General features: G+C 35.5%; 2 protein-coding genes across 2 annotated transcripts in view; one reads left to right on the top strand and one right to left on the bottom strand.

Annotated features, from left to right (window-relative positions):
- Positions 1-27,721: 27,721 nt before the first annotated feature.
- LOC145240058 (tubulin--tyrosine ligase-like protein 12) lies at positions 27,722-92,660 on the bottom strand. The gene is made up of 14 exons (XM_080103679.1): positions 92,402-92,660; positions 82,491-82,672; positions 80,246-80,410; positions 70,456-70,492; positions 68,458-68,620; positions 61,597-61,730; positions 60,283-60,473; positions 55,161-55,364; positions 49,875-49,986; positions 43,972-44,123; positions 41,342-41,423; positions 41,110-41,178; positions 29,848-29,986; positions 27,722-27,940 (listed from the first exon to the last, which is right to left on the bottom strand). The coding sequence occupies exons 1-14, from the start codon at positions 92,609-92,611 to the stop codon at positions 27,792-27,794; spliced, it is 1,989 nt and encodes a 662-aa protein (XP_079959805.1). The 5' UTR covers positions 92,612-92,660; the 3' UTR covers positions 27,722-27,791.
- A 37,768-nt stretch (positions 92,661-130,428) lies between these two features.
- LOC145240059 (synaptotagmin-9-like) overlaps positions 130,429-144,179 on the top strand; it is a 403,765-nt gene continuing 390,014 nt past the window's right edge. The window contains exon 1 of the mRNA XM_080103680.1: positions 130,429-130,502. Within this exon, the coding sequence (XP_079959806.1) occupies positions 130,496-130,502 (7 nt within the window). The 5' untranslated portion in view covers positions 130,429-130,495. The remainder of the gene's footprint in view (positions 130,503-144,179) is intronic.

Consider the following 144,179-nt stretch of genomic DNA (forward strand, 5'->3'; position numbering starts at 1 on the left):
TTATTTATTTTGTCCATGTTTAACGGCAAGGACTAGTAGGTAAACCATATTTGTATATATTGAGTATTCGACGTCTAATTATAGATGGAAGATTTTTTTTATATTCTTTATTTTTATTTTATTCATTTACTTATTTATTCTTTTGTTCATGTTTGACGGTTAGGACTAGTAGATTAACAATATTTGTATATATTGAGAATTCGACGTCTAATGGCTATCGTAATTTAATTTATTTAATTGTTTGTTTATTTAGTTTAAATAAGTTTACTTATCCTTCTGCCACGAGTGGTCCTTTAAGTGCCAGCTTGGTGTGTTTGAGCATTGATCCTAGGTTTATGCACATATACTTACACACAAGCATATACACATACATTCACACGTATATGTACACATGCACTTACACATATACGCATTTATACACGTATACACATGCATACCCACCCATGCATGCAAATGTACATGCACACACTCACGCATACATGCACATATACATATATATGTGCACTCGTACATATACTCATGCACACACTTTTGGTGAGTTATGTTATATTTTGTTTTTTTACACAGTGATCACCACTTATCAAGGGCCGGAAGCCACTCAGGGATAAGGGTTATTGCAAGTACATTACGTTAGTGTGGAGATTTGATGAAGTGTTTACTTAAGGGGGCGGTTCATTAGGAATTTGTTAATGTTGGACTTGAACACATCCAAGTTGTAGTCCGGTGGGAAGCAGGCAGACGGAACAGAGTTCCACAGGCGTGCAGTTCTAAGAAAGAAGCTTTGTTCATGGAATCCGCGTTTTGATTTAGGCACAGATAAAGAGTGGGGGAAATTTTTCACAGTGGATTCAGCTAGACGGGTGTTTTTCGTGAAATATTGGCGAGGGGGGGCAGAGATTGGAGTTCAGATGAGCACCTGCCATGGAAATAACGATAAAATTATTTTTGATTAAATGTTATTTGGGTTCTTTATTGCGGGATTATATTTATGTATGTTTGTATTTGATAGTGTTATTTGGGTTTGAATAGGTGGGTTAGCGAAAATCATTGTTTTTCTTTTCTTTATATTTTTATATTTATATTGGTTTATGTTAATTTACTTAACTATTTATTATTAGTATTATATATATATATATATTGCTGTCTTTTTATTTTATTTATTTATTTTATCTATAGGGGAGGGGGCTTGTAGTAAGGCCCTGTCTTGCCAGGTTAGCCAGGTGGTGCATGAGAGGTGTGTAGTGGTCTATCTGTTCTAATGGGTTAGGGTTGTACGGTGTGATGTTAAATCTTTGGTGGAAGCCGTGTGTAATGTTATATAATGAATGATGATCCGAGCTGTTGTTGATTTCCGGCCGTAATTTGGATATTAGTAGTGATTCCTTTATGCAAAGATTCCCAATATTGCGTTCTGTGGCTAAAATATCGACTTTAATAGATGTATTGGTGTTTCTGCAGGTGTTGAGGTGTTTGTGGAATGATGATGCTTGTGTTTGTGTGTGTTCTTTGATTCTTATATGTAGGGCCCTCGTGGTGCTACCCATGTAGAATTTTCCGCAGGCAGAGCATTCTAATTTGTAGACCACGTGTGTGCGGTGACAGATCGCTGCGGGGTATATGGGGCAATTTGTCAGTGTGCATAGCGGTGAGTCCTCATTGCGCTTGCGTTTAGAAAGCTGCTGTCTAAGGGATGGTCCAGAGTGGGCTAGTTGCATAGTGAGGCCCTCCTTTCTGATAGCCCTGCGGATAGCCGTTGGAATCTTGTCGCTGAGGTGGGGCATTTTGAGGAAGCAGGTATTGGTATGGAAGCTTCTTACACGTTTTTTCGGGTTCCAGAGATGTTTAATGACAGTGTTGGTGTATCCGTTTGTTTCCAGGACCTGGTGGAACTGTTTTGTGAATTCTGTCTTGTCTGCTGGTCTACTGCATTTTTTTTAGAATACGGATGATCTCATTCGTTGCATATCCGATAATGGCCTTAGTAGGAAGGGCCGACTTATAGTGTACAAATATGCTTCGGCTGGCTGCTTTCCGATAGAATTTAGTAGTTATGGCCCCCTCGTCTGATATTTTGAGGTTGAAATCTAAGAGCGATAGGGATCCGTCACCGCTGGGGTGTTCGATGGTAAATTCTATGTGTGGGTTGGTATCGGAGAATATGTAGGGGACTAGGATATATAAATACCCCAATCCCGTTACAAAAGAATAATGAAACGAATGGGAATTGAAGGAAACAAAGACTCAAGTAATGGATAAGATAAACGTCGTTTATTTGCTGTTGAAAGAAATGAACATTTTAGTTATAACATGTCCGCGCGTATGTACCCAATGTCCGTTGCAGGACTGGTGTAACAAAAGGAAATGTGTTTTCATCTCAAGTTTGGGTCATTATTGTTTGTTCGCGCGTGGGAATTGAAGTGAGTGTTGTAGTGGAAATGAGAATCCAGCGTGTAGGCAAGGAAGAGGATATTAGAGTTGTCATCAGTTAGTAGTCAGCTACGCGAAGGTGTTCTTAGTGGCCAGTAGTAGATGGAGAGAGAAAGAGGGAGAATGTATACATACAGTCATTAGCTCGTGCCCCATACATAGTAGGAAGTGGGCGTGAGGCGTGCGCGCGCCGAAATGGCGGCGGCTTGTTCGCCCAACCTCTCTAGTTGAGAGTTGGTCCTAAAAAGAGGATTAGAAACAACTTGTCTCCATGTTTTATACTCGCTTCTGGAGTGTCTTTTGCGCATGTGTATTTCCTTAGAAAGTGGAAGTGACGTCGTCCATGTGTGTGTTCGTGTTCGCGTGTGTGAGTACATGTGTATACGTAAGTGTGTGTGTATATATACGTGAATGTGAGTGTATGTACGCGAACGTGAATATGTGTACATGTGTGGACGTGGGCGCGTATGTTTGTGTGCGCGTATGTATATGACAGCTTGAAATATGAATGTGTGTTTTGTGTGAGACTTATAAAAGGCTCGTACAAATATGATGCAGATATTCTCAGCATCGGCACGTGATGATGTGAGGATCAGGACGTCATCGACATATCTCGAGAGAAATATGACTGAGTTGCATGTGTTGAGGGCTCGGCGTTCTAGTCTGTCCATGTACAAGATGGCCAGTATGTCTGAGAGACTGGAACCCATGGGCAGTCCTGTAATCTGTCGGCGTTCTAGTCTGTCCATGTACAAGATGGCCAGTATGTCTGAGAGACTGGAACCCATGGGCAGTCCTGTAATCTGTCTGTATGTTTGGCGTTGGTAGGTGAAGTACGTGTTGTCTACTATTATAAGTAAGAGTTTGTGGATGTCTGAGGGAATTACAGTGGAGTTTTTCTTTATATACGGTTGGTTGTTTTTTGTCTTAATGTTGAACTCTGAATGAACTGTTCGCATGAACTGTTTTCCATATATTGTTATGTTTTTTCAGGTTTTGTGACTGAAACCCATAAAACTTTCAGTTTCATCCTATGCAGTCACCAGAAAATACATAGAAATGCTAATTTTTAACGTGACTATCTGATTAGTTTTTCCTCTGATGAGAAGAATTAGCTTCTTTGAAACTCCGCGTATTAAGGATTACCTAACATACCAGCTTTGGGGTATTCTGCCGAATAGTAAAACTTTTTTGTAAATTTCTACTTTACAGTTCTGTTCTTACTATATATATATGTGTGTGTGTGTGTGTGTGTGTGTGTGATTTTCAGCATGTGAGAGATTATATATAGTAAATTCCACAGCCAAATAACGTCGCAGCCCACAAGAGCTATGACAAATGAGGGTGAAACTCTAGTCTTGGACTTCCAGTTTGTTGACTGTCATAGCTCTTGTGGGCTGCGACGTTATATATATTTGATATATATATTAGTGATAAGACAATTCTCAAATTTTTCCCGATTTCGATACAATTATCGATTCTGTTCTAAATTCCCGATTCCGATACAAGTTTTAAAAAATTTCTTAACATTTAATTAAAGATTCGATGCTTTTTTAAAATGTCCAAATGATCCCTCCCAATGTAATGTCCGCATATATTTTGCCAAACGTAAAAAATACACTTGGGAGGGAGGCGAATATTACCAGAGTAAATCTTTCTAAATATTTTTTCTTGAAATGTTTTCCTTGTAATTGACTGAAAATTGTAAGACAAGATTTGTTTGTTTTTTTAAAACAAATTTCATCTGCAATTGGTCGTCATTTTCATAAACGATTAAAAAGAATTATCAATTGGAATACAAAAAAAAAAAAGAAGACAGTTTAGAAAAAGAATAGTTAACAAAGGCCACCACATGTCAAGAGTGAGTTTCTACATATTAAGGTTACTATACTATATAAACGGTTCGGAGTATCTTATTTATTTTTTATTACATATTTATACGATACAGTTTAGTTTCTAATTTTCTTTTATATTTCTGTTGCTTTAATGGTTTGATTCAAGAACTACCAGATATTTGTAATTGTATGTTCACCTATGTTAACCCACATCGCCGTTTGGTTGGGTAATTCCATGCCTTCCGTTGCCTCCATTTTTCCCCTTCTCGTGATCAGCAGTGGGCAAATTTCCAAGCCGAATTCCAATCAGATATCCAGACTGAAGATTCTTGTTGTGTTTATTAGTTTCTCTAATTCCTTCTTGGTTTTTACAAATAGTTTCGGTTCATCCATGTACATTAGGTGGTTCATTCTTTCATCTGTATTAGTGAATTAGTATCCAGTTTGGCACGTTCTTAGTATATTACTAAGGGGCATTATGGCTATGATGAACTGTAGTGATGATAAGGAATCCCCTTGAAAAATATCTGTTGAAGAAAAGACATTGTTTCTTTGATCCTCTCTTTCTCTAAAAGAACTCAACTAACCAAGATACCCAAAAATCTATTCCCTTTTCTCTTCTGCTGTTGCTGCTCGCTCCCCCCTCCCCACTCTCTCTCTCTCTTTCTCTCTCTCTCTCTCTCTTTGACCGATGATTGACCTAAAAAGGATTGGACAGTCAGTCTCCAGGCTTCTACGTTGTCACAGTGTCCTGCGAAGAGCAGACACAGAATTCTAAAAGTATGTAAAAACTAAGAAAATAAAATATTCCTCTCAAGCTAATATTTGGATCCACTTTGTCAGTTATAACAACCAATAAACAAATATTACAAAACTTACCTTACAATGGATGTTTTTTGTTTTTTTTATTTGAACTTTAATTTTCTAAAAGTTTCGTAGAGTGTCCAATATTTAACTTGAATTTTTCAATCAGTAAAACTGAAATTATTTTTATTTTTAAATTAATTTTTTTACTGAATCAGTTTCGTACTGACAGAAATAATATTTTTTTATTGAAAAAAAAATGTCCAGCGTTTGTTTGAAAAAAAATTCATGAAACTTCCTTCCGGCGGTCTCCGTAAACTACCGGATCATTCCGACGACAGCAAGGTCCTTATACTGCATAAGTACCAATGTAAGTTTACATGCACTCTCTCCTCCAATCAAAACTGAGCACATTATTGAGTGCCATGTCAAAATTGAGGAAAACAAAAATGATGGGGTTGTTTATGAGTGAAGAATAAAGGAATTGGCTGTGGATCAATTTTTTTTTATTGCACCAAAAGTGATTACCGAAAGCGGGCCGTAAAATGAGGAGTGGATGCAGGCGATTTTCAAGTGGTTGCGAAGAAAATCAAAAGGCCACAAGTATTTGAATTGTTCACCTTAGCAGATTTTTTTTGCCTGTTGAGGGAGGGATAAGGGTCTTGTATTCATTATGTCCCTTTGATGTATATTTTCACATTCCTATCCCATACTTTAAATAGGCAAGAAACAGATGCCATAGACACACGTGAAAAAAAGTGGGCCCCTTTTGAGGGCGCCTAAAAGCAATATTAAAACAAAAATGAAAACATAAAAATGTAAGGAGCAAGGCTATAGTTCAACTTAAATAATAGAAAAAATACAGAAAAATCTTTTCGTTCTGAAACGTAATTGTCATATTCCCAAAATCACGTAAATCGATCAAATATTATTTTTATATGTAAAAAATAATTTTAAACGATTTTAAGCGATCAATGTGATATCGTTAGCATTACAAAGCTGATCTAGCAAGTTGGAACTATTATGGAATTATCTGTCCATGCTTTTACAAGATGGCGGCGCGAGCAAGTTCCTTTTTGCTTTCTCATAAAATTTGATTTTCTTAGTTTAAAATTAAGCTACTTGATCAATTTACTTGATTTTTGGAATATGATATCTTCGTCCGTGACGGATACGTACAATATAAAGATTAGTGTGTACTTTTTTTTTCTTCTGTTTTATTAGGTTGAATTCTGGACACACATCAACTGTAAGATTGGACAACGTTTTTTTTTTTTTTTTGATTATTATTTTAAAGGCTTACAAAAATTTTTTTTAATAAAATACTAGGAAAAATGTAACCGGTTGGCGGTTGGGTCAACTTGCACTGGGAAAACTGGTAATCATGAAGAAAGAGAGAGCCTGTTTCCTCTGTTTGCCTATAGGTGGCGTTAATGTCTGTCCACCCAGTTACGGAAGTACAAAATGTATATAATGGCACAGGCACCGTTGAAATAAAAATAAATGTTTTTGTTATATTTTAATTTTAAACATTTTTTTTTTTTTGTTTTTTTACAAACATATTTAAGTTTTTTGTTTTTTTCAAACATACTTACGTTTTTTTTTTGTTTTGTTTTTGCAAACATTTACGTTTTGTTGCTGGTTTATTTTCAAACATTTACGTTTTTTTTTTGTTTTAATTTTAATTTTTTTTTTTTTTTGCAAGCATAAATTAAATGTTTTTGCTATATTTTTCTTTTAAACATATTTATGGGTACAACCGTTTTTCCGCGAGTATTTTTTACGTTCTTATAATAACAAAATCAACGTTTTTTCTTTTATCATTTTTTTATGGACCCCCACCCCTTTTTTCTTAATTTTTTTTATTTTACCTTTTCCGCGAGTATTTATATATATATTTGAAAAAGGATATTGTAAAACCTGAATCTTACTTGAAACTACTATCAAAAAATAGCGCGGTACAATAAGTGCATAAGCAAACTTTTCTAAAAGAAAAATATTTCAAAAATATTTAGTTTATGCCTGCAAAAAAAAAAAAAAAAAAAACGTAAATGTTTGAAAAAATAAAACTTAAATATGTTTGCAAAAACAAAACAAAAAAAACGTAAATATGTTTGAAAAAAACAAAAACAAACAAACTTAAATATGTTTGCAAAAAAAAACAAACAAAAAAAAACATGTTTAAAATTAAACATTTATTTTTATTTCAACGGTGCCTGGCACCGTCGGTGCCATTATATACATTTTGTGCTTCCGTAACTGGGTGGACAGACATTAACGCCACCTTTAGTCAAACGGAGGAAACAGGCTCTCTCTTTCTTCACGATTACCGGAAAACTTTATATTTGAATCAAAAACCGTGTTAAATAAAAACAAAGAAAAGCAATCGTTAATGCCCTGTAGGAAATATAAAATACACGATGTTAATCATTTTAACGACTCCGCCTAATTACGTGAATTTAAGAAGACTCCTACCTGGAAACCCCGCCCCTTTTTGCTAGGTAGAAGAACTGGTCCGTTATTGAATAAATATCGATTGAAAACACATTTTTGACCGTTCTTGATGGAGATATTGTTTTTAAAAGAGAATACACCTCCATAATATTATAAAAAATATTTTTACTTGTTTACTGTTGTTTAAAAAAAAAAAAATAAAATCGATTTTCTAAGTGTCCGTTTTCTACCTAACTGGCTAAGTTGTTAGTGGTTTCACTTATTTTAAAGCGTTTGGACTGTACAAAAATGAGACTACAGACCGCATAATATTTTCAAAATATTTATACTTATTTACTGTTGTTTTTAAAAGGGAAAAATCAATTTTTCCACCTAGCTGGCTAAGTTGTTAGTGGTTTATTGTATTTGAAAGCGTTACTGAAGTAAAAAAAAAAAAAAAAAAAAAAGTCTTTTTTCTTTTAATGACTGATTTAGCAATGTTGACGAGTTTTCCGGGTGCGAATTTTCCGAGTACGCGATTTCCGGGTACGAATTTACCGGGTACGAGTTTTCCGAGTACAAGTTTTCCAGGGACTAGTTTTCCGGCACCAAATACGTACCACGATTTCTTGTTTGTTTCGTTTTATTTCCGCACAGTTTTTGTTAATTTTTTTCCATATTTTATTATAGTTTTTTTACTGTGAAAAACATTCATTTGATACTCATTATTGCTGTGGAAATGTGTATGTAAAAAACATATTTAAAAATATGTAAAAAAAAAACATATTTTTAAATATGTAAATAAACATATTTTAAATATGTAAAAATAAACGTATTTTTTAAATATGTAAATAAAACTTATTTTTTAAATATGTAAATAAACATATATTTTAAATAAGTAAAAAAACATATTTTAAATATGTAAACAAACATATATTTTAAATATGTTAATAAACATATTTTTAATATGTACATAAATATATTTTTAAATATGTAAATAAACATATATTTTAAATATGTAGATAAACATATTTTTTGAATATGTAATTAAACATATTTTTAAATATGTAAATAAATATATTTTAAATATGTAATTAAACATATTTTAAATATGTAAATAAGCATATTTTTTAATATGTAAATAAACATATTTTTAAATATGTAAATAAATATATTTTAAATATGTAAATAAATATATTTTAAATATATAAATAAACATATTTTTAAAAAAAAAGTAAAAGAAGAAGAAGAAGAATGTTAGCTATTCTCTCTCCTTTTATATAATAAATAACATTGAAAATGGCTGAAAAGACTTATCTCTCGTCTGATGAAAGCTAGCCCAGTTGACCCCCAAAGAATGAATGATTATCTTTAAATTTTAGATATAATTCATCCAGGTCAACGCCGATCAAGAATATAACAACCTTGTGGATGCTCATGTTGTACCATTTGACTTTTAGCTCGACATACAAACACACACACATACAAAAGTCCTACCTAACTAATATTCCTGGTGAACCAAGTGCAAAAGAGATTCAGACAATTGCACTTAAGGGAACAGCGAGAATACTAAAAAGAGCTCTCGGTTAGTTTCAATAAAAAAGCGGGGCAATGTTGGCAGCTGGTTTGGCTGCCCCATACCCAGCATTACAATCTTCAAAGGAAGAAAAATAAAATAAAAAATTTTAAATACAAAAAACGGCCCTTTATATAATAGACTAGCAGGGCTACCCGACGTTGTCCGGGACAAAAATATAACAGTCTCCTTTTTTTCAGTGCATTCCTCTCTAGCTGGCCATACACACGCACACACAGATAAATCGCTTTTATATGATATATTGGTCTATGAATAGGTCGGTATTTTCTTTCTAAATAACTAAATAATAACACTGAAAAGCTAACCTCTACTGACGAAAACTGGCCGAGCTGACCTCCATGGCATAAATAAATGTTTCTACATTTTAGTTAGTATTCATCCAGGCATGGATCAACAATGTCCCAACTGTGTGAGTTTTTGTTTTGCATCTTTTTTTTTAACTTTTAGCTGGACACACAAGCATACAAACACACAGACAACTGGCCTTTATATAATAAATGACTATAAATAAACGGGGTGATGTTGTAGCTAAGAAAATATAAGAAATAAAAATAATTTTTAAACTGTTACGCAATATAGATCTTGTAAAGATACGATTGACCTCAGACCACAAAATTAATTAATTTTCTTGAATAAAAGTATACATTCACTAGCACTCAATTTTAGGATGGTAAGAAAAGACGTTTTTATGTTCGTTTCTCGACAATAATAACCGAAAGAGCCAAATATCGGCGTCTGGCGACGCAACACAAGTCGGGTAGAAAAGTTAGTAGCTTTCTCGTCTATGTGAGAGCAGTATACTGATTAATTGTAGAGACAACGGAACACGTATCTGTGGACGCACATTCTCACACACACACACACACACACACACACACACACACACTGTGAGAAAATCCTCACATAGGCTTTTGCACTTGGCAGAATGGAAGAAAACCAAACAGAATTACAGCAGGCTCATCTTTTAAACTTCAACGTAAATTTTATTAAAACAAAAAGATCCATATTGCAGAAGATGTGTTATCTTCAGCTATTTGCCACTATGGCGGACAAGGCAGCTCAAACAATAGACCTTAATTTCGTCTTCGACAAACATTAATTTGTACAGAAGAAAGTCAATTGATCCACAGAGCACAAAGCGTGCAAAAATATAAAAATTCGCCCAACATAAGGGAATTGGTGTTTGCAAATGATAATATTTCCCCCCCACATTTGGGCATTAAAACGTCTCAAAGTAACAAAGTAATTTACTTGCTTCGAGCTTCAAATAAGAATTCGAGTCCATTCAACCCTGTGTCTTTTTGAATTCTGGTGACCTAAAACGATAATTTTGGCCCCAAGAACATCCTCGGCAGTTAGTCATAACATGCAATTTGATTGGGTCAAACAAATCCGTGGGCGGACAAACCGTCCAATAAAGAGCCTGCTTATTTCTGCAGAATTTCTTACAACACACACACACACACACACACACACACATACATATATATATATATATATATATATATATATATATATATATATTACAAAATTTTGTTGAAATTCAAAGAGTTACGTTTTTTCGTTTTTTGGAACTTTTGTTTATTTCACCTCGGATTTCTTCATTACAGCCGTTTCGTTAATGGGATGGCAATTTTAAGATTTTATGTGTTCATAATAATTTCCTGTTCTCACCGACTCATCAGATGTTGTTTCCATTCGATGTTACCAACAAAAAGTTGATTTTGTACACGATACACTTCGTGTTTGGGGAAAAGAAATTACATCCCCATGTTGGTACAATTTGAATTTCAACAAAATTTTGTACTATATTTGCTCTGCCTCTATAAAATAGATACATTGAGCTTCACTCGAAATTAACAGTGATTCAGTTTTTATCATAACAGTCTCAACCCGTTAAATGAAAACGGTATACATTGAAATTAACAATATTTTAAAAAATAAACACTTATAGACACACATACACTCTAACACTCTAACGTTAAAAAAGATGTTTCGTTTTTCGTAAAAGAATACTCCCAAACTATTTTCGCTCACTGTCAAATAATCTTCTCTGCTAGAACACAACAAACAAAAAACAAAAAAAGCATCATTCGTTTTAGTTTGAAAACCATTCCTATTTAGCAGTTAGTTATTCGTATTATGACGTACATAGTTAAACCGGTTTCACCTTTGAAGACATCCAAAGATATGAACGGGTAATCTTTATCCCGTTTATTGAAACAACTTTTGATGGATTAAGTTAATACACTAGAGGTTGAAAAAAATAATGCAAAACATATTAAGCTCTACTAACGTATTGAGCACTTTTCCCTGTTTTTTTTATCAAATATGCCTTCTAATATATATATATATATATATATATATATATAAATATATATATATATATATATATATATGTGTGAAATGTGTAGAAGGCGGTACAATGCAGAGGTAACGGAAAGACACAAGCTAAAGCAGGTGAGAAAGTTTAATTAATACAACTGTTGCGGGGGCTGGTCGTCCGGAGACAATCGACCCAACAACTAACAAAATAGACACAGGCAAAAGGTAAACAGCATGCAAAGCAAAGAAGAATGACAGACACAGGTTGTTTGATTTAAAGACGAGGGTTCGCCTTTTATTTGAGTATAAACAAAAATCGTTCAATCCGGGTGCTGGTCGCCTGGAAGGTCGCACGTCACTGGAGGCAAGGTCTGGAGGTCCAGACTGGTATTCTGGACGTAGTGTGGTTCAGAGGGTGCTTGCTGGGTATGGAAACGGTCAGCTGGGCGTCAGGGCGATCCGGAACGCAGGGTGAACACTGAGAGCTTGGGGGTCAGTGTTGAGGAACCGACAACACCGAGAACGGAGAGATCAGTGTTCGGAACGGACGGCAGGTACGGAGCCAGGTAGCGGACCAGAGGTACAAGCGAGGTAGCGGACCAGAGGTGCGAGGGAGGTAGCGGACCGGAGGTGCGAGGTAGCGAACCGGAGGTGCGAGCGAGGTAGCGGACCGGATGTGCGAGCGAGGTAGCGGACCGGAGGTGCGAGGGAGGTAGCAGACAGGAGATGCAGGGAGCTGGAAGCTGCAGGCAGGTGGTGCTAACAGAGTAAATAAAGTGGTAGGTCTTTCGTAGGAACCTAGCCCTGAAAAGGGCTCTTTGAGTTACTGCTGTAGCTGCATCGGCGCTGGTCCTGGAGTGGTTCTGAGGAGGGCTAACAGAGTAAACAAAGTGGTAGGTCTTTCGTAGGAACCTAGCCCTGAAAAGGGCTCTTTGAATACTGCTGTCGCTGCTTCGGCACTGGTTCTGGTTCTCAGGTGTTTCCTGACCGCTGCTGCTACCGCATGAGATCCGTCGGCTAGTGTGAGTGGATCTCCAATTAAGGGGACTCGTAGCCCCCTAGCCGGAATGATTTTTTTGGCCGAGAGGCGCTTTCTTTGTGGAGACAGGGTGTTACCAGTGAGGTCGGTCTCGGAATGGATAAATGAAAGTCATTAATTCCAGACGAAATGTTTACAAGTCAAACTTAGTTTGGCAGTTTGAGAGTTGTATTTAATTTCATTCCGTCTAAAACAAAAAAGACAATCATTTCGTTATTAATCATAAAAGATTAATTTTTATGAGTGTTTCCCTTTAACAGCGAGGATGCTGGGGGGAAGGGAAACATAAGTAGGTCAGCTGCTGACCTTGCCTTTTAGGTGAGGCTATTCGTCCATTCGCCTCTCTTTTCCTCCGTTAGAGATGACGCGTGTTTAAACACGGTGGAGTGGGGGAAGGTAGTTTTCTTGCCCCCACGACACAACTAACAAATACATGCGTACATATTCATATATTTATATTTACACAGTGGTCACCTGGGAAAGTCGGTGTTATATAATATTTCGAGAAAGATCTCTTCATCTTCATCAGATATTTATTTGACTTTGTTTCAAACGCGCTGCTGTAAACAGTAACAGTCTCGCAGCAAACAATAGCCCGGAACGTGTTCATTAGCATTTTATATTATTTAATCAAATTAAGGTTTTTCTTTTTTTTTTTTTCTAATTTGTTTCAATAATATTTTTTTTATATATGTATATTTTATATTTAGGAAATTTAATGAATTTATTTATTTATTTGTTTGTTTGTTTGTGTTTCTGTGTTCTAGTTGAGAGGCGGTTGAGACCATAGATTTTTGAGTTAAGTTAGTTAGTAAATGAACTGATCTAAGGGAGATAACCGTGTTATCTTTTGTATAAGTGCGGCTATTACAATATTACAATACTAATATATATATATTTGTAAAACAAGTAAAACTAAAATCTATATCACGCACGTGTATTTTTACGTTTGAGAAAATTTTTACGTTTGTCATCTGCCGTAAAAACACATGCCAATCAATAGTTATTTATAGTTTAATAGTTAAATATTTAGAAATTTATAAAGAATCAGAATCAGGAATTTAGTATGGAATCGGTAATTGTATCGGAATCGGGAAAAATATTGGAATCGTCTCATTACTAATATATATATATATATATATATATATATATATATATATATATTCCAATTACGGGATTTTTGGATTTTACTTGTGCAAATGGAAATTCAATTAACTTTCTTGAAGTTATATACTTGTATTTTACTACTACTACTACTACTACTACTACTACTACTACTACTAATACTACTACTACTACTAATAATAATAATAATAATAGGCCCTGATGATTAGACACTTTACCTATGATATGCTTTGTGGATTCGAAACCTTACCTATTAAAGGTTGTGTAAATTCGACACTTGAAGAAGGTCAGGAGTTATATTGGCCGAAACGTTGTGAAAATAAAGCACAAAAAACACATTATTTTTTTTATTTTTTTTTTTTGTTTTTTTTAAATTTTCTTAATAATTGATCTGCTGGGAATCTCTCAACAACTTACCTGAGTAATCCACAGACTGTTTTACTGTATCAAACAGAGTTCTATATAAATATTGACGACCGCTACTTAACAGTGCTCCACTTGTCGATATCATTAATACAGTGCTCAGAATTCATAGTGTTTAGCTAAGGTTAGAATTTTGGCATCACTCTAACATGAGCTCAGTGAGTGACTTAATGGGTCACATTATTGTATTTCTTGTCGAAACAAAATTCTCGCGATTATGCAGTATAGTTAACAGGAAAGAAAAGGGTGAATAATACAACGGATATACAAAAAGAATGTTACCAAACGCAATAAAATGGGCTTTATACTTATCTATATAATTTGCTCTTGTGCAAGCTACCCCGTGAATCAAATAATCGGTCCCATTCGGAATTCCATACGGATTCTCGGGTTCGACTATTGTAAGATATATTATTGATACATTTGTTAATGTCACTTTTATTTAGCCAAGTGTGTTTTCAAGATGGGCGACAATTTTTGCCGGTATTTGCTAGGTAATTTCAGACTTCAAGGATAACTTTTATAGCCTTCATCCTGTCTTGAGAGACAGTGGATATACTGTACGAGGGCAGCTATGAGTGTAATTGTAAAGCAAGAGTTGTGCAATCCCAATCACACCTCGCGTGAATCGAAACTGCGTAATTCCGGTGGCAAGACGACCAAAAACAATACCGAGATAAGCAGGGAGCATATTCCCAAATGGTTACTCATTTAATACTGACCAGGCTCAACGTTGCTTAAAGAATAAGAGTATTAAAATACTCTAATCCAATTAGCAATAACGCTCGGACTTAGGCTTTTTAGTGTCACTAATCCTCTTTTAAAAAAATTTTTTGCTATTGTTTACGCCTCAAATTTGTGACCGATGCACCTGAAGGTTATAGATTGAAACATGGTGAGAATAATGCTTGGGATGAGAACAGTAGCCCAAAGAATCCAAAAGATATTGTAAATCCTCATTTCAGAAACACAGCTTGGATGTAAGTCTTCAATTTCCGATCTAGAGCAAGTCATTCATTTAGACCAGTGGTTCTCAACCTTTTTTTTACTCATGGACCCCTTTTCCCTTTTTTTTATCTTGGTGGACCCCTTTTCCCTTCTTTTTTTATCTTGGTGGACCGCTTTTCCCTTCTTTTTTTATCTTGGTGGACCCCTTCATAACTATTGGTCATAAGACAATCTTCTATTTTCCACTAATATAAATTTTGAGGGTTTAATAATCAAAGAAATTTTATATAATTAAGATTTATTTTTAAATGAAAACTAATTTAATGCAAATAAGGTATTCTACAACAACTATAATAATAATGATAATAATAATAATAATGATAATAAGTTTTATGTTTTGCCTGTGGACCCCCAGAAATATTCCATGGACCCATAGAGTCCATGTGGACCCCGGTTGAGAACCCTTGGTCTAGACTGAAATAATTGTGAAAGAAAAGATACTTTGTTTTAGAGGTATCGATGGTCCTTTTCAGGAGTTTTAGAAATGCCAAATTCTTAGGGTTTTTTTTTTTAACCAAACAAAAAAACTAAGTAGTTCTGTTCTTTGAATTTTGGATTCTTATCTATATGTAAAGTTGGTAGAAATTGTTTCCGTTGAGAATGTGAATGAGATCTGCCAACTGTTGGTGAAATGGAACCAGCTGTTTGGTCTGTTGGATTCGGCTTTAGTTTTTTTTTTTTAATTCAATTTTCACCCCAAACAAGGCACAGTGCCACTTTGAAGCAGGGGGTTACTATCAGGGACTTAATTAGAGGGGTCATTATAAAGGGAGATGAGTAGAAAGATGTTTGTTCACATTACACTTGAACTTCTGCATATCAGTGCGGTTGGGAAAGCAGAATCCCGGAAGGGAGTTCCAAAGACCCGCAGTTCTGGGGAAGAAACTATTGGAGTAAAAGGCTTTCTTGCACTTAGGGATCTCTACTGTAAAGGGATGAGACTTAGTAGCTTGTCGGGTTTGTCGGGGGTAGTTACGTCGGGGAGGTACAAGTGTTTGCAGTTCGTCAGAGCATTCACCATTAAAGTATTTGTAGAACAGGCAGAGGGATGCAACATTTCGTCGATGGGATAGAGGCTGAAGCCTAGATGATAGTTTAGGACCTATCAGGTTGGCGACTCTCTTTTGAACCCTGTCCAGGAGCGAGAGACAAGCAGCAGATGCACCAGCCCAGATGTGACAACAGTACTCCATACATGGGCGAATGGTGGCCTTATAGAGGTATAGAATACTTTCAGGCATAAGTAATTTTCTAGCATGGTAGAGGGAGCCAACCTTCCTTTCAGCAGCCTTGGCAATGCTCTCAATGTATCTATTCCAGTTCATATTCCCTGTAAACGTTAGGCCGAGGAGTTTAAACGAAATACTTTCAGGCAATGTGTTCTTGGCCATTGCTATTGGTGATAGAGAAGGTTTCTTGTAGTTATTGAAGGAAACAAGCTTAGTCTTAGCAGCATTAAATGTGACCAACCATTTTTGTCCCCATTCCACTACAGATTGGAGGTCATCCTCTAGTGTTTCTGCCATTTCCTTGGATATGTGTTCATTTGTTTTCCCCTCATATCTGTTATAGAGAGTGGTGTCATCGGCAAATATACCCATCTCCGAAACAATTTTATCAGGGAGGTCATTTATGAATATCAGGAATAATAGAGGTCCAAGGATAGACCCCTGAGGTACTCCCGCATTTATGTCATATTGTTTAGATGTACGACCATCGAGGACAACTATGATTTTTTTATTACTTAAGATGGATTTAATTACATTATGAATTCTTCCATTGATTCCATATGATCTAATTTTCCTTAGAAGACCATCGTGCCATACCCTGTCAAAAGCCTTAGATATATCAAGGGCCACCGCTCTACCCTCCCCTGTTTTGTCCAATGAACGGTATATACGTTCAGAAACTACAGTTAAGATATTTGCTGTTGAACGGGCTTGCCTGAATCCATATTGTTTGTCAGTCAGGAGTTTAGCAGCTGTTAGGTGCTGGACTAGGGCTTGATTAACTAAGGACTCAAATATTTTGACGAAAAGCGGGAGGAGGCTAATGGGGCGATAATTTAGTGGGTCAGTTCTTTCACCAGAATTCTTGAAGACTGGTACCACAGAGGCGGTTTTCCAGCAGTCGGGAAAGCAAGATTCGTTAAGGCATTTATTGTAAAGTTTGGAGAGAACTGGAGCAACCTCGGCAGAGCATATTTTTAATAGCACAGCCGGGATGAGATCTGGTCCACATGCTTTTGAGGTGTCTAGGTTTTTTATAATGGCATGTACCTGAGAAGGGGTGATTTTCAAATCGTCTAGTGTGGCGTCTGTTCGCAGAGGAAAATCAGGGAGTGAGTGGTGTACCGAGTTCAGTGTGGAGTTTGAGGCAAACTGACTGGCAAGCAGATTAGCCTTGTCAATTGCCGTGCAAGCAACCTCATGATTGTTTGATAGTGGGGGAATAATTGACTGTCCATTATTTACTATGCTGTTGTAGATTTTCCAAAAATCCTGAGTTCCTAATTTCTGTGCTTCGATGCGTTTTCTGGTGGTTTCAGAGTAATCTGTCTTAGCTGTGTCTATCACTCTCTTACAATTATTTCTAGCTTCTATAAACTTCTGTTTATTTGAGTTGGACTTACGTCGGTTGAATCTGCGGAACGCATGCTGCCTTTGACAAATGGCAGCTGCACAAGCAGAAGTAAACCATTGGGGGGAGTGGGGCTTGCTATAGAATTTCCGTGCGGGAACATGTGCTTCAATTGCAGTTTTGAACCATTCAGTAGTCTCATTTGCACACTGTTCCGCTGGAAGAGTAAAGATATTTTGCCATGGGGCATCTCTGATGAGCTCCCTGATGGCTTCTCAATCAGCCTTTTTGTAATACCTCGTTGTTTTGAGTAGTGGGTCTTCAGTTTTAGGGCGAGAATTTAGGCTGATTTCTACCATTATCACAGCGTGATCAGCATTCCCGAGTGGGCTGTGGGCATTTGTTGTACAGTCATTGGGAACCGTTGTCAGAAAGAGATCTAGAAGTGAGGCATGTTGATCTTGCTGGTCTGGGAAACGTGTCAGAAATGTAACCAACTGAGATAGGGAATGGGATATAGAGAAGCTATGTGTTGTGCTACCAGCTATGTCTGTGTGATTAGAGAATCCTAGCCAGTTACTGTGGTGGACATTGAAGTCACCAAATACATGTAGTTTTTATATTTCTTTGGGGGAAGGAGAGTGAACGTCAAATTTAGTGTTATTTCCACAACATTTCAGCTGACGTAACCTCTGACTTTTTTCAAGAATATCTTTTCAAACTCGAGAATCTTTTTGTCAAACTCGTGAATCTTTACGGAATTTCGAACGAAATCATTTATTTACTTCACGGGGTTAAAATGCTCTCATTTCGTCAGCCATGACTGGGCAGAAATCTTAAGTAATTTGCAATTGTATTTTTAGTATCGCCTGCACTGAGGATTGAACCTTCAAACTCTAGAAGAGTGTAACTTAAAACTGAATTTACCATATACTTTATCCATGGCACGACGGATTTTTGCATTAGGCGATTTGACCGATTTCGATATCAATAAAAGTAATGGAAGAGTGGAACGTTTGTTGATCCTCAATCAATCCCGGGCAACGTCGGGTCTGTAGTTTCCTAGATGCAAATCCACTGAACCTCCTATGTTTATCGAAAAGTGCTCAATAACAAGCAGGACGTTATTATCGTATGTTTATTTATTTATATAAACATTTATGTCTACATATCTGCATACATGTTTCTGTTGAGATTTCTTTAGAAATGCAACGTCATCAGACTGGATGAAGCTTTAGCAGCTATTTCTACCGACTCATAACTAAATCGAATTTGTCCCACAGATCAAAATCCCCTATATATCAAGTTTCTAAGTCTGTAGACCAAAAATTAACAGAGTAGTTTGGTAACGACCGTTCCTTACAAAGACATACAAGGTCACTTATATGACTTTAGGAAAACTAGTCCCCGGAAAACTCGTCCCCCCCCCCAGAAAACTCGTCCCCGGAAAACTCGTCCCCGGAAAACTAGTCCTTTTTTGCTAGATAAGAAAACTGGTCCCTTATTGAATAAATATCGATTGAAAACAAATTTTATGACCGTTCTTGAAGAAGATATTGTCTTTAAAAGAGAATACACATCCCATTGAGACGCTGTTGGTTGACCCATTCTTCCAAGTGTTTTTTGTTTTTTGTTTTTTTTTACAATTGGAAGCCTTGGTGTATTTTTGGCAACTCTTAATATGCGAGTTTCTGTTAACGCTTATTAAACTGCAACTTAGTGTATATTCAAATATAACCTTTGTTTGCAATAAAAATAATCCCCGTATGCGTAACTTGTGCAATTTATATACAGGGCTTCATACCAAGTAGCAATATCAAGCGCGTTCTTAACATACAAGTTATTAACTTGACATATAATTGTTTTTAATTACCCATTAATGAACACATTATAAAAAGTTTACATGCAAAACATATAGAAATAATCATTAATGATCATTGGCAATGACATAAGATATGCTTGCGGATGGAATGAATAAACTGTTAGTCAATTTTTATTATCGTCGTTTTCGATAATTGATATGCATAACTGGAATCTAAAGAACTCTGTGAGAAATTTTAAAAAATTAAAGTTGTGATGAGGATTAGCAAAGAACGGCTTCATATACAAGATCTGAGCTGAATCAAATCTTGTGAAAGTAAATGAAAGAAAAGAAAAATTGGCTAGTCAGAATCAAATATTGACAGATTCACAAGCACTACTACTATTCATTTCATTTTTTTTCAGGTGAAAATACAAGAATTGTTAATAATTTGTTAAAGCATAAGGTACTTGTGCAGTTTACTGACTATGCTATAATATTCTGAAAACCATTTTAATATGAGAATGAGGGTGTTTTTTTTAACAATTCTCTACTTTCACCTAACAATTTAATAAAATTAAAACCATAAAAATTGAATTTAACTTGAAAATCCTATCCAAAAATAGAATGGTCCATAAACTGTACAAGCACAAAACATTATTTTTGCATGTCTAAAAAGTATTTCGTGGATAATATAGTCTTTTTTTCATTATTGTTATTTAGCTAATTTATATATGTGTTTCGGTGTGTATGAATAAACTACGTAAATTAGAAGCCATTACAAATCAACATTAAAAAAAGAGAGTCACTCTTTCTCTAAATATTTACAGATATTAGGTTGTTCCATTATTAATAAGTCTTGATTGAGTGGTTGAATGAACAAAGAGTGAGAGGAGACGAAAGAAGTAAATTTCTATTAAAAAATAATTGTTTGCTGTTATAATGGAACAACCTAGCACCCTTCTAACTCTAACAATGGTTAGCTAGTCGTGAGAGACAGCGACGGAAAGAAAGATAGGAAAGGAAGACAGTTTGACACAGAAGGACTGCTTCAAGGTTGATTATTTCTGCAAATTTTATTCAAATTCATGCGATATTCATGAACTTATGGCATTTTATTTATTACCACTTTATTGCAGCTCTCTTACAAAGCCAAAAAACAGGTAATTGAAGATTATCGAAAAACAAAGGATTGTTGCTGGGCTCATAGAGGGATTGTACATCAAAGATTTGGTCACAGAGCTGGAAAGGGATCCAAGAACCTTGGCTTCATTTGTCAAGAACCCCAAAACCAAATGCAGAATAAAGACACAAGGAAAAACCTTTCAGATCGTGATATTTGGGACATTTGTCGGGAAGTCAACTGAAACCCAAACAGCACCAGTGCTTCCATTTTTGCAAGAGCTGGAATCACTCGAAAGTCCAGCCAGGCCCAATGCAATGTGTTGAATGAGATGGCAAAGAACATCAAATCTTTTCCAAAGCCTCCATTGAGTAAACATAGGGAAATAGCTTGGGTACAGAATTACATGAAAATGGATTTCTAATATGTTCTATTTACGGATGAGGCTTACAAAATTCACCACCAACAAGGAGGTGGAGGCATCATGTTTTGAGCGGGGAATCATTGGGGATAAGTTGGTTGGACCATTCTGAGTGCCAGGGGGTGTAAAGCTTACCAGCAATGCGTACACAGCCTTTTTGGATAATCATTTGTTGCCATGGTTAGATGAGCTACCATTGTCACGTTGCTTTCAGATTTTTATGCATGACGATGCACCATCCTATTCTGCTAGGGCGACTACCACCTTACATTCATTAACTCTTATCCTCGAGTGATCTTCGGGCCTATATAAGTGGTGACTACCTTGTAAAAAAACAAAAAAAAAACAAAACAACTAATAATTTAATGAACAAAAGATACTGCAAAACTTGAATTTAACTTAAAAATACTATTTTAAAATATATAGCACAGTACTTTCTCTGAATCCCCATAAATCTGATATTGACCAAATAACTTAGATAAGTATTGGCTGTAGAGTTTGAATGGTGGATTCTCGATTAAATTTCTTTTCTATTGGTCATGGTTAAAAAGATTTTTTTTTTATAATCATTAAAAGAAAAAAAACTTAGTGTGACGCGAAGAGCAGTCCCCCAACAAGCCACTGATCCCAGACGTTGTGTGCTGTGGATTTTTCCTTCATCTTCTTATGGCTGCACTGTCATCTTTTTTCACACTGGCGGCTTTCGATGGAATGCACAGTTTCACAAGTAAAAAAAAAATAAAATAAAATGCAAAAAATAAATAAGATGCAAGGCAAAAAAAAATAAATAAAACACAAAAAAACTCAATAAAACACAACACACACAAAATCAACAAAATGCAACACACAAAAATCAATAAAGCTCAACACAAAAAAATACATAAAACACAAAAAAATAAAACTCACACAAAAATCAACAAAACACAAAAAATAAATAAAACTCAACACACACAAAAATCAATAAAACAAAAAAAATGAATAAAACGCAACACAAAAAATAAATAAAACGCGACACAAAACATGAATAAAACTCAACACACAAAAAAATCAATAAAACAAAAAAAAAATGAATAAAACGCAACACAAAAAATGAATAAAACGCAACACAAAAAATGAATAAAACGCAACACACAAAAAAATCAATAAAACAAACAAAAAAATGAATAAAACGCAACACAAAAAATGAATTAAACGCAACACAAAAAATGAATAAAACGCAACACAAAAAATGAATAAAACGCAACACAAAAAAATGAATAAAACGCAACACAAAAAATGAATAGAACACAACACAAAAAAATAAGTAAAACGCAATTTCATCAGCATGCCCTATATTTAAGAATTCAGGTGATCGCTCATCCCCCTCTCAGTACAGGCCAATACGTCTCCTGTGCGTCATGAGTAAGTTGCTGGAATCTGTGTTAAATACAGAAGTAATCAACCATCTCAACAAAAATAACATTCTTAGTGACACTCAATATGGTTTCCATTCTGCTAGATCTACAGCAGATGTGCTTACAGTAATATCTCATAGGATTAGCAAATATCTCGACGGAGGTAACCTTTCTAGGGCAATTGCTCTTGACATATCTAAAGCCTTTGATAGGGTATGGCATAAAGGTCTACTTCATAAGATCTGTAGCTATGGTATAGCTGGAAATGTCTTCTCAATTATTAAATCATTTCTTTCTGATAGGTTCATAAGAGTAATAGTTGAGGGGCAAAAATCAGAAGCTCACAGTATTAATGCTGGTGTCCCTAAGGGGTCCATCCTGGGCCCAACTCTTTTCCTGATCTACATTAATGATCTTCCAAATCACATCCTTACATCATTTGTAGACATTTATGCTGACGACACTACCATTTATGGTAGCACATCTAAGACAGTAAACGACCAAGTTCTCTCCAATTCTCTCTCCTCTGATCTTGAGCACGTAGTACAATGGGGAAAGGAGTGGCTGGTTACTTTTAATGCATCTAAAACCAAACTTCTCTCTTTACATCATCAACATTCTGATCCACATCTGGCATCAATTGAAATGAATGGCTCTCGTCTTCAGGAGACCTCAAGTTTTGACAAGCTTCTGGGCTTGACCATTACTCCTGATCTTAAATGGAACACGTACATCAAATCTGTTGCCAAGGCCGCTGGAAAAATGGTGGGATCTTTCTATCGATCCGGTAGATATCTTATTGCTGATGCAATTCTCTATCTATATAAGAGCCAGGTACGTCCAAGGATGGAATACTGTTGCCACATCTGGGCAGGAGCTGCTAGAAAGAACTTGTCCTGCCTTGATAGAGTTCAAAATAGACTTCGTAGCCTCGTAGGAGATGCCCTTTTCTCTTCCCTGCAACCTCTATCTCACAGAAGAGATGTTGCGAGTTTGTCTCTGATGTATCGTTATTTTCATGGAAAGTGTTCATCTGAACTCCAATCTATGGTCCCCCCTCACCTAACTTTCACAAAAAACACTCGTCTAGCTGAAAACACTATCAATAATTTCCCCCACTCTTTATCTGTGCCTAAACCTAAACGTAGATTCCATGAACAAAGCTTTTTTCTTAGAACTGCACGCCTTTGGAATTGTCTTCCGTTTTCCTGCTTTCCGGCTGACTACAATATGGTTGTGTTCAAGTCTAACGTAAATAAGTTCTTGATGAGCCGTTCCATATAAGTTATCAAATTTACCAAATTTTCATTACTAATGATTACTATATTGTCCAATTTCTACTGTACACTCTTTAACCCTTATCCTTGAGTGGCCTCTTGGCCTTGATAATGTGGTGATGCCTATGTAAAAAAAAACACAAAAAATAAATAAAACGCAACACAAAAAATAAATAAAACACAAAAAAAACAATAAAACAGAAAAAAAATAAATAAAACACAACACAAAAAATTAAAAAAGATGCAGATGTTGATGCTTCACATTTACAGTTGGACTTTAGGTGTGGGTGTCCACATCTACGTTCTGTTGAGGCTGGGTTCATCTGTTGCCATCACTTCCTCTTTATCTTGCAAAGCTTTTTCCAATCTGAATCAAGTCATGATCTGTCTCCAGCCCAGAACTGCTAAACCCGGGGGGGGGGGGGGGGGGGTAAAAAAAGTTTTGCTAAGTTGGTAGGATCGAACCCGAAGCCCTGAGGCGAAGTTGGAAAATAAAATGTGGAAAAAAAAAAAACATGACACGTTAACCGCTCAGCCAGCCAGAATGAGTTACTGAAAGATGTTTGAATTTATTTAATTAAGAAGAGAATTGACAGGTGCCCGCACGGAAGTCGTAAAGTTAACATTTTGTGCAAGCATTACAATAACAATAATGACAATGATGTAAAAATAGCTATTCGGCAGTTAACATTTTCTGTGGGACAGTTTTTAATGAGGTCAATAACCCGGTTTGTTGGCTTTACCTAACTTTGGGGGAAAACAGCTCCCCATTTATTAAGGGAGTGTCTCATCTCGAAATGAAAGCAACCGTCTGATATGACAATGGTAAGCCGACACTGACCAAACATTACATCGCTTTCTAGAGACCACTGGCCATGGGCCAGGGATTCGAATCAAGTTTCGCTTTTTTTTATACCGAAAAACGAAAGCAATATGTGGCGATCCCAAAATGTGGAATAGTTAACGTTTCAAAGTCGGGCAAATTAAATAGACGGGCGACGCCCATTTGTAACTCGTAGATATTATGATTTTGATGTGATATAAAAAGTTTTTAAAATGAATGACGGTCTCGAAAAGCCGCCGAAAAAAATCCTTTTGCAGACATACACAAATTTTCGCTTTTATATATATACTAGCGGGGGTACCCGACATTGCCCGGGTGTTTGGAGGTGTGTGTGCTCTTAAATAAAAAAAGAAACCGGGAGGGTCGGATTGAACCCGAAGCCCCGAGGCGAAGTTTGAAAATAAAATGTGAAAAAAAACATGAACTGTTCGGCTAGCGAGAATGAGTTACTGAAAGATGTTTGAATTTATTTAAGTAAGAACCAAATTGACAGGTGCCTGCACGGAAGTCGTAGAGCGTTACGACGACGTAAGCAATAGCTATTCAACAAATGAGGTCAATGACTAGGTTTGTTTGTTATAAGCGAAGTAAAAAAAGAAAACATAAAAATGAACGTTAAAACTTAAGTTGGGGGGGGAATCAAAACATTGAAAAAAAAAAAACAAAAAAACTAACGTAAGGCAAACGAATGATGTTAAATATAAAAATCGAAAAAACAAAACAGAAAAACGAACACGTGAAAAATGGCTTAAATAAGCCTGATTCGATATTAAAATTTAAAAATAAATTGGTGGGTACCCGGGTGTTTTTGAGTGTCGCTAAGAATAAGCGAAGTTAAAAAAAAAAAAAACGAATGTTACATGAAAAATGGCTTAAATAACACTGGTTCAATATTTAAATTTAAAAAGTTAAAAAGAGAAAAAAAGATATCTCACACCACAATTCAAATCCAAAACGTTTAGATAATGAACCAACGTGCTAACCAACTGAGCTAACGCGACATACATGAAATTTAGTCAGTTCTTCAACTATTTAAAGTAAATCAGGTCATGACGTCATCTGATGCATGCGTAGAACCGGTTGTTGCCACAGGGGGACCATTTTTGTTGCGTGTTTGTATGTCTCGCAAAAACTGTCGACACAGGTCACGGATTTTCACGAGATTGGTATCATTTTAAAGTTCCAACCTTCGCCCGACAAATATCGAAAAATTGGCCAAAGACATTAATTTCTTCACCCCAAAATCATCAGTTTTCTACAGGGAGGGGTCAGCAAAAACCGTCCTCTCATGACAAGTGTGCTTCTACGCATGCGCAAATGACATCGGAACATGATTTAGTTTAAATATTAAAAAAAAAAAACGATCTAATTTTGTCGATGTCATCTTAGCTCAGGTGCTTAGAACGTGGCCTCATTATCTAAAGGTTTTGGGTTCGAATCATGGTGTGAGGTGTCTTTTTTTTTTCGATTTTTTAAATTTTAATATTGAATCAGGGTTATTTAAGCCATTTTTCACGTTTTTTTTTGTTTTCATTTTTCAGATTTTTTAAAGAAGTTTTAACGCTCGTTTTTCTGTTTTCTTTTTCCATCACATTCGCATTTTCTTTTTTTGTTTTTCCGATTTTTACATTTAACATCGTTCGTTTGCCTTACGTTAGTTTTTATTTGTGTTTTTTTCGATATTTTAAAATTTTAACATTTATTTTTTTTTAAATATTTACTTCACTTATTTTTATGTTTTGATTACCCCCCCCCCCCCCGGGTCCTGGACATGACCTAAAACTATATCCGATGGTGAGGTCCCACCTTGCGGGCTTTGGGGAGTGTGGAGCCACCCTTTAATTACCATTGCTCCCAGGTCCACTCTGACCCGGAGTGGTAGTACCTGTTAGGGTCCCAACTATGGGTTAAATAGAATCTGACTTAAAAAAAAAAATATACTCCATTAAAAATCGTTCCTCAAAATAACTAGATTCGCATTAAATAACCTGAAAAAGGTTGATATGCCGTAAAACAAAAACGCTAAAAATTAAAACATGAACCAATAGCTATTACGCTATGCATGTATATATGTAATGCCATTGTTCAACCTTCACCTGGCAAACTTTATCTCTTAATTTTCACTTTTGCACCAATTTTTCCCAGCTAAAACCCAAATATAAAGTTTCGCATGCATTCAAATATCCTATATATTAAGTTTCATGTCTGTAGACCAAAATTTGATAGGAGTACGGTAAGTAAATATATTAAACAAAAAATTTATACGCATACAAAAATTTATACGCATACAAAAATTTATACGCATACAAAAATTTATACTCATACAAAAATTTATACGCATACAAAAATTTATACGCATACAAAAATTTATACGCATACAAAAATTTATACTCATACAAAAATTTATACGCATACAAAAATTTATACGCATACAAAAATTTATACGCATACAAAAATTTATACGCATACAAATATATAGAAAGAGGTTAGCGTTTATTATAACCTTTTTACACAAATATTAAGTATAAATCACGTAGAATATCTGCACGAATATAATTACACGTAATAGTTAACTAAAGATAATCATTTCATAAGAAAACTGAAAAAACTCATAGGGAATTAATTAAAATGAATGTTTAAAAGAATATGAAAATTAGCTAGATCTTTTGCAGATAAATGCAATTCCACGACCCATATATAACAAAGTTGTATTTTCTATTTAAATGAATAGAAAAAAGGATTTTTAATATGAATATCAATACAAAAAAAAAAAAAATTTATAGAAGTATAGATAGATATTAGTTGGACTCTGGGTGTGTGTGACACTATAGTGGAAAACTACCCTCTAAGCACTAACATCCATACATTAGATTTTCTGTTGTGGAAGCTGCGTTGGTAGAATGGAAATGATTATATAAGGAATGTTGGTTGGTTGATTGTTTTACGGCATATCAACCTTTTTCAGGTTATTTAATGCCGAATCTAGTTATTTTGAGGAACGATTTTTAATGGAGTATATTTGTTTTTTTTAAGTCGGATTCTATTTAACCCATAGTTGGGACCTTAACAGGTACTACCACTCCGGGTCAGAGTGGACCTGGGAGCAATGGGAATTAAAAGGTGGCTCCTCACTCCCCAAAGCCCGCAAGGTGGGGCCTGACCATCGGATATAGTTTAAGATCATATCCAGGACCCGGAATGTTGGAGAAATAAAAAGTAAAACATTCGAAGCAAAAGAAAATTCGGAAAATATTTTGATAAAACAAAATAAAATTGTGAAAGATTTTTTTTAACGTTTTATTGAAAGATAAAAAAGGGAAAAGCTATTATGAAATTCAAATCTCTGTGATGGGCCGGTTTTCAATGTCATCGAGAAAGAGACAGCTGAGGACATCATTGGTAAATCTAGGATGGTAGAGACATGCCCGGTCGCAATCGGGACTGAAATTGATTTCACATAAAACTGGCTGCATTGATCGATGACCTGGAAAAAAAAAAAAAAAAAAATTCAAATTTATAAAACCACTAGCGAGGGGTACCTGGCATTGCCCGGGTATTTGGAGGTGTGTGTGGAAAAAAAAAAAAAAAAAAAGTAAGTATGAGGATCGAACCCGAACCGTTGAGGCAAAGTTGTAAATTGAAGTGTGAAAAAAAGAAAAACGTGCGACGTTAACCATTGCCCCACTGCAAGATGCTAACGGAAACACGTTTGAATTTATTTAATTACTTGGATTTGGCAGGTGCCCGTTTTAATGAGTTAATGAGGTCAAGTTTGACTGCGGGATAGTATTTCATTTACTGTGGAACGCTTTTTTTTATTTTTATTTTCCCAAGATGTTATAGGGAAAAGACTAACCCACATGCAGTGAGCGACAAATGTTGAATATTTATCTTCCCGAAATCGAGCAAATTAAATAGACAGGCGAGCTTCATTGTTAACTGTGAGATATTACGATTTATAAAAAAGTTTTAAAAAGTTGTGAACCAACCGACCGCTTCTCTGAAAAAAGCCTTTTATAGACATACAGAAAAAGCGAACACACATACATACATTTTCGCTTTTATATATATAGATGTCTATCTGTCTGTCTCCATATTTTCAAACTATCTCTTTCGAAACTTAAACATCGCAAAGCTAGGGGCCTCAAATGATTGGATTTTTTTATGGACTGTCTTGGGTCCTTAGACGGTTAAAATAGTTCTTAAGGGTCAAAAAGGGTCAAAATTGAAAACATTGTTCTACATTTTGTACATTCATCTTAGTTTATTTTTAATCAGTTCATATGCGTGTCACATTGCGTGTCACATCACCAGTTGAATGTTACAGTTTGGTTTTCGGTTCCAATTTCAGCTGATAGCATCCAGATACTTGTTTTTTTTTTACTTTTGAAACCATGACTCCATAATAATATATACGAAATCTGGATAAATTAAAACATCATATTTAAGCATATTTTATGCCCGGGCAAAGTTCAGTTGAAAGCATGCAGTGCAGCAAAATATGATTAAACAGTGATCTTTTTTTATGGAAATTGCTCCAGACAAGGCATAAAGCCACTTGATGTAAAGAGCTAAAAAAGAAAAATACTAACCAACAATAAGTTTGAGATGGATAGATTCCAACCCAGACAACAGCAATTCTTCCCCCTTTTCCAGAAAAATTGTTCATGGAATGTGAGGATTAAAGGAAGCAAGAGTTACGAAGATGCCAAAAGTAAACCCGAGGTCAAATTTCTACTTTCTCTCAGCCCCCCTCCCCAATAAGATAAAGTAAAGATCATGTAAAATATTTAAGTGAGTGAAAGAAAGAATAAGAGACACAGAGAAAGCCAGAGGTACGGACAGAGAAGGGAAAGGGGTAGAGACAGAGAGGGAGAGAGAGAGGGAGGGCAAGAAAGAGAAAGGAAGGGAGAGAGAGAGTTAAAGAGGGGGAGAGGTAGGCAGAGAGAGATGGAACGAGTGAAAATAGGTTTTCTTTTTTTTTTTTTTTTTACACAGTGGTCACCACTTATCAAGGCCCGGAAGCCACTCAGGGATAAGGGTTATTGCAAGTACATTACGTTAGTGTGGAGATTTGATGAAGTGTTTACTTAAGGGGAGGGCGGTTCATTTGGAATTTGTTTACGTTGGACTTGAAGGCATGCAAGTTGTAGTCAGGTGGGAAGCAGGCAGATGGAACAGAGTTACAAAGGCATGCACTTCTAAGAAAGAAGCTTTGTTCATGGAATCCACGTTTTGATTTAGGCACAGATAAAGAGTGGGGGAAATTTTTCACAGTGGATTCGGCTAGACAGGTGTTTTTCGTGAAAGATTGGTGAGGGGGGACCAGAGATTGGAGTTCAGACGAGCACCTGCCATGGAACGAGTGAAAATAGGTTGACATTTTGTTACCTTGTTCGTCTTTTGTCCATTTAAGCATCAGGTCAGCTGCATACATTGCGCGCGAATTTGGCGACGGGGGAATGCACCGCGGATAAGGCTTTGATGTGGCCGAGATGAACAGAGAACGGAACATGGCAAAAATCTTTTTCTGAAATTAAAAAAAAAAAATTGTATATCGATTGCGATTGATGAATTTTAATTCAATGATTATTTGTGTTTGCAGTCAACATTTTATGGAATTAACAGAAAAAGATGAAATCGAATCGCAAATCATTTTATTAGTTCAGGGTCATTCAGTTAAAATGGTGATGACTGAATATGTTCTTATATTGGGACTATGCCAGTAAGTAGCGATTAAGTTCACTAGTATAAGTTGTGACAAGCCTCACATTAGTACATGTCAGGGTTACGTGGTGGAAAAAGTAATATACCTAGCAGTAGGTGGCATCTTTGAGGACAAGGTTGAAGGTTAGCTCCCGATATAATATGCGGTAGAAATGCAGGTGTTGAACGATATGATAGAAACAACATCACGTGTTTAGAAAAGAGTTTCTAGTCAGCCTTGAACAGGGAGCGATACAAACAAAATGCGATCAACAATGTAGAGAAAATCTAAGCGAATCTTACCTAGAGATTTTGCCCGTCTGTATCTCTCAATTCCCATCGTTAAGAAAATTAAGTCAATAATTAGTCTAGGTAGTCTCATCCTCCATGAGCAAACTCTTCCTCTAAATAAAACCTTGAAAACTCAAATCTCCTTGTGTTTCATACACAAGTAGTTTATTTATCTCAAGTTAAACAGAAAGTCAGCAACCACGAGAGGATTATGGCCAGTGTTAGATTTTCTGGTTTGTCTCTTGTTAGAAGAGAAGCAAATAGGGTGCAAAAATAATGTAGTGAAAGTTGCCTTAAAATTCTGCCACCTGTTGGCTTTTTTTTTTTCACTTTCTTTTCCTCCTTCGCTTTACAGGTTCGAGCCTGGCTACTGCAGCTATTTTTTTTCCATTTTTTTTTTTAGGGCTTCATAGCTCATTACCCTTATTATAAAACCTCTCGACACCCAGGCAATGCTGGGTACCCCCGCTAGTTTTATATAAAAATGATGCTGTCGTTCTTTTATGTTTATATCATAATCTGCCTCTTGCTTTAGAAACAGAATATAATTTTGAGGCATTCTCAGTTTTGATTGGTTGGGCAATCACCCAGAGATGGTATCGCAGTTAAAAATACTGCCCCCCCCCCATCCATCACCACACTAGGTTGCCAGCAGGGAAGACATCCTGTCTGTAAAAACCTTGGCTCATTTAAGGAAATGACTTCCAATAAAACCTAACCAGAGATAAGTTTATAAGTCAATTTTTAAAAGCTGTCCAACATCAGCACGTAAAACTATCGCTGCTAAAACAAGTTGAAATCAAGGCATTTTTTTTTCTAGTACGACTTGATTTTATAAAAAGGATTAAACTTTCATGTTAAGCAATTCATATCCATGTTGTGTATTATATACCGGGACCTTATGCCAGTAGGTAGCGATTATGTCAACTAGTATGCATTTCGAGAATGTTACATTAACTGTATGTCAGGATAACCTGGCAACAAACGAAGATGAACCCAGTGCATCTAGTGAGTGAGGTGATTGGGATTCAAAGGTAAGCTACCTAGTCAAACCATCTAGACGCAAGCGTTGATTACATAAAAGAAAATAATGCATTTAAGAATTGGAACAGAATTTTGAGCAGTTTGTGGTGAGAAAACAACCAATCCAGACGTACTCACAATTGTAGAGATTTAAGTGAATCTCCTCGGGACTATTTCTGGATCGACCAATTCTTTAAGTAATTGTAGCATTTATTTTATAAGGAATTACTCTTGGTCTCTCCACCTATGAATGAACCTCTCTCTAATAAAGCCTTTAAAATGGCCAATAAGTCTCCTTCTGTCTCGATGCATGAATTTTATTTGTTTTCAGTTAACAGAAGATCAACGGCCACACATGCATGGGAAGTGAAGACTGCAAATTGCTTCGTGTTTTCATGATCACTCACCAGGAATAACGCACAAGTGCAGCGAGTATGCATCTGTTGTAAAATGCACGTGCATCTCATATACATTTCTTTGTTTAACATTTGTTTATAAAAATGCAACACGTTTACTTATAATGCATCAGCAATGCTAGGAACTGTCCAATTTTGTTCTACAATGATTCTTGAATGTTTTTAAATTTTTGAGATGAGGACTGATAATTTGTATCATTCTGACTACTGTTCCCATCTCGAGTGTTATTCCCACAATGGTTTGGCTCATGTAACCTCCGACCTTCTTTAGTTGTATCTTGACAATGGTTCTTAATGGTGAATAGTGGGAGGAATGTTCCCCCCCTAACAAATAATCAATGCTCTTCTAAAAAATTAGAAACGTTATATCAAATCCCTATGCACGAAAAATGCAAACAACTCGATGATCTTTTCATTTCATGAAAACATTTTCAATTTTAACGATTATGGTTCGTTAGAAAAAAAAAAAAAAAAAAAAAAAAAAAGAAAAAAAAAAATTCTTCCCACCATTAACTAAACAGAACAATTTATCAAGATACACCTGACAAAGGTCGGAGGTTACATCAAGTGAAACTTTGTGAGAATAACAATCCAGATGAGAACAATAGTCTTAATCCAATACAAGTTATCAATCCTCATCTAAAAAATTCAGAAACTTAGTTTATATTTATCAGAAATAAATTGGACTTTGTATTAAAATTCTGAATTTTTGAGATGAGGGCCGATCGTTATTACTTGTATTGGATCAAACTATTGTTCTCATCTTGAGTTATTTGTGCAACGTTTTGTAAAGCAAGGATTGTAGAATCGCTAACCACTCCTCTCCAGAGTCGGCATTGCTTGAATCTAGTGGCAAAGAGAAGTCCAAGATGACTGGAAACAATGTTGACTTAAACAGAAAGCACATACAGCACCTGGTATTCCGAAATGGTCACCCATTTTAGTACTGACTAGGCTCAATGTTGCATTACAAGCGTATGCTGTATTTTCATGGACATCAGCAATATTACATATCTTATGTGCTTCAACAGGTCATATCTTTTTTATTTATGGGTCAATTTTTAAAAGAATTACATTGATGGAAAGAGAATAAAATAAGCATTCCAATGATGTTAATTTATTTTTCTTTCATGCTGCAAGTTAAAAATGAAAAAAAAACGGTAAAAAATGACGACAACAAAAAGGGAAAAAGTTTTTTTCAATGCTTTCATTTTATACGTTACATTTGGATACATATGCGCGAGATTAAATTTGATTGGATATGGCTGAAATTTTACAGGCTATATAAACAAAGAAGTCCGTCTCTACTGGTGTTTGATTTATATTTTTACTACCACAGGAAGCAAAGTTACGACCGAGCAAAGTTGACCAAGAATATTTCAAAATATATAAGATAAATCAGTATATATCATCCATTTCATATAGATAATAGTTTCAGAATTATTTTCATGTATAATATGTAAATATTTGATAATTATTAATTGTGCAGAAATTTCTTAAAATGTTATCTTTTATAGAAATCAAATCTGCTGACAGAAAAACGGTTGCTAATCGTGTCATGCGCTAACAATTAAATAAAAAAGATATCGTAAAACTTGAATTTATTCTTTAACTCATTGTTAAGACCATTTTTTTGAATCTGTAAAACAAACCCGTTTTTTTTTTAACTGAGGATATCTAAATAATGATAATAATAATAATTAGGTGGTTCGATAAAGAATTTCATTGTGATGCATTTTGTAAATTTTTACCTTGTTTCCACCTTAATATTTTTCTTTGAAATGATTATCTTTTAAGGTTTTTGAGTATGTTGAAAACGAATATTCCGCAAATAAGTAGCTTTCCGGATATTAAGCAATGTCATTTCTTATGTTATTGCTGGTGGCCATCTTGATATGCGCGTTTGTGCATAGTTTCTCGAGGTTGCGTTTGAGCATATCAAGATGGCCACCAGCGATAACATAAGAAATGACATTGCTTAATATCCGGAAAACTACTTATTTGCAGAAAATTTAAATGCGATATTCGTTTTCAGCATACCATAAAACCTATAGAATTAATCATTTTAAATGTTAAGGTGGAACCAAGGTAAAAAATTACCGTTTTATTTGTTTATATAATTGAATTTTCAGTAAAACAGAATAGAAATGACAAAATTACCATCAACTGGTGAATATATAGTTGTTGCTTATCAGGATTCCTAGTATCCTGGTACTGTGAAAGTTACATCGAGGATTCATGTAGAGTACGATTTATGGTTGCATCTCAGAAAATAGGGTATATATCGGGCCAGATAGAGAAGATTTACAAATTTGAAAATTAGACCAGTCCCAAAATGCATAAGTTCTGGTTGACTATGGGAATTTCCATATTTTACAGAAATCCAAAATCTATATGAAAAATTTTCTTTGATTTATTTCTGAGATTAATCCTCATCTACTCAATTTTTTTTTTCTTTGAGGGGAGTAGTAAATACCGGCCATGAATACTCTTTAGGCACTCAATGGCTACAGCCAAGATTAAGCTCTCCTTTGGTGAGGAGGCAGGAAAATGCCTGCTCTCAATAAAGCTATATTTAAATACTACTATAATACTTAGTTTTGTTCATAAATAGACACCCACTGTATGATACCATGCTACAGTTTAAAAAAATTTAAATTTGTACATCTGAATTTATAATTCATGGCTTATGGTAAAGAGGTACATCAGATTTGACTGCATAATCAGAAAGAGCATACACTTTTACATAAGAGTACCAAGTTTCATGAGAATAGCTTGAAAAATAAATAAATGGTGGCGAAATTACCGAATTTCTTGAAATGTTGAGGTCCGTAATTTAGCCCACTTTTTCTAAAGAAAAATGTCCACGGAAAAGACTAAATTTTGGCACTTAAAATTCTCATAACTTTTGAACTACTGACGGTATTTGCATAATTCAAACGATTTTAAGCATCTTTTACATAGCTCTTTTCATGCAAGTTGATAAAATAACTGTGAGACTAACCGTAGCCCTCGGCGCAAGAGGGTCCGTGTGTGCCTGGCGTGTGGGGTGGTGGCTGATTCTGTGGTCGGGGCAGCGGAAGAAAGAGTTTCAAGATGGCGCCTGCCTGCTTTTATTAGAGACGGAATCTCGCAGGATCGCGCGAGATCTCGCGGGGATGCAAATTAGCTAGGCCATCTTGAGTAATAAAAATCGGTCCATTGGAGGTGCGAGGCAGTCGGGTTCTGACGTTCGTGGCGATCAGTACAGTGACCGTTGGGTTCCGTTTCTATTCGTGCAGTCAGCTGAGCTTTGTTAGTTGCCTTCGCGCCGTGGCTGTCATTGTTTGTTGGTTTGCTGTGTGTTGCCGTGGTTCTTCAGTGAAACGCTTCGTTGCCCACGACGAGTCTCACCGTCTCCTACACAAGATACTCTTACAAGCTATTTCGGCCTCCCCACTCCGAACTTGGTTTTCTTTTCTTCAATGGCGGATAGGTTCGATCTAAAGTTGATACCGGAATTCGACGGATCCGACCCGGTACTCAGCTGGGTTGAGAAGGTCGAGTTACATTGTCAGTTGTCCGGCGTGAAAAATGTCGAGCGCGTGATTCCTCTGTGGCTGACCGGCGGGGCCTTGGCTGTATATCAGCAACTCAGCGCTGAGGAGAAGTGTGACTACTCGAGTATCAAGGCGGCGTTGTACAGGGCGTTCGCCACTGACCCCGCCACTGCATGGGAGCAGTTTGAGACAAGGTCTATACGCTTGGGCGAAACTGTGGACGTGTATCTCGCCGAACTTAAGAAGCTGACGGTGTTGTTCGGCGGTCTTCCCGAGAGGGCCCTAGCCTACAAATTCCTGTCAGGACTCCCCGCTGGAGCAAAGCAGCTCCTGCGAGCAACCTCTACCATGTCTTCACTACCGCTGAGTGACCTAGTGGACAGAGCCAGGACAATAATGAAGGATGACTCGACGGTGCAGGAACCGGTAGTCGCCGTCGCACAGGCCCCACCAAGTGGCGAAGGACCGTCTCAGGGACCCAGCCCGCAAGGTGATGTCATCTGCTACAGATGCAACGGGCGGGGCCGCATGGCAAGAAATTGTAGAAGGCGGTCGACGGCTGTTCGCTGCTACTGCTGTAACAAGACTGGGCACATGGCCCGAGACTGTGCGGGAAACGGGGACGGGGACAAGGTGCCAGTGCCGACCTCTTCCCCGAACAGAAAATAAACAAGGCGCTCCCTGTCATTCAGGTCTGAGTTAATGACACGTTATGTTCAGCTCTCCTTGATTCCGTTTGCTCCCGCACCATAGTGTGTGCGGACTTCTGTCGGGCGTGGAAAAAGAAGAACGTCAGGATAACTACCATCACTGGAAAAATACGAATGTGTTGCGGCGTGGGTGTGGTACACATTCGCACAAGAACTGGGAACTCGGCCAACGTCGAAGCGCTGGTGACACGCGAAAAGCCGCTGAATTTCGACCTGTTGCTAGGCTACGATGCCATCAAAGCCCTGGGCGGCGTGCGCATAACGCGCGCTGGCGTTGTAGAGTTTCAGGATAGGCCCCCGGTGTGCGCAGCACTAAGAGTCGACCAGCCGGACTTCAGTGCGGAATTCGACAACCAACAGAAGGCGTGGACCGCCACTTGGAGGTCGTCAGAAGACAAGGAACCGGCCAAACTACAAAACAAAGTGGCAGAGTACCGTATGCCCGACCAGATAAGGCCTGCATACGAAAGCGAGCTCCGTGAATGGATTAAGAACGGTTGGCTGATTCCATACCCCTACGACAAACTTGGACCCCCCAAGGGCCTGATACCGCTGATGGCAGTTGCCCAACCTAACAAGTCAAAGGTGAGGCCGGTAATGGACTACCGTGAGTTGAATGCGCACGTTGATGCGTTCACAGCGGACGCCGACGTCTGTGCCAGCAAGCTGCGAGAGTGGCGCCGGCAGGGGTCCAATGTGTCCCTACTGGACTTGAGAAAAGCATACTTGCAGGTCCGGATCGGCGAGGCGATGTTGCCTTTCCAGACAGTGATGTTTTCCGGGAAGAGATACTGTCTTACGCGACTCAGATTTGGGCTAAACGTAGCACCCCAGATAATGAAGGCTATCGTCAATGCCGTGTTGTCACAAGAAGAATGGATCAGAAAGGGAACATCGGCGTATATTGACGATATATACGTGAACGAAGATATCGTGTCCTCTTCGCGCGTAAGATCCAAACTTGCCGAGTTTGGTCTAAACTGCAAGGACTCTGAGCGGCTTGAGGATGGTGCCCGCGTATTGGGCTTGAGCGTTCAAGAGGAGCGATGGATCCTGAAGTGGAGGCGTGGAACCGCAGTTCCCGACGTTTACACAAGACGTGCCGTGTTCTCCCTGTGCGGGAAACTTGTGGGGCACCTTCCAGTATGCGGATGGGTTCGTGCAGCGACAGGCGTCATAAAAAGGAGGGCAAATGCGGTCAGCAAAGGCTGGGACGATGAGATAACTGACGAACTATTGGTTCGAATGTTAAAGGAGACCGTCGCTAGTGTGAAAAAGAATGACCCCGCCACAGGGGACTGGTGCGTGCAGGGAGACAAACTGAGCGTGTGGGTGGACGCAAGTTCTCTAGCGATCGGTGTAGTTTTGGAGAAAGATGGGGCCGTAGTTGAGGATGCTTGCTGGCTGCGACCGGCGAATGATGCTGCCCATATCAACCTGGCAGAACTCGACGCTGTAATAAAGGGCATTAACCTGGCACTTCAATGGGAAGTGAAGAAACTGCGTGTGCACACTGACTCACTTTGCGTGCACCACTGGGTGTCGGACACACTCACGAGCAAGGCCAGGGCACGCACCAAGGCAGCCAGCGAAATGCTGATAAGACGGAGGCTCGAGACTGTGAAAAAACTGGTGATGGAGTACAACCTGTCTGTAGACGTAGTGCTCGTCACCTCGGACTACAACCTCGCCGACAAGCTCACTTGGGTACCACAGAGATGGTATGAGGCTATGAAGAAAGAAGCTAAGCCATTGCCTCTGTGTGCTGCCTCCGTCGAGGAGGACGAAATCAGGAAGATACATCACGACAGTGGGCACCCCGGAGTGCAACGGACCTACTACTTTGTGAAGTTGGCTAGACCATCAATACCAAAAAGCGCAGTAAGAGCAGTGGTCAGGGAGTGCCAAACGTGCCAGTCCATCGACCCCGCCCCAGCCAGATGGCGGAAAGGACAGCTGGGAGTGGACGCGACTTGGAGTCGGTTGGGTATGGATATAACCCACTACGGCAGCCAACACTTCCTCACGCTGATAGACTGCGGGCCAACGAGGTTTGCGATTTGGCGCCAATTGGCAAGGCAGGATTCCACCAGTGTCATCCACGAATTGGAATCCATATTCTACGAAAGGGGACCGCCTGAGGAGATCCTCACGGATAACGACACGGCGTTCTGCAGCAGGGAATTTAGGCATTTTATGGACAACTGGGGGATCCGCCTTCGACACCGATGCGCGTATGTGCCGAGCGGCAACGGCATAGCGGAGCGATTCCACCGAACCGTGAAGAGGATCGCGGCCAGGAAGAAGTGTACGATAGCGGAGGCGGTTTACAGATACAACACAACGCCTAAGGACACCGTGACTGGCGGCAGTGCGCCCGCTGATGCGATTCATCACTACCACGTGCGCGTCAAGGACGTTGAAGTGTGTCTACCCGACCAACGAGAACCCCAGGGGACGTACCAAGTGGGAGACACCGTCTGGGTGAAGCCACCCGGCGGCCGGTGCACCAGCAGTATTTGGAGGGGGCGGGTCACCGGCGTCATCAGTGAACAGGCCATACTAGTCGATGATACTCCGCGCCACGTAAGGGATGTCCCGCCCGCTCTAAGCGCTGACCAATCGGCAAGCAGTGGAAGTAGCGAGTCATCCGACGATGAGCGATGGATCCAACCTGTGCCCCATGGACCTGATGACTCAACTGCGAGCTCTAATGCTGATGCTTCCGATGCCACTTCTGAGAGCTCCGACGAGGAAGTCCCGGCAATACCCCTCCGCAGGAGTGCTCGAATCAAACGGCCACGTCCGCCGTGTCACGTATGTGATCTGGAGACCAGGGGGGAGTGTGAGACTAACCGTAGCCCTCGGCGCAAGAGGGTCCGTGTGTGCCTGGCGTGTGGGGTGGTGGCTGATCCTGTGGTCGGGGCAGCGGAAGAAAGAGTTTCAAGATGGCGCCTGCCTGCTTTTATTAGAGACGGAATCTCGCAGGATCGCGCGAGATCTCGCGGGGATGCAAATTAGCTAGGCCATCTTGAGTAATAAAAATCGGTCCATTGGAGGTGCAAGGCAGTCGGGTTCTGATGTTCGTGGCGATCAGTACAGTGACCGTTGGGTTCCGTTTCTATTCGTGCAGTCAGCTGAGCTTTGTTAGTTGCCTTCGCGCCGTGGCTGTCATTGTTTGTTGGTTTGCTGTGTGTTGCCGTGGTTCTTCAGTGAAACGCTTCGTCGCCCACGACGAGTCTCACCGTCTCCTACACAAGATACTCTTACAATAACAATTATTTAAAAAGAAAAAAAAAATCAACTTGTAATGCTAAGTTATAAAATGTATATGGCGATTAAGCTACACTGAATATTCCGCGTTTCATCCACTTTAGTACTCTTCAAACGCAGAATATTCAGTGTAGCTTAATCGCCATATATATTTTATAACTTACAAACTAGCTCTACCTACGTATTGAGCACTTTTGAAGTAAATACTTAAAGTTTATGCATAAATTTATACTTTCGTATATTAATTTTATGTGAGTAAATTAAGTAGTTATATATATATATATATGCATATATATATATACTAGCATGTGCTACTCAATGGTGCTTAACTTTAATGATCTACAGAAATCAGTGTGTCAATGGGATTATTATTATATTTAAGTACACTGAGAAAGAAAGAAATGTGCTTTGCAGTAGTGGTAGCTAGATGAGTTCTTGCTATAAAGGTTTTACACAAGACTGGAGCTCAGTCGAGCACCGAGGAGGGGGTATGCATTCAGAAAACAATTGTTGCTGGTAGTGATTAAAAAATAATTGTTTACATAGTTGTCTACTAATTTATTTATTATTATTCACCTCAAACAAGGCATATTACCACTTGGACATAAGAGGATACTATTTGGGACCATACATACAGGGAATACCATGTTGGAAGTTGAGCAGCAAAATATTTGCATTACATTTAAACTTCTGCATATTAATACAGTCAAGGAAGCAGGAAACAGGGAGAGAATTCCAAAGTCTAGCAGTCTGAGGTAGAAACCATTAGAGTAGAAGGCTTTTCAGTGAAGGGGTGGGATTTTGCTGCTTGTTGGGTTAGTCGACGGTATGTACGTTGAAGGGATACAACTGCTACAAGCTCATCAGAACACATTCCATTTAAATACTTGTAAAACAGGCACAGGGATGCAACATTGTGGCGATGGGACAGAGGTTGGAGCTTGGACGATAGTGTGAGACCTATTAGATTTGAGACTTTTTTCCTTTTTTTGGGACCCTGTCTAAAAGAAAAACTAATAGCAAATGCACCAGTCCAGATCTGAAAATACTCCATACATAGGTGAATGGTAGCTTTGTAGAGATATTGTTATCTTTCTATCAGTTGCTGAATATTGTGTATGAATGAATAGTTGGGAATTTTGTGGTGCCCAAAAAAGTAACACACGTAGAGTAAGGAAGAGACTTTTACTCTTAAATTTAACATATACAATGAAGTGCATTCCAAAAGTAATGCCACCTACCTTTTTTCCCACCCAAATGGATCCGAGAGGATTGCAAATTGCATTGTTATGATGACTAAACTTATGCATTCATGACCTGAAAGTTCCATCTCTGTTGCAGATATTGATGGTATGAGACTAAGAAAACAACTCCCTGCCATGGACGTGCATCAGAAGCAGAGATGTGTCATTAAATTGCTGGCAAAAGTGCATTAAGAATGGTGGTGACTATGTGGAAAAAAAAAATTTTTTGAAGCACAAAAGATCACTTGTCTTAATGGTACTACTTCTGTCTTCATAGTTCTTTAGGATTTTGAGTTAAAAAAGGATCGTGTTCTTGTTTCTAAAGTGAAAGGTAGCTATGGTATAAACATAGAAGTATATTAAAAAAAAAAAAAAAAAAAATGGACGCTTTACTTTTGGAATCACATCCATAATAGAAAGGAACGTTTTTAGGGTTTTTTTGTTTTTTTACCTCGGTCTCTTCCCAACCAAATTCCGGATATTGTTCATTAAACATTGGAATGAAGTCATCGTAATGGATCTAGAAAAAAAAAAAAAAAAGACAGAAAAATGCATATATTCAATTTTTTATGACTAATAAAAAGTGAAAAAAAATGTTCAAAAGTTCAAAAAGCAGAGAGAAAAAATAAAAGATAATGTTTTTTAGCAGGATGAGAAAAACAGTTAGTCATTAGGATATTTACCTGTCGTAGAGGAAAGTCACCGTCATAATTCATCACAGTAAAATGCTTCTCGTAGTCACTAAAGTTATCCAATGAATATGGCCTTGAAAAATTAAAAAATTACAAAACAAAATGAAATTTCATTTCGGTTTGAATAAAAAAATTAAACAGCAACTAAAGCTATACTCTGTAACATCAGATAAAAGTGGCCCAAACTAGTTGCTTGGACAGAAGTTACAAGCAGGTGTCACAGAGTTGCTCAGTTTAAGAAGAACAGGAGAAAGAAGGAAATTGGAGAAATGGGTAACCAGAAAACAAGGCCAAGCATGCACACACACACATATATATATGTATATATATATATATATATATATATATATATATAGGATTTTACCCTCAAGACATATACAACACAATCACGTTGACCAGTTCTTCTCAGATCACTGAAGTTAAGCAGTAATAAACCTGGCCAGTACCAGATGGGTGGTCATCTGGGAAAGCGAGGTGCTGCATGTACTACGCTGATTCATAAGAAATTTCCAGGTTGATATTTAGAGGCACATTAACTGGGAGACATGCACTCCTAGTCTTCGTTAAGACACGTATCTGGGTAGGTAAGTTTTTGTTTAATGGCACATCAACCCTATAGGTCATTTCATGCCATAAAAGGTGAAGAGAATATTCTTCATTTGAGACTTTGGCCAGTGGTTTGCTTTATTTTCAATTAAGTAACAAAAGTTTAATTTTTCTCAGGAAATCTAATATTTTGTAAGGCGTTTCTTTTTCAAATATTTTTTTAAGGTTTTGTTCTTTGAAATATTTTGTACGAATATTTTCATATTTTTTACATTTCATTAATATGTGTTTAATGGTTAGTGGTTGTTAGCAGATTCTGCATTGAGGGATACTTTCTGCTTTCAGAAGGTATTCATGTGTTAGTCTTGAATGACCAATTCGGATTCTGGTGAATATAGTGTCTACTTTTCGTATTGGTATTATGGTTCTCTCTTGCCCAACATTTGGGTTTATTTCTTTAAATTTGTTGTTTAGTTGTTTGTCCCATAGTTTTTGCCATTTCGTTTTTATGTAGTAGTTTATTTTATTTTTCCTATCCGTGTATGGGATTTTTCTGTTTGAAAGCATCAGCTTTGTTGCTTCTTTAGCTAGTTTGTCAGCTTCTGTATTTCCTCTTATGCCGACATGACTCGGTATCCATGCTAGTACTATTGTTTTATTATTCTTTATTTGGTGTTGGTATGTTTCTATAATTTCCAGGATGTACGGGTGGTTTATTTTCCCTCCTTTCAATGTGATTAAGCTGGACATGGAGTCACTGAAGATAAGGAATTTGTTTTCACTAGACTCCTGGACCAGTTCAAGAGCCATCTTAATAGCCTGTAACTCTGCGGTGTATATAGAGGCACCATCTGGTAATCGGATTTGCTTGTGTGCATTATGCATTTTTGCTGCTGCTCCTACTTTTCCAGTTATTTTTGAGCCATCTGTATAGATGGTTTTGTATGTGGAGTATTCATCCCTGAGTTCTAGGTTTGATTGCTACGTATCTAGGAGAAGGTAACTTGATATCGGCAGCAGGACGTTGGATGGCCATGAAGAAGGATAAATCTGCAGCAGATCAACAGTTCTATGGTATTAAGAGTTACATTATTCGAGTGCAGTGGATGATCTAAAGGCAGCAGATATGTGCAAACAGTAAGTCAGATGCCACTGTGCTGGGGAAGGTAATGGCAACCTATCTCATGTATTTTCTGCCAAGTTCAAAATCACGTGATGTCTTCAAAAAGGAATCAGACCAACAGTGGACTAAAGTTTATAGAGAACACTAACCATGATTTCATCTATGGCATGAACAGTGCCACAATACGAGAAGACCCTCAAGATATTTGGATTTCAGTTTCTTTTGGACTATATCATATGCATATATGCATTGAAATATCTCATATTTCTATTATTTTTAGATTATAATATTTTAACATTTCTTCACCGAGTCTGGACTTCTTAATATACCCTTTTAATCTGTTCCCCTCGGCATCTTATTAACTTTCAAACAAATGTTTTATTTCAAAACATTAGTTTTCAATTTATGTGCTAACCAGCAAACTTTATAGATTGGGTTACATTTCCAATGCAATCTCAAGCGCCTTTGCACTAAGATTAGTATATAGATCGGCTCTGTTCCTGCTTAGTTAAGGGCAGGGGAGTTCAGCATCAAAAATACACCACCCAGCTTTATCCCAAGAACTTCCAAAACCCACAGGGAAAATTGCCAAAAAATGGTACCAAGTCTGCTGAGTTCCTGTGATCGCACCTCTACGTTAATAGACAAAGAAGACGTGTTCAAGCTTGATAATAAGCAGAGCATACCTACTCCTTAAATAATTTACGTTTTCAGATTTATCTGCTAAGTTACTTTATAAAAGAAAAACCAAAAACATGAGAGGGAGGAGTAAAATAAAGAGAGAGTGCAAACTAGACGAAAGAGAAAGAGAGAAAAAGAGAGGGAGAAAAAAAGAGAGAGGGAGAAAGAAAGAGAGAGAGAGAGGAAGAGAAAAAGAGAGGAAGAGAAAATGTGATGAAAAAAATATGAATTGACTGAAATAAGAAAAAAAAAATTCTTTTTGTAAACTCACTTGTTTGCAAATCTCAACCAGAAAATCCGATAAACGTACAACTTGAGAGGTTTTGCGCTGGACAGCAATAAAATATAACGAATATCAAACTTGACATCTCCAACCTCATCAAAATGGATGAGGACAGGATTTTCAATATATTTGCAGGCAACCTGACAAAGAAAAAAGAAATACAAATAAACTGTGATCAAATGCGAAATTTAAAAAGAGAAAAGTTCTGCGACTAAAATTTAATTATTCAGCAATAAATAAATGAATTTAAACAAATGAATCATTTAAAATAAATTATTTAAAACAAATAAATTATTTAAAACAAATAAATTATTTAAAACAAACAAATTATTTAAAACAAACAAATTATTTAAAACAAACAAATTATTTAAAACAAACAAATTATTTAAAACAAATAAATTATTTAAAACAAATAAATTATTTAAAACAAATAAATTATTTAAAACAAATAAATTATTTAAAACAAACAAATTATTTAAAACAAACAAATTATTTAAAACAAATAAATTATTTAAAACAAATAAATTATTTAAAACAAAAATTATTTAAAACAAATAAATTATTTAAAACAAATAAATTATTTAAAACAAATAAATTATTTAAAACAAACAAATTATTTAAACAAATAAATTATTTAAACAAATGAATTATTTAAACAAATTATGAATTACAATTGAATGACAACCTAAAGAAACACAGTTACAAAGTGTCATTTTCTTTTCTTTTACACAATAAGAATGACCCGTTTCTCAACGGGGTTGTGACTTGCGATGAAAAGTGGGTGTTTTATGACAACCAGCGACACTCAGCTCAGTGGTTAGATGCCGACAAAGCTCCACAATATTTCCTAAAGTCAGAGTTGCATCAAAGAAGATCATGCTTAGTGGTCTGCGACTGGTCTCATCAATTACAGTTTTTGGAATGCAGGCAAAACCATTACGACAGGGAAGTACTCTAAACAAATGGATAAAATGTATCAGAAACTCCGACAACACCCAGCATTAGTCAACAGAAAAGGTACAATTCTCCTCCATGACAATGTCCAAGTGAACATGGCTAAACCGACACTGTAGACCTCTCACCTACCGGCTAACACTTTCTCAAGCATCTCGACAACTTTCTGCACGAGAAATTACTTCAAAACCTAAGCCTTCAGCGACTTCACCGCCAGAACGCAAGATTTTTACATTACTGGCATAAATACACGTGTTTTGCATTGGAAAAAGTGTGTTCATTCTGATGGTGCTTAATTCAATCAATAAATTTTTGGTTGAGCCGAGATATGTTCATTTGAACTTTCTTGTCTATACGTCTATAAAAGTGAGAATCTGTGCAGGTGATGACACTTCTCAACCTATATACCCAACAAATGTTTGATCCACAGACATGAAGTTTTGGTATATAGGGTATTCAGACATGTGTAAAACCTTTCAATCAATTTTCATCCTGAAAAACGGCTGCTAAGGAGTCAAAATTGAAAAACTGGTACTTGCGAGTCATTGGATTTTTATCTGTTTGTCAACTGTTTCATACAAATATCTAAAGTTAAATTGAAGTGAATTGATACGACCACTTCCAGCCTCCTCCTAATAAAATTTGATTCTCTTAAAAAAAAACCAAAAAAAAAAAAAACCTTTCATCATTACATAATTTTGGGAATACTGATGAGTATGTACATGATAACAATTGTTTCTGCATTTTTTTTTTTTTTAACTCTGTAATTCTAGCAAACATCAAAACAAATCGGGCCCCAAGATCACAGTGTAGTATCTGTTCTGATGCTAGACTTCACCTTTTCTGTCCTCAGTCAGTGGAGAAGAAATCCTTCATAACTAAGGCAATTTTTATTTTTTTTTCCCATATCAAAACCTAGCCTTATGGCTAACTCTGCCCTCGTGGGGAGGCAAGTAAATAAGCACCAAAACATCTTGTCCAGAATTCCTGTTAGAAAATAAAAATTTATGATCTACATAACGGTGGCGTAAACCAAAAATCACGTAAATTGATCAAATAGTTTTATTTTATAATGAAAATCATTTTTAAGTGATTGATGGGAATTAGCAGGCATTACAAGCTTGCAAGTTTGAATTATATTTAAGTTATCTCCCTTTGATCTCATTTTTTTTTTTAAAGATTGTTTCCAAAATGGCGGACAAGAAAGCCGCTCTTTTGCTACTCGTAAAATTTGATTTTCTTTTTTAAAGATAAAACTACTTTATCAATTTACATGATTTTTGGAATATGATATTTTTGTTTTGTCATAGATATGTACATCATACAGATTTTTGTTTAATTTTGTTTATTTTAATATAGGAGGAATTCTGGACAAGAATATGTTATATGAACTTCTACATCAAGCGACACTGAGTGCAAGCAAGATTTGTAATTTAAAAAAAAAAAATGGGTAAAAAAAAATGCGTAAAAAAAAAAATAAAATAAAAAAATAAAGGGAAAAAACATTTTACTTTCATATTTGTCTAATTTTGCATTTAATTTGTATAAATACATCTCTTCATAAGAATTGAATTCAATAAAATAGTTAAAGAATTTATTGGTTAAACACACATATAGACATACCTCTGTTTTATTTATATAAATAACAAGCTGCAGTTTAGGGCCATATTTTGTTTTGGATCATTAAAATATATTATTTTGTTTCGGATCATTAAAATATATTATTTTGTTTCGGATCATTAAAATATATTATTTTGTTTCGGATCATTAAAATATATTATTTTGTTTCGGATCATTAAAATATATTATTTTGTTTCGGATCATTAAAATATATTATTTTGTTTCGGATCATTAAAATATATTATTTTGTTTCGGATCATTAAAATATATTATTTTGTTTCGGATCATTAAAATATATTATTTTGTTTCGGATCATTAAAATATATTATTTTGTTTCGGATCATTAAAATATATTATTTTGTTTCGGATCATTAAAATATATTATTTTGTTTCGGATCATTAAAATATATTATTTTGTTTCGGATCATTAAAATATATTATTTTGTTTCGGATCATTAAAATATATTATTTTGTTTCGGATCATTAAAATATATTATTTTGTTTCGGATCATTAAAATATATTATTTTGTTTTGGATCATTAAAATATATTATTTTGTTTCGGATCATTAAAATATATTATTTTGTTTCGGATCATTAAAATATATTATTTTGTTTCGGATCATTAAAATATATTATTTTGTTTCGGATCATTAAAATATATTATTTTGTTTCGGATCATTAAAATATATTATTTTGTTTCGGATCATTAAAATATATTATTTTGTTTCGGATCATTAAAATATATTATTTTGTTTCGGATCATTAAAATATATTATTTTGTTTCGGATCATTAAAATATATTATTTTGTTTTGGATCATTAAAATATATTATTTTGTTTTGGATCATCAAAATATATTATTTTGTTTCGGATCATTAAAGTATATTATTTTGTTTCGGATCATTAAAATATATTATTTTGTTTCGGATCATTAAAATATATTATTTTGTTTTGGATCATTAAAGTATATTATTTTGTTTTGGATCATTAAAATATATTATTTTGTTTCGGATCATTAAAATATATTATTTTGTTTTGTATCATTAAAATATATTATTTTGTTTTGGATCATTAAAATATATTTTGTTTTGTATCATTAAAATATATTTTGTTTTGTATCATTAAAATATATTTTGTTTTGTATCATTAAAATATATTATTTTGTTTTGTATCATTAAAATATATTTTGTTTTGTATCATTAAAATATATTTTGTTTTGTATCATTAAAATATATTATTTTGTTTTGTATCATTAAAATATATTATTTTGTTTTGTATCATTAAAATATATTATTTTGTTTTGTATCATTAAAATATATTATTTTGTTTTGTATCATTAAAATATATTATTTTGTTTTGTATCATTAAAATATATTATTTTGTTTTGTATCATTAAAATATATTATTTTGTTTTGTATCATTAAAATATATTATTTTGTTTTGTATCATTAAAATATTATTTTGTTTTGTATCATTAAAATATATTATTTTGTTTTGTATCATTAAAATATATTATTTTGTTTTGTATCATTAAAATATATTATTTTGTTTTGTATCATTAAAATATATTATTTTGTTTTGTATCATTAAAATATATTATTTTGTTTTGTATCATTAAAATATATTATTTTGTTTTGTATCATTAAAATATATTATTTTGTTTTGTATCATTAAAATATATTATTTTGTTTTGTATCATTAAAATATATTATTTTGTTTTGTATCATTAAAATATATTATTTTGTTTTGTATCATTAAAATATATTATTTTGTTTTGTATCATTAAAATATATTATTTTGTTTTGTATCATTAAAATATATTATTTTGTTTTGTATCATTAAAATATATTATTTTGTTTTGTATCATTAAAATATATTATTTTGTTTTGTATCATTAAAATATATTTTGTTTTGTATCATTAAAATATATTATTTTGTTTTGTATCATTAAAATATATTATTTTGTTTTGTATCATTAAAATATATTATTTTGTTTTGTATCATTAAAATATATTATTTTGTTTTGTATCATTAAAATATATTATTTTGTTTTGTATCATTAAAATATATTATTTTGTTTTGTATCATTAAAATATATTATTTTGTTTTGTATCATTAAAATATATTATTTTGTTTTGTATCATTAAAATATATTATTTTGTTTTGTATCATTAAAATATATTATTTTGTTTTGTATCATTAAAATATATTATTTTGTTTTGTATCATTAAAATATATTATTTTAAAAAATATAATACACGCAGATTTCATGTAAAATATTATCCCATTTTTTTTTTTTTTTAACTCTGTAACTCCAGAGAGTGGTACTATTGTGATTGCAAGAGTTAAAACTGGATGGAATAAGTTCAAAGAACTTTTGCGGATACCAACCAACAAAGCATTAAGGCCGTCGTCCAAAGGAAGAGTCTATGAGGCATGCAGACGCAACATGATGATATATGGACATAAAAGCTGATGCTGAAAGTATTTTTAGTGACACAAGAAACTTTCTGGCACAAAATAAGGATTTTGTTTCTACAAATCAAACTTAGAACCATCTTAGCCATGACTATGATACAATGTGACTGGTTGAATAAAGTTTAGTTGGATTTTATCATCATCATCATCATCATCATCCTATTCATTAACAAATTTTTGGGGGCACTTAGTAAGATTAAAGTATCATTAAAATATATTATTTTGTTTTGTATCATTAAAATATATTTTGTTTTGTATCATTAAAATATATTATTTTGTTTTGTATCATTAAAATATATTATTTTGTTTTGGATCATTAAAATATATTATTTTGTTTTGGATCATTAAAATATATTTTGTTTTGTTTTGGATCATTAAAATATATTTTGTTTTGTTTTGGATCATTAAAATATATTTTGTTTTGTTTTGGATCATTAAAATATATTTTGTTTTGTATCATTAAAATATATTTTGTTTTGTATCATTAAAATATACTTTGTTTTGTATCATTAAAATATATTTTGTTTTGTATCATTAAAATATATTTTGTTTTGTATCATTAAAATATATTATTTTGTTTTGTATCATTAAAATATATTATTTTGTTTTGTATCATTAAAATATATTATTTTGTTTTGTATCATTAAAATATATTATTTTGTTTTGTATCATTAAAATATATTATTTTGTTTTGTATCATTAAAATATATTATATATTACTGGTTGAATAAAGTTTAGTTGGATTTCTTCTTCTTCATCATCGTCATCGTCATCATCATCATCATCCTATTCATTAACAAATTTTTGGGGGCACTTAGTAAGATTGAAATGTCATTTACCTTCGGTCCAGATTCTCGAAGTCGTATTATATACGACAACTGATCCGTAATGTGCGTGTCCATAGCGCGAGCCAAGTTCCAAGGTTTGCAGATCCACAAATTATTCAGATTTCTAAAAGAAAAAAATTTGTTTAACAAAAATGAAAACGTGTTTGTTAAAAAGTTTGCTTTTAAGATAAGGCCCTTAAAAAAAAAAAAAAAAAGAAAAAGTTGCAAGTTAACAATGCAAGCTAAATAAAAAAAAAAAAGTTAACAATGCAAGCTAAATAAAAAAAAAAGTTAACAATGCAAGCTAAATAAAAAAAAAAAAAAAAGTTAACAATGCAAGCTAAATAAAAAATTAAAAAAAAAAAAAAATCTTAAGCTCTTTTTGATGCATGTATCCATCACAGTAATTTGAAGGGGAGGGGGGGGTAATCTAATTATCTTGAAGATCCACCTTTGATGAAAATGATTGATTGTTACAGACTAAGAACCCAATATCGGTAGCGATTAAATTACCTAGTGTAAATTTTGACAAGGCTCACATCTAGTGCATGTCAGGATGACCTTTAATCTGCAAACAAAATTGCTCTCAGGGACAGATTAGTAAAGTTGAGGCCCGGGGCAGAGGTTAAATGTCATAGACAAAACAGGAGAAAATAAAATAAGGTTTTCAGATTAATTATCTCCGTGAAGTTATGTGAACAAGACACAGCTTATGATATAGAAAATTGATAATCTCAGCAAATTTTACTTCGATGTTTGTCTGGGTCACTCATTTCATTAAGTTTCGCAAATTTAAGTAAAAAACGAGACATGATTACAGCAGTGTCTGTCTCTCTCTCCAAATAAAAACTTGAAGAAAACTCTCTAAATACATATATTATCCGTTTATTGGATTTCCCCATGTTAAATCTCAATAAAAATGCATCTAACAAATAGATATTTGATTCTAACTAGTTAATTTTTTCCTTTTTAGGTATAATCTAATGCATAACATTTTGTTTTTTTAATCTTATTCGCCCCAAACAAGGCACAGTGCCATTTGGACGTTAGGGGTTAGTATTCAGAACATATTTCCCGAAAATAATTATTGCAGCAAGGAAAATTGTTACAATGGAGACAATTTTAAATAATGACCAAACCAGATCGAAATTGTTTGTTAGTTCTGTAAGGCAATGTTCTAGTGGAGGTGTCATATATAAAACATCTGTTTCAAATTAGATTCGGAAGTAGTAAGGCTAACAAAACTGTCATAAGAATGTACAGTTTGCTTTAACTAGAGATAGAAAAATATTAAAAAAATGTGTGAGGCAATAAGCCTCCAAGAGTGCTCACTGCATCCTTCAAGCGGAAGTTTGGATGATGCTCTCCCATTACATGTTGGGGCTCTACACCAGTAAACAGTGATTAACTTAGTGTGAATTTTGGTGAGGGTCACATTAGTACATGTCAGAGTAACTCGGTGCAAATAGAAATGTATGCAGAGATAAGTGACATGATTTAAGCAGAGGCCAAAGGTCAACTCCATAGAAAAAAACGCGTTGGAAATGTCACATGATATGATAACAGAGATAACATCACGGGTTCGAGAATAGAACAGAGTTTGGGGAAGTCTTTCATTGGAGGTTAAGCGAATGGGATGTGCAAAATGATGTAAATGGTCCAAGATGAAGCTTACTGATGCCTCTGCCCATCTGTGTCTCTCAATTCCCAAGTTAGAAAAATCATAAGAAATTAGTTTTAGTTAGGTAGTCTCTCGTTCAACGAGTAAAGTCTCTCTCTAAATAAAACCTTTGAAAACTCAACAAGTGCTCGGCACGCCCTATCCAGCCTTGACAGAGTTCAAAACCTGGTAGGTGATGCTCTTTTCTCTTCCCTGCAACATCTTTCATACAGAAGAGACATTGCAAGCTTTGGCTCTACGCTATCATTATTTTCATGGCAAATGCTCGACTGAACTCCAATCTATGATCCTTCTTTGCCAAACTTTCACAAAAAAACACTCGACTAGTTACAACCACTATATATGATTTCCTCCACTCACTATCTGTCCCTAAATCTAAACACAGATTCCATGAACAAAACTTTGTTCATAGAAATGTATGCTTGTGGAACACTGTTCCGCTAGGTGTATCAGAATTTGGGGGGAATTTTTGACACATCCAACACAAAACTGTGAAAAAAAAAAAAAAAAAAAAAAAAAAAAAAAAAAAAAATCGAAAATAAGTCGCTCGGTCAATGTGTAAATGGTCAAAATCCATAAATGAAAAATATACACTTTTCAAGTATGGTAGCACAATAATGACTTCTTCTGAAATATGTGAAAAATGCACAAGGGAGATTAGGCTTCATTGAAACGGGTTTTTTCCCCCCTTTCCATACTTCCGTACATATCAAAATGAGAATTCTTTTTACATACGGGTATTTTAATGACTGATAAACAAACGTCGGAGACACGGTACGTGGTTGAAAAATCCTTTCATTTAAAAAACACATGGAATATAATATATAAATATAATTAAATTCTCATACCGGAACATTAGAAGCAATCAAATATTAATAATTTGAAAGAAGTGATTTTTTTCACAGTTAGATATATATATATTACATCCACACGAGTTATGTTTTGTTTTTCATGAACTTTTTTTTTTTTTTAATAAAACAGAGGAAAAAAAAAAAAAATTGTATATTTTTTTCGGTGAAACCTTTTATGATATTAAATTTTGGTCTTTCCTCATTTTATTGAAATAAAAATTTATGGTTTGAAATTACATTTTCATATTGTTAGAAATTTGTATACATGGAGAGTCTATTTAATGAAAAGTTTTCAATGGCGACTTGTCCAAAAATTCTGATACACCTACTGTTCCGTGGGTCTGCTTCCCAGTTTAATACAACATACTAGCCTTCAAATCCAATGTAAACAAGTTCTTGTTGAGCCGTTCCCATAAATAATCAAATTCTCTCCAATTTACACCAACAAAATATGCAAGTACCTCCATTGGAAGATCTGTGGAGAGATGCAACTTGACAAATCGCTGAACATCTGGGAACATAAGCCACCACCAATAACATCAAACGGAAATATGACCGTGTTCTATGACAAAGACATACAGGCAGGCAGATACATAAAAGACAAAGCCATCAAACCAGATATTGTTATATGGAACAAGCCTGAAAGAACTGCACTCATTGTCGATGTCACAGTCCCAAATGATTTCGGCCTTAACAAAGCTGAACGGGAAAAGATAACAAAATATCAGGACCTAAAAAATGATCTAAAAACGACATGGTCTCTGAAAGAAATAAACATAATACCGGTTATGATCGGAGCAACTGGCTTAATGAAAAAGAATCTTCATAAATACTTAGAAGCAATCCGTGGAAGACCAAGCTGTAACGAAATACAGATAGCAGCTATAAAGGGAACAGTATCTAATCTGAAAAGAGCCCTCGGATATAAATCTAAATCATAACAGTGTTAGCTCCAGGAGGGAGCCCCTTGATCTCTGAAAACTTACTGAAGTAAAAAAAAAGTATAATCCAATGCATATAATTTAGTCTAATTCTCCAATTTAGACCTAAATAGCAATGCTGTTGACACGATGACATTTGATTCTGTCTAACCAATTCCTTCCTTTTTATAACCGCAGCATGTTCTTTATCAAGTTTTTTAAATTCAAGGTGTGGTTATTGAGAAAAGTGCAAACAAACAGATGAACAGATAAAATTAGGAGCAAATTACTAGGTTCAATCCCTTTGTTAGGAGACCAAAAAAAAGTGTAAATAGCTATTTTTTTTTTTTTTCAGAAAATAATTATTCCTTCAAAAAAACTCAAAATGTATTGGAGATAATTCTTATTTTTTTATTTTAAAGTTAAAATAGGAATTATCTCACTTATACTTACATATCTGTAATGTCGGAGTCATTTGGTTATATGGGTTGGTTTCTGCACTAGAGGATTCTCTTTAATAGTTTAGCTGTTTTCCTTATGTAACCCATGGGAGAGATGACATGAATGTACGCCACTCTCTCTGGTTGAGCATGTACATGGGCAAGATGATGCTCACTCACCCTAAGCTCTGGTGGCTATATTTTTAACTTTGTCTAGTGATGAACCTTTCAAAATGTAACCAGACAATTACTGGTCACTGGAATTTACCATTCATTTCCTGAGCGCACCAATGTGCACAACCCTAAATTTTTGTGGCGATACCGTTAACACATTGGCTGGCCATTTGTTGTCAGACATTGTAGTTAAGTTCTTTCTTTGCAGGTGCTTTGGTGTTGGCTGATAGGCCGCTTCTCTCAGCTGCAGCTTGGGTATCATGATAAACATGGAACACCGAGCTACTCTCAAAGCAACAGGTAATCAATGATTAATGAAAACATCGGAGATCATTTTATGAACAAAAATTATTTGTGCAACATAATTCCATATATAGTTTATGCAAAGAAAAGTTAAGCAATTCGTATTTAAGTAAACAAACAGGATTTTTAACTGACATCCAATTTTTCCAAATAGCTTTCTCTCATTTGAGAGTTTCAAAGCTTTCAGATTTTTTGTATTCACAAAGCCACGACCTGCATCTCTCAGCCGCCCAGAGAGAAACAGGACCCTGTATTTCCTAGCCAGTAAATAAGGAAAAAGGTTCGCTTTCACTACTCGACTTGTAATTTTTATAAAAAAAAATCACCAATTCCGGCTATCTGAAGTTACTGTTGCCATATTTTTTATATAAACAGAAGGGTATGATCGCCAAAAGTTGGAAAGTTTTACTTCTAGACACTGGTGATAGAAACTGACCAATCAAATGGAGCCACATTCTGCTGGCAACCAATCAGAAACCAGAATTGCTCCATAAAAATATTGAATCTTTTAGCATTCCCGCACATAATTTTTTCATGTCAACATGAGGATTTTTTGCAAAATTATAAAGTCTGAGACTTATACAAAACAGCCACTGAAAACTTTTTCATCTCCAGAACTGGTACAGAATAGCTACCTATCGTAAACTCTTCTGAAATCAAACATGGCTTTCTCTATCCCTTCTTCTGAAATCTATTTTTTTTCTCTCTGAAGAAATCGATTATTGGTTAAACCATTTTCTCGAGCCTTGCCTCTCTCTCATGTCATTCAAGTTATTTCTTAGTATATCAAACTTTCTTGGGGATTTGCCGACATGCGGTCACCATTTTTTCTTTTTTTAAGCAAAAAGAAAAAAAAAAAAAAAAAAAAAACAAAGCCATAAAAACATCTCACCCAAATCAATACCCCCCCCTCCAACCCTAACATGTACCTTTTTTCTCGATGCTGGAAATAGGACACAAATTTTGGCATTTGTGTGTTGAGGTTGTACGTGACAGGCAACCAGGCGGGTCCATGGTCCAGGTTTTGCTTGTCTAGAAAGTCAGGGTCAGCCCATCGGCTGACGGAGGCGAGTAAATCCTTGCACGTGAGGAGTCTTTCATTTGGAAACTGGTTGATCAGCTTTTTGAGGCCACTACAAAGCAAACAGAAATCGATCAGTCTGCAGACACATCATGGCACCATTAAAAATAAAACTTTTCGTTTTAATTTTCAGAAAGAAAAAGGAAAATTTCATGCATAAAATTAAAATCAAATCGTAATCATTTACCACGCTATAATAATTACTGATGTATATTTATTTGTATGTGTGTATATACAGGGCTTTACGTTGCGAGTGAAACAGTCGCATTTGCGAGTGATTTTTCTAAGTGGCGACTAGAAATAATGAAACATTTATCTTTTGCCGATTGTATTTCTTCCACCAACAATCTTCGAAAGCTCACTACTGAATGGAAAATATCTTTTCAACTTTTCTTTTTTTTTAATAAAACGAACAAAGTTAAATTATTGTTACATGATAAGGGCTGTCCCCTTTTCATGTAAGCATAAAAATAGAGAGATTAGTTAAAATGAAAATGAAATAGCAATAGACGAAATTCGAACCTCGTAATTTAGGTTTAGAAATAGATTACGAGTGAGAATTAAAAAGAAGGAATGTAAAAATAACGCTTGTTTAGAATAGAGATAAAATATTTCAAGAAAAGAATATACACTGTCAAGTTTGTTATGAAATTTTTATTGAAAGAATGCAGCTATAAGAAAATGTTTTTAACATATTGGAAAAATAGGTTATTGAGTATAGGTTAAAATTCCCTTCGTAGAAAAAGGAAAAGTTTTGGACACGCATGTCCAGAACACGTGAAAGAAGGCACATGTTTTAACATGTGTATGACGTCACGGAAAATAGAAAGTTCTAGGGATAGAGAAAAAACTTTAGAGTAAAAGAAGACAGAAACTGGGAGAAACTCAGAGAGAGTCTGGAGTTTGGAATTCGAATGTCTAGGAAGCGAGACGATCACTTTGAAACTAAAATGTGAAGCTTTGAATTCTTGATGACGAAAACCACGGCCGGTCGTGACGAAATAAACCATCATGTGTTTTATAAAACGTCGTCTTGTCTTATGATTCTTACAAAAAGGTAAAGTGAAAATTGTATTATATATCTGTGTTATAAAATGTCATTACATACACGTCTCGACATCTCATGTCTACACAATGTCTGAACAGTGAACACTATCTCATTATTCTAAGAGCTTTCTTCTTCTACACGTCTAAGGAATGAACATTTAATATATAAGAATCGTTATAAACAAACAATCTCTCTGAGTCTTTCAACATACCTCTTTAAAACTCTCTCTAAGATACAACAAGCCATGTAATAAGACTCTCTCTCGAGACAAACACTCAAATAAGACTCTTTCTAAGCATCTCCCTCTAAGACTCTCTTTTAATGAAACCCCTATATAATAATTATTAAAACAATCAAAGTTTAATAGAACAATATACTTTTCTTTTTTTAACAAAGGCTGTTTAAAAAAACATCTGAAGAAATTAGAATGTTTATAGCTTCAAGTATCAACATAAAATTTGTTGGATATTTAGAATTACACTTATTAAAAAAATACAGAAAAATTTTTATGATGTACATACTTGTCATGGAACGAAGATGTCATATTCTAAAAATCATATGGTTTTGGCTAGTAACTTTTCTATTTGGCTAGTAAGCAAAAATATTTAGTTGTCAAAGGTCAATTAAGATAAATGTGTCCATAGAGCCCCGATATACACATACATATATATACATATATCTATAAAAGTGAAAGTGTCCGTCTGTGTGTGTGTCTGTATACATTTTTGTATGCAATAACTCAATTTTTAGTCTACAGACTCGACATTTGATATACAGGGTACCGAGATTTGGGAAAATCGATGTGATCAGTTTTTGGCCAGAAATTTGATGATTAAGGGGTCAAAGTTCAACGATTTGACCTTTGAGAACTCTACCAAACTCCTCCGACAATTTTCGGTATAAACACTTGAAATTTTAGATATAGGTTCCTTGGATATGGATCTAACTTAATAACTTGATTTGAGCCCAAAACAATAAATTTTAAGGGGTCATAATAGGAGTCAAAGTTAAAAAAATTGCTCAACATACACCTCCAAATACCCAGGCAAAGACGGGCACCCATGCTAGTATATATATATATATAGTAGATTCAACAATGTCTAAAGGGTTGAATCTACTATTAATAATCTTCTACCTTTGCTAAGCAAATTGGTCTGTGCAACGGTGTAGTTTTGCATCGAACCCACGCACTGTTTTTTCAACTAGACCTATATTGTCGTCCATTTGCAAAGATGTTCTCCCCCTCCACCATAATAATTCTATTATTCATTTATTCAAATGTAGCTGCAGCATGCACTATGTTGGGTAGACATCGCAAAGATTAGATTTTCGCTCAAAACAACACGTACCATCAGAGATTCATTATGTAATATTTTCACCTTCAGATGTTCTGAGTAATACATATGGTTCTGCAATTTGCGAACACCTCATAAATAACGATAACAATGTGCCATGAATTTCAGTGCGGACATGTGTACGACCTTGAGTAAGCTGCACTGATCCTTTCATCTAAAAATTCAAGAAACCATTTTCATTAAGTCCTTGAGATCTTCTCTTTGCAAGCAAAAAGAAAATCTTTTAGGACTTAATTTGATTTCTATGTAATTTTTTTTTTCTACCTGTTTATTTTTATTTATTTTTTTATATTAATTTTTTCTCCCCCCCACCCCTACCATATTCAGGGCAATTTTTTTTTTTTTTTTTTTTTTTTTTTTTTTTTTTAAATCGCAATTTTCCTCGATTTAGCTCTGTTGAGCGAGGAACGAAACGTGGTTAGCTCGCCTTTTTTAATTTTTTTTTTTTTTGACCATGATTAAATTTTGTATCGCATAAAGAATTTTCATATATATATATAAGTGACTGTCTGCGTCTGTCCGAGGAACAGTTTCTACCAAATTCCTGTCAATGTTTGGTCTACAGACCAACTTGATATATAGGCTACTTGGATCTGTGAAACAAATTTGATTCGGTCTTTAGTTAATAAACATAGCTGCTAAGGGATTAAAATAAAAAAAATTAAAACTTGGAGGTGCAAGTCAACTTAAAGTGCTTTTCTATGCATGCGCGAATATGTTAAAGTTGGTTCATTTTTAACCATTTCTATCTATCTGATGATAGCTTAAATGGACACAAATAAAGCTGAAGAACTAAATATTTTGGTTTCGATTCTAACTGATGGCACCCAAGTCTTTTTTTGTTTGTTTTCGCTTTTGAAATCACTAACATATATTGGGTACAATATCATAATTGATAGAGAATTGATTCTATAATAATAAATATGAAATCTGCATAAACTAAAATATCATACTTAAACATGACTAAACCACACCATCCTCCTCCTCCTCCTCATCATCATCATGTTAAAAACAAAATGTTTCCTTTTTTTCTTTCAATCATCATTACTTTTATGGGCATCCTCCTCATCGTCATCATCCTTGCTTGAACCTTTTCTCTTCTTTTACATCTCGTATTCTTTTTCATTTTTTTCTCTCTTCGAATTATTTCGTTGTCTTACCATATTTCTATATTTCTTCTATATATAGCACACAGAAAAAAAAAAAACGAACTCTACATTAAAATCAGTCTTGGTTGCGAAAATTCGCAAAACAGTCAGACATCAAAGTCAGTTATTTTATATTTGGTTTAAACAGTTTTATTCAAAAGGTTTTAAATTTGCAATTATTATGCCGGTTATTAGTGAGAGACAAGACTGATGGCTCCAAGTAGAGGTGGGGTGGGGGTGGGTCAGAAATGGCTATAGTCAGAATCGCTGTTGCAACTTTCCAAAAGGGGAAGAACACTCCGGAATAAAAAGTTGCTGAAAATAAAACCCGAGCCTCTGTCATTTCTTGGGGAAAATGTCCGTCAAATAAGACAAAGCTGGGCCAGATATCTTCCCGATTGACCAGACGTTATTCATCCTTTGTGTTGCAAAGGTATTTATGCATAATCTTGTCCCGTCATAAACTGTAGTTAAATGTACATACACATACAATGAACTCTAAACAGACGATCACAATGCTGGACGGTCATAGACGAACATATACACACGTCATATAGATGACTGTGACATATATACATGCTCATACGATCTAATCACTAGACAATACACAAATATCGACACATAAATAATATACACTCACAGCTTAATTTATGTTAAATACTCGTGTAGTGTTCTTTTATCGTAACACGATCACAAAGACGATCATAAGGTCGTACGTACAATAAATTCCCGTGAAACATTACATTTTTCAGCACATGTGCCTTGTCTGTAAAAAAAACTATTTGATAAATCCACATCAATCGATGCCTCCGTTCAGTCTCGAAAGACAAAGGATACCCCCTGTAGGGCAGCTGTGCATGTAATTGTGAAGCAAGGGTTGCGCAATCTCCAAACACACATCTCCTGAATCGGCACTGCTTGAGTCCAGTGGCAAGAAGAAATTCAAGATGACTGAAAACAATGCCGAGATAAGCGGAGAGCACATACAGCACCTGGAAGTCTCAAATGGTCATTGTTGCTTAACTTCGGTGATCTGACGGGAACTGGTGTGTCAAAGGTGATTATGCCGTAAGCGACAATGTTGAATTAAACTTACACGGTTTTCTATAAATAATAGGTTTTCAGTCTGATTATCAATTAAATCAGACTGCTCTTTACTGGAATTCACTACGAATGCGAGTATAATGTTGTGAAATCATTAAATCTTGTGCGAATTTATATTTTTCAAAAGGCAAATTGACTTCATGGTATTATACTTAAATCATTAGTGAAATTAAGCGAAAAACTTATTTTGTCAGTGTAAAAAAAAAATTCTGTTAGAAATTGTTTTTAAGCGTTTTCTTATGTCAGAAATGCATTGTAAAACAGAATTCTTGGCCTGATTTTAGAATGCCTTGATAAAAATAAAAAAAAACTTACGCAAATTTACTCCAGGTCTTTTTCACAAATAAAACATCGGCATCATCAGGGTCATAGACAATGGAAAAACGTGGATTTGTCAAGTGGTCCTCGACAGTATCGTAATCAATAAAAACCTTCACAATTTGATCGGCAGCAAAAGTTATTGGCACCTCATCTTCGTCTGGAACAGATTCACCCATTCGATATTCCTGAGTAAATGCAGAAATTTAATCATAAGAAACTCAAGAATTTCCAAGTGTTACACATTACATAGCAGTAATATTATTCTCGGGTAAGTTTCGATTTAGTATTTGTTAATTGCGTTCAACATTGCAAAAATATATTCATCTCAGGTTGAGGTAAAAAGTGGTATAAGCGCTTGCAGTTTCATTTTAAGTTTAATATTGAAGCGCCAATACTTACCAAGGTAAAAAGCCACTCAAGGATAAGTGTTGATGAAATTGGATGATGAACAATATTATGAGAGGACTGAAATGCATGGTGAATTGGCAGAACTTGATTATTTAAGAGGACGGCTCAACTAGTATTTGTTGTAGTCTGCAGGGAAACAGTCAAGGTAATTTTCTACACATGGGAAGTTCTGTTATGGGTAATTGTGGAAGTACTCAAAAACACTATGTATTTGCTTTCACCCAACACCCCTTGAAATACCAGAATGCACTTGTCCAAGAACTATATAAAGAGCATCCGGGTCATTCAAGTGAAATTGTCTGTGTGTGTACTTTGCCAATTTTCGGTCTGACTCGAGATTTGACATAAGGGGTATTGAGATTTGTAAAAATCTTTTTAAATCGATTTTCAGCCAGAAATTTGGATGTCAAGGTTCAATGATTTGACCTTTGAAAACTCTACCAAACTCCTCCAATTTTGGGTCTAAACACTTGAAATTTTAGATGTAAGTTACCTGGACAGGAATCAGACTTTAATAATATATATATATATATATATATATATATATATACACACACACACATGCACATAAAGTTATGAACAGTACATAGGACCTGAGCAAAGCCAGGCTGAACTGCTAGTTTAAAAATAAAACTACTTTATCAATTTATGTGATTTTTGGAATATGACATTTTTGTTTCATCAGAGATATGTACGTATATCATACAGATTTTTCTTTATTATTGCTTTTTAATACAGGGAAAATTCTGGACAAGAACCTCTAATTTAACTATCTTTTGTTTTTAGTTAAAAAAATAAACTATTTATAATAACCCAAATCTTAATAAAACATAACTTATATAACGTTAAAAATCTGGGCTTTGTTTAAAACTTTTCAAATTGAAGAAACTGATGGATAACCTCAAAGTAAGAATCGCCTGGTCCACTTGGGATGAAATCAATGGAAGTCATGTCTGCAGGTTGCCAAGGGATGAGGCAGCATTTCCGTTCCAATGGAGGTAATTCTCTCTGGATGTAGTCACGCGTCACCTCATCTGAAAGACGTGTGCAAAAGAAGAACTTTAGACAAACATTCTACAAATAGTACTAGCAGGGAAACCCGGCGTTGCCCGGAGCCATAAGACACAAAACAGAAGGAACTAAATAGCGTACTGTAACATTTTTAGATTAAAATTTTCTTTCTCTCCCTCTCCAGTCATCTTTTTATCTTTCTCTCTTTCCTTCGACCCAATTTTTCCAACCAACGCTAACGGACAAACTCATTTGCAATAAGACAATTGTCGGATTGATCATGGCAACATTTCTTCCACTTCTGTTAGGTACAACCTAAAAATTATAGTTATTTCCCTTGGATTGAAGAGTTAGTGTCCTTAGAGAGGGGGGGGGGCGAAGGGAAATTAGTCATTGACATTTGGGAAGATAAACTAGCATGCTTTACATCACATTTTAATCATGAAGTATCCAGCAGCTTCTACAGTACCATTTAATCTGTAAGTTGTTGAATAAATTTGTTAATGATTGTATGCCATCCTCTGCTAATATTGGAGTTGGTATTAATGTTATATATTGGGACCCTATGCCAGTAAGTAGCGATTTTTAATTAAGTTAACTAGTATAAAGTTTGACAAGGGGCACATTAGTACATATCAAGATGAACTGGCAGCAAACAAATGTACCAAGAAACAGATAACATGATAGAAGCTAGGGATGTACCGATTATCAAATTAGCCCATTTCTGATTAATCGGCCTTTAATAATTGGCCGATTAATCGGTTTTCTAATGCTGATTTATCAGCAAATTTTGTTGTCATAAATGATAGTAATATTAATTATATTGTAAGTGAAGAAAAGTTGATTTCCCGTTATGCTTGCCAGTGTAAATTTATTTGAAGATACATTGTCTACACTGTAACATCATCAACGCTCTGATCCCCAGCTGGCATCAATTGTGATGGATGGCTCTCGTCTGGGTGAGGCCCCGTGTTTTGACAAGCTTCTGGGTTTGACCTTTACTCCTGATCTGAAATGGAACACGTACATCAAGTCTGTTGCCAAGGTCGCTGGAAAGATGGTGGGATCCTTCTACCGCTCCAGAAGATATCTCACTACTGATGCAATTCTCTATCTATATAAAAGCCAAGTACGTCCAAGGATGGAATACTGCTGCCATATCTGGGCAGGAGCTGCCAAAAACAGCCTATCATGCCTTGACAGAGTACAAAATAGACTTCGTGGCTTAGTGGGGGATGCCCTTTTCTCTACCCTGCAACCCCTCTCCCACAGAAGAGACGTTGCGAGCCTATCCTTGTTTTATCGTTATTTTCATGGCAGGTGCTCGTCTGAACTCCAATCCCTGGTCCCCCCTCACCAATCTTTCACGAAAAACACCCGTCTAGCTGAATCCACTGTGAAAAATTTCCCCCACTCTATATCTGTGCCTAAATCAAAACGCGGATTCCATGAACAAAGCTTCTTTCTTAGAACTGCACGCCTGTGGAACTCTGTTCCGTCTGCCTGCTTCCCTCCGGACTACAACTTGGATGTCTTCAAGTCTAATGTTAACAAATTCCTAATGAACCGCCCCCTTAAGTAAACACTTCAGCAAATCTCCACACTAACGTAATGTACTTGCAATAACCCTTATCCCTGAGTGGCTTCCGGGCCTTGATAAGTGGTGATCACTGTGTAAAAAAAAAAAAAAAAAAACATCAAATAACTGAAACGATATGCTGTTAAGATGTAAACTTTTACAACTGCACTGAATCTGAGACAAATAGATGTAAACATATGGAAAATTTCCCTCCTTTTCCTATCGAATTAACATTATTATTTTTTTTTTACTTTAAATCATTTGTCAAAGAAAATTATTATTACTTTATCTTTTAGTTTTCATCTTGAGGAATCGTACAGTAAATTGCGACGATGTGTGAACGAAAATAAAGCATTCTTCACCAGTCATACTCTTGTTCCTCATTTTCGGACTCTTGCTACCATTACGTATATATTTTTATTTTTCTGGTTTAGATAACGTATATTTTATTGAGATAAATTATTAATTAGATATCAGACATGAGTAATTTAAATACATAAAAAATTAGCTAAATATTAACAACAACCTTCAACCATTATGGCAACCAGTTTCTGCTGGAAGTATTTTTATGTCTATCCCAAGAATAAGAATACAGTTGTCGAACTATCACATCAAAGGGTGGCAGACCAACAAAAACTGACTAATATGTTAAACCATCTTAGAAAGATTCACTCAAAAGAAGCAGAAGTTGCAAATAAGAAAAGGAAACACAATGAATTTTCAGAAACAGACATTCCATGAACAAGTGGCAACAACTATGAGTCTCCAGCAAAACAACAAACTACTATAGAATCAACATTGGTCAAAAAGAAAGCTTGGGATATTAACGAACACACGTCACAAGAGATCCATTATCTGATAAGAAAAATGCTGTTGATATTCAACTATATTCTGTAACATCTGGCATTTGGGTTTAATATTGCAAAACTTTGTAGTGAAGTACTTTTTTAATAGTATGTTGTAATTTGAACAAAATAATTTTCGATATGCTAACAAAAATAAAACAAAAATTCAACTGTCTCTTGCTGAAATTACCAGCATTTCATGAACTACAGACATTTGGACAGCTACAACAGATAATGCTCCCTTTCAGTATTTGACAGGTCTTGAATTGGATGATCAGGCTTTTATGTGCTTTCGACTAACATTTCATCATTACGTTAGTTACTTATATTTCCTCTGTTGTTTTTCCTCAATCAGGATTGTACCCTTATCTCTGGTAATATATGCAGTGCACTCTTTGGATAGTAATGCTCGAATACGTGTGTTTGGTGACTTTAATGTCCACCATAAAAATTCGCTTTGTTTCTCAGATTACACGGATGCAGCTGGATGCTCCACTTATAGATTCTCTCTAGCCTATTCCCTCACACAGGCAGTAATGTTTCCAACTGGCCTATCAGATCGTGAACCTCAGCAGGCTTCACTTTTAGACCTATTCCTCACCACAGTACCTGAGGATTGTGTGAATAATGCCCACAGTCCACTTGAAAACGCAGACCACCTAGTGGTATCAGTTGACATCACATTTAAATCCCAACCTCAAGGTGAGGACGCATTGCTCGAAACAACAAGGTACTACAACAGGGCTGACTGGGAAGCCATTAGAAAACACATCCGAGATGCCCCATGGACCAATACCTTCTCTCTTCCTGCTGAACGGTGTGCCAATGAGAAAACTGAATGGTGCAAAGCAGAAATTGAAGCACATGTTTTCAAACGGAAGTATTATAGCAAGACCCACTCACTCCCATGGTTCACTACAGATTCTGCAGCTGCCATTGCACAAAGACAGAATGCATTCCGCCGGTTTGTATGCCATAAATCAAATACAAATAGGCAAAATTCGTAGATGCTAGAAATCATTGTAAGAGATAAATAATGACAGCCAAAATAAAGCATGCTGAAATAATCAAGGAACGCATAGAATCGCCAAAGGTAGGAACTAGTGATTTCTGAAAAATCTATACTATTTTAGTGAATAAAGGACAATCAGTAATTCCTCCACTGAACAACAACCAGAAGGTTTCATGCACGGTAACGGAGAAAGTGGAACTGCTATCCTAGCGGTTGCCTCTAACTCCACCTTAGAGCCAACAAACAACTCCTTGCCAAATTTCCTTATGCGGACTAACGCCACATTAGATGATATAAAAATCAGTTCATCTTATCTCTGCTATACTAATTAAGAAATGATTAACTGAGCTAGCCCCCATACTTTCCAAGCTCTCGAATAAATGCCTTGCTGAATCTTGCTTCCCTAATAGCTGGAAGATGGCATCTGTAATACCAATATACAGGAATTCTGATGAAAGAACAGACCCTCTCAATTATCAATGACTTTGAACTGTGCAGAGCTATGCTTAGAGTTGTTCCATTCCCTGGTGCACACACAGGTGTAAGAATAAGCGAAGAATTGCACAATGTTCTGGATGAGTATAAAATCTCCAACAAAGTTTTCTTAGTCTTGCAGGATTCAAGAGCAAATATGGTTCTGGTGTCAGGGAATGTGATTTAGAATAACTTTCATACATTGTAACAGTCTGTGAAGACAACCATTACATTTAACAGATATACAGTCTTAATCTTGCGGAATTTTTAATTTTGATTTCAAATTATGTATTTTCAAATAAGTTTTTGTTGTAATACCTGTACTATATATATCATTTTAAAGAGCGTTTTTTAGTCTATCTAAACATTTAAATTACAGCCATTTTAAAACAATTACGTTTTTTCAGAATGCTGAATACAAGATAAAAAAAAAGCAAATTCGCACAATTTTCTTATTTCAATTCAAGCTAGGCCAAAAAGCTGCTGTAACAGCTCACGATATAAACAAAGCATTTGGCCCAAGAACCACTACTGAACACACAGCACAATGGTGGTTTAAGAAATTTTGTGGCGGCAAGTCTTGAAGATGATGAGTGTAGTAGCCAGTCATCGGATGTTGACATCAATTAAGAGCCTTAGTCGAAGCCAATTCACGCACAACTGTTCAAGAACTTGTTTCTGAATTATAAATAATGTATAAAACGATTTCCAACCACTTAAGAGATTAGAAAGACAAAAAAAAAATTGATAAATGGGCGCCTCATGAATTGAAAAGAAACGCCGTTATGAAGTATCATCTTCCCTTCTTTTATGTAACAAGAAGAACCCGTTTCTCGACTGGGTTGTGACTTGCAATGAAAAGTAGGTTCTTTATGACAACCAGTGATACTCAGCTATGATTAGATGCCGACGAAGCTCCACGATATTTCCTGAAGCCAGAGTTGCACCAAAAGAAGGTCATGCTGAATGTTTGGTCGTCTGCAACCTGTCTCATCGATTACAGTTGTTTGAATGCAGGCAAGATCATTACGGCGGTAAAGTACTGTCAACAAATCGAGGAAATGCATAAAAAAACTTCGACAACAATATCCAGTATCAATCAACAAAATGGTCCAATTCTCCTTCATGACAATGTCCGACTGCATGTTGCTAAACCGAGCCTGCAGAAGTTGAACGAATTGGGCTACAAAACTGCCTCATCCGCCATACTCTTCAGACCTCTCACCCACCGACTACCACCTTTTCAAGCATCTTGACAACTTTCTGCGTAAGAAATACTTCAAAACCCAAGCCATATCAAAATCGCCTTCAGCGACCTCATCGCCACCAGAATGCAAGATTTTTACGTTACTGGTATAATTATACTTGTTTTATGTTGACAAAAGTATATCGATTCAGATGCTGCTTATTTCGATCAATAAATTTTTGTTTGAGCCGAGATATGTTCATCTGATTTTAAAAGTTAAAAACTGCAAGGACTTTCGTGTCAACCTGATAAATTGACCAAGTAGTTTTATTTTTAAATGAGAAAATCATTTTTAAATGATTAATAGGAATTCGTAGGAGTTACAACATAAAAATAGTTAAGTATGAAATATTGGCGAGTTATACTCCGCTAGCAGAGGAGAGGGGGAGGGGGTTGTGCTTTGTCTGTGCATAAAATACACTTGAATATATTTTGATTTGTTCAGATTTCATATATATTATTAGAGTTGTGATTTCAAAATGAAAAAAAAAAGTAATTAAGTGCCATCAGCTAGAATCGAACCCGAAACTGTAGCATTCAAACTTTGTGACGTTACCACTGTACCAACGTGACACACATATAAAGTAATTAAAAATTAACTAAGATGAACATACGAAATGTTTAACGATTTTTTCAATTTTGACACCTTTCTTTTGACCGGCTAAAGACCCATAAAAGAACGGCTCATAAAAAATCCAATCATTTGAGGCGCCCAGTGCCGCTCTACGACTTTTAGTTTCAGAGAAGAGAGAGTTTGAACATATGGAGACAGACAGCCGTTTATATGTTAGATTTGTTTCTCAGGATAGTTTTCATTTTCAAAATGGTGAGGGAAACGCCCACTTCTTGGACACTCATAAAATTTAGATTTTCTTATTTTTAAAATAAAACTACTTGATTGAATTATTGAGTTTGTCGGACTGACTTCCTCATCTTGGTTGTTATCGTCACAACGTTTCGGCCGTTTTGCCCTCCGGCCTTCATCAGGTGTTTTGTATCGAACTTGGGAACCGTTTGTTAGGAGTCTCGAACCCAACCCTTTATTATTATCACGGGGGTACCGTGTTCGGACTCCAGCTAGGCTCTGGGACATAGTTGCTGATTCTCTGTTTTGTATGTTACTTTTTACTGCCTTCATTCAGGATTGAACCTAGTGTCCTAGTGACATATGGCCGAGTGGTCCTAGACGTTGTATCAAAGTTTACAGTTACCCAAAGGTGCTGAGTTCAATCCTGAACGAAGGCAGTGAAAAGTAACATTCAAAACAGAGAATCAGCAACTATGTCCCAGAGCCTAGCTGGAGTCCGAACACGGTACCCCCGTAATAATGATAAAGGGTTGGGTTCGAGGCTCCTAACAAACGGTTCTCCAGTTCGATACAAAACACCTGATAAAGGCCGGAGGGCAAAACGGCCGAAACGTTGTGACGATAACAACCAAGATGAGGAAGTCAGTCCAACAATCTCAATCAATGAAAACACCTCATCTCAAAAATACAGACAATTACTACTTGATTGAGTGATGTAATTTTTGGAATATGACATTTTTGTTTTTTCACACAAACATGCACATCACACCAGAAAAAAAGACTTACCTCCCACGTCCAGCTCTTTTAGTGGCCAGAGGATAGAATAACATAATTGTTCTGGAACGTGGTAAAAAGGAATAACTTTGAAAGAGGGATCATCAGAATGTTGGATCTTGCTGCCAAATTCATCCATTACGTACCAAACTGGCATAGCATCATCAGTAGGACTCTAAAGAAATGGAAAAGGAACGACAAAGAAATTACGAGCAAATCAGATAGAAAAAAAAAAACAAGAACAAAAGATTCTTGTTTAGAATTCCCCTTATATTAAAACCAAAGATAAAATAAATCTGTATGATGAAACAAAAATATCATATTCCAAAATTCACAATTTGATTTTTTACAAAGAAAAATTTTTCTTAAGCAATTAATGGGAATTCATAAGCATTACAACATAAATCTTGCAATTTTGAAGTCATGTTCGCTTATGTCCCTTTGTATTTTTTTTTTTAGACTATTTTTCAAAATGGCAGAAAAGACAGTCTCTCCTCAGTTACTCAAAACATTTGATTCTCTTCTTTAAAAATAAAACTACTTGATCAATTTATATGATTTTTGGAATATGTTATTTTTGTGGGTATATACAGCATATAAATTTTCCTTTTTGTTTATTAATATACAGAGAATTCTGGACAAGGACCAACATTTTTTTTATGTAACGGTAAATTTTAAAAACTAAATCTTATGATCAATTGGATTTTTTGCTCACTTGCTGGGTCATAAATTACACTTAAATACATTTTAATTCATGCAGATTTTGTAGTTATTATTACAGAGCCAATTCTCTATTGAATATAATATTGTACCAATTTTAAAAGATTAAAAAAAATAACTTGGCTGCTATCAGACAAAACCAAAACGTTTAGCACTCCAATCACGTTTCCTACTATTATAGCTATTGACAGATACAGACTTAAAACTAAACCACTTCTAGTTATGAACCAACTTGTACATGCACAAAAGTAATAGAAATGTGGGTGCCAGGGTTATGTCGTCGATAGTGTTTCAGCTCTAAGGTTTCTCCAATCTCTCTATTTCTTCCTTCCCTTTGTGGGGATTTCCGCCAACCACTCCTTTCTTTGGCTTCTTCCTCCCAACTCTCGACATTGATGTTCATCGCCTTCAGGTGCTGCTTTGTTACATCTTTGTAGTGAAGCTTCTGGCCTCCTACCTTGTGGGTTCTATTTTCCAGTTCCCCGTAGAAGATCATCTTTGGAATTCGGTTTTCTTCCATTCTGGCAGTGTGCCTGGTCCATCGTAGTGGCATAGTAGCAAGGGTAGCTTCCATGCTGTGTAAGTTTGCTCTCCTGACAACTTTCACGTTTGATAAGTAGTCACTCCATGTGATCTTCATGATTCTTCTGTGATGTCTCTGCTGGACGGCTCCCAGTCTTCTTATGTGTTCTCTATACAGAATGTAGGTCTCTGCTGAGTACAAGCAAGGTTGGAAGGATGACGGCTTTGTAAACTCTGCACTTTCTAGTCGGATACTGGCCCTTATCTAGAGCCGCTTTTCTAGCTTACCAAAGGAGGCACATGTGCTTTGGATTTGCTTTCGTATTTATAGAAGGTGGAGGAGGATCAGTGTATGCAATCCTATCATGTATCAACAATTTTTTACTGCTCTGATGACAGGACTCAATATCTAGTATGTTATTTTACATAGATTTTTGTTGTAGAGGAATGTTATTTTGTTTGAGGTTCATTTTCGTTAAAGGATTCTCCATAGTTTTGTCTTCGCTATAAGCACCGATAGGGAGCCGGAAAAGATGACGTTGGATACCCTACAGCAAAATATCAAGACTGGATTTCACCCTGACCAAGCTGTAGGTCATGTCTGGTAAAGGGAGATAAATCCTATGCACAGTTCATTATCTGGTAAAGGGAGATAAATCCTCTGCACAGTTCATGAGATGAATATTTTATAATTAAAATTTAACATCGATCGCAGATAAGGGGAGGGGGCAATAAAAATGAATTGAAATTATAAACAAATTGACTTACCGATTGTAAATGACCAAAACTGTAAACTTGATTGTATCTAGGAAAAAAAATAAGAGATTGTTTAATCGAATAACCCGCATGCACATTTGCTTTCAAAAACGAAAAACGTTATAAACGTATGCAAAGCTTGATGCCCATATTTGGATCCTTTTTTCTCATTTTGAGCGTTATCTTTACAACATTATGGTCGATGTAGCCTCCAACCTTCTTCAGGTGATATTTTGTTGTACTCAGGAATCTTTCTGTCAAACTCTGGAATCTGCATGAAATTTTGAACAGAAGCCTTTATTTTTTTTATTTTATTTTTTTTTTTTTTTTACACAGTGATCACCACTTATCAAGGCCCGGAAGCCACTCAGGGATAAGGGTTATTGCAAGTACATTACGTTAGTGTGGAGGTTTGATGAAGTGTTTACTTAAGGGGCGGTTCATTAGGAACTTGTTAACGTTGGACTTGAACACATCCAAGTTGTAGTCCGGTGGGAAGCAGGCAGACGGAACAGAGTTCCACAGGCGTGCAGTTCTAAGAAAGAAACTTTGTTCATGGAATCCACGTTTTGATTTAATACACAGGTGTAGCAGGCTTTCATTCATGACAACAGCATATTCTTTTGTTTTTACTCTCGAATATATATCGGACATAGTTAGACACAATCAACCGAGGATCACATCACTCTACATAAAAACATATAAGATATCAATGGATATATACCTAAACATCAAAACAACGAAAAGAATATGCTGTTGTCATAGCCCTAGTCATGACTAGGTAGCAATCCTAAATAATTTGAAATTTTGTCCCCTTTACTGAAGATTGAACCTTCAACCTTCAGAAGAAGATGACTAGGTGTAACTGAATTTTACCAAGTATCCTTTCCACTACACCATGGGTGTTTGTGGAAAAGATACGAAATAACGCTTAAAATAAGAACAGTAGAATCCAAATAATATGAAATTTCGTTACGTTTTTTCGCATTAAGATGATATACTTTTAATCTTCCTTAATTGAATTGTTCTAATGTTATCCACTTTGCCAAGAGTACCTTCACCAGGACCGTACTATTATACTTGGTAAAATTCAGTTCTATGTGGTACTCTTCTGGAGGTTGAAGGTTCAATCTTCAGTGCAGGCGATAATCAAAACATAATTGCAAATTACTTAGGACTTCTGTCATCCAGATTCTTGAATTTGACATAATACACGTGAAGAAGATCTGAAACGTTAAAAATGACGCTCACGATGAGAACAGTAGTCGAAATGATCCAAATAATCTGAATGATCAATCCTCATCTCAAAAACTGAGAAACACAATAAGTTTGTTGCTATTTTTTTGACTAAAAAGAAATCATCCAAAAAATAAGAAATATCCGAGTTGGCGTTGGACCACCCAGAATCTGATTCGTCCATTTTTTTTTTGGGGGGGGGGTCGATCTTGACAATGATGAAGCTAATAATTCTGATGAGTCTGCCCAATCATATTTTGTAAATCAAAGTACTCCTCCTCTGGGGCACTGGCTCATAAATCCCACTTTTCAACCCTAGTGTTGTTTTTTTTTTTTTTTTTTTGATTTATCCAGATTTCGTATAGATTATTATAGAGTCGTAGTCTCTCAAAGGTTTAAAAAAAACCCTGATGTTTACTGCCTGATGATATCTGTTGTTTGATTGAAACAAGTGGCTGTTTGTAGCAGTGGGATGTAAACATGTTTATATAACAATAAACAAGTATTATCAGCTCTTTTTATTGAGCACTATCTAACAACCTCGTTGAATTCACTGGTCTATTACTTTTGAATAACAAAAACCCGAGTATATATATATAGATAGAGAGAGAGAGAAAATAAAAAGGAACAAACCGTATTATGTGTTCATCAACGTTTCGTCTTTATTTCGAGACTTCCTTTTTATTTTCTCTATTATGTCAGAATACTATTTCCATTATTTTCAGCATATATATGTATATATATATATATATATATATATATATATATATATATAAAATATAAACTCAGAAGAGAGAGAGACTAAGCTTCTCTTACCTAATTATTTTGTTAACTAAACTCAATTATTTTGACATACAGATAGAGATACTGAGGTAATATTTTGCAATTTTGTACATCAGTACCGGCAGTCTATCTCGTACATGGTTCCACAGGCAGATTGAGTTTTTTTTCCTCAGTTCAAAAAATTTGATTTCATTTGTTATCTCAATGTTTTTTTTCTACAGCGTTTGTGCTTTAACCTTACATGTCAGCCACACGATTCAACCCTAGTTATGATTGTCAGGGTTCATACATTTTTCAAGAACTTTTCAAGGTTTTCTCCAGATAAAATTCAAGTTTTCAAAACAAAATTAAGGGTTTGTTTTACAATCCACAGCAATTCAAAAAAGTGGTAAAAACTTAAATACACAACATTTTTTTTTTGTATTTTTGAGTAGTTTTAAATGCTTTTTATTTGTCACGTCCGCACAAGGAAAGTATTTTTTTTAAAAGGGGGGGGGGTAATTTTATTTATAGTGGTCACCACTATTCCTCACTTTGTGCTTCCAAAAAAATAAAAATTAAATTATAAATGAAAACAAAAAACAGACAGAGATTTCAATCTTTATAACAAAACTACCTAAAATAATTTTGTGATAAAGGGACATAACTCTTGCATCCACAATAATACTATGCAATTTCAGAACAATGCATTTTGATTTCATTTTCAATATTTAAAAATGTTTTAAATGGTATTTTTGTTAATACTTCCAAAATAATTTAATAGTATTTATTTTGATTTTAATTTTAATATCCGACAAAGTTTTGCTGGCCATAAAGAATACAATTTTCAAGGCCTTTTCAAGACCTCTGTCCCATGAAATGTTGCATCCCTCTGCCGGTTTTATAAATATTTTAATTGTGGATGCGCTGATGAACTACAAGCCCTTGTACCCTCCCCTTGATGTAAATAAACCTTACAAAACTGACAAGCAGCAAAGTCCCAACATCAAAGTGGCACTGTGCCTTGTTTGAGGTGAAAATGTAATAAAAAAAATTGAAGACATTTTCCATATTTTCAAGGACTTTTCAAGGCTGTGCGTTTTGCAGACAATGATTATTATCATGCACTCAGTGTGAAAACTGTCAAAATCAACACTAGTTAACTTAATCGCTATTGACATTGGTTTCCTAATCTAATATATATATGTATGTCTGTGTCTATCTCTCCATATTTTCAAACTATCTCCTCCAAAACTAAAAGTTGTGGAGCGGCGCTAAGGCCTCAAATGATTGGATTTTTTATGGACCGTTCTTTTATAGGTCTTTAGCCGGTTTTTAACGCTAAGACAGTTTTTAACGCTAAGACAGTTTTTAAGACATCAAAAATGGCTAAAAATCGAAAAAATCATTAAACATTTTGTACATTCATCTTAGTTTGTTTTTAATTTTTAATCAGTTCATATATGTGTCATGTTGATACAGTGGTAGCATCACCAGCTTTGAATGCTAGTTTTGCTTTTGATTCTAGCTGATGGCACCCAAATACTTTTTTTAAAAAACTTTTGAGACTACGACTATAATAATATATACAAAATCTGGACAAATCAAAATATCATATTTAAGCGTATTTTACAACTGGGCAAAGCCCTCACTCCACCCACCTCCTGCTAGCATGTTAGAGGAAAACGAGCATCATTGCGGTGTTTTTTTGTTTGTAGGGAGAATTAACACGGACTGGTGTTGGAGCCAAGCAATGATTTTAAACACGCACGAGAGCATACAATCATGCACACAAACACGCATTCATATTCTAAACATTCTCTATTTATTAGGTTGGTGCAAAAATGTTTTTTTTTGACATATCAGAGATATATATCTGATAAAAATAAAAATTATTTTTGCACCAACCTAATATTGGCATGCCCAACACACAGGACAAAATTCGACAAGATTAGTTTTGCAGCATGAAACATCACTTCCAGACAAAACTTCCAGAACAATGATTCTAAAACATGGAAAAAAAAAAAAGATAGAAATTACAGTATTGTATTTTTTCAAATATCTAAAACTATACCCATTACTCCCCCTCCCCATCCCATTATCAATGATTGCTTACATTATTCATGTAGTAGTAATCACAGGGGCAGACAACTCATGATTTACTTAATTCTTTCACTTTCTTTAATAAAAATAGATCAACTATAATCAAGGGCAACCCAAGGCTTCTTTTTCATTCGCTCACACACTCGTCTAGCTGAAACCACTATCAATAATTCCCCCTCACCTTTTATCTGTGCCTAAATCTAAATGCAGATTCCATGAACAAAGTTTCTTTCTTAGAACAGCACACCTGTGGAATTCTCTTCCTTTTACCTGCTTTCAAGCTGATTACAATCTGATTATCGTTAAGCCCAACATAAACAAGTTCTTGACGAGCTGTCCCCTTAAGTAATCCAATTTACCAAATTTCCACTACTAACGATTACTACGATATTGTCCCATTGATTACCGTACACTCATTAACCTTTGTCCTTGAGTGGCCTCCAGGCCTTGATAAGTGGTGACTTCATTAAAAAAAAAAAAAAAAAAAAAAAATTACTGTACAAAAAGTTGTTACTCTTTTCCCTGGATTGCTCCATTTATCTTTAATCTTTATCTTTCCACAAAGAGTGTTTAGCAAAAAGTACTGTTTTCGGAGTTTGGCATGACTATCAAGGGTTGAACCTTGGTCTTCAGGTGTTGGAACGATTAATCGGAAATTAAAAAAAAAAAAAAAAAAAAAAAAATCAGAACTTTTAAGGGTGTTGGAATAAAAAAAAAAAAAATCGTCAGTATTTTCTGATGCTAAAAATGATTATTTTAATTTGTTTCGTTTAGAATTTAATTTCCTTTTGATAATGGTAAGTACAAACATTTATTGATTTTAAACAGAAAAACTAAAATCTATAGATCACCCCCAACAAATGTATTTTTACATTTGTGAAAATATGTGTACATATTATGCGAGGTGTTATAGTTGTTTTTTTTTTACATAGGAATCACCATTTATCAAGGCCAAGAGGCCACTCGAGGATAAGGGTTAAAGAGTGTACAGTAGAAATTAGACAATATAGTAATCATTAGTAATGGAAATTTGGTAAATTTGTTAACTTATATGGAACAGCTCATCAAAAACTTGTTTACATTAGACTTGAAGATAACCATATTTTAGTCAGCCGGAAAGCAGAAAAATGGAAGACAATTCCACAGGCGTGCAGTTCTAAGAAAGAAGCTTTGCTCATGGAATCTACGCTTTGGTTTAGGCACAAATAAAGAGTGGGGGAAATTAGTGATAGTGTTTTCTGCTAGACGAGTGTTTCTTGTGAAAGTTTGGCGAGGTGGGGACTAGAGATTGGAGCTCAGCCGAGCACTAAGACAATAATTTTCAGGAAAAAAAAAAAAATCTATAGCTAAATATTTAGAAATTTAAAAACAATCAGAAATTGTATCAGAGTCAGATATTTGGAAAAGAATTGGTAATTGTATTGGAAGAGACTATGGATACCCGCCTGCAAGGATAGCTGTGCGTATGAGAGGCAAGAGTTGCACAATCTCTAACCACACTTCTCCTGAATCAGCACTGCTCGAGTCCACAGGCAAGAAGAAGTGTTAGATGACTGGAAACAATGCCGAGATAAGCGGAGAGCACGTACAGCACCTGACCTTCCCAAATGGTCACCCATTTTACTGACCAAGCTCAATGTTGCTTAACTTCGGTGATCTGACGGGAACCGGTGTGTCAATGTGAATTATGACGTATATGGTTGCATAATTATGTATCTAGATAACTCTGTAACTATACATATTACGTCAGGTTTCATGGTAATCTGAAAATTAAAAACAAAAATATTCTTTTAAAATATATGGCTAAATATTCAGAAAAAAAAACCACAACAACAGAATCAGTAATTGTATTGGAACTGGAAAAAAATAATAGAACTGTCTCATCACTATCCATTAATGATCTGTAAAAATTTAAAAAAAAAAAAAAAAAACTGTTAGTAGGTAGACAGGCTCGCACCCGTGAAGCAAAGGTGGAAAAGAAAGTGAAAAAAAAATCTGACGTCTTACCGCTACTCCATAACACTTGAAAGTGTAAAGCGTTCAAATTAACGTAGTCAATCAAAAAGATGACTTGCAGAAATGGCATTGCTTTTAAACTTCCCACAAAGGTCGGTTTTAGCCCCCCCCCCCAAAAAAAAGGGGACACCATGGCAGTATCCAAATAAACAGTAATTGTCTCAGTATGAAGGGTTTCCTCTACATTAACTAAGGACCAATCACAGAACAGATACTACCTGGCTCGAGAACCAGGTGCTTGCATTCAAATAGTTTCGCTTTATTCATGCGAAAAAGACAAACAGCTGACACGACAGAACAGTGGAAATTTGTTTAACTTGATCAAAAAAAGATGAGACAATATCCTTTTGCAAATCTGAGATATTACGATCTGGAAAGTATGCGAAAACTTCTCCCGGAATCTGACCGACATGAGAACCCCCATGTTATGTAGCGGTTAACCGATACATAAAGGTTAAAATAAAATCCCTTTTTATTAACTTGATAAGTGGACATCGAATGTTGATAGTCCACTAGTATGAATTAAAGAAAAAGAATTCGCAGTATAAATAGAAAAAGTCGGACGATCGTAATTGTTGACAAAAACGATAATTCAGGTTACTGGAATTTGCATATTTTGCACGGCATTCTACGGCGACCAAAAAAACAATGAATGGAATTTCCTGATGACAGGTGAATTATCGGCACGTGCAGAAGTAATCGTCCGACTAAATAAATAAAACAAAAACGTGCTAAGGACTCACGTGGAAGCCGAGACCTAAATATTCTGTTGGTTATATGTAAATTAGCTCTAGGACGCATGACGTCAGAAAGTTGAGCTGAATGCCATATAAGGAACAGACGCGCGACAGAAGAGAGGAGAGAAGAAGGCAACAGAACGTCGCTGAAGACCGTGTCATCGAAACGTCATTTCCCTCCTCAGATCACTGTGAGAACGCTGTTGCTATCGCTGTGAACTTCAAAACCACCAAACGAAAAAGACAAACTGTTTAAATTGTAAATATGTATGATATTGTAAAATATAATTTTATACAAAAACAAACGCAATTGTGACTTACGTCTTTAATGCATGTTTTTAAGTTACGGCTGATCGTTCTAAGTTGTCAACCGATTTGTTTCCAGGTTCAACACTGTTATGACATTTTTGACAATTGACGAGAGGCAAGATAAGAAAAAAGTGCCAGTCTAAGGTGAGATAACTCACTAGTCTTAACTCGTTGTCATGACAACCGCTTAGTAAACAGGTGAAACCACAGACGATCAACGTAATTAAAACTGCTGTGTGCCACAACCAGGGGGTCCTACGAACTACTACGATTCCCAACCTGGGGGCCACACCACAATACAACACCCACCCACACACACAAACGCTCGTGCTCATTTTGCCTTTTTATATTATAGAACATTACTCACTCTTGTTAGAACATCTTAAAAGATTTATTTTTAATTTAATCAGTTTAATTGTTACCATTGTTCATCGAAGTATTGCTCCACCAAGTGCCACTCTAGTTTTCCAAAACAGAAAGAAAAAAAAGGTTCTTGTCTAGAATTCCCCTTATATTAAAAAATGAAAAGAAAAATCTGTATGATGTACGTACCCATGATGTAACAAAAATATCATATTCCAAAAATCAAGTAAATTGATCAAATAGTTTTATTTTTATAAAGAAAATCATTTTTAAGCAATTAATGGAAATTCGTAGGCATTACAACATAGATTTTACAAGTTAGAATTATTGTTGAGCTATCTGCCTTTCTGATGGATATTTGGTAGATGACCCCAGGAAGAGAGGCATTTGATGGACTGCTCACACGCAAATTAATTCTATTTGAGAAACGCGAGGCTTTCCACCATCGTCTATTGAAATGCATAATTTGACCAGAAATATGCAAGAGGATATCAGTCAAAAGGTCAACACAATAGACAATGGGAAATATTAAACATTCCAGAATGAAAGAATGTTTATATAAATTGACAACAGAAAGCAGTCAGGAAAGAGTTGGTCACAGAGCCAGGACAAGCTGCTAAAACATCTGCACCACACCCCCGCACATGCCTTCACTGATGTCAACACCCGTCATATTAAATCAAAAAGGTTTCCATTGGGAATAAACAAAATATTTTTATAGCCCAGCTGTGTTGAGTTTTATTTGCTGCCAGGTGTATATATGACAGTGATGAAAGTCGATTTAGAAATTATAGACTGAAAAGCACATTGAAGAACGGCCACAGTGAATATTATTACTCATTACTTGTATTACTCATATTTAATCTTCTATATATATAAAAGGCAAAATGTGTGTGATCATTTCGTGTATGTCTTCAAAAGGCTTCTTTCACACGCGCTCCCGGGGTCGTTACTATCGCTTAAAACTGTTTATATACCTCCTATATATAATATCTAGGATTTGGGAAAGTGCGTCGCGTCTAGATTTATTTACATCGACTTTTACAAAATTATTGCTATTTTGGCTTCTCACGTGTTGATTCAGCTTTTTCGTATAAAAAGTGGAACTAATTCCAAGTTAACACAGTTCTCGGCATTGCGCCCGGGAAACGTCCAGAAGCAATCAACTTTGATCAATGTGGGGTTGGGGAAAAAACCAGTCAAACCCAAGTTAACTGTTCTGTTTGACCTCAATAATTAGGTCAAATAGAAGCAGCAGAGTTAACTTTCAAATAAATAAATTCAAACGTGTTCCTTTGTACGTCTCCGTGGCCCAGTGGTTAGCGGCGTACGGTTTTTTTTTAAACACTTTAATTTCCAACTTTGCCTCAAGGGTTCGATCCTCATACTTATCTACCAAAACTTTTTTTTATTTTAACCCCCCCCCTCCCCCCGGGAGTTTGGATTTACCCAAAACCATACACACCTCAAAACACCCGGGCATCGCCAGGTACCCCCGCTAGTCAGAAATAAAATTCAATGTACATATTTTGCCAAACAGCCATTCTATTTGTTATTTGGTTAAATGACACACTGACTTACCTCTCTTTGCTTTACGGGTATTCCCATTCTCATCATGTTCGTCCGTCGGCGGACCATCTGATTATCTTGTAGGGTAGAGTGGGGGAAGTCATCAATGGTGGATTTGGCAGAATACGAAAAATCTAATAATTTTTCCTAATTTTTGGTGAGGATACTTATTTTTGCTTGATAAATAATTATATCGAAAAGTTTTTATTTGGAACGGAGATGTTCATTTATGTCCCATCTATATATATAAAAGCCAAACGTCTGTGTGTATGTATGTATGTTTGTTTGTAACGCTAAAACTTTTGAAAGACGGAACCAAACTTGACAAATTTGGTATCATATCGAAGCCCCATCACCCGGATGACAAATATCGAAATTTCACGTCAAACGGACCACTAGAAGTTGGTCAACTGATCAGTTATCTTCGAGGGGGCCCCCAAAAAACCTGTCATTATCTATATATATATAAAAGACAAATGTTTGTTTGTAATGCTAAAACTTGAGATGAAAGATTCCTCTCCCCTAAGAATAAAACATATGTTCAATATCTGCTTTTGTTTTTTCATTGTTTATACGGTCCCGAGCAATGCCGGGTAGCCCTGCTAGTACTGTATAAGACACAAAACTTCAGTTTCTCCTGTCGGACATTTCTAAAACCAAACAGATCACAGGATGTAAGAATAGAAAAGGTTTCAGTTTTTACTTACAGCCACATTTTGTTGAGAATTTGTTCGGTAAGGCCATCTTTTGTCACATCGGTCGTATTTATGTCCATCAGACTGGCCATTCGCTCTGGAAGACAAGCAATCTCTTCAAGATTGGAACGAGCATTTTTTGGCCAATATGTCCACGAGTGGTCAATCAAGTAAATACTGGAAAGAATAAAAAAAAATAATTTTAAATAAATTTAAATAATTTTAAATAATTTTAAATAATTTTAAATAATTTTAAATAAATTTAAATAAAAATAATTTTAAATAATTTTAAATAAAAAAATTTAAATATTTTTAAATTATTTTAAATAAATTTAAATAAATTTAAATAAATTTAAATAATTTTAAATAATTTTAAATAATTTTAAATAAAAAGAATTTAAAATAAAAAGAATTTAAAATAAAAATAATTTAAAATAAAAAGAATTTTAAATTATTTTTATTTTAAATTATTTTTATTTTACATTATTTTTATTTTAAATTCTTTTTATTTAAATAAATTTAAATAAATTTAAATAATTTTAAATAAATTTAAATAAATTTAAATAAAAATAAATTTAAATAAAAATAAATTTAAATAAATTTAAATAATTTTAAATAAATTTAAATAAATTTAAATAAATTTAAATAATTAAATAATTTTAAATAATTTTAAATAAATTTAAATAATTTTAAATAAATTTAAATAATTTTAAATAATTTTAAATAAATTTAAATAATTTTAAATAATTTTAAATAATTTTAAATAAATTTAAATAAATTTAAATAATTTTAAATAAATTTAAATAATTTTAAATAAATTTAAATAATTTTAAATAAATTTAAATATTTTTAAATAAATTTAAATAATTTTAAATAAAAAGAATTTAAAATAAAAATAATATAAAAAAATAATTTTAAAAAATAATATAAAAAAATAATTTTAAAAAATAATATAAAAAAATAATTAAAAAAAAAATTAAAAAAAAAATAATATAAAAAATAACTTTTAAAAAAAAATATAAAAAAATAATTTAAAAAAAAATAATATAAAAAAATAATTTAAAAAAAAATAATTAAAAAAATAATTAAAAAAAAATATAAAAAATAATTTTAAAAAATAATATAAAAAAATAATTAAAAAAAATATATAAAAAAGTAATTAAAAAAAAATATAAAAAATAATTTTAAAAAAAAATAATATAAAGTAATTAAAAAAAAAATAATATAAAAAATAATTTTAAAAAAAATAATATAAAAAAATAATTAAAAAAAAATATAAAAAATAATTTTAAAAAATAATATAAAAAAATAATTTAAAAAAAAAATAATATAAAAAAGTAATTAAAAAAAAAATAATATAAAAAAATAATTTAAAAAAAAATAATATAAAAAATAATTTAAAAAAAAAATAAAAAATAATTTAAAAAAAAAATATAAAAAAGTAATTAAAAAAAAAATAATATAAAAAAATAATTTTAAAAAAATAATATAAAAAAATAATTTAAAAAAAATATAAAAAATAATTTTAAAAAATAATATAAAAAAATAATTTTAAAAAATAATATAAAAAAATAATTTAAAAAAAAATATAAAAAAGTAATTAAAAAAAAATAATATAAAAAATAATTTAAAAAAAAATAATATAAAAAATAATTTAAAAAAAAAATAATATAAAAAATAATTTTAAAAAATAAAATAAAGAAATAAAAAATAAAATAAAAAATAACTAAAAATAAAAAATAAAAAAATAATTTTAAAATAATTAAAATGTAATTAAATAAAATATGAAAATAAAATAAATTAAAAAATAATTTAAGATAAAAATGATTAAAAAATAACTAAAAACAATAATAGAACAAGTAATAAAAAAATTATTAAAAGAAAACTAAAAGAAATTTTTTTTTTGTAATTTTTTAAAAATGCTAATGAGGAGCACTCCCATCAGCATTCCCGGTAGGAGTGTCTTAGGCAGTAAACAATAAACTTACTCCACCCAATAGATGAGAAGCAAGGCCTGGGAAGGTGGACCTCCTAGAAATACACAGATGCAAGGTCATTCCCTACTCCAAAGTAGGGAAGACTGTCAGACTGTGTTGACACTACATCAACTAGTATGAATATAACACTCAGGCACACTGTACATGCATTAATTGACCAAAAGAAATATAGTGTGGATCTATTTATAATATTCTGAACACCAAGAATTTTGCATACATAGTCGAAAAGCAAACGGATCGTTTTTTTTGTTGTACTTAACTGTTCTGGGTCATCTAATTGGAGAGGTTTCGAGGATTCATAGACTACCTGCCAGCTATATGCAGATTCATCATCCATTGTAGCCTCATCCTCATCTTCATCATTTTCTTCATCTTCATAATTCACTTTGCTGCCATCAGAAACAATCTTCAAAATCTTGAATGCATTTCCAGCATCAAATATCTGCAAAGAATTTTTAAAAAGAATAAAGAAATGAAAAATTATCAAATATCTGCAAAGAAATTTAAAAAAAGAATAAAGAAATAAAAAATTATCAAATATCTGCAAAGAAATTTTATAAAAGAATAAAGAAATGAAAAATTATCAAATATCTGCAAAGAAATTTTTAAAAAGAATAAAGAAATAAAAAATTATCAAATATCTGCTAAGAAATTTTAAATTGCATGATGGGAGAAGCTATTTTTTTTTTTTGTTGCCTCTTCCTTTTTTTTTTTTTGATAGGAAGATATAAAAGCCGGGAAAAATTCCCTGCAATGAACACAAAAAGAAAAGAGTCGTGAACATTTTCTCTTGAAAAGTATTTTGTGTTGCTGGCGTTCAGATTGTGCGAGGTGACATTGGTGGCAAGAGGCCAGGTTTGGTCGATTGGAAAAGAAGAGGGCAGAAACGTGCGGTTGTCAAGTGAGTGACTCGCTCTTTCGCGAACCCCAGAACCAAATCCTGATCGTAACCTCACATTTGCTATTTTGATTCACAACCTGAATGCATAAAAAAGAAAAAAGATTTTTCCTCAATGAAAAGTTTGAGCCAAAGTCCATGACCGCATTAACGTTTGCTTTACACTAGCTTCCCTCAACCCACTATTCGCCGTTCGAGAAAGCAAAAATAACGCATTTCTCAACTCACGCATGCACATACAGTCGTAAGCTAACACAGACATGACGCATTCATTCTTTCACACTGTTATCTTGTCATCAAAAACAAATGTATAAACTTTTTCATTTTAAAACTAACTTTTCTCACTGAACTTCTTTTCTACAATGAAAACAAATGAACATCAGGTCATTATTATTTGCACTTGATACCAATTGCTGCATCATCATCATAAAATGTATCTTATTAAAGACTAGCGGGGGTACCCGGCATTGCCCGGGTGTTTGTGTGTGTGTAGGGAGGGGGGTAAAGAATAAGCGAAGTAATAAACCTGTTTAAACTTTTTTAAAAAATCAGAAAAAAAAAAAAAAAAAAAAAAACAAACAGCAAACGGACGTAAAATCAGATAAACAAAAACAAACAAAAAAAAATAAAAATAAAAAATAAAAATAAACGTGTTCGGAAAAACAAACAAAAAAAACAGCGAAAAGCGAAAAAAAAAAATGGTATAAATAACCTTGTTTCAATATTAAAAGTTTAGAAATCAAAAAAAAAATATATGATAACTCGGATTGAACCTGCAATCTTAAGATAACGATGCTGTCAATTCATTCATTGTTCTATGGACGCGTGAGCAAATGTAGATCAGTTTTTATAATATTTAAACGAATTCAAGGTACGTCTTTTACGCATGTCAACGCATGCGTAGAAGCCATCTTGTCATGAAGATACAATTTTTTTCCATATTTACTGTTTTGGGCTCAAATCAAATGATTAAGTTAGATCCATATCCAAGTAACCGACATTTTAAATTTCAAGTGTTTAGACTCAAAATTGACAGAGGAGTTTGGTAGAGTTTTCAAAGGTCAAACTTTGAGCCCTTAACAGCCAAATTTCTAACTGAAAACCGATTAAAACGATTTCCCAAATCTCAATACCCTTTATGTCAAATCTCGTGTCTGTAGACCTAAAATTGACAGAGTTATTGGTAGGGAAATGTACACAGACAGACAGACACACATTTTGGCTTTTATATATATAGATAAGAAAAAGGCGAATTCTCCACAGACACAAAGAAGTTCAAACCGTCTGGATGATGTGGTTAAATAATCACGAGTTAACTATGCCACACTTTTCAAGTAACAATTTCTAAGATTAAATTTTACACACTGCTGTCAAAACTCATTGCTCCAAACCTGTCACACTGCTATCGAACATCGCTAATCCAAAACTCGACACTTTAATGTCAAAACTCGCTACTCAAAATCCGACACTGTTATAAAGATGTCGACAAATACAAAAACAAATGAGCATATGGTAGCAAGACAGACAGGAATATTAAGTTTAAATATTTTGAAGAAGCAAAATGGCTAAGATTGTCTGTTTTTATCAGTATGTTCCAACAGGAAATGAAATAAGTAATGTCCCTTTGTTTTAAGAAGTATCGAAGCCTGAAAGAAAGGAGGGTTAAAATTGTCTTCGACACTGTATCCTTATTGCGCATTAACTTTAGATGTCAGGAACGGCACAAACAAGAAGAAAGCAGTATAGCAGGGTGATTGTAGGAGTCATATACTGGTGTTGAAGTTTGTGGGTTGCTGCTGCTATGGCGAAGAGGGAGACGTCGTCGTCATTGACGAAGAGCAAAAAGATAGTTCACACGAGACTTGGCTTCTCACTCACCAGCTGCTTCAGTCAGCTGTTAAGCGTCAGTATTTAAACACGTATGCACAGGCATAGTTGTAGATACACGGGCTTGTTGTATAGCCGGGTGTTCATATTGTGGTGACATATCGGGTACATTTTAAAAAGAGACGAGACAGGTAATACACGAGGAGAGGAGGATAGAAGACATTTATACAGTTCTGTGGATGTTTCTTCTTAACACATGTTTTAAAGAGGAGGGATCAGTTCTTATAACACAGGAGGGGACTGCCATTACTTATGATGGAGAGAGGGACACATTTCTTAGATCGGTTATACACAAAGTTTATTAAAAAGATGTGTAGAACAAGTTCATATAAGATTACACATTACCAACACGGAAACGTCGTTACAAAATTGGTGAGATGTTCCTTTATTACTTCAGCTGGTTGCAATGATTTCACATCCAGGAATTCAAAAGTCGACTACATGATTAAAACTCTAACCCTTCGCTTCCAAAGGGGGACTGCCTTCTGTCTCCTGTCTGTCCAACTCTGACTGTCTGTCCGACCCTGTCTGTCTAATCTCCTCAAACTAGCAAACTATAATGAGAATCCATTTCTCCATGACGTCATACGCGTGTCTGGCCACGTGCTCGGTCCATGTGTCCTAACATGCGTCCGTTCAGCATGTTTCCAAACCACTTTTTTAGGCAATGAATTTCTCTAACCTATTTCTCGACCTGACTTATTTTCCAACATATTTAAATTTGCTATTGTTCGTTCTCTTAACTGACCTTATTTTAATTCAGTTTTCATAAAAAAAGAATTGACAATCAAAATTTCTTTTTACACAAACATGTCTAAACAATCGAATTCCTTCTGAATCTATTTCCGAACCTAGCTTACCAAGTTCAAATCTCGGTCTAGCCTATCTCATTTTTACTTATTTAATGTTTTTCTTACTGACAAGAAAAGGAAAACCTTTTCTTGTAATATCGGCTTAATGGAGTGAACGTTCATCCTTATTTTTGGTGTGTTAGTTTGACCCACTGTAAGGAGATCTACATTTCCTGGAACTTGTGTTTGTTTGTATCAAATCAAACTTGATATATCTGTGAATAGATTTAAACAAAGTTTGTCCCTCACAATGTTTTTCTTCAAATTATTTTGTCAATATATGTTTTGGTCTGTTGTTGAAATTGAAATGTTTTCTTTCGAGCTTGAATATTTCTTTAGTGGAAGGACTAAACTGGGTATTGTAATGAAAATACTTGTAGAACAGGCAGAGGGATGCAACGTTTCGTCGATGGGACAGAGGCTGAAGCTTAGATGCCAGTTCAGGGCCTATTAGATTTGTGACTCTCTTTTGAACCTTGTCAAGAAGCGAGGGACTAGTAGCAGATGCACCAGCCCAAATGTGACAGCAATACTCCATACATGGGCGAATGGTGGCCTTATAGAGGTACAGGATACTTTCGGGTGTTAGTAGTTTTCTAGCACGGTAGAGAGAGCCCACCTCCCTTGCAGCGGCCCTGGCAATGCCTTCAATGTAATTGTTCCAACTCATGTTTCCTGTGAACGTTAGGCCAAGGAGTTTGAAAGACGTACTCTCAGATAAACAGTCGTTGGCCATTGCTATATGTGGTAGAGAAGGTTTCTTGTAATTATTGAAGGAAACGAGTTTAGTCTTGGCGGCATTGAATGTGACCATCCATTTTTGTCCCCATTCCACTACAGATTGGAGGTCATCCTCTAGTGTTTCTGCCATTTCTTTAGATATGTGCTCATTTGTTTTCCTGTCATGCCTGTTATAGAGTGTGGTGTCATCAGAATATATACCCATCTTAGAGGCAGTTTCGTCGGGGAGGTCATTAATAAATATTAGGAACAATGGCTATTGTAACAAAAGGATGGACATAAGATAGTTGCAATCCATATCCAATCAAACTGTGACTGGTCAGCATGAACATTCGCCATTACTGTTGGTTATTCGTAATGTTTTTGTATGGCTGCTGCTATAATCTGTGTCCGTGACGTTTACATGGCGATGTAGGTCTGATAGAGATTTTATATTTTGCAATATAGCAATTGACTTTTCTTAATTTTAAATCAAATATAATTTGTGAAATTGAAGTTTGGATTACGATTTTTCAGATCTATGGATAATTCACTGGCCTTAGATTACTGGCTCAAACTTCCTTGATATCGCAGCTAATGAAGCCCCTGTTCTGCAAGAACTCTAAAGACATGAACAAATATTTTACGCTTTCCTATTTAGGTAAATTTCCATATTCATAAACACAGAATATTTCTATACTTGAAAAGAGCATGTTCGAAATTCCGTGCAAGTTCCCAAGTCCATTAGAGATTCCAGAGTTCGATAAGATACACCTGAAGAAGGTAGAGAGTTGTATCAACCGAAACATTGTAATGCCCTGTATATAAGAATTCAGGTAATCGGTCATTTCCCTCTATAAGTCTCCAATGCGTCATGAGTAAGTTGCTGGAATCTGTTAAATAAAGTAGTCAACTACCTCAACAAAAATAAACTTCTTAGTGGCGTGCAATTTGGTTTCCGTTCTGCTAGACCTACAGCAGATGTGCTCACGGTTCTATCTCATAGGATTAGTGAATCTCTTGACAGAGGCTTCCTTTCTAGGGCAGTTGCTTTTGACATATCAAAGGCCTTTGATAGCGCATGGCATAAAGGTCTACTTCACAAGATCTCCAGTTACGGTATAGCTGAAAATTTCTTTTCAATTATCAAATCATTTCTCTCTGATAGGTTCATGAGTAGCAGTTGATGGGCAGAAATCAGAAGCTCACAGTATTAATGCTGGAGTCCCTTAGGGGTCCATCCTGGGCCTAACTCTCTTCCTAATCTACATCATTAATCTTTCCTTAGATCATTCATAGATATTTATGCTGATGACACTACTATCTATGGCAGAACATCAAAGACCATAAACAATCATTCTCTCTAATTCTCTCTCTTCTGATCTTGAGCATGTGGTACAATGGGAAAAGAAGTGGCTGGTTACATTTAATACATCTGAAACCAAGCCTCTGTCTTTACATCCTCAACACTGATCCTCATCTGGCATCAATTCAAATGAATGGCTCTCATCTTGGGGAGGCTTCATGTTTTGACAAGCTCCTGGGCTTGACCATTATTCCTGATATGAAATGAACACGTACATCAAATCCATTGCCAAGGCCGCTGGAAAAATGGTCGGATCCTTCTATCGATCCAGTAGATATCTCACTGCTGATGCAATTCTCTACTTATATAAGAGCCAAGTACATCCAAGAATGGAGTACTATTGCCACATCTGGGCAGAAGCTGCTAGAAAGGACTTATCCTGCCTTGATAGAGTTCAAAATAAACTTTGTAGCCTAGTGGGGGGGATGCCCTTTTCTCTTCTCGGCAACCTCTTTCTCACAGAAGAGATGTTGCGAGTTTGTCTCTGCTTTATCATTACTTTCATGACAATTGCTCATCTAAGCTCCAATCTATGGTCCCCCCTCGACAAACTTTCACGAGAAACACTCGTCTAGCTAAAAACACTATCAATAATTTCCTCTACTCTTTATCTTTTCCTAAACCTAAATGTAGATTCCATGAACAAAGTTTCCTTCTTAGAACTGCACGCCTGTGGAACGCTTCCATTTGCCCGTTTTCCGATTAACTATAATATGGTTGTCTTCAAGTCCAATGTAAACAAAGTCCTGTACGAATTGTTCCCCTTAAGTAATCCAATTTGCCAAATTTCCACTAACAGTTACTACGTCATTGTCCCATTGACCACTATGCACTTATTAACCCTTATCCTCGAGTGGCCTCTGGACCTTGATAAGTGGTGACCCCTTTGTAAAAAAAAAAGAAATACAAATAATCAATCCCCATCTAAAAAAAAAAAAAAAAAAAATTCAGAAACGAAAGAATTAACTTCTTTTTTCTAATTTTAAAGAATTGTATTGTTTTTAAACCAACAGTCACAATTGTTGCTGCTGCTTTCAAAAAGACTTGGCAACTATCATTTATTCTTTATGACATCACACACACACTTCCTTCTTGACTAAATAACCTCATCCTTTAGAAGGTAATATTTACCTTCCTCCCACCCACCATAGGAAGATGTATTAAAAAAAAGAAAATGTCACAATTATGTTCCAACATTTTATGTTTAAAAAATGGTGAAATGTAATTTGTCAAAATGATCGATTGGAGTTACCTCCCCTGGCTCTTGCAAACTATTCCACATCAAAAACATGCAATAAAACTAAATCACTAAACTCTAAATTATATTTCTATGTATCATTTTTCATAATATTTGGAGTTTATACTAATTTCGACATGACATGTAAGTACGTAATAACGTTTTCCCCCGAAATGCGCTTGTTTAAAACATCACTATTCTATACAAGTATCATAAAACTTTTCTGCTTCTTCGTTATTAGAATGAAATATTGAATGTCAAGCAAAACCAATCGTATATACCTAATTGTCATATCACAGTAATGAACAAATTTATCTTTAATTGACCTTTGATAGTTAAATATTAACGTTTACTAGCCAAACCTACATGATTTTTAGAATATGACACCTTTGTTCTGTGATGAGTATGTACATCATAAAGATTTTTGGATCAAGTAAAGAATAGATACCCTGTAGCAGACGCTGCCGCCTGGCGGTGACAAGCGCACATTTCAACTAACACCGGTGATTCGACCTTGACATTGGCACAAGCATATTTCTGTGGATTGTAATACAAATGCCAAGGTTTTTAATGGCGTGGGGGTGTCTTTGCTTGAAGAAAGTTTGATTTTTTTAAAAAGTTATTTTTAATGTGCAATCATTTATATTGGTGAGAAGCAAGCAGTCATATGAACACAAATTTGGAATAGAGGTGTCAGCCATTGTCAGTGATCTTTGCTTGAAGAAAGCCGAATTTAACTTGAAAATACAATAAAAATTTTTTTACAAAGACAAGTAGTTATCGAGATATAAAGACCTGTATTATGCACCGTAATTCACTGGTGGTCATGTTTGTACGCGTGCACGATAAACAAATCTACTTCTCTGCAACTGACACTTTTTTTTTTTTTACATTGGCATCACCGCTTATCAAGGCTAAGAGGCCACTCGAGGATAAGGGTTAAGCAAATCCTCTTTTTTCGCAACCAAGAAATTAGCAATGTGCATACGTGTAAAAAAAAAAAAAAAAACAATTACAATTCTTTTCATTTCCTTGAGTAATTTCATGTTAAGAACGGCCTTCAGAATAAACACACTCAACCTTCCCATGTTAAGAACGGCTTCCGGAATAAACATCCCCAACCTCCCTATGTTAAGAACAGCTTTCGGAATAAGCACCCCATTTCGGGAGGTGATTGTTAGCATACCCAAAAACCTGTAAAAATTGATAGTTTGAATGTGAACGGTGAGTTGGCATGCACATAGAAACATGGTGGTCAGTGAATTACAGTGCATAATACGGGTCTTTATATCTTGAAAACTACTACTCTCTGCAAAATTTAAATAGGCGGACGTACACGAGTGTGGCCTATCTAGCGAAATACGTATCGGCTCCGATGTTGTACATATCTAGTTCAAGGGAGTGCTTATTATTTTGCGCATGTGGTGTCGTTTGTTTTTGTTTTTTGACTTTGCGCTGTTTGGATTATTTTATATTTTTTTTGGGGGGGGGGGTGCATGGCTCGAATTATTTTATGTTTTTCTTCATTTTTTTTTTTTGCGCTGTTCGAATTTTATGTTTCTTTGTTTTTTTTTTGTTTGTTTATTTTTGCGTTGTTCGGATTATTTTGTTGTGTTTTTTTTTTTTTTTTTTTTTTTTTTTTGCATATATTTTGGCTGGAGACAGGAAAATTGGTGCAAATCCAGATTAGCACTTGTGGCTATAATCAAAAGTAAACAACTACCAATCACGAATGTCCTGGGTGATTTTTCTCATGTCGAAAAACATCACAACACTGAACACCGGAGCCAATGCGTATTTCGTGACTACAACCTGAATGTTTTCAAGTCCAACATAAACAAATTCCTGATGAACCGCCCCCATTTAGTAAGACACTTTAAAAATCTCAACACTAACGTACTGAACATCCTCAAGTGGCTTCCGGGGCTTGATAAGTGGTGAGTCGTGTACATCAGCCGGTGGACCTCATGTAAAAATTTACCAAAAAGTCTATCGCTGTAGACAACAAAAATTGTACCTATTTACAATGCCTCCCCACGGGACAGAGTTAGACACCAGGGTCGTTTTTTAACGTGGAGAAAAGATACAAAAATAAAAAAATTGTCTCAGTCGTGAAGGACTGCTCCTCCACCGAAAGGGAACAAGAAATGGAAGCAGTATCAGAATTTTTGTAGGAATTTTTGACACCCCTAACACGAAACTGCGAATAAAATATAAAAATCTCGTAAGTCTCTGTTAAAAGTGGGTTATTTATTTTCTTTATGGATTATATTTCCAAAATAAACTATTACAGTTGTTTTAAAAGTAATAGAAAAATTTTTTTTTTTTTTTTTAAAACAGTAATGAATTTTCCGAACTCAATATTTTTCAATTTTTAAACTTTAAAAATCTATCAAATTTTTCTATTGATTCTATTTTTACGATATTTTCAGGGTCAATGTGAAATTTTATGTTCTTTCCAATAAACCGAATATAATATTTTAGACAAACGTTTTTTTTTTTAAATTCACGCCCCCCCCCCATTTGTGTAAGTGTCACACATTTTAAAGTTTCTCTTAAAAAGTAAATAATTAATTTATGTTGAATAGTTTTATATATCACAAATTGAAGAGAAAAGGTCAATAAATAATATATTCAAATTTAAAACAAAAAAAAAACAAAATCCGTGTTTTAGAAATTTACCTGTAAAGTCCGAAGTTTAAAACCTTTAAAAAAAAAAAAAAAAAAACACACATTTTTTTTTTTTTTAATAAAACCTTGGTCCTTGCTCCTTTAATTGAAAAAGAAATTAGGGCTTGAATTACATTTTTCGAGGAGTTATAAACTTGGAAAGATGGGGTGGAATTATTCACTATTTTCACGAAATTTCTGACACTGCTGCAGCTGCATCTGAAGAACAGATACTACAATATGTTACTTGGCCAAAAGGCCAAGTAACATATTGTAGCCATGAATAATCTAAAATATTCTTTTCAGAATTATGTCCCCTGTGTATAGCCTCCTACTGCCTACTTTATAACGTCTAAGAAAATTGCGATTTTACCCAATATTCCTTAACAATTACTTTTAACTATAAATAATTTTTACTCAAGGATTTGCCGTAATTTTTGGATATATTACTATTTTCGGAATGACAGTTAAACACTTTTTTTTTGTTTTCCTTTTTTGTCTATAAAAAAAAAAAAAAATCGAAAGTTATTCACGAGTTTTACCTGTTGGCTAAGCTTGCAATAAAGCGATGGCCAATATATTTCGGGGACGTTGACCAATTGTGGTCTGTGACTCTGAATGAAAATATCCAATCCTTTTATTTCCTCTTCTATTACTTTATCGTCTGGCACAAATCCATTTTCAATTCCAGCATTTTCGTTTGGACAATCACCGGCAGACATCATCGGTGGAGGAGACGGCGTGCTCGTCATTTCAAAACGACACGTGAAACACAACAAAATTTGAATTCTAAAATACGAAAATACGGGATATGTCAAGACTACAACAGGATATATATTCATTTCATTGAAAAAAAAAAAAATAATAATAATAAAATGGATTGATAAACAATAAAAAATAAATTCACGATGAAAAAAAAATTGTTTTCGCTATTATTAAAAACATTTCTATTAAATATTGATTTTATTAATTCAAAGGCATGGATAAATCTTTTTAAATGTCATCGAGAGTAATCTCCCTTTACGTATTTGATTACACGTTAACGGAGTCACAGCCTATATACAGTGGTTGTACCTATTTACAATGCTTCTCCAGGGGAAAGAGTTAGACACCAGGGTCATTTTTTAACGTGGAGAAAAGGTACAAATATAAAAAAAAATTGTCTCAGTCATGAAAGAGAACAAGAAATGGAAGTGCAGCATCTGAAGAACAGATACTACACTTTGATCTTCAATATATAATTTATTTCGTGAAAATGAAAATTACAATCAAAATAATTCAATGTAAAATTAAAATAAATTAAAAGTAAAATTCCAATTTACAAAACAAATTTAGGCACAAGGCCCGATAAGATCTGGGAGGGGGAGTGTTGCAGGGTCTTTGTTACTAAAGTGAAAATGGAGTCTTTGGCGACTTTACTCTTGACTGGCAACATTTACCACAATACCTCATTTACTCTGTGGACTCTAAACTAACTAATGAAAACCCCAGCGTTTTTGCAAAAAAGGATATATATACAATTTCTGTATGTGTGTGTGTGTGTGTGTGTGTGTGTGTGTGTGTGTGCATAATTTTTTTTTTTTAATTATTAATATGTGTGTGTGTGTGTGTGTGTGTGTGTGTGTGTGTATGTGTGTGTGTGTGTGTGCGTGTGAAAAAAAAGTTCAATTCATTGGAAAATAAAAAGTTCTTGAATTTGGAAGAAAAACAGTTCGTGTTGGGAAGTAGGGGAATCTAGAATAAATATACAAAAAATAAAATTGCATTGTTAGTAGGGTCCCTCCCAGAGCTAATCTGGAAAGTTAGATCACCTACTGATTTTCCGGGGCACTAAAAACAAGTGGGAAGATCCCTAGTGGGGATTGGGAAGAATTCTTATCGGGTGTAGGAAGAAAAAATAAGTAGATTGTCAAAAACAAAAAGGAGGGAGGGGGAAGATGGGGGTGGTAGGCAGCGACCTTCGAGTAGGGGTTAACAAGGGGGTGATAAAACAAAAAGATATGGGTGGGGGTAGTGGTAGGATAGTGCCAAAAAACAAACAATCGGGGGACAGGATCTTATTTGTACCACCAGTGAAGAGTCTCTTTACTTTTTATTTGTCTAACTTAGCGGGATGGGCTCCGTAGGACCCAGTACCGCATGTGCCATGCTTATGGTGGTAACACGAATTCAAACTTGGCGCCTCATTAGATGCACAAGCTAGCGTCATGCACCCACCTCTTGTCAAAGGCAACTCGAGGCAACCTCTTCCAATCGCATCTGATCTTTACTTTAAGCAGATGTTTAAAGTAGACAATCAGATCCCGATCCGGAACAGATATCCCTTCGCGGACTCGCTTGAGGCGTGTGATCCATATGACCATCCTTGCTGCTGCTAGTATTGCTAGAAAAAACATTCTTTTCTCCCTAGGCAGCGGCAGATCAATGTTCTCCACAAAATATGACTCGTCGAGTTCAAGCCAGCGCTTGGCATCGATGCGAGCCATTACCTCATGGACGTACCTTAGGAAGGTCTTGAGCCTGCTGCAGTGGAAAAAGACATGACTGGCTGTTTCCCTCATGTCCTCGCCACAGTGCAGGCAGTGGACCTGGGTTTCTTCATTGTACAGGTTGAGTTTTTCAAGGAGGGGCAGTGCATTCCAGACAAGTCGTCAGGTAAGGGAAAATTCCGAGTTTGTAAGAAAATCCCGTCCCGGCGCCCAACTCCACTAGGAGCGGACCTCCTCTAACGACATCCCGTCCGTTTCACTAGTGGTTCTTTTGTGGTACACCCCACTAGCTCCCGATAAAGTCTCTTTCTAGACTGTTCGAGGACACTGGTCCCCGGCAACGCTCTAAGTGCAGACCGGCATTCAGCATAGAATCTTTGTTTGGAAAACGAGCTTCCAACCGCAGTGACCCATGGAACGTCTACGGACAATGAACGGCTCAGGAACGCCAACCTCTCTGCATGCTTGTGACACAGGAGATTGGGCAGTTCCAATCCTCCCTCACTCGGATTTTGAACACAGTCCTCTCTGCAAACATAATGCTTACCCTCGTTCCACAAGAGTGTGTCGAGGTGCTCCTGTAAGCTGGTTCGTCATTTTGCAGGGAGAGGAAGTACAGGCAGACGGTAAAGGATGAGCAGAAAGACGTATGTAGCACACGCCTCCACCCGACATTCAAGAACAATTTCCTTCGCACCCAAGTCTTGACAGAGGATTCGACCTTGCTTTCTACTTCGGACCAGTTTTTCTTCAGCTGGAGACCCAGTCTGAACTACACACCAAGGATCCGGACTGGGCCGTCGGTCCAGCTGAAGATACCCGAAAGTGAATTTACTCCGGTCCAGGCACCTAACCACAGACCAACTGACTTACTGCGATTGAAGATGGCCCCGTAACTTCTTCATATCGAGCAAGCACCTTGGTGACCGCTTGAATGTCCGTGGGGCAAGACACGAATGCGGAAACCCTGACTCGTGTGCCTCCAGGGAGAGCTATCCCATGCAGGACTGGTGTAGTCACCTCGTCCCTTAACTTGCGAAGGAGGAGTTCCAACGCCAGGACGTACAAGAGAGGCGACAGCGGACAGCCCTGTCGCACCGACCAGGAGACGGCGAAAGAGTCTGACAGTTTACCATTGATCTGCACCGCTACCGTCGGCCTGTCATACAGTACAGACATCCACTTGCTGAAGTCCCAGGAACCGATGGTCCACCCTATCAAAAGCCTTGAACTGATCCAAACTGATCAGCGCGGCCCCAGCATCGTTATCTGTCCCCTCTATGATCGTGTGTATCAGATGATGATTGTCCTGAATCGATCTCCCCTTCACAGCATAGCTCTGGTCTGGTTCGATCAAGTCAGTGAGGACAAGCTGCAACCGATTTGCAAGAATCTTGGCCAAAATCTTTAACTCTGTGTTTAGCAGAGTCAAGGGCCTGAAATCGTCTAAATCTTCCTCTCCACCATGCCGTTGACCTTTCCTCAGCAATGTGATCACTCCCTTGGTCAACTGCCCAGGGATGGAGCCCTGAACAAACCAATGGTTGAACATATTCTTCAGAATAGGGACCAACATGGGCGACAGCCTCAAGTAGAATTCGTAGGGTAGACCATCAAGCCCCGAGGACTTGTTGCAGCCGACCTGCTTCAAGGCAGTAATGATCTCATGTTCCGTGACAAGACCATCAGAGCTAGCCGCTCGAGCCACCATGAGGCGGGGCGAGTCCGCCAAATAGCTGCCAAACTCTTCGACCTGAAGTTTGGGTAGTTGGGTGAAGTGCTTCGATAGATACTTTCGAAACCCCTCACAAATCTCCCGTGTCAACACTAAAGCGTGCCCTTCCAGGTCGTTTACTTTTCGAATGTACCCATCCGAGCCATGCCTTAGAGCAGCCTTACGCTCAACAACATCTACATTAACAGCCTCGTTCGAGACTTTCATTAGCCTAGCCCTAACTATCTGGCCCTCGTAACACTCGCTAGCCAAGCGGTTGAGGTCTTGTTTAGCTAGTGCTATCTCTAGGGGGTACCCCCCCTCCACCGCCCAGGTCAGCCTATTCTCTATACGCTTCTTGGCGTTAGCCTTATCTAGCGCGAGGCGTTGGCTGTATTGGACCGAGAAGCGTCTAATCTTAGCCTTTAGACTAACCCACCACTTACTCCCGGTAACTGCCTCCACTAATGCCCGTTGGATTATCTCTGTAACCTTCAACCGGTAGTCTTCCAGCTCCAACAAGGTGCTGTTGAACTTCCAGTATCCGGCCAGTTTAGGCCTAGAGCTCAAGTTCAGACGGGCCATAATAGTTTATGGTCCGAGTGTCCTAAAAAGTGGCACATGGGGCAAGATAGGAAATCTACATCGCCTCTTCTAACTAACATCCGATCCAAGTAAGTACATTAGGATGCCACGTCCACATCTTCCACCCCGAAATCTGTCAACCAGGTTGCACGAAGCCATCAGGTCAGACAGACTTCTGTCACACCACACCAATCCGTTAGTCCCCCCCCCGACCTTATATATCTTGGGATCAAGGATGGCATTTAAATCACCCATTAAGACTACCCTCTCTGGATCATCTATAAAGCCCTCCACCTGTCAAAAGAAGGAAGCCCTCTCAACAGCGGAATTAGGCATGTAAACTGCGACTATCCGAAACACACTGCTATTAACGGCAACATCGACGACAATCGTTCGCCTGTTCTCGTCTGCGTGAACAACATTTACCGATGCTGATAGGGTGCGATTTACTAGCAAGGAGATTCCACGACTATAGCTATTGCCATATGCTGAGTAAACATCATAGTTGCTCACCAGCACCTTACAATCCCCCGTCACAAATAAAGTGGGTCTCCTGTATAGCGGCAATATCTACCTTAAGGGACACCAGATCTCTCAGCACGTGCGTGGCCTTGTTTCGACATCTGCGGCCCCTCACATTATAAGTAGCCAAGTTTAAAGCCATGGTCACCTACCTTATTCAGTGTCACACACGGGCCTGAAGTCCCCAGGGGTGAGGACATGGCAGGCCTGTCCAAGGCTTCTGGTCAGTAAGTCTGCAGAGGGTACTCCATTCTTGGCCACACCTCCTACGTCCAGGGGGAAAATTAATTTTAAAGCTCTGTAGAAGGAGGGATGAATATATACAAGGACTCTGTCTTCACATTTAAAAATCAAATTATTTAGTGAAGGATGCACCGTGTCCACCAGCTGATTGTCTGGGATTGCATCTTTCGCTGCATCTATCCACACCCAGAGGACCTCAGTCCTGGAATCCTTGTTGACCCTAATAAATGTGGTCAACAAGGGAGCGTCCTTGAACTTGGTTGGGTCGGTGACATTATCGCCACCGACACAGAGAAAGTTCTTTAACTTGTTATAACAGACCTGCTGGCCTTTCAGTTCTGTTGTTGACTGCAGAGGGCCCATCTCACATATCCTTCCTCCTGGTAGGAAGGGGAGTCTCTTTGTCCGTTGCTGCTGTTGTCTCTTCTGTGTCTGTGGCCGTCTCTAGACCCTCCGATGCGATCTCTTCCTCAGATTCTTGGAGCTTCCTCTTGTTTGAGGAAGAGGGCGTCTGAGTGTCCATCTGGGTAATTTTGGGTTGGGTTTTGGTTGTTATTGGTTTGGCCAGGTTTTTGCTAGGTCTGCCCTTACTTGTGACTGTTGCCCAACCCGCTTCTGCTGCCAGGTCGGAATTGCCTGCGGCTGGGGTTGCGGCTTGTACCTCTGCTAGGGTTTTGGCGGGTGTTTTGGTGGGGACTTTTCCCTGGGGGTTCGCTGGTTATCTTTTAGGACAGTCCTTGGTCATGTGTCCCCTCAACTGGCAGTGCCATCAGTGAGGTATTCTCCCCTCCACGATCAGTGTCATGGTCTGCTCTCCAAACTTGAGCATTGCTGGAACGTTGTCAAAACTGTCCTTGCCCAGGACCATCCGAACTTTGTAGTCCCCAGTCAAAACGGTGCATCGACCACGGGCTGGGGCGATTGCATCCACCTCACCGTACTGACTCAGTATGGCCCCGACTTGTTTTCCAGTCATGTAGCACTGGATGTTCAGTACTGAGACAGTGGTGTTCCTCTCGCCGAGGTATACTGGCTGGAGCCGAATATTCCTGCTTCTGTGTTCGGTCCTGGCCAGTCTTTTTGCATCCTCCTCTCTGGGGAGCAGAATGTCCCACATGGCTAAACTCCTACTGCATATATAACTTGCCGGAATGTTCAAGTCAATGAGGATTTTCACCATGGTGTCTTTGTTGACACCCGTTAAACTCCTTGTCTTGAGGTCGGAGGTGATCAGGAAGAGAACTCTCTTTTCTAATTTTTCAATCTGTCACGGAAGGGGTATGATGGTTGTTCCCTTCGTGACATCCTTGTAAGTGGAGTTGAAGAGTTCCCTATAATCATCGGGTGTCATCTGCTCCAGCTCCTAAGGGCCCCATTCCATATTCTCGTCCTGTTTGGTGTTGGACGGACCAGGGAAGGGATCAGCTGCTGCTGCCTTTTCTGCTGCTGCTGGCTCTTTTGATGCTGCTGCTGTTGCTGCTGCTTGGCCCTTTTGTTTGGGGCTAACTCTGGCCAGTCCTCCTGTGGTGTCATAGACTGGTTTTAGCCTGTCTTCTGGCCCCTTTCCTTCCTTTTGCCTGAAGATTGAGTCAAGGGATTTCTCCCATTGGGCTTTATTGTCAGTGGGATGATTTTCGGGGCTTCCGGTTGTGTCGGAGTGTTTTGGGAAGCTTTGGGCGGTGGAGGGGCCTTATATCCCCCCCCCCCGCGCAAGAACCTTTAGCGATTCCAAAGTGTCCCTGAAAAGCACTTGGGTTCTACGGGCAACTCCATCTTCATCATCTTCCCCTTCGGCGTTGGGGAGCTGCCCTCATGGGGTGTAGGTGCTGGGTGACCGGATGGGGGCTGGAAGATTGGGGGTGCCACGGGCTGTGGACCACCATTGTTGCCTTCGGCCTCGTCGTCTCCAACTTCTCTTTGTTCATCTGCCGGGAGGCTGTCCTCGTGGGGAGCAGGAGTGGTGGGGTCTTCTCCAGCCGACGAGGATTGAGGTGGAGGGGAGTTCGTTGCGAGTGGTCCCTCGGAAAGGTGCCTCTTTCCCTCGTCATCATCTTGGGGTGGTCCTCTTGGGGAACCTGGGCGGGAGTGCTTTCTTTGACCGACAAGGATTGAGGTGGAAAGGTTGTCGCAGGATGTGTACCACCCAAATCGCACCTCATTCTCTCATTCGTCACTTCCTTGAATCCCCCGTCTGGGGAGTGGCCCTCTTGGGGAGCCAGGGGCTGGATTGGTTGCCCTCCTGTAGCTGGATCTGCCTGGGTCACCACGGGCTGTGGCCCTACCCTGCCCTTCTCCTCCTCTTCATTCTTCTTGGTAGGTGCTCCCTCCGATGGGGAGTACTCGACAGGGCAATGTGACGCATCTGGGGTGGTATACGCCTTTTTCTTGGCATTGTGGAAAGAACTGCACCGGCAGCTGACGTGGACCAAAGGGTAGCAGGGAGAAAAAGAAAAATGCAGGGAAATGGGGGTGAAGGAGGGGAGTGGGTGAGGTCAGAAGCAAAAGTGGTTTGACCTCCCCTCACGGGGATGTCAGGTTAGTCAGCTCAGACCCCCCCAAGGAGGGGAGAGCAGCGAAGGAAGACGCAGTGGGTGCTAGTGGGTCAGAGTGGCACGTTGCAATCAAGAGAGAGAGAGGGGATAGACATCTCTGCCCAGAGAGGGGAACAGAAACGAAACACCCGCCCTACCTACGTCACCCTACTCATAAACAACCCCAAGGAAGCGAAAAAAAGAACCCGGTCTGCTCAATCCACTGGGAGAGCAGCGAAGGAAGCCAAAGAGTGGGTCTGGCAGGTCAGAATGCCGCTCAGGCAATTAAGAGAGGAGGGAATAGACCATTTCTAAGTGGGCAATGAGCATTTATTACACAATCATTAGGAACAGTTGTTAGAAATAGATACAAAAGTGAGGCTTGCTGGTTCTGGTAATCTGGCAGACGATTCAGGAATGGTACTGTCTGCATCAGGGAATGGGATATAGCAAAGTTATGGATGACGCTACCAGCTGTGTCAGTGTAGTTAGAGAAGCCAAGCCAATTTCTGTGGTGGGCATTAGAGTCACTAAATACATGTATTTGGGCGCTAGTGTCAAGAGAGAGTGCTGCTACATCTATGCTGTCAGAAACATGATTGATTATTGTACAGACTTAGTTGGAGGGAGAGCAATAAAGAAAATACAGGTAGCTAACGCTATGTTGTAAATTTAGTTTCAAACACATGAACGGTTGGTCAACTGATTCTAGTTTAGATTCCCTAGACATGGGGAGGGTGTTACGAATATAGACTCCAAGTCAGTGCATGTGCCTGTCAGAGTCCTTACGACAAAGTGGAAGATAACCAGACATGTTAAAGGTGTTAGATGGGATGGAGGAATTTATCTGCTTTCCCTAAATTTGAAGAACAGAACTCCAGCCTTCTTAGAAATGTTCAAAATTTTAATTTATCCACTGATAAGGCTCCACTGATGTTTAGACATTCAAGATCCAGTCTGACTGGAAGACGTGATATGGGTTGGCAGGAGTCAACAAGATCTCATCTGCGATTAGAAAATTTTGTCAACTTCTCCCTGATTTTGGAAACAAATTGTGCCGAGTCCTGGCGCAATCACAACCTTTCCTCCACGGATGATTTTAATATCAGTTGGTCGAATAAATCATTTTGTTCATCCAACCATTTATTAAAATCAGTCATACTGGATTCTACACAAGTCGAGGACGAATTCTCCAACCACTCCAAAGTGTCAGAAATATGGAGCGTTTTGGCTTCTATGTTGTTAATTCCTTAGAAGTCATGTTAAGCTATAAGCGACACAAGAAGACCTGTCGACATCAAATTTGACAGCAGGTAATTTAAAGGAATCCCGAGAGAAAACTGACTATTTGAAATTAATATGAACTTAAAAAAGAACGTGAACGATTTCACATCTAAAATGGATATAACTGTTATTTCATAAAATAAACAAATCAAGCGGGTTGTACACATAGATTCGAAAAAAACTTGCCAAAAAACAAATATATAACAAATAAATGTTATCAAAGGCAAGATAAATTACTTTTCTACTAACTGGATATATTTTTTGTGTTTTTATTTAATGTAACATGTTTATTCAGCTCGAAAAACATACAGTGTTTACCGATGTATTGGAAAGTTAAAAATGGCGGCCAACTCTCTCTTTGACATGGTAAGTTTGGGAAAAGGAGTCAAAAATAAAAAACTAGAGAAAATACTGTTAAAAACCCACCGAATATATGTCAGCCTATGTTACGGTGACATATATTGAGTGAGTTTCTAACAGTATTTTGTCTAGTTTTTATTTTTAACTCCTTTTCCCAAACTTACCGTATCAAAGAGAGAGTCGCCGCCATTTAGAGTTGTAAGCCACAGTTTAGTTTCAGAACAGTTTCCGATGGTTAGTTGTTCTATACAAGTCCTGGAGGTGACTGGTTGTCAGTAGACAGTTCTTGAGTTGGAAGCCATATAGCAAAAGATTCTTCCCGTGTTGACACAAAGAAGAAGACATGCGAAGTTGCTACAGAAAAGATTTAATTTTTATGGAGCAATTCTGGTTTCTGATTGGTTGGTAGCAGAACGTGAATTAACTTGATTTGTCAGTTCCTAGCAGCATCGTTTATAAATAGAATCTCCCGACTGTGAGGGACCATACTCCCTCATTAGTCAAAAATATTGCAACACCTTACAATTCTACAGTTTTTTTGTCTTTTTTTATATGGGGGTCACCACTTATCAAGGCCCGAAGGCCATTCAGGGATAAGGGTTATTGCGTGTACAGTAATCAATGAGATAGTATTGTAATAATCATTAGTATTGGGGGTTTTAATAGAGTGTCTTACTTAAGGGGACGGTTTGTCGGGAGTTTGTTTATGTTGGACTTGAAGACGTCCAAGTTGTAGTCAGGTGGGAAACAGGCAAGCGGCAGAGAGTTCCACTGGCATGCAGTTCTAAGAAAGAAGCTTTGCTCATGGAATCTACGTTTGGATTTAGGCACAGATAAAGAGTGGGGAAAATTATATACAGTAGTTTCAGCTAGACGGGTGTTTCTCGTGAAAGATTGGCGAGGGGAAACCAGAGATTGGAGATCAGACAAGCACCTGCCATGGAAATAATGATAAAACAAAGATAGGCTTGCAACGTCTCTTCTATGGGAGAGGGGTTGCAGGCAAGAGAAAAGGGCATCCCCCACTAAGCCACGAAGTCTATTTTGTACTCTGTCAAGGCAGGATAGGCTGTTTTTAGCAGCTCCTGCCCAGATATGGCAGCAGTATTCCATCCTTGGACGTACTTGGCTTTTATATAGATAGAGAATTGCATCAGTAGTGAGATATCTTCTGGAGCGGTAGAAGGATCCCATCATCTTTCCAGCGACCTTGGCAACAGACTTGATGTACGTGTTCCATTTCAGATCAGGAGTGAAGGTCAAGCCCAGAAGCTTGTCAAAACATGGGGCTTCTCCTAGACAAGACCATCCATTTCAATTGATGCCAGATGGGGATCAGAGCGTTGATGATGTAAAGATAGGAGTTTAATATTTATGGAGCAATTCTGGTTTTTGATTGGTTAATAGAAGAAGGTGATTTAATTTGATTCGTCAGTTCCCAGTGTTTTGTAGCAGTTTCTCTAAGCCCAGCTTGTGCCTGTGTTGGTCTCCGCATTCAAAGGTTTTCCTTAATATTTCACCTGTTTTAATTAATAGTTGTATCTTCTCATCCATCCCTCTGATTCCAATTTCTCCCATTCTTTTTTGCAAAGTTTTTCGGTATTATTTCTTGCGCACCTACTATTAATGGTGCTATCATGACTTTCTTCATCTTCCATATCCATTTGAGCTCTCTGACAGTTTTGTGTATTTGCTTCGCTTCCTCTGTCTCTTTGCTCCTCACTTTGTGATCTGCTGAAATGGCAAAATCTACAATCTGGCAGGATTTTTCTTTCTTGTTAACTATTATGACTTCTGGTCTTCTTGCTTGAATGTGTTTATCTGTTTGTATATCCATATCCCATAGAATTTTGTGACTTTCATTTGAAAGTACTGCTGTCAGTTTGTGCTTGTACCATTTGTTTGTGTTCAAGATGCAACTGTCTCCATAATTCCTAGTATACTGTCTTCCCCACTTGATCGTGTCTATTTTTACATTCTTTTTGAGTTAGTTTACCGCATTCGCTTATTATGTAGTTTACTGTTTCCTCTCTTTGTCCACAGAGCCTGCATTTGCTGTTTTCTTGTGTTTTGTCGAATCTTGCTGTGATATGTATGGTTCTGATTGCGTTGTCCTGTGCGCAGTTATTAAGGGTTCAGTTTCTCTTTTTAGTTTTCCATTTTGTCTTTTTGTAGTCATCTCCTTTTTCCTTTTTGTAGCCATGTCCAAGTGTTTTCGTTGGTCTCATCTTTTGTCATCATAATGAATCGTTCATGTAGCTGTTTCTCTTCCCATTTTTCTCTTCTCATCTCATCCCTTGTCTCCTCTGTTTCTGTCTTGTTTTTTTTTTTTTTTTCAGTGTCTCTTGCTGTGGTAATTATTCTTTTGGTCTTCTGCATTTTGTATTTTTCTAATTCTTTTTTATGTTTGTGTCATTTACATAGTATTCTATACAAAGCAGCCCTCTCCCTCCATCTTTCCTTTTCACATGGAGTAGTGCATTGTGCATAGTCATGAGTTTCCTGGTTTTCTGGTCGATGATGTTAACAGCATGCCAAAGAATAGATGGACTGAAATAATGACAAGCTTTAAAAGCGAGCAGAAGAAAGGAATATATGCCTTACTACAAAAAAAAAAAATGCTAGTTTTTATTTTGGTGCCTTTAACCCAACCCCCAAAAACCTTAACGTTAGAATTTTTCAAATTACTGTTTCTTAAACACGTAAATAAATGTTATTTCATCTCAATATAGCGATCTCAAGTTTTTTAAATTTTTTTATCAATTTTCACCCCAAACAAGGCACAGTGCCACTTTGAAGTAGGGCACTACTGTCGGGGACATAAGTTGCAGGAGCATTATGAAGGGAGATGAGTAGCAAGATGTTTGTTCACATTACACTTGAACTTCTGCATGTCAGTACAGTTGGGGAAGCAGAATCGCGGAAGGGAGTTCCAAAGTCTAGCAGTTCTGGTGAAGAAAATATTGGAGTAAAAGGCTTTCTTACACCTAGGGATTTCTACTCTGTAGGGGAGGGATTTAGCTGCTTGTCAAGTTTGTTGGGGGGGGGTAGTCACGTCGAGGAGAGACAAGCAGCAAATACACTAGCCCAGATATGACAACAGTTTTCCATACATGGGCGAATGGTTGCCTTATAGAGGTACAGAATACTTTCAGGTGTAAGTAGTTTTCTAGCACGGTAGAGAGAGCCCACCTTCTTTGCAGCAGCCTTGGCAATGCTCTCAATGTATCTATTCCAGTTCATGTTTCCTGTAAACGTTAGGCCAAGGAGTTTAAAGGAAGTATTTTCAGGTAATGTGTTCTTGGTCATTGCTATTGGAGGTAGAGAAGGTTTCTTGTAATTATTGAAGGAAACAAGCTTAGTCTTGGCAGCATTGAATATGACCATCCATTTTTGTACGTATTCCACTACAGATTGGAGGTCATCCTCTAGTGTTTCTGCCATTTCTTTAGATATGTGCTCATTTGTTTTCCCCTCGTGCCTGTTATAGAGAGTGATGTCATCAGCAAATATACCCATCTCCGAAACAATTTTATCAGGGATGTCATTTATGAATATCAGAAATAATAAAGGTCCAAGGTTAGACCCCTAAGGTACTCCCGCATTTATATCATATTTTTAGATGTACGATCGTCAAGGACAACCTGGATTTTTCTTTTACTTAAGAAGGATTTAATTACATTATGTATTCTTCCAGTGATACCATATGATCTAATTTTCCTTAGAAGACCATCGTGCCATATCCTCTCAAAAGTCTTAGATATATCGAGGGCTACCGCTCTTCCCTCCCCTGTTTTGTCCAGTGAACGGTATATACGTTCAGTTATTACAGTTAAGATATCTGCTGTGGAACGGGCTTGCCTGAATCCATATCAGTCAGGAGTTTAGCAGCTGTTAGGTGCTGGACATGGGCTTGATTAATTAAGGGTGTCATTATTTTTCCGAAGTTATTCATTTATATATATACATATATTCGAAGTTATTTATTTATTTTCCTTTTCTTTCTTTGAAGATTGTAATGTTGGGTATGGGGCAGCCAAACCAGCTGCCAACATTGTCCTGCTTTTTATTGAAACCAACCGAGAGCTCTTTTTAATATCCTTGCTGTTCCCTTAAGTACAATTGTCTGGATCTCTTTTGCATTTGGTTCACCAGGAATATTAGTTAGGTAGGACTTCAGGTTCTTCTTCATAAGCCCTGTAGCATAACTGGTATGATTAATATCTCCATAAGATTCCAGTTTCTTTTCATATTATACATGAGACCTTGATATTTGGTCTGTTTCTCTCTTTCAGCTCTGCTCAGACCTCCATCATTAGGGACACTAACTTCGACCAAGGTTGCCACTCTTTCTGACATTCCATATAACTATGTCAGGTTTGACAGCAGCATTTTCAATTTATATGGGTGTGTATGTGATTTTGTAAATCAGAGATCTGGTTAAATTTACCTTTAACGGTCCCGGTAATGTGCTACTACTTTTGACTCCTAGAGGTTTCTGCACTTGCAACGTCGGTCTTAAAAATCGATAAATCCTGATTATGAATCGATGAACACTGACTCACACCCGATATCCTATACTAGACTGCACTTGTGGCTGCACGTTGCACATTGTATTGTTTTAGCCAGTAATTTCTGCTCTTAACAAAAGTCAATTACTATGTCCGGTGTTGTTGGCCCAAGATGATCAAATTCATGTTCTGCACTTCTCTTCCTGACTTACTTGCATGTAAGAAATGGTAACTTTTTTTTTATTTTGTTGATATTTTTTCCTCTTCCAATATTTCTCATCTGCTGCTCTGGAGCTCATGCGTGTTGAGTTGAAACTAAGTGCACGGTGTTGTGATTGGCTAATCGCCATGTTACGTCAGACAGCAGCTAAACCCGAGCTGTTGACGTCATGTTTCGGGGAAAGCTGAGTTACGCCTGGTTCAAAGAATGCACAAGTACCTTTTTTTGTTTTTTTAATATGTTTATTTATAGACACATTTTCACTGAAATAATAAATATTAAATGTAACATATAATGGATGTTTTTCACAAAAATACAGAATTGAGTGATCTAAATATATTTGTAAAAAAAATATTCGTAAATTGATTTTTTTTTTTCAAATAAAATATGTTTATTTTTATGAAAAATAAATAAACATTCTTATTTATTATATTTAAATAGAATATTGAAATGAAATAAACAAAGTGATTTTGTCTTCAATTATTGTGCAGACTAACACTTAAATCTCACCAAATTCTTGCCGATTGCATGCAGATTAGACAATCTCGGACTGTATATGAGCAAGCCGTTTGAAGAACAGGGGAGTTAGTTTTCGAGGCAGGCAAGCTAGATTGAAACGTGACACGTTGGAAGCTGAGAGAATCAAGTGAAATTAAGAGATGGCGCGAATTACGTCTGATTCTAGAAAAGAGGCTGTTGCCAATTCCTATCATTTTCAGATTGATTTGGATTAGCTTGCAAGAAGTCTTGTAATAATTGGTGTGCGCCATGTGGAATGATATATTTTTTTATTTTGTTGAAATGTACAAAACAAAAAGAAAACAAAAAATTAGGCATAAAGCCACTCAAAAAGAAATTTTTTTTTTGGGGGGGGGATATAGTCATCCTCGTTACTGCACCTTTGCTTGATCTATACCAATCCTTGCTTGAGCTGTCAATCACCATAATACAGCAAACACACTGGAGGTCATCCTACTTAAGATTCCTGAATCAAATCGTTCTTTTTTCTGTTTTGTATAAATAATATATATATATATATATATATATATATATATATATATATATATATATATATATATATATATATATTGTCTTGGAAGTTTTTAAAACTATACAAAACAAAAAAAATTATCATTCGTTAGAAAACTATTTAGTCAGTAAGTCATTCAATCACCAGCAATCACTGCATGAACTTGCTTTCTTGAATTCACTATAGTACCAATAATAATTTATTTTTTAAGGGATCATCAGTTGTTTACCATGAAATACTGTAGCTAGGGCTAGGATCATGAGAAACACCATTTGTCTCTCCTTGCAGCTCGGTGCTATGGATGACATAGAACACATTGAACAGGCAAAGATGCTCAGGATGATCTGTTAAATGTTTTTGACTCCTAACGAGGGGTATGACACCAATAATTTTGACGATCGTTTTTATAACCACAAGTTATAATAACCAACATTCAGTTCGCGGTTGGCTACGTCATTTGATTCTTCGCGGCCATCTTTGTTACTTGCAATTACTTCACACTCAGTATCGGGACTGCATAGGAAATAACTTATTATGATGAATCAATCGAGATACATCGACAAAATACAATTAAAATTTGGAATGGGAGAGTGCAAGAAACGCTCTACACCAGTCGAAAATGATATTAATAAAAATACACACACAAAATCTGAAATAATAGACGATAAATTATACTGAGAAATCATAGGAAGTCTTATCTATTTAATGACAGCAACGAGACCTGATATATGTTATATATACAGTAACAAAACTATAACAAAAATGATCAAGACCGACAATGAAGGATTTAAACAGAGCTAAACAAGTCCTTCGTTATTTAAAAGGAACTAAGGAATATAATTTAGTATTTAGAAAATTCAAAAATCCCCTAAAATGAGAAGGATTTTTGGATTGGGGAAACAACAAAGATCGAAAAAGTATATCTGGATATTGTTTCAGACTCTCAGAAAATGGGCCTATTATTTCATGGAAATCTAAAAAGCAACGGATTGTATTTCTCCCTACGTGTGAGGCAGAATGTATCGCGCTCACACACACGATCCAGGAAGCACTCTACCTTAAAAATATCCTAAGACTATTTTAGAGCTTCTTTCTTAAAACTGCACGCCTGTGGAATTGTCTTCCATTTTCCTGCTTTCCGGCTGACTACAATATGGTTGTGTTCAAGTCTAAAGTAAATAAGTTCTTGATGAGCCGTTCCATATAAGTTATTAAATTTACCAAATTTTCATTACTAATGATTACTATATTGACCAATTTCTACTGTACACTCTTTAACCCTTATCCTTGAGTGGCCTCTGGGCCTTGATAATGTGGTGATGCCTTTGTAAAAAAAAAAAAAAAAAAAAAAAGAGCCAGAATTAACTAAAAGCCCCGTAGTAATTAATTGTGATAATCAAGCCAGTATAGTCTTAGCACAGAACACAATATTCAACCAAAGATCTAAGCATATCGATATAAAATACCATTTCATAAAAGAACGCGGTGAAAAAGGAATCCATTATTTTGAATTACATATCATCAGAACAAAATATCGCTGATGTATTCACGAACCCCGCAACAAGAATAACGTTAAATCGTTTTGCCTCAAAACTTATTGTGGGATTTGACTTTGAATAACTTTTCACGGGTCTGCGTTATATAAATTTCTATATATTAAAAAAAAATGTCCTGGGCAAGACATTAAACTGCATCCATTTTGTTTGTATTAACACTTTAACCTACTAATGCGTAACTAATACTTTTACTGAAATTAAAAAAAAAAAATGTTTTAAAAAATCACTTTTGAAAACATTTTCTTTGTGCATTTTCTTTTTGACAAATACTTATTCATTAAATTACAATTGACTTTTACATTTTACGCACATTAGTTATCAAAAATGTCCTATTCTTTTTACATTGTTATAATTAACAAAAAACGAACTCTCTTTTAAACGGGTACATTTTGCATGCATATTTATTTATATGCATATATGTATGCGTTTTGAACAAGACTGCATAATCAAGAAATGGCTTCCTTTTTTCACACACCCACCCTTTTTAACCCTAACCCTAACCCTAACCCACCCTTTTTAAGGTAAAAATAAAAATCCATTTCTGTTATTTCTCTTTTCTACGCACATATATACGTTTTTACATATGAAACAAAATTTAAAATGGCTTCTTTTTACATGCTCAAATGTTAAGATCCAAATGATTTCTATCTTTATTATTTTATTATGTACTAGCGGGGGGTGCCCAGCGTTGCCTGGGTGTTAAGAGGTTTGTGTGTGTGTGTGGGGGGATAAATCAAAACAAAGCGAAGTAATAACTCTGTTTAAATATAAAAAAAAAACGTTAAAACTTCTTTAAAAAATGGGGGGGGGGACAAAACAAACAAACAAAAAACAGCGAACGTGATGCAAAACGAACCATGTTAAAATGGCATTGACTGGGTGTTTGAAAAAAAAAAGTTTTGGGGAAGGAAGTAGGCTCGAACCTGAATCTTTGAGACGAAAGTGAACAAAAAAAAAATTGTGATGACTTACCTTGACGCTATGAAGGTCGAGGAATGAGAATTTATGAAATTTAATGATTAAAAAGTGAATTGACAGGTGCGTAAATTTAATGAGGTCAAACATCAATCCCGCAGTTAAGTTTGGGTGCGAGGCAGTTTTTTTTTTGTTTTGTTTCCCCAAGATGTTGGATTGGGGGGAAAACCAGCTCCCCATAAAAAAGTGGGAATGTCCAAATGAATAGCAATGGATAGCAATTGTCTGATACAAGGGGTTTCCTCCGTATTGATCAAACCTCATTGCTTCTGGACGTCCCCATCATGAGTGCCAGGGGTATTGTTCTGCTACGGGTTCAGTTTCGCTTTTATACTGAAAAGCCAAATAACCACGCGTAGACCAAGAAATATCGTGAAAATAGCGTGCAAAAGTTGACAAAATTAAAATTATACGCGAGCTCGTTTCGTAAATCGTAGATATTATAATCTACGGAGCATATAAAAAGTTTTAAGAAACAGTGACCACCCGGAGCCCCCCCCCCACCCCGAAACCCGGAGCCCACCCTGAAAAAAGCTTTTGCCAGACATACACAAAAAATGCACACACTAAGACACACATTTTGCCTTTTATACATATAGACTAGCGGGGATGCCCGGAATGGCCGGGTGTCTAGAGGTGTGTGTGTTGGAGGGGAGGGGAATCAAAACAAATATGATAAAATTTAAAAAAAAAAGGATATTAAACTTCTTTATAAAATCAGAGAAACAAAAACAAAAAAAAAGTTTTGGTAGGTAGGATCGAAACAAAATCCTTGAGGCGAAGGTGGAAAATAAAGCGTGAAATAAAAACTGATATGTTACCACTCGGCCATTAAGGGAGAGTAACAGAAAGACGTTTGAATTTAAGAGCTGGGAAAGTTGTGTTTTTATTTGCTTCTCCACTGAGCAAATTAGGCACAAGGCCGTTTTTTAATGTGGAGAGGGGGAAGGGGAAGTGGAAAAGGGGATGAGTTCCCCAAAAGAGGGGAGGGGAGCTGGTAGTGAGAGCCTCTTGGTATATAGGGTTGCCCCTGTATGAACCAGAAACTCATTGCCACAAGGACAATGGTCTTTGAGTGCATCATCTGCCGGAACAGATACTACACCTTGAGATATTAAATCTTTTATTCAGGCTAAAATCACAATGCAAGTTCAAACTGAACAAAAAACTTAGGCACAAGGCCAACTCAAAAGGGGGAGAAATTGGGGGCCGTTGGTCATCCTTGTCACTCTAGAACTAAACAAAAGTTCCTCTTAACCAGTATCTTCTTTCACCATAATACTGCATTCACCCTTTCGTACTGGGGGACGTTCTACTTAGTCCAATTGTTTAAAATATTTTTTTTATTTACGTGTAAAAACAAAAAAGATAATAATGGTACAATAGTTCATTTGTGTCGAGGGTAGAGGAAGAAAAAATACAAAAGTGGTTAGTAGGAACCTCCCAACCCAGTCTAGTTAATAAACCGCCTGTTCTGTCCTGTGGAACAGCCTCTAAGTGGGGGTGCCCTCTAGATGGGACGAAATGGATAAAAGAAAAATTCTTGGGTGAGAGGGAGGGTGTTAGTGATTGATCTCTTTCTCTCCAAGATGGAGGCTTCCTAGTTGCGGAGGGATGGAGCATTCACTCGGTTAGCTAAGAGGCTAAAAATTGATTACACTTGCCAGAACTGCACGTCCCACACCTAGGTGGGGAACACGTATACAGATTTGGTTCCTTTTTGTATACACAGACTGCTACAGATAATTGCGGGACATTTCTTTTAGTTACTTAGCTTATATTTTCTTATCGTATTGTAAACTGCTTCGGCAAATTCCAGGGCATTTTTATTTTTAGTTATTTACTTAGCTGGTTTTCTTACATTATAAACTGCTTCGGCAAATTCCGGGGCATTTTTATTTTTAGTTATTTACTTAGCTGGTTTTCTTACATTATAAAATGCTTCGGCAAATTCCGGGGCATTTTTATTTTTAGTTATTTACTTAGCTGGTTTTCTTACATTATAAACTGCTTCGGCAAATTCCGGGGCATTTTTATTTTTAGTTATTTACTTAGCTGGTTTTCTTACATTATAAAATGCTTCGGCAAATTCTGGGGCATTTTTATTTTTAGTTAAATATATATTAAATATATATTAAATATATATTAAATATATAGCTTGTAAACTGCTTTGGCAAAATCCGGACATTTTTTGTTTGTATTTGTTTATTTTTAGTTATTTACTTAGCTTGATTTCTTATCGTTTCGTAAACTGCTTCGGCAAATTCCGGGAATTATTTTTTTTTTTTAATTTTTAGTTATTTACTTCGCTATTTTTCTTAAATTGGAAAATGTTTCGGCAAATTTCGGGGCATTTTATTTTTGTTTGTGATTTTTAGTTATTTACTTAGCTTGATTTCTGATCGTATTGTTACACCACCACCGAGAGAGTAGGGCAGTGACCATGACAGCGTTACGTCACTTCCTGGTTAACTTGTAGGTATAGAAGTTTCCAGTATTCAAACACATGGTCACGCCAACAGGTATAAAAAATATGGCTACTACCGATTGTCCATTTATGTTCTAAAGAGAAAGAACAATTCTCCATTTGGATAATAATTATTATAATTACACATTGGCATAATTTTTATCGAACAAAATATAGTAAGTGAACTCGTTTTTGAACTTTGTTTTCTATTGGAAAAAGTCGAATATTTCATTTTATTTATTTTTTATTGCAAAGCAAACAATTTTTATATAATATTTTTCAGTCCGTTTTTTTAATAACAAAACTTTTCACTGAGTATTTCCAAATATTTTAAAGTTAGCATTTTTCATGACAGTTTAAATTCTTTTTTTTTTTACGATCGGTGAATTTTCAATATTTTAGCACCGGGCGTAATTTATTTCTTTGAAATATATTTAAAACTTCAAATTTTTTTTTTATAACATTTTAACTGTAAATAATTTACATGACGGGTTTGTTTTACTGTACACATAGATTCGAAAAAGTTGTCAAAAAACAAATATATAACAAATAAATGTTACCAAAGGCAAGATAAGTTACTTTTCTATCAAACTGGATAAATTTTTAGTGTTTTTATTTAATGTAAAATGTTTATTGGGCTCGAAAAACATACAGTGTTTACCGATATATTTGAAAAATGCAAATGGTGGCATGCTTGCTTTGAACACAGTAAGTTTGGGAAAACGAGTTTAAACAAAAAAATTATACAAAATACTGTTAGAAACTCACTCAATATATGTTACCGTGACATAGGCGGACATATATTCGGTGGGTTTCTAACAATATTTTGTATAATTTGTTTGTTTGAACTCATTTTCCCAAACTTACCGAGTTCAATAGCGAGCATGCCGACATTTTTCTTTTTAAAATATATCGATAAACATTGTATGATTTTCAAACCAATTACACGTTTTAAAGTGAGTAAAATCACTAAAAACTTTCCAGATAGGTAAAAGAGTAATTTATCTTGCCTTTGATAACATTTATCTATATATCTATAAAAGTGAACGTGTGTGTGTGTGTCTGTATGTGTGTGTACATTTCCCTACGCAATAACTCTCTCAATTTTTAGTCTACAGACTCGAAATTTGATATACAGGGTACTGAAATTTGGGAAAATCGATGTGATCGGTTTTTGGCCATAAATTTGGCTTTTAAGGGGTTAAAGTTCAACGATTTGACCTTTAAGAACTCTACCAAACTCCTCCGACAATTTTGGGTCTAAACACTTGAAATTTTAGATATAGGTTCCTTGGACATGGATCTAACTAAAAAATGAAATTTTGTATGAACCTTGTATGCATTCGGTGATTCGATGTCTAATTAGAGATTAATAGGGATTTGCATTTAATGCAAAACGATTCACAGAAAATTTGACCATATTCAGCCATCAATTTATAACTGTTGCCTGTTTTAATGGGCACAGGGTCTAACATATAAAAATGAATTCTTCTGTCGATTTCAACGTATGAGGCTCACACAACAACTAAGTTGTCTGAAAGGATGGAATACTGTTGCCATATCTGGGCAGCAGCTGCTAAAAACAGCCTATCCTGCTTTGACAGAGTACAAAATAGACTTCGTGGCTTAGTGGGGGATGCCCTTTTCTCTACCCTGCTACCTCTCTCCCACAGAAGAGACGTTGCGAGCCTGTCCTTGTTTTATCGTTATTTTCATGGCAGATGCTCGTCTGAACTCCAATCTCTGGTCCCCCCTCGCCAATCTTGCACGAAAAACACCCGTCTAGCTGAATCCGCTGTGAAAAATTTCCCCCATTCTATATCTGTGCCTAAATCAAAACGTGGATTCCATGAACAAAGCTTCTTTCTTAGAACTGCACGCCTGTGGAACTCTGTTCCGTCTGCCTGCTTCCCTCCGGACTACAACTTGGATGTCTTCAAGTCCAATGTTAACAAATTCCTAAGGAACCGCCCCCTTAAGTAAATACTTCAGCAAATCTCCTCACTAACTTAATGTACTTGCAATAACCCTTATCCCTGAGTGGCTTCCGGGCCTTGATAAGTGGTGATCACTGTGTAAAAAATCAACACAGATGAATTGTTTAGACTGACCCCTTAACATTATGACCCCTTAACATTTATTGTTATTAACTTGATTTGAGCCCAAAACAATAAGTGTTAAGGGGTCATAATAGGGATCAAAGTTTAAAAAAATTGACCGCTTTTTTTTCTTTTTTTTTTGCTCAACATGTACCTCCAAACACCCGGGCAACACCGGGCTGAAATGTTAGTATATCTATAAAAGTGAAAATGTCTGTGTGTCTGTCTGTACATTTCCCTACGCAATAACTCTGTCAATTTTCAGTCTACAGACACGAGATTTGACATAAAAAGGGTACTGAGATTTGGGAAAATCTTTTTGATCGGTTTTCGGCTAGAATTTTGGCTGTCAAGGGCTCAAAGTTCAACGATTTGACCTTAGAAAACTCTACCAAACTCCTCCGTCAATTTTGGGTCTAAACACTTGAAATTTTAGATATAGGTTAGTTGGACATGGATCTAACTTTATAATTTGATTTGAGCCCAAAACAGTAAGTATTAAAGGGTCAAAGGTAAAAAAAAATTTGATCTCTGCGGTCTCTAACAAATAACTCAGCTAATTTTTGGTCTAAACATTTGAAATTTTACATAAAGTGTATTCAGACTTTTAGCAAGCTTTTTAATCGTTTTTTTTTTTTTTTCTGAAAATTTGGCTTCCAATTGGTCAAAGTTCAAAGGGTTTGACCTTTGCGTCCTCTAGCAAACTATTAAGCCAATTTTGGGTCTAAGCATTTGAAATTTTACATAAAGGGTATTCAGACTTTTAGCAAGCTTTTTAATCAGTTTTTGGGCGAAAATTTGGCTGGCAAGAGGTCAAAGTTGGAAGAGTTGACCTTTGCAGATTCTACCAAAGTCCTCCGGCAGTTTTGGGTCTAAACACTATTTAGCCTGGATATCCAGTTTCTTGATCTGTTTTAAATCTAGGTTAGTGTTTTTTTTAATGCTAGTTTATATATAAATATATATATATGTACATACATATATGCATATATATATATATATATATATATACATATATACATATATATATATATGTACATAGATATATGTGTGATCGTTTATGTATATTCATGTTTATTTAATTTATTTATTTGTTTATTTTCTATTGTTTTTGTTATTTTGTATCGCTATCCTAGAGTACATTTTATTTTGTGAACACAGTTATTTGCTATTTCTCTTCTACAGTTTAATAGATGTTGGGGTTCTTTAAAGTACAGGATAGTAAATTTTTCATGAAGGCATAATCTACATGGGTCGTCTAGGTCTCTACACATGGTAGCTTGTCTTATTATTTTCCATTCGACTACCGGCGAATGTCCGCTTTCCTTGAGTTCCCAGTATTTATTCGCTAGTGATTTTTATTGTTGAATGTACTTTTTAATATCGAGTTTTGAAATCTAATGAAGTCATACCTACGTAATGTTTCTTGTTATTCAGGTTTTCTTTCACAAATATTGTGGCCTAGTAAACTACGCTTTTGGTTAGACATTTATTTTGAAGTGGGCATAGTGTGCGGTGTCTACAGTTGCATTTATCTTGTTCGTTATTAGTATTTTAGATACCAATATCAAGCTCTCTTCAGCCAATACTCATCTCTTGACTGAAGAGAGCTTGAGATGGGTATCTAAAACGGTCCCTAATAATTGGGTTTGAAACCGACGGTACCAATGGCTTATCTCATCTAAAACTTTCTGTAAACAATATATATATATATATATATATATATAAATTAAATAATGATTATTCATTTTTACCTACAGACGCTAGTGTTTCATGCTTACACAATCATCAGTGTAGGATAACAATTCCTGCCAGTCATGAAATTCGAACCCATCCATGAAGCTATCTTTTGCTCCAGGCCTACCAAACAATTGTCACGCAAATAAAGGGAATTAAAAACTATTAAATGCGGGCGAGTATAAATGTAATCTAGAGTGTTTGCACAAGCGGAAGTCATGAACATTGTATAGACACTAGTTGATTGCCATAGTTATAGCTCCGCAGACAGTGTCCATCCTTAAATATTCTTAAAGGGGCTTGATAATTGTAGTTAAATAATAATTATTCATTTTTAATACATATGAGCTGGAACAGGTACATTGAGAGCATTGCCAAGGCTGCTGTGAAGAAGGTGGGCTCTCTTTACCGTACTAGAAAGCTACTTATGCCTAAAAGTGTCCTGTATCTCTGCAATGCCTCCATTCGCCCATGTATGGAGTACTGTTGTCACCATTGGGCTGGTGCATCTGCTACTAGTCTCTTGTTCCTGGATAGGGTTCAAAAGAGAGTTAGCAACCTGATCGGTCCTAAACTGTCATCAAGGCTTCAACCTCTGTTCCATCAACGAAATGTTGAATCCCTCTGCCTGTTCTACAAATATTTTAATGTTGAATGCTCAGACGAACTACAAGACCTTGAACCCCCTCGATGTCAATACTCCCGACAAACCTGACAAGCAGCAAAATCCCACCCCTACACAGTAAAGATCCTTAGATGTAAGAAAGCCTTCTACTCCAATAGTTTCTTCTTCAGAACTGCTAAACTTTGGAATTCCCTTCCAGGTTCCTGCTTTCCCAACTGTACTGACATGCAGAAGTTCAAGGTAATGTGAATGGACCTCTTGCTGCTCAACTCCCTACATAGTATCCCTACAATTTATGTCCCAGATAGTAGCTCCCTACATCAAAATGGCGCTGTGCCTTGTTTGGGGAGAAAATGGAATATATATATATATATATATATATATATATATATATATATAGAGAGAGAGAGAGAGAGAGAGAGAGAGAGAAAGAGAGAGAGAGAGAGAGAGAGCACTATAAAAGTGGTGGCGGGTGTCCATTTAAATAGACATTCCGATGAGTTATTTACAGGCGTCGCCTTCATGGTCGAGTGGGAGAACTGCCGACTGTCAACACGACGGTTCTAGGTTCAATCCTTGGCTAGGGAGCGATGCTAGTCTAGCGGCACTGATGAGTTGTGATACAACGAAACAGGACTGTATGTCGATGACTGCAAATATACATATATATATATGTATAAATGTATATATAGTGCCAGCAAAAAGAAAGTCCTCACTTGTAATTCTTTCAAAAACTGCAAATTTAAGCTAAATTTAATGCAACTGTTTAAACAACCTATACATCATTTGATCTCCATTTTACTCCTCTGTCTTGCAACATATCCTCACAAATTAAATTCCTTTAATTTGTTCTTGACAGTAGAAAGAGAGCACTTTTTAACAAGATTGCACTGTTGTTGGATTTTGGGAGCCATTTCAAATCTGTTTCTTAGGCTGCGGATCTTGATAGCATTGTCTTCCATTTTAGAAGTAACTCTAGTCCGACCAGATTTAGGGGCATCACGAATACTGCTGGTGTTTTGGTGCTTTTGCACAGTCTTTTGCACCGTTTTTTCATCACATTTCAATCTGCGGCCGATTTCTCGATTGGATAAACCAGATTAATGAGCTCCTAACGATCACTAAGAGAATGTTGTGGCATATGGACTAAATGTTATGTTGTATAACCTGGAACAACAACAATTACGCTTAGAGATGTGGATGTTTTAAATTAATTTAGGGGAGATAATTTAAGCTGGTTTTAAGCGAATTTGTTGCTGTGGACTTTCTTTTTGCCTCTTCAATTTAAAGTTATTTTTTTAAATTGATGTGAACACTAGAATAGTTAAATTATAAGTCAAATATGAACAGGTAAAATTATAGAAGAATAAAAGGACAATCAAATAAGGTATAGTTTGTGTAAACAATTACATTAAATTTAGCTTAAATTTGCAGTTTTTGAAAAAAATTACAGTGCGGACTTTCTTTTTCTCGCCTGTATATGTTGATTTTTGTTAATTTTAACGAAAATTAAATTCGGTATGAATTCTCCTCGTCGGAGATCAAATCTTCGCTAGATTTTTATTTTTGGACACACACACACACGCATATATATATTTACACATTATTTATTTATTTTACTTATGAAACGGTTATCTACGAACGTGTGTCTGTGCGTGTGCGCGCGTGTGTGTATGTGGAAACTGGTTGGCATTTCGATTGCTGCTCTTATCTGTGCAATATTTTCTGTCTAAAGGTCGTCTGACGTTTTCAATGGGAAATCTTGTCATCAGCGTTACAAAAAAGAAACCAATAAATTGTAAATACAATATAAATTTGTTACAAAGAAACGTTGGCTTGGAAATCAAATAAATATTTTTCAGGATATTGCGATTGGCCACGTATTGATCTATCTATTAGTGATGGGACGATTCAATATTTTTCCCGATTCTGCTATAATTTTCAATTCCAATTGTTTTTAAATTCCTAAACTATCCATAAGCCTAATTTTTTTGTGTGTGTGTGTGTATCGATATTCATATTAAAAACTCTTTTTTTTTTTTCTATTTATTTAAAAAAAAAATACAACTTTGTTATATATGGGTCGTGGAATTGCATTCATCTGCAAAAGATCTAACTAATTTGCATATTCTTTTAAAAATTCATTTTAATTAATTCCTTATTAGTTTTTTCAGTTTTCATATGGGATGATCATCTTTAGTTAACTATTACGTGTAATTATATTCATGCAGATATTCTACATGATTTATACTTGCATAATATTTGCGTAATATTTGCATAAAAAGGTTCTATATATATTTATGTATGCGTATATATATTTGTTTAAAATGTTTGCCTACAAAACTCCTGTGTCAGTTTTTAGTCTACAGACATGAAACTTAATATATAGGATAGTCGAACACATGCGAAGTTTTATATTTAGGTTTTAGCTGCGAAAATCGGTGCAAAAGTGTGAAAATTAGAAAAATGAAATTTGCAAGGTGAAGATTATGAATATGCATGCGTAACGTAATAGCTATTTGTTCATGTTTTATTTTTTAACCTTGCAGAAAACGTGTCTTCATAGCTGAGGCTTTAACGTCAAAAGAAAAAAGTAAATCGTAAGCTAAACGTTTTGGTTTCGATTCTCTATGGTGGAGCACAAGTCATTTTTTTTTTAAACGTTTTAAATCATAACTATATATTGGATCCAATATAATATAATAATAAATACGAAATCTGCATTAATCAAAATATTTTATGACCAGGTCTGCGAGTATTTTCATAAATGTGAAAATAAACTTATGAGTGTGACCTATAGATTTTAGTTTTACTGGTGTTTAAAATCAATAAATATTTATCATTAATACGAGACGTGGAAAATGAAGTTTTAAACAAAAATTAATAAATAAAAAACAATTAAACTAATCGTTTTTGGCATCGGAAAATAGGCACAAATTTCTCGGATACCGATTCCGTGATTTTTTTTAAATCTTGATTCTAATTTTGATTAGTTGTCGGAATACTACTATTATCTATCTGTCTGTCTGTCTGTCTGTCTATCTATCTATCTATCTATCTTTGTATATATATATATATATATATATATATATATATATATATATATATAATGTATGTATGTATGTATGTGTGTCAGGTCATGTCATATGCTATTGGTACCATGTAACCCAATACTACCTGCCTCATGGTCGGATCACCAGCGACTAAACTGGTTCCCCCACCAGACTTGTTTGGTGAGGAGGATGGCTAGTCTCCCTGAAGGATTAAAAACAAAACTTTCCAAAGGGCGAATGAACCCTTTTTCGGGGTCAACAGCCAACTAGCACCGTGTGTGTTCGTGTGTATATATGTGTGTGTTGGGGTGGAGAGGGCTCCTGTAAGCCATGGTGAAGGCAACCTTTCTAGGAGAAGCAAATCTCTGATTTAAAAAACCACAAAGCGGGAGACCAGTACCCACATTAATCTGGTCTGCAGTTTGACTTGTTGCTGGCTATCTTGCTCTTGCTTGTTGCTGGATCTTAACATTTTGAAACAAGAGAGAGACTTAGCTGTCGTACGATACTCGCTCAGGCATTTGTCTATTAAAATGGTCCTGTGGTGATGGAAGTCATTTTTGGGCTCATAGACTTTAAGTGTCTGAGGGAGTGGCACTCGTCTGAGAAGACGTTGCAATAATCATCATGTATGTATGTAACATGGCCGCTACAAATAAACAAGGGGAAAGTAATAAATAAAAATATGGCAGTTTTTTTCTTTTCCACAAAACTTTTTATTACCGTTATTTTCGGAAAAATATCTTTCGCTCTCACATGCCCATTTTAGCCAGGCAGGTGTTTCTCCTTCCTCCGAGCGCATTCCAGTCACAACTCGCCCATTCTTGCCCTCGCTATTTATACGTCGATTTTATTTTACGTCAATTTTCTTTCTGTCATCCTTTGTTTTCTTTCTTCAGACTCCAGCTCGTGCGAACTTTTTAATTTGCATATGTTCTATTTTTCTTACAGCTGCTCCTGATATTTTCCATCGCACTCATATGCGCTCTGTTACACACACACACACACACACACACACACACACACACACAAACACACACACATATATATATCTTCTATCTATATAAATAAAATGAACTCATTTTTTCCCGTCTGATTTTGACATCAATAGGATTAAAAATCAAGATATTTCATGCAAATATAATATGCACAAACGGCAGAACAATATCTGAGGTGTGTTATAGGCTTATTATTTCTCAAATTCCTCGATAATCTTAGATTTCTATACTTTTTCTGCTGAGAAGTCACGGCCAAAATCGGTTAAGATCAATGGAAGTGGTAAAATATTTTCTCTCTAATAAATTCCTCCTCCCCCTGCCACCACTTAACACCGTTTGGGGATCGTTCACAAGGAACAGTTGAGAAGAGAACACCGGTTTGGCTTTATAGTTCTTTCATGTGAAGTTATTTAAAATCACTAAACTAAGCTGCAGTGCTCTGTGGCGTAGTGGTTAGCGTGCTGGACAATTCACATTATATTTTCACGTTCGCGCCGACCTACCGTAGTCGTTTTTTTTTTTTTTTTCCTAAACAACTGGAATGGACTTTTCTTGGTGGCCGAACTGTTAACGTTGCAGATGTTTTTTTTTTGTTTTTTTTTCACACTTTATTTTCCTACTTTTACTCATGACTCCGGGTTTGATCCTTCCTACTTACCTACCATAACATTTTTTAAAACTCCCCCCCCCCCCCCGTCCCGGAAACAAACACTCGGGCAACGCTGGGTACCCCCGCTAGTATAATTATAAAACTCAAATGACCCAACATCCGGTTTACGACTTACACTTGCGTCATGCGTACATAAACGTAAACCCATAACAACGTAAACAAATAAACACAAATCGCTGGACCGGTTTTGTTTGAACAAACAGACGTCCTTAGAAAAGCGAATATCTTAAATTTATTGAATAAAAAACTTCAATATATGGGAAGCAAATGCAAGACATGATTACAAATAATACGTATAATCATCGACTTGTTTCATATATACGATATATATTATACTAAACAATCAACGCGACAATAAAACGTATTGTTTTACTGTGTACGTTTTCAGCGTCCCAATTTTTTCTCATGTTTACATTATCCAAATAAACAATTGTTAATACTTTCCGCTTTTTTTTTTTTTTACATCGTTCATTTCCGGATTACGTTTATGTTATTTTAACTCAATTTTCTCACAAATAAATCTACTTTAATCCGTTGACAGCCATAAGAGTATTTTACAACGGTGATTTACTAGCTGTGTCAGAATTTGGGGGGAATTTTTGACACCCTTAACACAAAACTGCAAATAAAATATACAAAACGTGTAATTTCTTTTTTTAAAGTGGGTTGTTTAATTTCTTTATGGAATATACTTCCAAAATAAACTATTGAAGTTTTCTAAAAATAATAGAAATATTATTTTTTCTTAAGTGTTTACAAAGTGCATGCATGCGTTCATGCAGCCATATTTTCTACGTAATGAAATGAATTAAATTTTACGGGTTAAATTGTTTTCAATTTTTTCAATTTAAAAATCTATCAAAATTTTTCTCTTGGTTCAATTTTTACGATATTTTCAGGTTTAATGTGAAATTTTATGCTCTTTCTAATAAACCGAATATAATATTCTAGACAAGCATTATTTTTTTATTACCCCCCATTTTGAAATGTCTATTAAAATGAAAAGAATTAATTTTCTCACTTAAGGTTTATATATCACAAATTGAAAATAAAAGATCAATAAATAAAATAATCTAATTTAAAACAGAAACCAAAGAATAGTTATGTGCAAATTTACCTGTAAAGTCAAAAGTTTAAAATCTTTCTTTAAAAATAAAACCGCGTTGATTTTTTTAAGTGGAAGCTCATATTTTGAAAATATTGTCCAGTAAAAATTCGACACCTACATCAATTTTTCTATTCCATTCAATGTTGTTTTTTTGTTAGATTTTTGAAAGAAATTCATTGCATAAAGAAGAAATAAAATATTTTAAATCAAAAACTCATGTAATTCTTTAAGAGAATTTAAAAAAATGGAAAAATTGTTGGCTAGTTTGTTTTTAAACTGCAACTTACTTATTCAACTGATAAGTGAAATGTGATAATTTTTCAAATACGGTGATCCATATTCACTAACTTTATTGTTGACAGCAAACACATGGGAGATAAGACACATATCAGAAATTCAAAGGGAAGACAATAAAAAATAATAAAACTTTTTTTCACGCACCAACAATGGTGCAGTTTTGGGCTTCTGTATTTTTTAACTGCAAGGAAGGTAAACAACTCCGGTCTGAACATCAAACATTACAATTTAAAATTTTATTTATAAAGTACATGGAATATAAAATATAAATATGGACGAATTCTTAAAAATGAAGAATGGAAGCACCCATTGATTATTATTTTTTATAGGTAAGTGATTTTTTTGGAATTTATATATATTTTTATATTCGGGGTAAGTTAAAATTCGTTGAATTTCTTGAAATCCCTTTTAAAGAAAACCAATTAAAAAATATTGCATATTTTTCTATTAAACCTTTTATTATTTTAAAATTTGGTCTTTGCTCTTTTTATTAGAAAAAAAATTAGGGTTTAAATTACATTTTTCAAGTAGTTATAAGCTTCGAAAGATAGTGAGTCTAATAATTCAGTTTTTTATCACTAATTTTTAATGGCGACATCTGACAATGCTAGTGATTTACCCACCACCTACCTTTTTTGAAAATTTATTCTCCATTTTTTAATACACCTTCCTTAAAAACATTCATACATTTTCTTCTACACTACCAACATAAATAAACAACCATGAAAGTATGTTTCTTTTTAAATTGCGTTACAAATAAATAATCAACACGACAATAAAACGTATTGTTTTACTGTGTACGTTTTCAGCGTCCCAATTGTAATTTTTTCGTGTTTAAATTAAAAGATGTATCAAAATTTGAATTCAACTTTAAGTATTATGGTATCTATTCAGTGCAGATTTACCTATAATTACGGCAACCCACTTATAATTCAATGGCTGTAAGTTTTTTTTCAAAAGTAAACAATTATGAACAGAACGACTCATAGAAATATATCTATATTCTTTTTTCATTTTAATATACTTTCATAGAAATGTTTCTGTTATGTCACAAAAAAACTATTTTCTTTACGTCACAAGTGTCACGCTCGTACATTAATTCCATAGCTAATATAACATACTGACTCAACGAGTCACGGGTAGTCTAGTGTATATATATATATATATATATATATATATATATATATATATATACGGGCATGTATATTAATTTATAATTTATATTTTGTTGATATTATTTTCATAAGTATGTATACATAACTTAGAATTAATAAATTTACTAATTATTAAATAGAACGTTTTGGTAGACGATTCATAGATTAATTAAATTGTTAGTACGAATAGTTAGGTTTAATGACTTTGTTTGATTAAAATCCAATATGGCGTAATAGAAAAATATAAAGGTAACTGCAGCTTCTCTTCCAATTTTCGGATTTTAACCATGTCACATCACATGTTAATTCCTTTTGACGGATTGATTGTTGCTATTTCTTCTGATGAGTTAAAGGCATAATAGATTCACTAATTGATATAATTAAGTGATTGATTTTGCGCTACGAAACAGATACTGTCAAGATTGTATAAATCAACTGATTTCAAGGAATAAACTATAACATTGTCAACATCATGAATTTTGGAATACAATTTTTTGTCATTTATTCTATATATTGCTCTGTAATCACATTGAGCTTCTTATATAAGGATGATTTATAATAAGAAAAGTATATTTCTACAGATATATATATATATATATATATATAAGAAATTTATTACTGTGAGTCCAGAATGAGTTTACATATTGTTTCAACTAGAGGAAGATCATAGATTCATAGAATTCTGACGATGTTAGTTGGATTTTCCCTCTCTTTGGGGATCTTCCTCTAGTTGAAACAATATGTAAACTCATTCTGGACTCACAGTAATAAATTTCTTATATACTGCTCTGGCTACACATTGAGCACTCTATTCCGGTTTTTTCACCACTGGTAAATATATATATATATATATATATATATATATATATATATATATATATATATATATATATATATATATATATATTTAAAAGAGTGTAGCCATCAACAATTGTGGGGTTTTTTAAAGGTTTTCATCACATTTTTATTTTAAAATATTTTTATAACGCGTTTCGAGCTTAGGGTGTGTTCTCTTCATATGTTTTCGTAAAAAGTTTTTCTTTAAAATGGGAGTTTGAAAAGTTTTACACATTTAGTATCAGCGGAGGTAAAAATAACTTTCCAAACTCCCATTTTAAAGAAAAACTTTTTCGAAAACATCTGAAGAGAGCACACCCTAAGCTCGAAACGCGTTATAAAAATATTTTAAAATAAAAATATGATGAAAAACTTTTTAAAAAAACCCACAATTGTTGATGGCTACACTCTTTTAAATATACATTTTTTTCTCTCGTTGGAACTACACAACCATCACTTTATATATATATATATATATAGTCTGGGTAGGTTTATCCATTAAAGGAGTTGAGTGAAATTTGAAACTCAAATAAGAGACATGTTACATTTAACACTTTAAAGCCAAATAACAACGCGATTTTTTAAAAAACTTTATAAAATAAACATCCGTTTTTTCAATCTGTAAAAAAAGGAGTGTATATCTCCGAAATATATATATCTCTTTAAAAATAAACATCCGTTTATTTTATAACGTTAAAAAAACATTGCGTTGTTATTTGGCTTTAAAGTGTTAAATGTAACACGTCTCTTATTTGATTATATATATATATATATATATATATATATATATATATATATATATATATATATATATTTAAATAATGGAGTAGTCACCAACAATGTGTATATTTTAACATTATTTTATTATTCCGTGTCTTGGTTTTTCATTGAGAATTATGTTTGGATCATTGTAATAATGTTTTTAAGTCATTGAAATCGTTTACGCGCGTTTCAGACGGTCTGTGATGCGTCTTCGTCAGAAATTATTTTCAAATGTGTTGGAGAAATAATTTCTGACGAGGACGCATCACAGACTGTCTGAAACGCGCGTAAACGATTTCAATGACTTAAAAACATTATTACAATGATCCAAACATAATTCTCAATGAAAAACCAAGACACGGAATAATAAAATAATGTTAAAAAATACACATTGTTGGTGACTACTCCCTTATTTAAATATACATCTTTCTTTCGTTGGAATTTATTAACCCATTTTATATATATATATATATATATATATATATATATATATATATATATATATATATATATATATATATATATATATATATATATTCCAGCCTTAATTTTTTCATATGTAGGATGTCTTGAGTTATGACGAGGTACTAATAATAGAAATACTGACCGACAACGTCACTGCTTCCACCAGTAAAGAGTTTGGAAAATTTGGAAAACAAAAAAAAAAAAAAAAAAAAAAAAAAAATGGGGCGTATGTCTGCGGTTTCGATGTGCCTAGTCATCAAGTGGAAACGAAATTGTAGAACGAAATCATAGGACCGTTAAGATCATCACAGTCAGAAAGAATTGTTCAATATTAGAGACGGTCTGCTGGCGCAACGTCACCCCAAAGGATAACGTTTCACCCCCCACCGCGCTAGCTGACGTGCTACATAGATATTCAAACCAAAGGTGTTGAAGCTAAGCCACTGCCCAAACCAAAGGTGACTGGAGGGAAGTATGAAAAAGAAGACGTCGTTTGGGTTAAAAATCTGCGTGACATGTGCAAAAAAAAAAAAAAATATAATATGGGTTGTGTTACTGTAGTGATCACTCCGTAGTATGTGAAAGTTAATGGAGTGCCCCGCCTGCCCCGGTACGTTGAATGCCTTCGACCAGTAATACGGACGCACTTATCAAGTGACGAAAGTGATTCTGAGAATAGTGAGCGGCTAATTTATTTGGATTCAGATCTGCTTGACAGTGATTCCAATGCTAGTAACCTCCCAACAGACGAGAGTACGCATGAGCGTGAAGCTTCGTGTCATTTCTTTTTGAAGAAGTACCCGACAAAGACAGATACTACCCCCTGCTCTGTTTGTGATCATGAAATCGGGAAAATCATGGCTTATCTGACTAGCGTGGGTGTTGTGTTCATTCGCTTAAGAAGAAAAAATAATAATAATAATAAAAAAAAAAAAAGAAAGCTAAAATGGCGACGTCGCTTTTGTATTTGACAATCACGTGTGAGTAACGCAAACTCTATGCAAGATGCATAAAAGAAGCGTCAAAAGGAACGACCGGCGAGTTGAAAGACAGCGTGTTATGCGAACGGATTTGTGTATTTTCAGAATTATTGAATCTGAATCAAAAGATTGTAGGCGGGACAGAACACAACTTTATGACTCCATTGAAATCAATTTTCAAACTGGAAAAATGAAGAGGAGAATGAATTCAAATGAACCGAAGAAAGAGGGTGACTATTTAAGCTAATTGCTTTTAAACGTTCGTTCGAATTGCTCATCTTCTCACCACAGATTTTTATTTATTTATTTATTTTTACCCCAAACAAGATATATTATCACTTAGACGTAAGGGGATACTATTTAGGACCCTATCTACAGGAACACTATGTAGGGAGTTGAGCAGCGAGCTGTCTGTTCACATTACACTTGAACTTTAACATGTTAGTACAATCAGAGAAGCCGGAGATCAGGAGGGAATTCCAAAGTCTAGCAGTTCAAGGGAAATAACTATTAGAGTAGAAGTCTTCCAAGCATGTAGGGACCTCTAAAGTGAGGTTTTTTTTTTATTTTGCTGCTTGTCGGGTTGGTTGAGGTTGCACGAGTGCTACAAGTTTATCAAAGCACATTCTATTAAAGTACTTGTAAAACAGACACAAAGATGCAACACTGCAGTGATGGAACAGGAGTTGGAGCTTGATTGATAGTGTGGAACTTATTAGATTGGATACTCTTTTTTGGGCCCTGTCTGAGAGACTAATAGTAGATGCAGCAGCCTAGATGTAGCAACAGTACTCTATGCATGGGCGAATGGACTCTCAGGTGTAATTTTCTAGGACGGTTGAGAGAGCCCACCTTCTTTGCAACAGCCTTGGCAATGTCTTCATGTATTTCTCCTTAGTATATTTCCAACAGAAATGTAACTCTACGATGGATGTAAGTGCACAGAACCTTTGAATAATTCTACTTTTTTAACGAAAAAACAAAAAACAAAACAAAGATATTACTGAGACCTGGTGACATCATTTGTGTGTTTGTGTTATATTTTTGTGGGAGTGGAGGGGAAGTGTCAGATCAAGAAATTTCTAGCAGTTTTAGTTTCCTTGGGCTCGTGTCATGTTCTTCCTATATTAATTGTTTTATTTCTATTTCAACGTGCCTGTGGTTAGTCAATGCTACATGGTTATGTGGGTTGGTTTCCAAACTCAAGGATTTTCCTTAATATTCTAGTTTATTATTTACTCACTAGGAGTTTTCATACATTATTGTTAACTGGCAATAACAAATGGCATTCCATGGAGTTTGATCTGCAAAAGGTTATCTCAGATTTCCAGCATTCTCAGCTTCTTTCACTGTTGCAGATTATTTTGTGTTATCGTAATGGCCGTTTATCATTGATTTCTTGCTGATAACGATCGTTGGCTTTTTCTGGAATTATAAGTAACCTACAGGGGTACTCAGCGTTGCCTGGGTGTGTAAAGGTGGTGCAGTGGGGATATTGAGTGAAGGGGGGGGGGTGGAGAAAGAAGACGTGAGCAGGAAAAATCACATATAAAAAAAAAACAATCAGGTGTTGTCTGGGTGTGTCGAGTAAAAAAAAAATCAAAACAACAATAAAAAAAAAACGTGGTAGTAGGCAGACAGGCTCAAACCTGTAACGCGAAGGAGGAAAAAAAAAAGACCTGACGTCTTTGCCGTTTTGTCCATGGCCCGACTGGAAGTTGAGAAAGTCAAAATTAAGGCTAGTCAATCGAAAAGAGACGATGACTTGCAAAAAAATGTCGGCGGAAAAAATGACTCCACCTTGTAAAAAAACTGGGGAGTTGAGGGTGAAGGAATTAATGTTTTTGGCCAACTTTTCTATATTTGGCATCTGAGAAGTCGAGCTTCAAAACGATAGTTTTGGGCAGATATACACACACACACAGACACATTTTATATGGAGAGAAGATAAGCTGCCCTAAAATTCCAGCACTCTCTGTATATGTTCCAGTGGAGGTCTGAACAGTGTTCTCACTCCTCTGCTTTTCCATTGTCCTTGGCTCTCCAAACAAATATCATTATTATTTAGACTCATTAGAAGATTTTACGTGGGTCATCATCAGAGATTACTGCCTCTTTTGATAACCTTTGCAAATCATTTGCATTATCACAACAGATGTTTGACATTGACTTCTCGCTGGCAACCATTATTGGTCTTCACTGGAATGTGGGTGGCAATAAGCTTCCCAAGGTTCCAGTCTTCTTCACACTCATCCAGTGGAGGTCTGGTTAGCGTTTTCTCTCCTAGGCCCTTTTGTATCCTCTTTGGCTTTTCACACCTATTATTTGTACTCACTAGGAGTTCATTATCAGAGATTACTCACTGACAACATCCGGTGGTCTTCCCTGGAGTCTGGGTGACAACAAGTCTCCCCAGATTTCTAGTACTCTCCACCATTTTCAATAATCTTTGTAAATAATTTGTATTATAACAACTGCTTGCCATTGACTTCTCGTTGGCAATGATCATTTGTCTTCAATGGAATTTGGGTGGCAATAAGCCTTCCAAGGCCCTTGAACATTCACTCATTCTATGGAGATCTGGTTATTGCTTTTTCTTCTAGGTCCTTCCATCGTCCTTGACCTTCACAACTATTATTATTATTATTATTATTATCATTATTATTGGCTCACCTGGAGCTTTCACACGAGTCAGCAAACGATCTGATTGGAGACCTGTGGTGTTCTCTGGAAGCTGAGTGACAACAAGTCTCCCTAGACGTCCAGCTCTCTCCTCCTCCTTCGATAGCATTTGCAAATAAATTTGCATCATCGCAACAACCTCTTACCATTGATTTCTCGCTGGCAGTGGCCATTGGTTTATACTGGAATTTGAGTGGCACTAAGCCCCCCTAATTTATTATTATTATTATTATTATTATTATTATTATTATTATTATTATTATTATTTCTTTCTTTTATTTTTTATTTATTTATTTCGTTTTCTAGTTATTTATTTTCATATTTTTGTTCGTTTCTCTTTTTCTCCATTTTCCTATTACTAATCTATTTTTATCAGTGAAGTTCTTTCGGTTACGCTCAGGTAAAATATCTGAGCTTTCAACGAAGTTTTTGCAAACAAAGACTATTCCATTATCCACCTAAAACCTCTGACCTCAGACGACTTCATAGAGGGAGAGGCCTCCTCTTCCACCCCTTTTTACTTCTATTTGGTATCACCTAGGTACCTAAGTGTTTTTGATATTTATATTAAATACACAAGACCTTCTATTCATATGTTTGTTTGGGTTTTTCTTCTTCTTCTGCGTCTTATCTGTTGCTGAGGTAGAGAGAGAGAAAAAAAAGGTGCTCTTAAAATTTCAAAATGGCTGGTAAGTGAAACGTTTGAACTGCTTCGATTTTTCTGTTTTCTTTTAATCTTTGAATTTAATTTGAAAGCATCGACTCCTCCCCTTCTTCGCACAAAAGTCCGAAATAATAAATAATCGATTTTTTAGGAATAGTTAAAGCAAAAAAAAACAAAACAAACTTATTCGTTAAAACCACCACAAACAAATTACCTGTAACATATATGTATTGTATATTTCTTTAATTAGAAAATAAATTTGAATATTTTGATACGACAGGGGCGCATATAGATATTAATGCTCTTCTTGTTCATCTTGTAGAATAGTGATGTTTTAAACCAACGTAGTTCAGGTGAAAATATTGTTCCAAAAAAAAATTACAAAAAATGATCCAGTAGAAGACGTGCTAGATGTTTTTGTTACAAAAAATACAAGCTACGGTTACTGTTCGACATTTTGGCGTTTAAAAAATGGCGGATTGTAATTTTGTTAAAATGAGAGATCGCAGTTACTTCCCCTGGTTCTAGCGAACTCTTTAAAACATACGATGAAACTTGATAAATCTATTAAGATCCCCCCCCCCCGGCAAAACCTGAACGTGAATTACCCCATCCCCCAATTTAAACCGGTATTCCGCATGTTTGTTTTGTTATTTTATTTTATTTTTACGACATAACCCAGCGTAGTAGAAACACTCCCAACCTCCCCCATGTTAAGGCTTTCGGAATAAACACCCCCCACCCCCAACCGCAGAAACTATACTACATACTAAAACATTCTATAAAAATGATAGGGGAGGTGATTTCTCGTTCAGGTCAGCCTGTTTTTCTACTGGATTATTTTTCGTGATTTTGGAATTTAGGTACTTTTGCAGAGAAGTTACCGAGCTATAATATATTTTTTTAAATAGTATTTTCAAGTTAATTTCAAGTATTACGGTATCTTTTTATTAACACGTTAGGTGAAAGTACAGAAGTTACGAGACACTACCCCCACCCCATGTTAAGAATGGGGTAACGTTATTACTTCAGCACAGTACCTTCTCTGCATAAGTACCGTAATTTATATTATTTTCGACATGGCATATAAGTATGTAATGTTTACACCTGAAATGCGTTGGTTTAAAACCTCACTTTCTACACCTTTCCTTTAGAGACACAAACGATACTTATTTGATATTTCGCCTTTCAGATTTAGTTTAAGGGAGAAATTCTTGCCTATTTGCTAAGAACTCTTCAAAATCATGTAGTTTGGAGTTTCACGATAATAAATTGTCGGCCATTTTAATTTTTTAAATTTTTTTTTAACCTCAATATTTTATTAAAATACAAGCGGAACCTGTGGCAATTCCACAGCGACATCTTTCATATGTAATATATTGCTGATAGGCATTCTATGGACGTTCAGCGTGAATGGAGACCCCGCGATATTATTGTATCCCTTTTGTTAAAACTGTAAAAAATATTTATCTAAGTAATCTGGTTAATGTAGTGTCGTAATACATATGGTTATTACGGTTTATTTCCAATATTCTTTATAAGAGTCTGACATTTTTATTGTGTGGACGTCCTCGATATCATACCATCTGTAGACAAAACGGATACTACCCTTAGATCCTAGCCAGAAGACCAAGAATGAATATTTTAGCTTCACGCACGGCAAAAAAAAAAAGCGACATCATTAATTTTTTTAATTTAAAAAAATTTTTTTTTAAATTGCGTCTTCGATGATCGGGAGATCTGTAGAGGACTAGGATATATAAATCCTAATCCCGTTACAAAAGAAAATAATGAAACGAATGGAATGAAGGAAACAAAAACTCAATTGCTGGATAAAATAAAAGTGTCGTTTATTTACTGTTGAATGAATGTTTTAGGTGTAACTCGTGTTCATGTCCGCGCATGGAAAAAGGAATGAGCAATGTAGTGGAAATGGGAATGACAGTCCAGCGTGTAGACAAAGAAAAAGACAGAGGGTTGACATCAGTAAGGCTGTGCGCCATGTTAGCAGTCAGCTACGCGAAGGTATTCTCAGGCACAAGTTATATATATATATATATATATATATATATATATATATATATATATATTTAAATGAGATTAGAACAATAGTCTAAAGAGCTGAGTGTATTTTAATGTAACAGTGAAATTACTAGTTTAATTAAAATACAGGAAATAGAAAGTGCTCGTTGTAATTTAGATATATAATAAGCTCGATAGTTAAATGTCCTAGAGCTAATTCAATATTAAGTAATGTGATTGATAATTTAAAATTTAAAAATCAAATTTTAATTAAATTAAAAATCCGTTTCATAAGAAGGAACAACAACAAAATCAATTATCTGTACGATCGTTTCGGAAAACAATGCTTTTTATTGTGGTATACATCAAGTTATGTACAATAATTATATAGTTTTTTGATAAGCAAGGTCTCCTCATCAGCAAATTTTGAAGGGTTTTTATTGAATTTAAAAGACACCATAAATAAACCTAGCATTAAAAGTAAGGCAGATGAATCTTTTAATTTTTCGTTTTTTGAAATCAGGAACTGTGGTTAAAATAGTCATTTAGATGTTTGCTATAGCAAATTCAATAAGATAAAAAGCTATAGCAAACATCTAAATGACTATTTTAACCACAGTTCCTGATTTCAAAAAACGAAAAATTAAAAGATTCATCTGCCTTACTTTTAATGCTAGGTTTATTTATGGTGTCTTTTAAATTCAATAAAAACCTCTCGGCTCGGAAGCCGAATTGAAAAGGATAGGAAACAGCTTGTCTCTTGCTTTTATACTTGTTTCCGGTGGTCTTTTGCGCATGTGTGGATTTCCTTTGAAGGTGAGAGTGACGTTTCTCATGTGTGCGCATACGTATGCGTACATGTGTGTACGTTAGCGTGTGTGTGTGTGCGTATGAATGTATGTACGCGAACGTGAATATATGTACTGTGTATAGCTTGAGATGTGAACGCATGTTTTTGGGTGAGACTAGAAGTCTCGCGCAGATCTTATTTATTGAAAAGGGGGATAGGTGATAACGTCCTACAAACATTAAACTAGCGTATCCATACACTAATCATTTAATGTTCATAGTACGTTATCACCTATCCTTTTTAATAAATAGGATCTCCCGATCAAGTAATTTATAATCTGGAAACCATGACACACGTACGTACGTACGGACACACATTAAAGTTACTTCGATGTTGGTGTATAGATCACGAAATGATTTATTCTGATTTTTTTTTTATGCCTCTTCTATAATGTGGATGTAATTTTACAGCCATCACCTCTTCGTTGGCAAATAAGTGCATTGAGAATGGTGGTGCCTATATAGAAAAATAAATTCTGGAGCACAATAGGTTGCTCATTTTAATGGTACCACTCCCATTTTCGTAGCTTTTCAACTTTTTAAAAGAATAAAATGCATAACTTTAGGAACGATCTTCGTAATAAAAAAAAAATCACATGAATTGATCAACGAGTTCTCATTTTATAAAATTTTTAAGTGAATTTAAGTTCTTTTTTTCTTTTTCTTTTTTTCTTTTTACTTTTCTTTTTCTTTTCTTTTTCTTTTTTTCTTTTTTTTTTTTTTTTCCTAAGCTTTCATCACCTCGTTAAGGATGGTTTTTCCTAAAATATCGCAAGTTTAAATTATTTAGTTATCTCCCTGTCTTCCGCCAGACTATTTTCAAAATGATGTTGCAGGATCGTCTCTTGTTAAAATTTGATTTTCTTATTTAAAAATAAAACTATTTGATCAATTTACGTGGATTTTGATATGACAACATTAGTTTTTTTTTTTTTTTTTTTTTTTTTCATATGTGCTGCTCCTTGAGTCGCCTAACACTACACCTTGCACCCCTGTCAATTATTTTGACCTCGTTCCACAAGCAGAAGTGTGTTCCTTCTTTTTCTTTTCATATGTGATCAGCTAGTCCCGACTTTTCAACCTCTCCCCCATGTCACGGCTTTACAGTGTTCTTCTAGCTTTATCTTTAGGTGGGAGAGGGGGGGGGGCTGGTCTCACCTTTGCATAGTGTTCTGCCTTTGTATGAAATCTTATATGCACAGTTTTATTTTCAGTTTGGGATTTTACTTGTACTAAGTGATTTTTGAGTCGCATTTTTTTTTTTTTTTTTATTTATTTATTTTTTTTATTACATTTTCACCCCAAACAAGGCACATTGCCACTTTGGTGTAGGGGGCTACTATCAGGGGAAACATCTACTGGGGTACTATGTAGGGATTAGGGCAGCGAGATGTTGGTTCACGTTGCACTTGAACTTATGCATGTCAGTACAGTTGGAAGCAGTGACCTGGAATGGAATTCCAAAGTCTAGCAGTTCTGGGGAAGAAACTACTGGAGTAGAAAGATCTTTTACATCTAGGGATCTCTACAGTGTGGGGGTGGGATTTTGCAGCTTGTCGGGTCTGTCGAGGGTGTTCACGTTGTGGGGGCACAAGTGATTGCAGTTCTTCAGAGCATTCACCATTATAATACTTGTAGAACAGGCAGAGGGATGCAACGTTTCGACGATGGGACAGAGGCTGAAGTTTAGATGCGAGTTTAGGGCCTATCAGATTTGCGACTCTCTTTTGAACCCTGTCAAGGAGCAACAGACTAGTAGCCGATGCACCGGCCCAAATATGACAGCAATACTCCATACATGGGCGAATAGTGGCCTTATAGAGGTACAGGATACTTTCGGGTGTTAGAAGTTTTCTAGCACAGTAGAGAAAGCCCATCTTCCTTGCAGCGGCCCTGGCAATGCCCTCGATACCCTTGAATGTTGTTCTGATGTCATATTTAAAAAAAAATGGCAGACAGGCCTTTCATGCATGACGTAACACTATGGCAAATTTTCAGACATTGCCCTTTAGTGTTTACTCTAGGTTTTCTGGAGCAAAGTGTAGTATCTGTTCTTCAGATGCTGCACTTCAATTTTTTGTTCTGTCAGTGGAGGAGAAATCCCTCACGACTGAGACAATTTTTATTTTTGTCCCTTTCCTCCACATTAAAAAACGACCCTGGTATCTAACTCTGTCCCGTGGGGAAGCATTGTAAATAGGGATATAACGCACTCTGGTAGTCATTTTGATGGAGTATTTTTAGATGGTTCAGCTCCTCCTGATATGTGTGGTGGTTGTTACATATTCTGGCACGATGTTGCTAGTTCCCTGTATTTTACCATGGGTTTTAGGTCTTTGATTTTATTGAGGATCTGTGATAGCTTTTCTGTTTTTACAGTTGGATTCTTTAATTTGCAATAGCTCACAGAATCCATTAGGTCTGTCAGTTTTGGAATATTCTGCTCTGCATTGCTTTTGTCTGCTGGTAGTATATCAGCTTTGCATCGCGGCTTTATGGCTAATAATACCTCCTCTTTAGAGGTTAGGCTTTGGGATTTTTTTTTTATGCTTGTCTCACTTTTTAGGTTATCTCCTTGTGCCTTGGGTAGATTCAGAGTTGCTTCCTCTATTGGGGCTATTATGTCTAAGTATAGAAACATGCTGACTAGTTGTGGCTAAATTGAGACCTTTGTTTAGTACTGATTCCTCATGGAGGGGGTTAGCTGTCGGTTGCTTATGCTGACAGTGGCTCTTATTGGTGGGTGCTGATCATGGGGTTATCATCCTTGGTTTTGAGGTTTTCGAGTTTTTCATTTGGCAGGAATTGACTTTTTCAAATTCTTTTTTTATATGAAAGCTCTGCATAATCTTGGATGCGAGTCTTGTCTGTTAGGAATAAGTTCTTCAGGAAAGGTGTGAGCATGTGTGAGAATTGGGATTGTATTTGGTGTTTATTCCACCAGCTGTTTATTTGCTCCCATACAAACTCCTGTCACATCGCATTGTAATCTTTTGTGTTCTTCTGGAGTTGAACCAGGTGGTAGTAATTTTTTATCCCAGTATCTGCATAGAAATGTGAAGAGATTTGTCATCCTTGCCAATTTTTGGTAGAGCTTTTCAAGTCTTTTCCATTTTTTTTATTTCAGTTCCGTACCGATTTGATATTTAAAGTTCTGAATTTTTTAGATGAGGGTTGCTTGATTATATTACTTGTATCGATCGGACTATTGTTCTCATCTTGAGTCTTATTTGTGCAACGTTTCAGTCTGATTAGCCTTCGACTGTCCTCAGGCATGTTTGCTATTGTTTGGAAAAGAAAAGTATGGCTCCATAGGGATGAAAGGTGGAGGGTTGTGTGACACGAGGAGGCAGCACAAATGCTAACAATAGAAAAATTACTAAGCAGACCAAGCCTAGAAATTAATAGCATTTGTATAAAGAACCTTGTACACCCTTAAAATTTTAGCAATGGAAGGAAGATAATCCCGTTAATCTTTGGAGTTGTCTCCCTTTGTCATTATTTTCTATTTTCATGATAATTATCATTCATTATAATTAATATTATTTTTAATTTTATCATAGTTAAATTTATTATCACAAGTAAAGTAGCTAACAACTTTTGCGTACTAATATTTCATGTCTTGTAAAATTAAGATCTATATATGCGTAGATGTGCGTATATATATATGTACTTGCAATAACCCTTATCCCTGAGTGGCTTCCGGGCCTTGATAAATGGTGATCACTGTAAAAAAAAAAAAAAAACACCTAATATATATTAGTGCAAAACTTTGAAATTCAAAGACTTTTTCTTTATAACTTATGTTTATTTTCTCCTGGATTTTTTTTTCATTACAGCTGTTTCGTTAGTGGGAAGGAAATTTTACGATTTATGTGTCCATAAAAATATACTGTCGCCACTAACTTCAAATGATTTTTCCATTTGATGTTAACAACAAAAAGGTATATTTTTTACACGATAAACATGGTATTTGGGGGGAAAAGAAATCTCTTAACATTTCTGTTCTGTCCGATTATCTTGTTCAGGATGATTAATGATCAGGAATTCAATTACCTTTCAGAGTTACATTTTCTTGTTTACCTTTCTGGTCGCTTCCAAAATGGTTTCAGCTTTTTTTTTTTTTTTTTTTTTTTTTTTTTTTTTTTTAGTGATCACCACTTATCAAGGCCCGGAAGCCACTCACGGATAAGGGTTATTGCAAGTACATCACGTTAGTGAGGAGATTTTATGAAGTGTTTAATTAGGGGGGCGGTTCATTAGGAATTTGTTAACATTAGACTTGAAGACATCCAAGTTGTAGTCCGGAGGGAAGCAGGCAGACGGAACAGTTCCACAGGCATGCAGTTCTAAGAAAGAAGCTTTGCTCATGAAATCCGCGTTTTGATTTAGGCACAGATATAGAGTGGGGGAAATTTTTCACAGTGGATTCAGCTAGACGGGTGTTTTTCGTGAAAGTTTGGCGAGGGGGGGACCAGGGATTGGAGTTCAGACGAGCACCTGCCATGAAAATAACGATAAAACAAGGATAGGCTCGCAACGTCTCTTCTGTGGGAGAGGGGTTGCAGGGTAGAGAAAAGGGCATCCCCCACTAAACCACGAAGTCTATTTTGTACTTTGTAGCTTGCTTCACTGCTGTCTCTTCACTCTGAATTAACTCTCGAACTCTCCTCTGACTGAACTGACTCTCTGAATATATTGTAAATTTGTGACGTCAAAATGTGCTTCATACACATATGTCCAACACGTTTTTTTGCAACACAAAGAAAATTCCTAAATTGAATGATTCATTCTCCTAATCCTGATATAATTAATATATTCAGTTATTTTCTCTATACAATAAACAATTGCTCTAGATTCTTAGAATTACAATATGTATTCACTTTTAACTTTTGCATACTGGGTTCAATTCTATTCTTTTCCTTTAATATTTTCAAATTTACGGCGTTCCTTTGATTACTGGGATCTGCCCCCTTCCATATATAACAAATGTACATATATTTTTTGCAAATGTAAAAATATACTCGTAGGTGTGATCTAGATATTTTAGTTTTACTGGTTGTTTAAAATCAATAAATATTTTATCATTAATACGATCCGTGAAAAATAAAATTTTAAACAAAATCAAAGAATAAACTAAATAATAAAAAAAAATCGTTTTGAGTATCGGAAAATAGGCAGGAGTTTTTACTCTTCCGATACTCCCAAAAGTTCTGATTTTCTCTATTCTGATCAATCATCCAAACACTGTGTGTGTATGCGCATAATTGTTTTCTTTACTAACTTTAAAAAGAAACCAGAAGAATAACGTTTTAAATATTTACTGATTTAAAAAAAAAAAAAGTTTTTTAAATTTAATGAAATTAAATATCAAAGAAGAAAAAAGATTCCTTGTGTGTTGATGAAGGCGTTTTATGTTAAAATTTTCCAGATATGTTTGTGGAAGTAGGGAAACCGAAAATAAGAAACCTTTGTTACCATAATCTGATATATTAGCATTTTGCTTCCACCCCACTCTCTCTCCAAAATATGTAAAATAATTACATGCCGTCTTAATCTCTTCAAGACCACGTTGGACAGGGGTCGGCAACTCATTTGGTCTCACAAGCCAGATCGTATTATAATGACAGTTTGTAACCGGACGAAGGTCATTATTGAAAAATTAAGTAAAATTACAACATTGAAGCTGTTCACGCCTAATGCCTGTCATCGGTCAGTCGGTTAAACTTTTTCAGTTGCTGTATTTTGTTTGTTTCTTTAATTCTTCATGCAAAAATGGAGGTGATTGGGTTGCGATTGTGTTTTTGTGGTCATAGTATTCAAATTAAGTTGGGTGGGTTATAGGAACAGTACGCCTTTTGAATTAGAAAGCCCTACCTCTCAAGTTAAAACCGCTTTAGTTAAAAATTTCAAAATTTATAAAGAATTAGTCAGAATCAGTAATTGTATTGGACTCTGAATTTAGTACAGAATCTGTAATTGTATCGGAATTGGGGGGAAAATAATGGAAACGTCCCATCACTAATGATAACATGTTCAATTCTTGATAACATGATACAACTAAGCATCTGACTCCTTCCCTTCCCAAAATGATTATATTAAATATTTGATTTTCAAAAAAAAAAAAAAAAAACAAACTTTGCGAGGGTTTGTTGTGTATTTTTGAAGTTTTAGCTGAATATACAAACGCCAAGATAACTCGCCATCATATTGTAAAGAATTTGTACTTTTGTATGGCGTTTCGTGTAATGGTTCTTAGTACAACGGGAACACCTTATTCTCGCGGCGTGTGGGTTGAGATTCTTTTTCTTATCCGAGTGTTCAAAGAATGTGACCTCGTCCAACCAAGCTGGCTTTCATTCAGCAAATATTTAATGAAACGTTTCAACTTGAAGCTAATAGTCGTGCCAAACGCACTAATGGCGAATTGATCGACAACATCAAACAATTTTTAAACCATAATCTTGTTTGACATTTTATTTTTATGCCAACAAAGCAATCCGTTAATTTTTTTTTTTTTATAATCAACCAACAAAATTAAATTAGATTTTAGCAAAATGCTAGACATTTGCTCAAATTATCTATACGAAATGTTCCAGTTAATCAACGTTAATTGTCCTAAGATTTTTTTTTTACTTATGTGCTCGAAGAATACCTGTCTCAGGACAGGTAAAACTAATGTTTCAAACAAAACCCTTGTGCACCACTTTTATGTCCCAATCAAGATATATTGATACTAATATTACATTGTGGGAAAGCCAGGAGAGGATATGAAAGTGTAAATTGAGTCATGTTGTAGAAGAGAAGAAATATTTTAGAAGATAAGATTAATAAGCTTCATACCTTTTCTTTATCCAGGAGTTCTTCTGTCTTCATATCTTTTCTTTATCCAGGAGTTCTTCTGTCTTCATATCTTTTCTTTATCCAGGAGTTCTTCTGTCTTCATATCTTTTCTTTATCCAGGAGTTCTTCTGTCTTCATATCTTTTCTTTATCCAGGAGTTCTTCTGTCTTCATATCTTTTCTTTATCCAGGAGTTCTTCTGTCTTCATATCTTTTCTTTATCCAGGAGTTCTTCTGTCTTCATATCTTTTCTTTATCCAGGAGTTCTTCTGTCTTCATATCTTTTCTTTATCCAGGAGTTCTTCTGTCTTCATATCTTTTCTTTATCCAGGAGTTCTTCTGTCTTCATATCTTTTCTTTATCCAGGAGTTCTTCTGTCTTCATATCTTTTCTTTATCCAGGAGTTCTTCTGTCTTCATATCTTTTCTTTATCCAGGAGTTCTTCTGTCTTCATATCTTTTCTTTATCCAGGAGTTCTTCTGTCTTCATATCTTTTCTTTATCCAGGAGTTCTTCTGTCTTCATATCTTTTCTTTATCCAGGAGTTCTTCTGTCTTCATATCTTTTCTTTATCCAGGAGTTCTTCTGTCTTCATATCTTTTCTTTATCCAGGAGTTCTTCTGTCTTCATATCTTTTCTTTATCCAGGAGTTCTTCTGTCTTCATATCTTTTCTTTATCCAGGAGTTCTTCTGTCTTCATATCTTTTCTTTATCCAGGAGTTCTTCTGTCTTCATATCTTTTCTTTATCCAGGAGTTCTTCTGTCTTCATATCTTTTCTTTATCCAGGAGTTCTTCTGTCTTCATATCTTTTCTTTATCCAGGAGTTCTTCTGTCTTCATATCTTTTCTTTATCCAGGAGTTCTTCTGTCTTCATATCTTTTCTTTATCCAGGAGTTCTTCTGTCTTCATATCTTTTCTTTATCCAGGAGTTCTTCTGTCTTCATATCTTTTCTTTATCCAGGAGTTCTTCTGTCTTCATATCTTTTCTTTATCCAGGAGTTCTTCTGTCTTCATATCTTTTCTTTATCCAGGAGTTCTTCTGTCTTCATATCTTTTCTTTATCCAGGAGTTCTTCTGTCTTCATATCTTTTCTTTATCCAGGAGTTCTTCTGTCTTCATATCTTTTCTTTATCCAGGAGTTCTTCTGTCTTCATATCTTTTCTTTATCCAGGAGTTCTTCTGTCTTCATATCTTTTCTTTATCCAGGAGTTCTTCTGTCTTCATATCTTTTCTTTATCCAGGAGTTCTTCTGTCTTCATATCTTTTCTTTATCCAGGAGTTCTTCTGTCTTCATATCTTTTCTTTATCCAGGAGTTCTTCTGTCTTCATATCTTTTCTTTATCCAGGAGTTCTTCTGTCTTCATATCTTTTCTTTATCCAGGAGTTCTTCTGTCTTCATATCTTTTCTTTATCCAGGAGTTCTTCTGTCTTCATATCTTTTCTTTATCCAGGAGTTCTTCTGTCTTCATATCTTTTCTTTATCCAGGAGTTCTTCTGTCTTCATATCTTTTCTTTATCCAGGAGTTCTTCTGTCTTCATATCTTTTCTTTATCCAGGAGTTCTTCTGTCTTCATATCTTTTCTTTATCCAGGAGTTCTTCTGTCTTCATATCTTTTCTTTATCCAGGAGTTCTTCTGTCTTCATATCTTTTCTTTATCCAGGAGTTCTTCTGTCTTCATATCTTTTCTTTATCCAGGAGTTCTTCTGTCTTCATATCTTTTCTTTATCCAGGAGTTCTTCTGTCTTCATATCTTTTCTTTATCCAGGAGTTCTTCTGTCTTCATATCTTTTCTTTATCCAGGAGTTCTTCTGTCTTCATATCTTTTCTTTATCCAGGAGTTCTTCTGTCTTCATATCTTTTCTTTATCCAGGAGTTCTTCTGTCTTCATATCTTTTCTTTATCCAGGAGTTCTTCTGTCTTCATATCTTTTCTTTATCCAGGAGTTCTTCTGTCTTCATATCTTTTCTTTATCCAGGAGTTCTTCTGTCTTCATATCTTTTCTTTATCCAGGAGTTCTGTCTTCCCTGCTCTGTGATGAAACATGCAACGACCAACACCATAACTGATTGAGACAGCTGCTTTTTTTTTTTTTTTTTTTTTTTTTTTTTTTTTTTTTTTTTTGTGAAACCACATAACACTTATTTTTAAAATATATAAATTTATTTCAGCTATCTCTGGTCTTCACATGGAGTCTGCATTACGTGTCTACATGCTTGTTCTTTCAGCCCTGCTTCCTGGCTTTGAAGCACATCTGCTCACTTTCATGACCAAACTCCAAATTTTCAATCTAATCTTCTTGACCTGTCAGTTCCGTTACGTCATCATCAAAAGCACACTTCTAACCTATGACCTCTGACATATGCAACTGCTCAAGGTTATTTTGTTTTTAACTTCGCTAATTTATGTAAACATCTTCAGCTAGAACCCATTGTTAAACAATAATTTCCAATCTAAACTATTTTAACAATATCACTTGATAGATAAATAAATAGATAGATAGATCGATAATAACTAATTTAACTTTTTACAATGTTATCTAACACTAAACCTTATATCTAGAATTCCAATTTTGATCAGAATCCATTACATGATTTGAGAAAATACCTAAAAATTAAGGCTTAAGTTTAATGAGGTCTTAAGAAAAAAATAGAAATTCATGGAATCTTGAATTCTTTGGATTCTTCAGACTACTGTTCTCATCTGGTGTGTGATTCTCACAGCGATTTAGTCAATCCAACACCAAACCTTCTTTTGATGTGTTTTGTTGAACTTTGAGAATTTGTACGGATTATCGAATAAAACATCTATTTAATCCACTGGGCTACCATGAGCCATGACAGTAGATGTCTTGAGTAATTTGTAATTGTATTCAGAGTATAACCCACACTGAAGATTAAACCTTCAACCTGTAGTAGTGTTGCTATGAGCTGAATTTTATTATGTTGTCCGTTACACCATGTGTTGTGCTTGAATTTTATTCTGTTGTCCGTTACACCATGTGTTGTGCTTGAATTTTATTCTGTTGTCCGTTCCACCATGTGTTGTGCTTGAATTTCATTTTGTTGTCCGTTCCACCATGTGTTGTGCTTGAATTTCATTTTGTTGTCCGTTCCACCATGTGTTGTGCTTGAATTTCATTTTGTTGTCCGTTCCACCATGTGTTGTGCTTGAATTTTATTTTGTTGTCCGTTCCACCATGTGTTGTGCTTGAATTTTATTTTGTTGTCCGTTCCACCATGTGTTGTGCTTGAATTTTATTTTGTTGTCCGTTCCACCATGTGTTGTGCTTGAATTTTATTTTGTTGTCCGTTCCACCATGTGTTGTGCTTGAATTTTATTATGTTGTCCGTTCCACCATGTGTTGTGCTTGAATTTTATTTTGTTGTCCGTTCCACCATGTGTTGTGCTTGAATTTCATTTTGTTGTCCGTTCCACCATGTGTTGTGCTTGAATTTCATTTTGTTGTCCGTTCCACCATGTGTTGTGCTTGAATTTCATTTTGTTGTCCGTTCCACCATGTGTTGTGCTTGAATTTCATTTTGTTGTCCGTTCCACCATGTGTTGTGCTTGAATTTCATTTTGTTGTCCGTTCCACCATGTGTTGTGCTTGAATTTCATTTTGTTGTCCGTTCCACCATGTGTTGTGCTTGAATTTCATTTTGTTGTCCGTTCCACCATGTGTTGTGCTTGAATTTCATTTTGTTGTCCGTTCCACCATGTGTTGTGCTTGAATTTCATTTTGTTGTCCGTTCCACCATGTGTTGTGCTTGAATTTCATTTTGTTGTCCGTTCCACCATGTGTTGTGCTTGAATTTCATTTTGTTGTCCGTTCCATGTGTTGTGCTTGAATTTCATTTTGTTGTCCGTTCCACCATGTGTTGTGCTTGAATTTTATTTTGTTGTCCGTTCCACCATGTGTTGTGCTTGAATTTTATTTTGTTGTCCGTTACACCATGTGTTGTGCTTGAATTTCATTTTGTTGTCCGTT

Source organism: Euprymna scolopes, chromosome 19, assembly GCF_053919585.1.
Source record: "Euprymna scolopes isolate OS-2025 chromosome 19, ASM5391958v1, whole genome shotgun sequence".
Classification (NCBI taxonomy): domain Eukaryota; kingdom Metazoa; phylum Mollusca; class Cephalopoda; order Sepiida; family Sepiolidae; genus Euprymna; species Euprymna scolopes.

Bases quoted from the DNA above. Each gene is read 5' to 3' on its own strand.
- LOC145240058 (XM_080103679.1), bottom strand. From the start codon at position 92,611: ATGACGAGCACGCCGTCTCCTCCACCGATGATGTCTGCCGGTGATTGT. The intron at 60,474-61,596 runs GTTATCCATCAG...GCATTTACTCAG, and splicing joins CAGGCGATTCTTACTTTGAG to GAATATCGAATGGGTGAATC. The intron at 41,179-41,341 runs GTAAATATCCTA...TTTTTTTTCTAG, and splicing joins GTGACTTTCCTCTACGACAG to ATCCATTACGATGACTTCAT.